The sequence below is a fragment of the Cyrtonyx montezumae genome, unplaced genomic scaffold (assembly GCF_038088225.1).
Source record: "Cyrtonyx montezumae isolate F1298 unplaced genomic scaffold, pur_monq_1.0 scaffold_3, whole genome shotgun sequence".
NCBI classification, from domain to species: domain Eukaryota; kingdom Metazoa; phylum Chordata; class Aves; order Galliformes; family Odontophoridae; genus Cyrtonyx; species Cyrtonyx montezumae.
Window position 1 is genome coordinate 15043408 of NW_027072034.1, and position 144179 is coordinate 15187586.

General features: G+C 38.7%; 1 protein-coding gene across 4 annotated transcripts; it reads left to right on the plus strand.

The window, feature by feature from the left end:
• The first annotated feature begins 23787 nt into the window (after nucleotides 1-23787).
• NDFIP2 (Nedd4 family interacting protein 2) lies at nucleotides 23788-98396 on the plus strand. 4 transcript variants are annotated; one of them, XM_065744082.1, is made up of 9 exons: nucleotides 23788-23840; nucleotides 40568-40724; nucleotides 42099-42226; nucleotides 46022-46081; nucleotides 49145-49232; nucleotides 55189-55313; nucleotides 58246-58312; nucleotides 61117-61222; nucleotides 97203-98396. In XM_065744082.1, the coding sequence occupies exons 1-8, from the start codon at nucleotides 23805-23807 to the stop codon at nucleotides 61218-61220; spliced, it is 765 nt and encodes a 254-aa protein (XP_065600154.1). In that variant the 5' UTR covers nucleotides 23788-23804; the 3' UTR covers nucleotides 61221-61222; nucleotides 97203-98396. The 4 variants fall into 4 exon arrangements, with proteins under 4 accessions (XP_065600154.1, XP_065600155.1, XP_065600153.1 ...); XM_065744083.1 differs by lacking the exon at nucleotides 97203-98396 and adding an exon at nucleotides 89680-93320; XM_065744081.1 differs by lacking the exon at nucleotides 97203-98396 and adding an exon at nucleotides 63029-64756.
• The last annotated feature ends 45783 nt before the right edge of the window (nucleotides 98397-144179 follow it).

Genomic DNA, 144179 nt, shown 5'->3' on the forward strand with positions numbered 1-144179 from the left:
CAGTTACCTTAGGCTCCCTTTATGATTAAAAGCATTTCTAGAATGTGATTAATTTGACCTAATTATAAGAGGAATGTTACTGTACAACTTCCTGTTTCTTCACTATGAAGATAATGCAGACAGTTGAGATCTAATTATCAACAAATGAAGTGCCTAAAATTAGGTCAGATTTTCCATTCAAATATGAAGAAGCACCTTACTGTATAAGTGCTGGGACACTGGCACAGGTTGCCCAGGTTATGGAGTCTCCTCCTTGAAGATCTTCAGGAGTGCCTGGGTATGATCCTGGGCAATGTGCTCTAGGTGTCCCTACTTGAGCAGGAGGTGTGCCAGGTGGAACCAGAAGTCCCCGCTATCATCAGGCATTCTTTGACACTAGTTTGGTGGATCCTACCCTGAGTGTCTGTTCCCAGCTCACTGAAGGCCTTAGCCAGATATGAGGGAGAAAAAGATTTTATTTCTGTGTAGTGCCATAGCTATAACACTTGCCCAAAAGGAAAGTTAACTGGAATCTGGACTCTTCCAATTTATGTTTATCCTCATTGATACAAAATTAATGCCTATTCATAGTATGGATTTCTGCATCTCTGTTCTGATTTCTTGCCTGGTACACTCAGGACACTGAGAAGGTGGAGTTACTGCCTTCCTTACTTCAGTCTTTACTGGAAGGACTTCCACTTGGGAATCCCAGACCCTGGAGGTAAGAGAGAGACACTGGGGAAAGGCAGACTTCCCCAGAAATTGTTCTACCATAAGGAACCTGCTTTAGCAGAGAGTTGGGCTGGAGGATCTCCAGATTCCTTTCCAACCCCTACAATTCTGTGATTGTTTCTCTGGCCCTCTATGCCTTGCTGGGTTGTGCATTGTGCACTGGGCCCTCCCATGCCACGATAGAATCATGGCTTCTTCCTGAGCAAACTGCAAAATCCAGCTCTCCCTTTTCCTCAGGAAATTGAGAGTCTACCTGCTAATAATTCTATTACTAACTTGTCTTCAGCACCAGAAAAAAATGGGAATAAAACCTTGTTTGTGTGCTTCTGCTGGGACTTGCTTTCTTCAGATAACCTTCACATAATTTGTAAATAAACTACAGAAATACTGTTCATGCCATCATATTATACTGGCAAAGGGTGCAAGATAACCCTGCCATAATTTGTTCATACATACAGATACATTTTATAGCTGTATCTGTAGCCATAAAACCATCATAATTTTTAATATATGTTACTAATAACATTGAGAACAAACATTAAGTACATCAATAAATGATAATAGGCATAAAACTTGATTTTTTTTCCCTTGATTATTCCATTCAGGTTATATAGTAGAAAAAGTTTGGTAGTTTCCAATCCGTTTTAATTTACAGAGCTCCTACACAGGAGAAAAAGAACCCAAAGCTAACCTTGCTGTTCGTGGCTATTTTTATTACAAATAAATCCCTTGGTCTGGCTGTAACGCTCTAATTTGTAGCCTTCTCAAAATCATGCCTTGAGCTTTGCTATTGCTATGTTTTTTTCTACCTTATTTATGTTCTGTGATTTATGACCTTTTTAAAAAAGCATATTCCTTGTATTAAGAAAGCTTAGTTCATGCTGTTTGTTTTCTATCACTTAGCTTGCAAGTAGCAGTCTCTTTTGCAATTCAAACAGCAAACATCTTTGTTCATACTAAAGCAAAAATGCGCATTAAACAATGTAGGTGTTCCTGACACAATTCTTGCTACTGTGTGGTGTACTTTGTCCTCAAGCATTAGCACCTCAAGGCATGCATATGCCTCAATGCTCAAACATAGTTGCTTTTGATATTTTTCTGCATTTTGAATTCACAGAAGGGTGAAAAATTAAGATTTCTGAGCACAGAAATGAGGACTGATCACCACTAGTTACTTTCAGCACCTCAACTATAGATGCATACATCTACCACAAATCTTTAACTACATTACATATAATGCTATTTCCCATTTTTTTTAACTTTGTGAATGTGCATTTCTTCAGAAGTCATATTTTCCTAGCTTTGGTCTTCAGTCTTGAAAACATTTATACATGTGCTTTAGTTTCAGATGTCTGAATGGAACAGGTATAAAACTTTCCCATATTCCCGTGTGAAAAAAACACTTGGAAAAACCTGTGCAGAATAAGTCTGCAGAAGAAAGAGTATTGAACCTATATTTCATGGATTCATCCTGCTTGCTTTACTCAGTGTCCATGTATAATTTATTTATCAGAGTTTTTTATATATTACATCACAGGTCTAACAAAGAGCAAGTATTTCTCAAAGTAATCTTTTTTCTTACTATAATTACTCAGCAACATTAACACTTTCACTGTTCCAAGGCTTTCATTGGAGCATATGTCACGCTTTAAGTACACAGATAAAGAAAACTGCAGAATGTCACAATTTCTTAGTAGGAACTATATTTATCACTCAGCAAAATTACTATTATGCCTCTTACTCTACCCAAAATATTAGATTCAGATATTAACCTGTTGTAATAGTACAATAGCAATAGGACCAGCACAGCCAAGTAGATGTTATAAAAGAAGAGCAGGAATGTCATGGTTTTATGATTTTTGGTACTGGTATTCCACATCATAACATCATGTAGTGCATTTAGAGTTAAAGAGTTAATGTTCCAGCTCCATGGATCATCGATAGTTCCAGGTATACCTGTCTCAGAAGAGAAGAACTCCATTCCCCAGAGGACTTTGCGATGCTTTGCGTTCTTACGTGTTTACGCTCAGAGGGAAAGATAAAAACTGTCTGCGGTCACGGGACACTCTCTTTCCTTTGGGATGGACTCAGCAGTGGGTGCTCGCTGCCGTCCGCCTTCAGCGTTAGCGTAAGGCCTTCGGTTTATCGGACACTCTCTCTTGCTCATTTTATTTGATTTATTAGCTTTAATTCCAATTATATTGTATTATATTGTGTTATTTTGCTTTCTGATATCTTATTTAGTAAATTAGCTTTCCTCCTCAGATCGTTGCCGCTGTTTTGTTCCTAGGCCCATCTCCCTTTTCCCTTTTCCCTTTCCCCCTTCCCTTTTCCTGGGGTGTGGGTCCGTGGGTCCCCCGCACCAATCGTCACGGAACCGGGCCGAACCTGCCCGTAAACCGTTGACAAGGAAAAAAAAAGTGCTCACCTGTCTCTGAGGATCAAAGCTCACAAGGGAAAACTCCACAGAGGAGAAATCCCCAATAAAGGATCCATCCTTTGTGGCAATCAGCCCTTATGGGGGAGGGAGGGGGGGGGGGAAATTAACAGAGGTTGAGCCTGGCTCCACCCCTTCTGGTCACACAGGTGAATATCCTTCACCTGCACTCCTAGAGCTGACTGGGTAGTTCCTTTAGGTACTCAACCAGTTTTTCAGGCTGTGACTCAGTAGTTGCCATACACTTGTTCGTGAATGGCCTAGGACACACCTTGTTAGCCTATGTTTATTTTTTTAATGCTGGCATTGTTTTGGTTTTTCATTTAGGATTTTAGGACTTTTCTTTCTCCTTTATGTTTTTCTTACAGCTATAATGGATTACACAACTGAATGTATTTGAGGTAGCTGTTCACAGAAAATACTACCAAGATTTACAGGAAATACAACATGCCCAGCCTTCTGTTATATACATTTGTAGTTTTTACTTAATCCAGTGTTTAAAATGAGCTGTCTCTAAAAATGAAACTCTTCAGCTTCTCTTTCTACTATATTATATCAATCAGTACTACTGGACTCTATGTGGAATAATCACCTACCTGAAAGTAAAAATGAAAGTGAGTAGTATTAAAATATGCTCTCATCCAAGCCTTGATTGTTTCTGAGGAAAAGCAAGATTGGTAAAACTGATATTCCTGTCCATAGTTATTAGACCATATAATTGCTCAAATATGGAAGCAATTGCTCCTATCCAGTTGGTTATCTATCTGCAAAAAATATATGCTCTGATAATACAGAAAGTGACTGTTGAGAAACAGGGATTTCACTGCTGGTTTAAACAGAAAATTTTACTAGAAATTAAGGTAGAGCTCCTATCCAGGTTTTGATATCATTATTAGTAGTACTACTGCTGTTGCTAGTAACATAACAAACTAATTATATATATATATATGTATATATAGCCCAATTTAAAAATGTGAAATTAATTATCAGTATATGTGAACATATAACCTTTCTGTTATGTCTTCTTACTTTGCCAGGTGTTACTCATTTAGTAATTGTATTACTAATGTCACACACATTTTAAATATTTTGAAGTTTAAAATGGAATACGGAGTCTGAAAATTAATGTATACTCTTTGGCTTAGTCTGAATATGAAGACTTCCACATAAACAAAAAGATAGTTCTTATGTATGTGAAATATCTTCATTAGTCTAATTGACCATGTCTGTAGGGAAGTCCTGAGTATAAACATTGCACATTTATTTGCTTTAGGAAAACTGATATTATCTGTATTGGTTCTGTTTGGCTCATGGGCATAATAAAAAGATAGATTTAACTCGGTTATCTCAGAGTAAAAAGTAAATAAAAATGAAGCAAACCCCATCTAAATAGCAGAGAAAAACATACTAAATATTTCCCAGATCCTTTTTCTATGTTTAGACAGCTGATATATCCAGTATTGGGGCAACTCAACTGGAGATGTAAACATAGTAGACAGCCACTGTAATAATTGTACCAAATGCTTAAAAGCTTCTCCTCAAAGTACTTAATTTTTTAATTTTTAATCCCATTTAATTTTTTTATTTAATTTTTTCCCCATTGAGAGAAGGATCCTAAAGCTTCCTATACTCCTAATGGAGATTAGTGTCTTTTATGGGGAAAACTGATGGTTTCATGATAGTTTTTGTAGTCATTTGGCTACGCTCTTTTGTAATATTTTAGAACTCAGATACATAGTTTCAAGATCTCCTGTGTTGATAACATTATCCTTGAACTGTTACCAGAAGAAGTCAGTAGTTCTGACAAAATACGCTTTTTGACCAAAAAAAAAAAAATCAGGAAAAATGGAAGCTCCTTTAATTAATTTTTGTGGTCTTCATTCAAATAGAAGATAAGAAAACTTCTAAAATTACATTTTAAATTAAAATGAGTGAACTCAGTTTGAGCCAACTTTTGATTTATCTCTGTCTGCTAGAGGAGAATTAGAAGTGTCCTAATAGACACCTTCTTCAAAATACTGTACCATGTAAAATGAAATACGGTAGATTGCTTTTTTTCATCCTCAGACTTTTGAAATATTAGAAAGAAGCAATTTTAAAAAATCTGAGGTCTGAAAGAATAATGTTTTCCTGAACCACATGATTAGACTGATTCAACTCTTTAATTCCTATTAAATCCAGGAATTTTCCTTCCCCTGTGTTTCCTTTCATATGATCCTGATGGTACTGCTGAGAATTGCCTTTTGACTCATCTTTCTGCCCTTGGATGACATAATCCACATTATTACATCTCATGCCAGCCAGTCATGCTGGCCTTTGCCTGTAGATTGTTGGGGAGATAATGATACATCTTTTAAAAACAAGTGATTCACAAAGCTAACTGTAACAGTACTTTGGGAAGTGCACAACATTTTGTCTTTCAAACAACACAGCTATACACGTTTGCTAAAAAGCTTCAATGCTCATGAAGAGATATAAATACTTGGTTGACTAATATATATATATATATATATTAACCTATAGTTCTGGTTTTACCACAGGCATATTTAATTTTTAAACTATAGAGCGGCAATGTGATCTATTTTTCATTTCCTTTATTGATTTACCACGTTGTGAAATGATCAAAGTTTCAACTGCCGTGTGACAGAGACCAGTAATATCATAGAACCATGGAAAATAAGGTGGGAATGACTCCCAGGAACTATGTACACCTGTGTTTTGTCACCATGGTTATTTCCATGAGATATTCCACTGATAACTGTGGACTATTCAAAATAAGTTATTCTTTACTATAAGAAAGTGTATCATAATGTGTCTAAAAGGGACAAGGAATAGAATTGAATTCCTTAAGTATTGCTCCATTCCAATTCTAACTTTCTGAAGTTAATGTGTAACTGCTTATCTAAGAAAGAAAGGTGGTGAAAAGCTGGAAAGAACCTCCTAGCTTAGTGGGAAAGATGTGAAGGCAATTGGTAGGTCTTTTCTCACTGATATCAATAAAGAGACAAATTGGCTTTTGAAAAACAGTCAATACTCCCCTACCAAAACAAACAAACAAAAAAAACCAAAACAGAACAAAACACAAAAGCAACCAACCAAAATACAAGCAAGCAAACCAAAACAACCAAGAGGCCTTGTTTTTAGAAATCCTGATCTAGCTTTTGTTGTACTAGCAGTTTTAAAAGGCTAGGGACTATCTCAGGTGCTGTAACTTAGAGGTTTATATCAGTAAATTGCAACTGCAAGTACGATCCCTGGAGTTTGCTGTGATCTCTAATTGTTTCTAGGCACATGGTTCAGGAAATAACATGGGTGAGAGACCTTTCCCAGTATCCATTTTAGGTCAGGACACTCTATTCCAGAGAGTCTAGTGGTGTAAGTGTGGGGGTGGAGAGCTGCTGCTCCACGCCAATTGCCCTTGTTGCCAGAGAACAGTCCTTTGGTACACTTGATTACTTAACATAGACCAGACAGCTGATGTGGAAATTCCCAAATGCTTGACAATTCCAAAAGTATGTTTACTCAAGTTGAATGTATAGATTCAGGGCCTAATTATAGACCTCTTTTTAAAAATATGTTGGCCTGAATAAATGAACAAGAACAGGGCAAAGTGTTCTTCCTTACTGCTGAAGGAAAACTGATGCCTAGGAGACATGCCAGCTCCCAGCTGGATCACCCTGAGCCCTGTATAGGTTTTTCCCTCCTCCACTGGCTGCTCAGTAAGCACCCTGAAATGCTCCTTCCATTGCCCATTTGTACATAACTTATTCACAGCAAAAGACAGGTTATGACCAGCAAGCAGCTGTGACAAAAATAACAGCATGATTGACTTTAATTGGTTTGCTCATACTCCTTTGTCCTCTTTGTTACAGCACTACACTTCTGCACAATATTGAACCTTTAAGTCTTCAAATAAGTAAAAGCAATTCTCGTGTTGGATCATCAAAGACAGAACTCACTACTGCCAAGATTTCATACCTTGAAATGCACGGCTTTTGGCTTTGATGAACAGAAAGAGTATCAAGGGGTAATTTGATCCTAAGTACTTAGATCTTCATAAATCCTCAGATTACTTGAATTAGAAAAACAGTTGTATCAGTGTTGTACTGCGTTGCATCACACTCTTCTACTTGCATTTTTTAGTTGATATAGCTGTCTCAAATGTTTAGCTCTGTTAAGGAACAGATACTCTTTAGCAATCACTGCAGAATGAGGATTCTTTAAAAGGCCACTGTAAAAAAAAAAAAAAAGCTCAACTAAAGTGAAAGAATGAGCCAGCTTCCTAGGAGATTGATTATGTTGTATCACCCAAACATTTTCCTCTGTGCCCTTTCTTTTGAATCTATTTACTATTCCAAGGTATTCTTCCAAGGAAGAAAGGATGGAAAATTCAGATGATAATTAGGTTCCCATCAATTTAATGGAAAGAAAAAAAAAAGGGAAAAAATGTTTTCTATAAGTGACAATCTTTCACAATTGATTTTTTTGGAGCTAAAATTGTCTGAAGAAAAATTAAAAGCTTTCCATTTCTGCAACAAGGCCGTAATTTACACTACAGATAATTCTAAATTAATGCTTGTATGTATTTAAATTGCTTTAACTTACAGATATTTATGCTTATAGGATGGTTTTTAATAGCATCTGTGAGGTTACAACATTAAGTTTGTTTTTCAGTTTGTTGATCATAACTCCTTTTTCCTTATCCCGTATATTTCTCTCATACATTGCACTTCTCCTATCATAGCTAGATTATTAGCATATATAAAAAGATGGTAGAACTCTTCTATAATTGTGATGTCCTGAAGATTTTAGATTAAATTAAAACCCTTATTTTTCATAGTCACTTTAAAGAGGATAGAGTATGCTCTAGCAAATTCATGAACTGATACAAAAAACAGAGATTTCCTTACCTAAGTGGACTATTGTTTCAGTTCCAAGTATCTAATTGATCACATGGATGATTTTCATCAAAGCTCAAGGCTATTTTACAGAACAAATCACGCGAGTTATTATTTTTTAGATTGGATCAAATCTATGTATTTCATAATGTTTTTTCTTAAGTAACTGACAAATTAGAAATATTTTATCCCCAGGGGTACCTTTATTCTAAATCCCACACTGATGTTCCCTTTTCACTTCCTTTGTTTTTGAGATAATGTAAAAAAGATGGCATAAATAGTAGGTATGACACAATAATCTTTAGATTTAATCAGGCCATGCTTTCTCATAATTTGGTGTTGTTAATGTTTTTCCATTCCACTGAGATACTTGCAGTCTACTTAACCTAGCTTGTTTTTTGTTACCTTGAGTGTTTAATAATTAATCAAGAGATTTACCAATATCTCTTAGTGTTCTATTCCCAAGAAATCTACTCTTTTCTTCAATGTCTTCAAAAAATTAATTATCTGTTTTACTTTAAGAAGGATTTTGCACTTAAGGTAGTTAAGAAGCTTACTCAAATCTTGCCTAAATTGTTCAGTGACAGTATTCTTTAAAATGAAAATATTCCTATTTTCACTATCAGAACAACTTCTCTAGTTTGGTGGTAGCATCTTCCTGTATTCCTTCTGTCTACTCCATCTCTTCCACATACCTACATGCTTTAATCACCAGCTTTTCCGTGCCTCTTTCAATACCAGACCTAGAAGGTCTGAAAAAGAGAAGACCCAGCAGGTGACAGATTAAAAAAGTAGAAAAGGGAACACTTCTTCACACAGTATAGAACTCTTGGCCATTTGGCACTGGGATATTAAAGGTTTACTAGGGTTCAGAAGGCAACTAATATACTTACTGAAGAAAATTCTACTAAGGCCTATTAGATACAAAGTTCTTGCTTGTGGTTTGTAAGCTACTGGCTTCTGGAATCTGAGCAAATATGCCGGGGATGCATTGCTGCATGCTTGTCTTATTCTTACCCTCTTCTCTGTGCATCTACTGCTGGGAGCTATGGGGAGCAAGTTACAGGGATCTAGGACACGTCGTGTGACTTGGTAAGGCTGGCCTTGTTCTCTTTTATCACATTTTGCAGAGATTCTGTTTCTGAAAACATATGATCTTCAACACATTAAGTCTCAGTTAATGTTTTCCAGTGTTATCAAAGTGTGTTCATAACATTCCTGTAGCCGCACTGACAGTCTACATGTTTGCATCAAGGTCAGCCATAACATTCACAGTTTTAAAATCCACACATCTATTTTATTACTATTATTTCATCTCCCTATCCTTATTTGGATTCCTCAAAAACACGAGAAACTGAGCTACTTTTCCCCCCCGTTCTTTATTGTTCCATATTTTTGTTTTTGGCTTTTCACTGTCATGCAGCTTCAGTCAAGTTCCTTTATTAGTATTATGGCAGATAAAAGTTAAGTGTCCCAGCTGGTAGCATAATTTTTCAAAGCATTTTCTGAAGTTGTAATTTTGTTTATGTAGAACATATCTATATATTCTATATATCTAATACAAAAGTCAGTATGAGTAATGCAAGCTAAAAACTTTCCTTAAATACAAAATAGTTGAGAGGTAGAGGCTATAAAACTAGTGTAATTACTGTCAGTAGCTTTTAGTTTTCATTAATACTTGATTGAAACCCAATCAGTTTCCAGGAAGGAATATTTTATGACTGAATATTATATGATCAAATTTTATTATTCAACAAATCCCTGGAAAAATAAGTTATTTTGTGTGGAGTGAGACAAGAGAACTTCCATTCAGTTGCCCTTGCGGAGCCCTCAGATTTCTCAGATGGATGCTACCTGACACTGAAAAAAGTTGAGTCCAGGTTCTTCCAGCCCAATTGGGATGTCTTGAGTATCCTACTAAGGCATTATAACTCACCCTCACCTATGGCATCAAATGCTTGAAAAAGTTCATTTGGAGTTTGTTGTTGTTGTTGTTGTTTGGTGTTTTGTTTCGTTTTGTGTGCTGTTTTGTTGGTTGGTTTTTAACATAGCACTTCTAATAGATTTGGTAGGGTGTGTAGTACAACTATAACGTGAAGGGAGATGGCAAAGGAAAAGAACTGCCTTAATCTAGCCATATGTTTCCTTAAACTGGAGACAAATCATAATTTAATACTATCTTTCAACTCTTTTCTTTTCTTCTTAACCACTGTGTTCTATGTTCTTATTCATGGATATGCTCTTAGTATTTCCACAGTATGCTGGAAAATAATCAATTTTGGAGCAATATAGAACTTCGATGACACCTAAGAATTTTCTTCAGAAGGATTTATGAATCCTTTCTTTTTATAGCTACTTCACATCTTTCAGCAGCTCAAAACAGTTATGGACATGCAAAGTATCTGGCCTTAACAGGTTAGAGATGTTTATTTTAGCCTTGCTTATTTTAAACATAGGAAGTTCTCCTATTGCGTTACTAACTGTTGCAAAGGGCACTATCTTATTCTAGGCTTGTTTAAATAGAAATGATTATGATTCACTGAATGAATTGTTCAAACTGGCTGAAGTGACCGTGTGTTATTGTATCAGGATACAGGAAAATATAAAATTGTGTTTGTTCTTTAGCTTTGGACACTAGGGTATTTAAAAAAAAATAATACTAATGTGTACTTTGGCAAAACATCTTTAGCATTTGTGTTTCCCTCTGATAAAAGGTGACGTAAGATCTTTTATGCAGCCTCTGTGTAGACAAGGACACAACTTCAGGGGAATGCCAAACAATATAGTAGCTCTTCTACAGTAGGCAGTGAAAACACACCAGCGCATTACAGTTAGCTTTGAAGTAGACTTCGTAGAACCATAGAATCACAGAAGCATAGAATGGCTTGGGTTGAAAAGGACCTCAAAGATCAAGTTTCAACCCCACTGCTGTGGGCGGGGTCACCAACTACTAGAGCAGGCTGCCCAGAGCCACATCCAGCCTTGCCTTGAATGCCTCCAGGGATGAGGCATCCACAACTTCTCACTATCACTCGCTCCCCCTCCTGTTTATATTCTCCCTTCAAGGCCACAGTGAGGCCTCCCTGGATCCTGATCTTCTCCAAGCTAAACAAGCCCCATTCCCTCAGTCTTTCCTCATAGGAGAGGTGCTCCAGCCCTCTGATCATTTTAGTGGCCCTCCTCTGGACCTGTTCCAAGAGCTCTGCATCTTTCTTGTGCTGGGGGCCCCAGGCCTGGACGCAGTACTCCTTGTGGGGCCTCACAAGAGCTGAGTAGAGGGCGACAATCACATCCTTCTCCCTGCTGGCCTGCCTTTTTTAATGCAGCCCAGGATATAGTTGGCCCTCCAGGCTGCTGGCTCATGTCCAGCTTCTCATCCACCAAAACTCCCAAGTCCTTCTCCTCAGGGCTGCCCTCCAGGAGTTCTTCCCCCAGTCCGTATAAATATCTGCGATTGCCTCAGCCCAAGTGCAATACCTTGCATTTAGCCTTGTTGAATCTCATTAGGTTCACACAGGCCCACTTCTTCAACCTGTCCAGGTTCCTCTGGATGGCTTCCCTTCCTTCTAGTGTATTGGCTGCACCACTCAGCTTGTTGTCATCCAAAAACTTGCAGAGGGTGCACTCGATTCCATCACCGATGTTATTGATAAAGATCTGCCCTTGGTGAAGCCATGCTGGCTGTCTCAGATCACCTCTTTGTCTCGTATGTTTCTTAACATGATAAACAAGAGGATCTGCTCCATGATCTTCCCAGGCACAGAGGTGAGGCTCACTGACTTGTAGGTGCCCAGGTCATCCTTTCTTCCTTTCTTAAAAATGGGAGTAATGTTTCCATTTCTCCAATCTATGGGGATTTCACCCAACAGCCATGATTTTTCAAATATGATGGAGAGCAGCTTAGCAACCACATCAGCCATCTCTCTCAGAACCCTGGGATGGGTATCATCTGTCCCCATGGACTTACATACATTCAGTTTCATGAGGAGGTCTTGGACTTGCTCCACTATTACAGTGGGAATCTGTTCCTCTCATCCACACCTAGAAGATCAGGTCCTGGCAGACACAGGGAGTCTGGCCACCAGTGAAGACTAAGCCACCAGTGAGGCTAAGCATTTATTGAGCACTTCCGCTTTTTCCATGTCTGAGGAAGCCAGTTTTCTGTCCTAATTTTTCAAAGGGGGAACGCTTTCCTTGGTCTGTCTCTTCCTGCATATGTACCTGTAGAACCCCCTGTTATTTTTCACATCCCTTGCCAAGTTCAGCTCACTGCCTTTTGAGAGGGGTCCTCCCTCAAACCTCTGAAAGAAATCTGGTTTTCCCCACTGCTTCCTTTGGGAATTTCCCTGCAGTCTCCTAAAATGACAACATCCCCAAGCCCTTCTCTGTCCTGTTGACCTCCACTCTCTTCCCCCATCAAGTCTAGTTGACATCTCTGAACTATTCACTCCACTCTAGCTAGTTACATTTTCTCCCCTCCCCCCTTCAAGCCTAGTTTAAAGCTCTCTCAACCAGCCCTGCCAGTTCCTGGCCTAGGATCTGCTTTCCCCTGGGAGACAGACGAGGCCCACCTGAAGCCATCAGGACCAGCACTGAGTAAACTGCCCCACGATCAAAGAACCTGAAGTTCTTGTGGTAGCACCAGCCTTTCAGCCACTTATTCAGAGCCTGAGTTTTCCTGGACCGCTCCGTATCCCTCACCACCCAGAAGGGAGAGAGGAAAGTATGACTTGTGCTCCCACTCCCTCAACCAACTGCCCTAAGCCCCTGAAATCTCTTTTGATAGTTGGCAGGCTTCCCTGAGCAATTTCATTGCTGCCTGCCTGAACTATCAATAATGGATAATAGTCATGTGTCAGATCTGTCTGACTGTGACTGGTTTTTATCCTCTCTCCTTTTTAACTACCCAGTTCTGCTCTCATTTAGGTGAACGGGATCTTTCACAGGAAATGTGCTTTTGTTCCACAGAAATGTAAAGGAAGGAAATGAGGCTTCAGGAAAAGTACATTTCTGTGTCTTTAAGAATTTTCTTTTGCAAGATTCATACCGACAGCATTTCCATTGCAAATTGAGAAATAACCTTAAACATTCGTTGCTATCAACTGCACATATGTGTTTAGCTGTCTAAAATACAAGCAAGACATTAAGGATCCTCCTACGGTCTTAGAAAACCAATGTTACCTGGTTTCATAAAACACCAAAAAAACCTTTTATTTATGTCTTTTTGCATTCATTGCCACCCTCTTAATGAGATACCTGGGGCTGAGGTACTGTATATCAGATGCCTCTGATTGTTTTGCTGTCATGAAGGGGAATTGGACAGTCTTTATCATTGCATGTATACTTCTACAGAAGAAAACTAGATTACATCTTGCACTTTGAAGCAGGAAGAAGAGAAAGGTGTGGCAGATTTTACATTCTACAATAGATACTGAAACGTGGAGGGACTATTCAAAAATCATAAGCAACTGTTTCACTCACTTTTGTGTGTTTCATTTTCTGAAAACAGAGCAGAGCAGTTGTGGTTCTGCATCTTTTCTTGGTTATCTTGGGCATAAATCAGTGACAGATTCAGAAGAAGGTGTTTCAAATCTCAAATCTGCATGGCATTCAGTAGAAAATCAACATGAAGTGGTTTATTTTTCTGAAGAATCAAGTTTGAGCACTTGTTTATGAGTATTCCTAAGTATGTATATATTTGATATACATACTTAGGTGCCCACAGTTAGGGCATATTTCAGCTAGCAATGTTTATTGAGATTGTGCTTGTGCTCTGAAGATTGCCAGGCTCTATACTGAACACATGATGAATGAAAGAAGCCTAGTCCCTGTTTCATGGTTTGTGGTTTGTTTTTTTTTTCTGTTCATATCATTAGGAAGTAAGCCAGTCAGTGTCACTTGATATTGGACTTGTTGATATTTTTACCCTAGTCATTTGTTTTTACATGGATTTTTTTTTTTCTGGTGCTTGAATTGAACCTCTGCCTTTGTGTTTTAAGAGATGTATAACATGGCTGTGGCACAATGATCATAAACCAATTCTAATGAAGTTTACAAACAGAGGCACTACATATTATTGCTCATCTATAGAAGCAACAGTACTAATAGTGAAGTAGCAACTTGCCCTATTGGATATATTTATTTGCCAGCTAAATTTAGACAGAAGAAGTATAAAAAGTGTGGCATTAGCATCTTTATGTTTAAAGAAAGAGGATATCAGTACTGATTTCCTGAATCCTGACTGATTTGCTGTTGTTCTCTGTGATATATCACTATTAGATTTTTCAGGAACAAATGCCAGCTATAATGATTGGGAACAACAGAGTAACAGATTACAGAAAAGATTCATATTTCTATTTTCTTTTATAAATTCAGACTTTTCTATCATTTCTCTCAACTCTGGTGAAAAACAACCTTCTCAAAATTAGTATATGCTCATTGTATAATACATCCGTAGACTCCCATTGCAAAAATCTCACCTACTTTCTGTTCTTCAGAGGAAAGCCTGAGAAGATGTATTTTTTCCTTTCTTAGCTCTGTTGTTGTAGACATCTGGTTCAGATGGAGCTAAGGGCCTTCTAGTTCATTCAAACATCTGGTGCTATAAATATTCATGTCTTGGTAGGATTCCAAATTTTTTTGTGTCTACTGGCTTCTTTTCCTGAAAAATACTCATGTGATCCTTCTGAAACTGGGAGTTGATAGAAGGGGAGACTTTTTCCCAACAGAGTGCTTGCTCAGAGTTATCAGTGTATCTCCAAAACACGCTGAAGAAAAATTAATGCTCATAAAAACATTAAATAACTACAACAAATAAGACAGAAATTTTAATAATAATAATAATAATAACACCAGATGCACATCCTCTCTCTGACACTGATCAAAAACACATGGCATGTTAGACAGTGCTAGCATGATTATACAGTGAATTTTTCAGCTGATCATCAGGTTTTGTCTAATGTTTACAAAGAAGCCCTTCTTACAGGCAACAGAAAGAACAGTGTAGATGTGGCCTCCAGTTTAAACAGATTCTTTATCCTTGGAGTTATCCAAAATTTGACATGGCAAAGCCTGAATAACCTCATCTGACTGGTCCTTGTATTAGCACGGATTTGGAATAGCTGACCTTTGTGTGTCCTTTCTAACCTCTGTGATTCTGTCCTTTTTGTTAGCATCCATCCACTCACAATCCCTTGGTAGGAGAAAACCAAATCCTAGCGCTCAGCTAGGATCTTCTTCATTATGCAATATGAACGTCAAAACAGACGTTCTGTAGCATTTTGAAAGCACACAACCTACAAGTTGATTTTAAGTGAATCTTGACTTGATGCCTTGCAAATGTAAGAAATAGATATCAAAGGACTGACTAAAAGAATCATAGCCAGAAGAAACTACTTGTTTATAGATTGATAGTTTTCCTTTTGCACTCAAGTTCTTTATGTTAGAAGATGGCTATGGCTTCTTTTATCTGATAGTAACAAAAATACATGGAGATACTTTCGGAGTGAGGTACTTAAATGATGATTAAATGTGGTTGTCTGTGTATGAGCTAGATGCCTAAATTCCCATTGCAATCTCTGGAAATCAAACCAACACAGTCTACAGTTGCACTCAATTTTAATTATCTAGTTTGCCCACATTCTCTACAAACTTGTTTCTAATTTCTTATATTTCAATTACAGCTTAGGTTGCTCCTGCCAATTTGGTGTGATATTCAGTTTATGTGGGTCACACATGTTTTATACAGAGCTGGGAACTTACTGCTATTCTAATTAAAGTCTTGACAGTCTAATCAAAGAATTATTATTAGTCCAGGTGCCACGATACTAACAATTATAGTTCCAGTTATCCAACTATTACAGCTTATTCCATGATGAATACCCAGAATTTTCAAACTTTCTAGTAATTGTTATCTTTTTTCTGTCATGCTCACCCTTTTGTTGTCACTCCAGTGAAACAGGGATCACCTCCTCAGGCTGAAGGTTTCAGTCCTGGGTAAGGCAGGTTACCAGCATTGTGCCCTTCACTGGAAGAAGTTCAATGTTGGGGGCTCTTCCTCCTTGTTTCTGGAAGCACAATGAATGTGTTGAGGGTGTTGAAGGTTTCTTCCTCCTCATTCTTGGGTCTGTCTTTTCTCCTCATTATATACTGGCTGACACAGCCCACTTGCTCCTTATTTATTGGTACAATTTTCCTTACTACATCCAGATCTTCCATGTACAGTTTTTTTACATGTTTTGCGTAACAGTTCCATGTACTTTTTGTTTCTGCTGAGATGTTTTACCCAGCTCCCAAGGTCGCATTCCACTGATGGACAGTAGCTGACTGCTGCTGGGTTGTTTATGACCCAGGGCCTCTGTTATCATCCTGTGTCTGCACTTTCAAGGCTCCATTTATCATCCCATGCCTGTACTTCTCTACACTGCATTTTTATTCTAGCATCACAGTTTATTAGAGAAAGAAAAACTACGCACTGTTAGTATCTTTTACTTATAAAAGTGTGAATTCAGTAATTCTTACACCATTCAATTGCACAAAGCTAAACAAAGGAAAATGGAAGTTGTCAGGCTACTGTTGTTACAGCTAAACAAACCAAAACCAAGCTCCAGGTCAGCCTAGGCCTGCCCAGATAAACCCTATTTTGTCTGAAGACCTGTGCTGGCAGCTGAATGCAGACCCTGCAGCCTGTTACTGCTAATGGGAATACCGTATGCACCAAACTGTACAGCGGAAGGGCCTGCAGGTCTGTTCAGCTCCCCTGCAACAGATGTCTCCCTCTGAACAGCTCAGACCCACATGTAGTGTCCTGAATTTTTATTTTGAATCCTGATGATGGATTCCTTGATCTTCAAGGAGAGTGAAATACTAACATTTCCTTTCTTTTTACAGTTTTGATAGTGCTAAAAACAGTTTTTTTGTTTTGTTTTGTTTTGTTTTCTACAAATCCTCCTGAAAAGAAATGCTTGACGTAACTGTTTTGAAACACAAACAACATAATTTTTCCTGCAATTGTTTTTTGTCTCTGAGTTCATATGTCAGAACAACTGGTACCTTACACATTTGGAACCAGGTTTTCAGTCAGTTCATAACTTTGACGTTATCCAAATATGCCCAAGAAATATGCTGCCTTTTTGATGACCTGTACATTTTCCTCAGAGTAGGAATTATCCAGACCAGTATGTTCTTCTAAGAACTAGTCACTTTGCTCATGGGGATGGGACACAGACTGTCCCTTCTGATGTCCAAGAACTGTCTAGTTCCACAGAGATCTATGTGATTAATTCTCCTATTATTAAGCCTCATAAATTAAGGTTACATTTTTGCCAATTAATTGATATTCAGCACTTAAAACCTTGGCAAGAAGCACAGAGGTTGTATATGTCCTCATAATCTCTTGGCATATAGGCAGTAAGGTAAGATTAATTTTACCAAATGCTGTAGATCTATTGTATCAACATCTGCAGCTCAGCTAGTCATCAGAGACTGCCTTTGTAGTCATGAGTGAGAAACGGACTCTTATCGTAGTAAGAGCAATTCAGCTGACTGATTTTAGACATCTATCTCAGAATGAGAAGAATTGTGTGCTGAAAGTGCCTACTTTTCTCCACAGGGTATAAAAAATGCCCAAGCATCTAGCTCAGATGCTGACATCCATAACAGAACATAATCAGACCAGCCTGATGTGTTAGTTCACAAAAGCAAGGCCACGTATCCCACTGTTCTTGTGGTTTTGTTGCTCTCTTTTTTGTAAGTTTTAATAAAAAATATCAGAAATGAAAATAAGTTCCGTTACGTCATATTCATTACCTGTATTATATATTTAAGGAGAGCTGCTCTGAAAGCAGTGCCTCCTATGTTATCCTGTTGATCCATGGCATCAGAGGCAGATACTGATGGTATGGCAGTAGAGGTTGAACCTTCTCACCAAGATTACATCAGATGTTGCCATGTGGCAGATAGCAGCTGAGGGGGTGTCTGACAAAATGACATCTGACACAGAAGTAGGTAGGGAGTGAAGGTGTGTCACTGAATGCCTCTATGTGGAAAAAATGGCACACGTTGACATTTATTGGTGTTTGGTGAACATTTGTGGAGACCAAACAGTGTATGTGAGCACAAGCTATCTTCAGTGGAAGTTCACAGTGAAGATTGCTCCTCAGAATTCTGTTTTACTTTCTATCACTGCAGTCCTGAGTCAGTGCAGATGCTGAAGGATAATTCCACACAGACTCAGTGTATGAGGCATTTTTTTGTAGTAGCCCACCTGCTTTTGAAAAAGCAAGTATGGAAAAGTCTTGAGAAATTTTAATTATGGCTGTGACTCTGAGTATTACTAGCTCCTGAGGTGTGTCTGTATGAACTTTGGGTGAGTGCCACTGCTTCACCAAAGAAGTACAATGCATTCTGATACTCTAATAACCCATGTTGTTTGACTGTTAACCTGCTAGTCCACTGAAAAAGATTTTCCATGTTAAACAAGTTGCTTCTTGAACTAAGCAGTCATATTCAACTTCAGCTCCCATCTAAGGTCATGGTCTGAATTAATAGAGAAAGCTATGTGTGTCCAAAATTCTCTAAATGTCTTTCGAAGGGCTTTGTGAGATACAGAATGTTTATGGACTACCAAGAGAAAACTCAAGGCATGAGGACTTAGGCAAAATTTATTCTTAGTATTGCAGCTGGCTAGATTTGGTTTACAATACGTTAGTTAATTATATGGTAATCCTATATTTTTTATTATATTCTTGACATACTGTCAAGGAAGCCAAGTTACCGATATATAGAGCCACAGTGCAGCATTGTATGTTTTTTAATGCAGTTGTATTATAAGCAGAATAAAATAGTGGCTCCTAATGCAAGAGGTTTATATTTTATGTAGAGCTTTATTTTATATAGAAGAAAATCAATTGAGGCATAAAGCTTACTCAAGACCTGTATATACATGAAGCATAAATAATGGTGACCAAAGTGAATCTTGTCTGGAACAAAACCATTATCTGTTCTGTGCAGGACAATATGTCGCAGGACATCTAATTTGAATCATTAACATTGTTTTGGTAATAAAAAATTCATTTTATAGCTTTTTTTCAAGCAGATTCTTGTATTGTATTATAAGTGCTAGGAGAAATGCCAACACATTAAACTTACTGACCTTGTAGTAACTTAACTGTGAATATATATTCAGCCTCCTTCTATTCCTGTAGGACAAAGATCATGCACTGCAGTTAATATTTCAAAGCAACATCGGCACTAAAAGGGCAAGAAGTTACTTCTGCATCTATTCCTTGGCCTCTCCAGTTCTCCTTATATAACAAAATGATTTTCAGATAACATCCAGGCCTTTACTGCTTATACTTACGTATTTGTTCTTGTGTGATTACATTCAGTGTGCTTTAACGCAGTATTCTCTTCATCCTGGTGAGATAGAGGATCAGTTTTAGAAAAGTAACTTTCAGATTATGGGTGACCAAATATGTGAGTAATCTATATGCTAAGGAATACACAGTAAAACTGTTTTCTACTTAATCATACCAAACTGTTAGGACAAAAAAATACAAGCATGGCCAAGGTACAATTCTATGATTGTATGATTCTAAGATAGTAGGAGTATCTTCTCCAAATAGAACTTCTTAGTAACAGAAGATTTCAGAGCATCCATCCGTATCGGCCATCAGTGCACAAAGTGCATTGCCATCTGTACTTCCTACCTTTTCTTCCATTTTTCTCATCATATCTCCAGGTTTGGGGATGTTTCTTTTTTCTTTTTTTTATTCACTGTTTTCTAACAGGAGATATTTTCCCACGTGTTTGCCGCATTACTTCACAATTTGCCATAGGTTCACATTCTTTATTCTGTATTTCCCCTTTTCTGTCATCTCTTTTATTGACTCTGACTGACTTATGAACATTCCATTCAGCTCTGTTTGTTAAACAGAAACTTCAAAGTCATGTGGGGATTTTTTTTAAATGTTGTTCTTTCCGTAAGAGCAGATATTAGGCATTTCCATGGCTAGAGCTTTAACATCATATCTGCATGTGAAAAAACACTGAAAAAACTGTACCATACCAATTTTTTAAAATGGAAATTAGTTCGGAACGTATTTTTCTTTGTTACACACAAATATTTATACGATTATATTTTATTACGTGTTAGTTTTGAAAGATATGAGCTCAGAAATTTTGAATTAGTTTTAAAGATTAAGAAAAAATATCCAAATTTGCAGTCAAATATTTACTCCTGTAATTCTTCTCTTGAAGCACACATACCTCAGACGAGGTGAAACTCAGCAGGTCCTTCTTGCTCACTGTTAGAACCTCCTCTGCTGCCTGTATGAAACTCAGCTTTTGTTTTTTCTCTTCATAGCAACATTCAGTTTCTGTCATGTCATGTGGATTTTATAAGAACCCGTTCTCAGAGACAATCATCCACTGCAGCAGCCTCTACTGACGGACTTGGTAAAATTTCCTCTGGATTCACAGCTTAATTCACAAAATTGTCCAAGAAAAATTTTCTCAAGTGGCACCTTGCTATTAATTTTTTGTATAAACACCAAGATATGCTGAAGAAGCTGCACCAGTGTTGCTGTGAGCACTGGCTTCCTGAATTTGCTTCAAGCGTAGCTATATCTGTTTAGCAGATAACTTTCCTTCACTTCTATGTTTCTAGTTTTAACTGTGCTCATGGCCAGAAAAGGTAATTAGTGTAAGCAGTCTCAGAGTCACATAGAAATCTGGCCAAGTTTTGACGAAGTATAATTTACACATCTGTGACAAGCTTGTCAGGATATACCTGAACTAGTTTTAAACCATGTCTGTGACTAACAGGAAATAGCTGTGGCAACAGATTGGTGCAGACTGCAAAATTCATCCTAGACCAAGGCAAATATTTGAGATGTCTCCCACCCTGAGCTCTGTGCTGCAGAAATTACAGTCAAAGCTTGTTCTGGTATATCTGCATGGTATTTGGATATGTGTAAGGGCCAGGACCACAGGACTTTATGCATTTATATGTACCCTGGACAAGCAGGATGATGGTGTAATTGCAAATCTGTGTTCAGCTAGGAAATCTTAAATATAGCCTATTGGTCCTGTAAAGGATAGCTCTGGCGTTGCCTGTGTTGCCTAGAAAAGAACAGAAAACCAAGCTGGTCTCCTGCTGTTTCTTTCTGAGAAATTAAATCCCAGTGGCTTCTCAAATTCCTGCTTAACACAGCTATTAAGTCAAATTCCTGCTTAACACAGCTATCTAAATCCACATTAGAGGTCAGAAATGTTATGCAGGTTTGTCTGAATTCAGATCCTATCCTTCAGTCAACTTTTTACAGATCTGAGCTTACAACTACCAAGAACTCCTTTGTTGGCTCAGTTGCATGGTGGGGCAAAGTTTAAACTGTTGCAAACGTACTGACTAAAAGCAAATAGGTTTCTTCTTTCTTGATACAAACCTAAAGGAATCTCTCTCTCTCTCTCTCTCTCTCTCTTTTTTTTCCTTCCTTCCTTCCTTTTTCTTTCTTTCTTCCTCTTTCTTTCTTTCTTTCTTTCTTTCTTTCTTTCTTTCTTTCTTTCTTTCTTTCTTTCTTTCTTTCTTTCTTTCTTTCTTTCTTTCTTTCTTTCTTTCTTTCTTTCTTTCTTTCTTTCTTTCTTTCTTTCTTTCTTTCTTTCTTTCTTTCTTTCTTTTTCTTTCTTTTTCTTTCTTTCTCTCTCTCTCTTTCTCTCTTTCTCTTTCTTTCTCCCTTTCTCTTTCTCTCTCTCTTTCTCTCTTTTCTCTCTTTCTCTCTTTCTCTCTTTCTCTCTCCCTTTCTCCCTTTCTCCCTTTCTTTCTTCTTCCTTTCTTTCTCCTGTTTTTTTTTCTTTTTTAAATTTCATTCTGCACAATTTTCTTTACACAATTCTTTTTACAGTAAACAATTTACTACACGATCCAGAAAATTGTGATAACAATTGCTGTCACCGTAGGCCCTCAAACTTTAAGAATGTCAAGTTGAAAACGTAAATATTAAAACTAACATTAAAGTGTTTTAGTCATCATGAATAGTTCATCAAAGTCCAAATTGTTCTCAGAAGTGAAAGTCTCACCCTCAGTGTATACTCAAAGTTGTTTGCAATACAGATTAATACTGTGCAATGGTAAAAAACCTCTGGAACCAGTCAGTTAAAATAAAAACATAGAGATACCACCATTTTGAAAATACAAAGATATGCCAGAGACATATCATGGGCACTTCAGAAGTTTAGTTTTGGGAAATCTGTTCCTAAAAGTACAGAAAATAATGGAAGTTAAATCTATTACATGAACAGTGTACATTTCATTTGCCATGAAATCTGGTAATACAATTAAGATATTTTCCATACATTACATAATGGAAGCACCGTACAGCACTCTGTGCACACTACTTTTAAAATCGACATAATCTTTGCTACTTTACTAATAACTTTTTCTTTTAAGAGAGAATAATTAATCATAGAAACTTTCCTTATGTGTAGAGGTAAAGAGGAAAAAGGAAATTACTGCTTGGGCAGTAATTACACTAATCCATTTCTAACCTCTGTTCTCTGCCAACTTTGTTTCCAGGGTTTTCCATGGGGCCCAACCAAGTTGCCTGTGAAAAGCAGTAAGAAATGCAACAGAGCACTGCAGGTCCTATGTTCCCAAACCAGGCTGGCTGGAACAGCTTACTGACTGCCATGTGTGCCAGGAGACACCTTCAGGTGAGGCTTTGTGCTGGTTCACCATGTGTCCAGCCCTCCTGCTTCATCATCCTGCCCAGCTTTTCTCCCACCGAGCCCAAACACCAGCCAAGGAGCTCTCTCCACTTCTCTGTCCTCCTGCACACACATGTGCAGGGTCAGTAGTACTCTTCGCTGGGTAAAAATCTGTCTAGATGGTCAGGCCCAGAGAGTGGTGGTGAATGGAGGTAAATCCAGCTGGCGATCAGACACAAGGGGTCAGTTCTGTTTAATATCCTAATTGATGATTTGGATGAGGGAATTGAGGGCTCCCACAGTAGGTTTGCAGACGATACCAAGTTGAGAGGAAGTATCTGTCTGCATGAGGATAGGAAGGCCCAACAGAGGGATGGTCAGACACGCGAAGGGATGAAGCTCAACAAGACCAAGTGCTGGGTACTGCACTTTGGTCACAACTCCAGGCAATGCTACAGGCTTGGGGCAGGGTGGCTGGAAAGCTGCATAGTGAAAAAGGGCTTGGGGCGTTGGTTGATGTTTAGCTGAACGTGAGCCATTACTATGCTCGTGTGGCCAAGAACACCAATGGCATCCTGGCTTGTATCATAAATAGCAATGCCAGCAGCAGCAGAGCTGTGATTATCCACCTCTGCTCAGCACTGGTGAGTCTGCACTTTGAGAACTGTTTCCACTTTTGGGCCTCTCACTTCAAGAAAGACACTGAGGCCCTGAAGCGTGTCCAGACGAGGCCAACAAAGCTGCTGAAGGGTCTGGAACACAAACGTTATGATGAGTGACTGAACGAACTGCGCCCACCCTCCCAACAGCAGCGAGAGCACGACACCAATCCACCGCGCATGCGCGCTCGCCGCCTGCGCGAGGGGAGCGGCGCGGCGCGTCACGGAGGCGGGCGGAGCGGCGCGTCACAGAGGCGGGCGGGGCGGGGCGGGGCTGTGCGGCCCCAACGGGCCGAAGCGGCGGCGACGGCGGAGCGGGTGGGGGAAGGGCGAGCGGTCGGCGGAGCTTCGTCGTCGTTGGCGGCGGCGGCGGCGGCGGCGGCGGCGGCGGCAGGGATGGAGCACCACCAGCCCGCCAGCCGCTACCAAGTGGTGAGCCCCGGGACTCGCGCGGCGGAGGGCGGCGGCTCTCCGGCCGTTTTCTTTTCCCCGTTCTGTCGGCGGTGCGTGGCTGTAAGGCCCGGCTGGGCGGAAAAGCCGCAGCCGCCGCCCGCCCGCTCCCCTCCTTCCGGCGGGGCCTCGGCCGCCTTCTGTTGGCGCAGTTGGTGCGGGGACTTGGAGCTCCTCCTCGGGAGCGGATCGCGGCGATGGGCCGCGGGATCGGCGGTCCGTGTGCAGGCACACGGGGACGCGGGCTTAGCGGTGTAAATGCTCCTTCGTTCCTCCCGAAGCTCGCTCTGGGAAAGGCGATTTGGGACGCGAAGGCTTTGCCTCCTGCCCGAGTTGCTCGCGCCGCTTGTTTTTGCGGTTCCCGGCTTACTGTCGGTTATGGCCATCCCGCCGTCGTTGTAAGTTCGGCTCAAAAGAGGCGAGTTTTGGTCGGTGTTGGCTGCAGAAATGGCGTGGGTGCAGTCGGGTTGCTCAGAAGTTTGTGTTCGTCCTTCGGTTCCTGTGCTTCATGGCTTTGCTGAGGGTACGCTACAGAAGCCTGAAACGTGTGCTGTTGCCTACGGTACACACCTCTAATACAGTCTTCTACTCAAGTCCTGGCTATATCACTGTTTTTTGCTCAGTGTCTCCAGAAATAATTGCATCTACTCTGTTTTCCATCACCCTGTGTGTCTGAGTCTGACTTACACACTTCCCTGGGCGCTAATTTTGCCTTTAGATTCAAGGCCATAAACTCATCTTCTTTTTCTTTTTTTTTCCATCTGTTTTTACATGACATAAATCAGTATTCATTCATCACGGTGTTTCTAGGCTGTGATGCAGACAGACGTAATAGGAAATCCCTTGTATAGGTTTGGAGTGTTCGCACTGTGAGCTTTAGGGACTGTGTGGGGCTGCTGTCTGCTATTGCGCGATGATACGTTGTGATTGTCATACAGCTGACCAACATACTCAGCAGCCTGTGACTTCAGAGGGGCAATGTATGTCTTCAGAACAGCAGCGCGTCCCAAAGTGCTTTCCAAGTCCGTGTTTTCCGGCACGCTTCTCTTTCGATGCCACATGACTGTGATTTAGAGTCAGCAGAAGTCCTGGAGTCATTCCTTGTTCTTTGGGAAGGAGGACGAGAATGCTGGCAGAGTCATTTCTTAAAAGCCTTTCTGAACACTGTGTCCTCCCTGAGGCCTGAAATAACGTGGGTCTGTTTTTAAAAAGGCCTTAGAAATTGTAGTTCTCTTACTCAAAGGAGTAGAAAAAAGCAGAGGAAGATGAAGTGAAGAGGTAACTTGCCTGTAATATTTGTGTTATGTTTGATTAGGAACTTCCAGGCATGCTGCTGGTGCCCAGTGTTGGATAAATGCTTGGTGGCGTGGCTTTCCTAAAGGGCCGATACTAATGTTGGCTGTAGGAGTTGACCCATTTAGTTTTCAAGTTTGATAAACTTTGTGGTGAATTTATGTCACTGTATTTCATCATGGAAGTGTTCTCTGAAGCTGTCATGGTGACAGCGCTCTTAAGTTCCACTGAATTTATCAGAAGTCATAGTGAAACTGCAGTTTTAATCTCTAGTGTACTCCAGAGTTTAAAATAGCTTACTATAAGACCATACTGTTTTATCTTCTCTTCAATTTATCTGACTGCTAGGCATTGGGATTTTGGTAGTGTTATTTATTTACTGCGTTGAGTCAGAGAGTGGTAGGACCTGGGCAGTTGCAGATGCGCTTAATTAACGTCTGTTTATTCCAGCTTGCGATTTTGTTAGGAGGTATGTCCTTATGTAACATCTGTGGTAGGTAGTAGGCAATAGATTACCGTGGATTTTATGGTTGTGTACCAGTCTTTAAGGCCAAAATACTGAGGTGAAATGCAACTTAATGTGGCTAATACTGCATTAGTTTTGTGACCCTAGTGCTAAGCTTATGAAAACCGATCATTTCTGATCTGTTCGTTGTGTGTCTTCATTTGCTGTGCTTCATGAAAGATAAGCACTCTATAGACTTCATCCTCCCACTTCACTTCTGCCAGTCTCCCTTTCCTTCTAACTAATCTTTCTTTGCTCTTTTCAGTGCAAATTCTCTTCTAAATGGTAAGAGAAAATACCAGTTTACATCTCTGTTCGTGTCAGTGGCAGTAGGACTTGAGTGAAGTTAAAGGAGCTGCATTACTGCTGCCTTTTTGCTGGTGCTTTAAATACGTTAAACTCAAAAGCTTTCAGAATGATGGGTGTTTTAATTTTAAGCTTTACACCACAAGCCACTCTTAAAACTTTTATGATCAGGCATCAGTTAAAAAACAGTTTAAAAATGTTCAAACGATGCAACTGTGGAAAAAGCTGCGATTTGCAATTGTAGCAAAGTGTTGTAAACTCGGAGCAGTCAGTAAATCAGCATTACGTAACTATCTGCCGCAGGCGTGTGTGACTTGTATTGCTTTCTGCCCCCTCCTTTTCGTCCTTTCTTCATAGGGCAAAAAGACAGCTAATTGATGGGTAAGAATTTGTCATGTTTCCCTGCAGGAATATGACATCAGAAATAAATTAACCAATCTTGGTTGTCTTGCTTTACTACCTTTTTTTTTTCTCCTTTTTTGTCTTTCCCATGGTCACTTGCATACTGCAATCCCTTCGATAAATGTCTTTAAACTTAAATTTTATTTTGGGGCATTTTCAGTTGTTTCCTTTTGTCGTATTTTTTCTTTCTGCGTTCTGCTCCTCGTTGGGAAGAGGGACTGAACCATCAGCACTAGGAAATTATAATAAGATTTCTTCACGGGATGATCACTGGTTCATTTTGCCTCTTTGCTCTTTGTCGTATGACCTTAGTTTGTGCATTGTTTTCTTGCTGTTTGAGATGTCTATTCCTAGTGCAGCTTGTCTGCAGAAAAAGTGAGTCGAATGATTCTTTGTGAATCCATACTGAAGCAAAGCGAAAGAAATGCACATTTTTCCTGCAGTGCGTAAAACTGTTAAGTACTAAAGCTTGGGACTGCCTTTTCCTGTGACAGGATTTTCCAGGTAAATGAGTCACGAGGGAGGACTTCAAATGCCTGTCAGTGATTTGGGTGATGTACAGTGATTTACAAGTCCCATTGTAAGCTAACGAATTCGTATGTTCAGCTATTTAAGAATTGTAGTAAACTCCCCCCAAGTCCTTTTGATGAAAGCTTTGGGTTGTTCCGGGGTCAGGTAGCCATCAGTCTGACTTGGCTGGCAGCCAGTTGCTGGCCAGACTGCTCTTGCACTCCCCCTCCACAGCAAAAAAAAAAAAAAAAAGAGAAACCTCATGAATCAAGATAAGGAGGAGTGGATGGCTCAGCAATTACCATCACAAGCAAAACAGACTTGACCTGGGCAAGGCAAATTTATTGCTAATGAATAAGAATAGAGCAGTGAGAAATAAAACTAAAAGCGCATTCCTTCCCCTTCCATTCTTCTCAGGCTCAGCTTCAGTCTTGATTCTTCTGGCTCCTCTCAGTGCTGAGTGGCACAGCGGGGCAGTGAATGAAGCTTGCAGTTTCTAAGAATTTTTCTGCTACTCCTTCCTCATGCTCTGCTCTTGCTCCATTATGTTATCTCTCCCACAGGATGCAGTTCTTCCCAAATTGGTCCTGCACAGGCTTCCCACAGGCTGCTGCTCCAGCACAGCTCTGTACTGTGTGGGGCCCATCCTTCAGGACCTGCACCAGCATGGGTCCCCACGGGCAGCAGCTCCTCCAGCCTTCCTGCCTCACTGCAGCTCCTCTCTGGACCTGCTTCTGCCTAGGTTCTTCATGGGATGATCCTCCTTCAGGCCTCATCCAGTGCTGCCCTGTGGGATCCTCCATGGCTGCACATGAAGATCTGTTCCGTGTGGTGCCCGTGGGCTGCAGGGTGACAGCCTGCTTCTCCAGAAGCCTCTCCTGGGCTGTGGGAACTACTTCTACATGCTTGGAGCATCTCCTGTCCTCTTTCTACACTGATCTGGCTGTCTGTGGGATGGTTCGCCTATATTTTCTCCTTTTTCACATTTGCTGTACAGCATTATTTTTGATCTTTTCATAGATCTGCTCTCCTGGAGGCACAATCAGTGTTACTGTTGCTTATGGCTCAGCTTTAGCCAGTGTCACATCCCTTTTGCATCCAGCTGGAGCTGGCTATGTCTGAAATGAGGAGCAGCTCCCAGTTTCTTTTCAGAGAAAACATTCCTACACTTCTCCACTACCAAAAGCTTGGCATATAAACCCTGTACATCTTAAATTTATTGTTACTGAGTCTTTTCTCTCACAGTGTTACCTGATTAATCCTCACTTGAGGTCAAGTTGTCTTTTAAGTCTCAGGCAGGCATGAAGGTCAAACCTATATTGGAAATGTACATAGAACTTTTCTTCTTCTTTTCTTGTCATGAGACTAAGCCTATCAGCGATTGGCAAATACATAAAACCAAATATTGATCATTCTGTGTCTTTGATATAACATTTCTAACCTATATGTAATATATTTTGTGTAGTATTTATTCTCTCTTGGAAACTCTTCCTTACTTGATATTATTGAACAGACTGAGATAGCTTGAGTGAGGGGGGTTATGTTGCTTTCCACATATCTGATGATGAAGTCATAACTGGAAGATAAGGTGCTACACTTAGAAGACTCATTTTATGGAACTGAAGAATACTGAGTAAAGATGCATTAAGTGATAAGCTTTACTGTTGCTTGACTGTGATGATAATGCTGATGTTTTCAGTATGCAGACTTCTCATCCATTGATGATAAAATTATTTCAGTGCGTTTTATACTTGATGAATAGGCTAAAAAGGATCTTTTGAAATGCAAGAAATTATGTTCTTATAAGAATAGGCTGTCCTTGCATCTTATTATTAAATTATAACACATAAATGGAATTTTGAATTTTTCTGTAACGCTTGTGACAAAATTGTCTATTAAATGGAGTATAGTTCTTCTTTCTTGAAGCTATCTTAATGTTTTTTATAAATCTTCCGTTATTTCCCTAATCTTGCCACAAATGAAGATGAAAATTTGCAGATGTGTGTTTTCTGAGATAGTAATGATGCAGTGAACTTGTAAGAAATTTCACTTCTTTTTTTTCCAGTTGGTTTTTGAACCTTTTTGTGCTTCGTATGAAACAAGGAAGTAAGCTTCAAGTGTGTGTGGTCTTTCGGAGTTAAGGTATTGAGATACCAGATAGATACAGTCTTTTCTGTCTTTGTAAATTTTTAGCAGGGTGATCTGTATTGTTTCGTTGTCCTGATGGTGTTTTTGGGAGGGCCAAAAATGTAATACCCAGGTCTGCATCTGTTTGACTAGGAGAGATGCTGTTTCATTGTCAGGAGCAGTCACAGGAGCTTGCTGCTGCTTTGTGGGTGCAGACTGTGACGTGTGGGCTGTCCCCATCTCTTTGGCTGGGACACGGGGAAGTAAAGTGGTTTTTATCAGCCCTGTGTTCAAAACAGATGAGTTATATAGGACACTGGTGTTAACATACTGAAAAGAACAGAGTAGTACCACGTGATAAAAATGTACCTGAGTTACTCTAATTGTGTTTGTTTCCTCCCGTCTTCCAGATGGGAGAAGGTGAGGTAGTTAGGAAAAATGCCTAATTTTATGTTATATTTGAAGCATTCTTCCTGATGATGGTGTTGAAGATGTGGTAACTGATCGTGTCATCATACCTAACTTCTTGGAACTTCATTTTATTGTCTTAGATGTTATCCTGGGCTTCATAGTCTCCAAACTTCTTTGACATAAGATGCTTAAATTGATGTAGAAAGGAGAATGAGCAAGTGGGCCTGTACCAACACACCCCACAGTGAGCAAATAGTTCTTGAACTGAGAAGGAAAGTAATCCAAGGAAGAGATGAGCAAAAAGGGATGAAATAGTTGGCAGCTTGTTTGGCTGGAGTGGCACTGCCAGTGCTTCCTAGTGAAGCTGAGCTATTGTACTGCCAGGACTGTGGGTTTGAGCTGCCTCAGGCTTGGTTCTCCCACTTCCTGGGCAAGCACTGTAACAGCTAGCATATTTTAGTAAAACGGGTGTCCCCTTTGCCAGCTGTATTCTTAATGAAAATGACTAATTTCTTCTGTTTTGTTCTGAAGTCATTTCGAGCCTCCTTGGCCAGGGCTCACAGCACACGTCAGGATGTGGATGCCTTACGGCTTTCAGATTTGTAATGAAAGTGGAAAATAAATTTCCATTGTAACATTTAACTGTTCATTCCACTTAAGCATTTCCATCATCTTAGAATGATTAGCCTATAACTGATACAGTCTAACTTTCCAATCACTCTACAACCAAAACATCATAACATATCCTGAGTTGGAATGGACCCACGATGGATCAAATCCAATTCTAATTAGATACCAAGTCACCCTCCAACTCTTTCCCTGACTATACTTTGTCCAAATAGGTTTGAAACAGACACAGTGATTTAGCTTTGAGTCTGTGGTGTAGACACACACAAAAAATCTGATCGTATCCTGTGTACTACTTTATTTCTGTTTGTAATCCCATTTTTCTTGTTCTTCAGTTATGGTTTGAGGTGCTTGGCAGAGATTGCTCATGTTCCTTCTCATATAAAGCAACCTTTCAGGAAAAAAAATAAAATAGGAGAGGTCTCAGTCTTTAACTTCTGTGTGGCAGCTTAACACAATCACAGAAATAATTTGTCCAGTTCAGCTTTGAAAAAATATTCATCCTTTTGTTAGTAAACCTGTTTATGTTGACTGATAGTAAGAGAGGTCAGGATCATGTTCTTGGTAAAGCTGTAAATGTAGCCTGAATTGTTGGACTTCTTTTTCCTTGCTTAATCTGAAAAGATTATGTAGCACAGATTAGAGGAGAAGTTATTAACAGAGGATGTTTATAGTACCAATTATCTCTATTGCAGGAAAAAAATCCTCTTTTTTTTCCCCAGGGTAGCACAAGCTCACATTGAAGCATTGCTCTTGTAATGCTTAGCATGTTGATGCTTCTCTGGTTGAGAAGTGAGGGATGCCTTAGATAAAGCTTAAGACAATTAGAATAACAATGCTGGGTGTTCCTGAGGCCTGTTGTCCATTTGATCGTGGTATTTCAAATCAGTTGTCTTTTTGGAATTTAAGAGAAACAGTACCCTAAGGTATTTTGAATGTACGGAAGCATTAAGGCTTTCTTTAGTTTAAAGTTGAGATTAAAGAATAGAAATAGGCTTGCACCGGATGATTGGGATAAACAATTAGAAAAAAAGAATGATGTAAACTGTTAATATTAAAAAGCTATACCAAATTCTAGAATGAGAATATATAACTTAAACAAATGGGTAGGCTACTAAAGCCCTGCTGTGTTGGGCTTCAGTTACTGAACAGTGGCCTGCTTTCCTTCCTCAGTGTGGGTTACTTTTATGTACCTCCTGTGGTTCAGAGGTAACGCTAGTTTAGTCACCTGCTACTCCCCTTTAAACAGTTCAGTTTCCTCCTTGACTGCTGATCTCATTAGTTTAACTAGTTAAACTAGTCAAAAAGTTGATCTGCTGGGAAGTACCTGCTTCTAGATGACTGTATCTTGAAAGGCTCAGAGACCTGTGCTTTCAGGCCACATTTTATGCAGACTTGCTTTAAAACCCTTAAGTGATGCTCTAAATCCATCTCACAGTAGGGGTGAAAAAGCTCAGTGCTCTTGACTGAGACATAAAAATGAATTCTTTGACGAAAAGGCCTGAGGTTTGTTATGGGCGTGGGTGTTGTGACTCTTACTGAAGCTGTGAGTCCCCTGGTGGATGGAGAAAGGTAAGACGAGTCAAAGGGAGGATCTGTTAGTAGAGCCTATTCTGCATGTAATGCTGATTTAGAAGCTTGAGTACTCCACTTCCCATTACCAAAACTGATCTCTTAATAAGAATAGTGTGGTCTTTAGCAATATAGTAATTTATAGAATCAGAAAAATCCTGATTTGGAATGGACCTAAGGATCATCAAGTCCAACTCCTGGCTCCACAAAATACCACCTAAAATTCAAACTCTATGTCTAAAAGTGTCATCCAGGTGCTTCTTGAGCTCTGGCAGCTCGGTGCTGTGACCGCTACCTTGGAGAGCCTGTTCTTTGACTAACCACCCTCTGGTGCAGACCCTTTCCCTGACACAGTGCCATGCTTTTCCTTTGGGTGCTGTCACAGGGAGCAGAGCTCAGCACTGCCCTCTGCTCCCTGTGAGAGCTGCAGCCACCATCAGGACTCCCCACAACTCCTTTGCTCTGGGCTGAGCACACCGAGGGACCTCAGCTGCTTCTTATGCTTCTTGCCCTGTAGACCCTTCACCACCTTTGTAGCCCTCCTCTGGCCACACTGATTTTCTGGTTTGTATATTTAGTTAATCTTTTCATTTTGGGACTATTTTGAAGTATTGAGTAGAAAACTTCTTCGTGATTGGCTTTTTCAAATACAGATAAGATAAAGCCTCAGTGTTGTTCATAAAGCTGGGACATTGGAAATTTATCTTAAGATTACCTGTGTTACAGGAGACACTGACTAGGGTCTTATTGTTCTAGCTGTTCTTTAATCAAGGACTTGAGATGAAACTTAATGCTTTCTGTTGTTTAGTTGCCACAGTGCTTCTCTAGAGAGGGGAAATCCAACCAATAAGTTATTCTTAATTATTTCTTCCCTTATTACCTGAAAAATAAAATGTTGCCATTTTTAGCATCCTCCTGCATTGTTCTTGTTAGGAAGCTGTGTGTGAGCCATTCTACTGCACTTGGACTTGGAATGGAACATGCAACGTAACATTACAGCATTTTGAATGGATCTTGAGTTTCTTGGCCCAGATGGATGCAAGCTAAAAAGGAAGCTGTCTCTAACTATTGAATGTTGAGATTGAGATTGCAGTGACAGTCCCGTCCATTGCTCAATTTTACAGACTTTCCTATACCTATTTGAAGTTTACTTTTTTTTGTATTGAGTGGTGGGAATTTACTTTATGAACTGATTCTGTAGGTCAGGATGTGACAATTGGATTTCCCAGTTAATCACCTGTACTGATGATTCGCTGAAGCTGTTTGTTATTGGTAGCTGCCAGCAATCCTGACAAAACATTGCCTGTCATCAATACTGAGAAGGAGCAGGAGGGAACTGCTTTCATGTTGGGAGCCATATGCAGTTTTGGTCTTTCAGAAGGAGGGCCTGGTGAAGCTACGGAATGGAAAGTTGCCTTTTTGAAAGCATGGCCTAAAATGAGTGATGGGAGTTGGAAGCGACAGTGGTGCTTGCAAAGTCATCAAAGCAACAGATAAAGCAGTTGCAGAATTGCTATTCAACAAATAGTACTGTATTAAAACTGTAGAATGTTTGCTGAAATTCAGTTTAAATCACAGGAAGTAAACTATATGAGGAGAAGTGAATAGAAGCAGTTTGTTAATACACAAGGTCATTGAGGCAAGGAGTATTAGCAAGTATTAGCAGATTGAAGAATGCACGTTCATGCACATCAGATCCATAACAGATGCTAAATGGAAAAGGCAGAGATGGGCCCTTTACCAACCGTGATATAACAGCTGTGAGTATTAGGGAAGTTTCACTAAAGTAGAATACATATAAGTGTCTAAGGTTTGTGTGCATCTCTGGAGGATTGTACTGGAAATTGAACACTTCCTTAAACTGAACTCTGATCAGAGTAAAATACTTTTTGTTTTTTGCTTTTACTAATATATCTATTTTACATTTTTATTTCTAGCTAGGAAGCATTCAAGGAGGAGAGACTTCTTTTCTGCTTGCTTTTCATAAGTAGGATTAGAACTAGCTTCTTCAAGCTGTTCTTGAGTTAGCATTTGAAAGAAGGGTATGTGGTTCATGGTGATCTTTTTAATAACTTCAAAACTATTGTAGGACAGAATTGCAGTTTGTTACTGGGTACAAGTGTTAGAGTAAGCTTTACATATAATTCTAGAAATATTTTTACACTCATGCTGTAAGTTTTCAAAGACGCTGGTCACTGTTCTCTTCGTTAATACTTTGTTGGCAAACTTCACAATTAATTCCTATAATCACATAATAGGTAAAACTCTTGGAGACTATGCCTGACCTGTAATTTGACAACAAATATGAAGGGTGTATCTGTTTGGATCATACCAAAATGACAGTGTTTGGAATTCTGAGTAATTCTATAATAGAAAAGAAACCTAAGGAAGTGGTAAGTAGGTGATGTTAGGTCTTTTCTAACACTAAATATCCTAACACTGACACATAATGTTTATTGTCATTACTAACAGGACACTTGTTATTAATGTTGGGGAGATGGGAAACAATGTGTGTTTCAGGTGCTGTAGGATATGAATGCAGATGTGTACGTTGTGCTATTAAATGTGCAACTGTTCACATTTGAATTATATTCCATAAATAACTAGCAAGTAAAATTAGGTATGTAAACCAGCAACTGTGGGGATGCACATGGTCCAGGAAGCCCTGATCACTCTTTGATTCTTGTCCTCCCCCCACATGCTCATGGGTTTCTTTGAAGAATAACTTGGAGGATCCCATAGTCTAGATTAAACAGAACTGACTAAAATGACTTAAGTATTTCCTAAATTAGGTGCCTATAAAGCATTTTCAGTGGCTATGGCTCACTTCATTTTTGCATGGAAGTCTAACTTTGATGGAAGAGCCATCCTGTTGTGACATTTTTCAACAACATTGTCTAAATCTCATCGGATTCTTTTCAGTACAAGTTTGCCTCCAGAGGTTGTGGATTTCCATGGTACCTAACCCTTATTTAGCACACACACTTGGTATTTCTACACAGCTGTGGAACGGCAGAAATGGACTTCTGTTCTGCTTTTCTGCTTCTACTGCAGATTTTACATATTTGACCTTATAACATAGTGACTGCTGATGAAAACTTTGTACAGAGATGTATCATTTTAAAATGCAAACCTAGCAAACAAAAAAACAACCAAAAAACAGTGCTCTGTAATGAAGGACTGTCACTAGATTTCACTATGTGATAGCTGAGACTTGCCAAGGGATGGGATGGCAGGGAGAAAAATTATGTGGATCTGTTCTCTGCACTTTGGAAGGCTGACTACATTTGTAGAGTTACAGCTAAGAAAGAAATAATTAAAAGCAAAAGGTTGCTGTAGGTTGCTGGACTTGCAGAAGGTACTGAAGTGCCCACTAATCTTCACTGTGCAGTGTTTTATTATTTTTTAGAAGACTTTTACTGTCTTTAGAGTTTCACGTTTTCTCCCTGGAGTTCTGTGGCTGGTAATGTATGTTTCAGGAGAAGGTGTTTGGTGATGAACTACCCAGAGCTTATTGGGGCTCACTGAAGCTCATTGATTTTAACACTTAAATGGCATTTATAGGTTAATGGTGTAGGTTTTATGCTTATTCTTCTAAAAATGAATATAGGCAGTATGTATAGGCAGTAACCTGTAGTGTGAATTGTTGACCATTGTGTCACTTCCGCTGATTTTTTTACCTCTAGAAATCCAAAGACTAACACTTCACAATTTACAGATAAGTGAACTTATTTCTATAGTAAAGCCAGAGAAAAAAAAGCAGTGCAAAATGCAGTTATGAGACCACCATTTAATACACAACTCCTATTTAGTGAGTTTGTTTTCCTGTAGAAGGAGCATTCTGCTTTGAAGTCTAAATTTCTTATGAGTAGCACCTCGCTTGTAGGGAAGAGATTTTTAGTGTAGGTTTGTCAATCATTACCCGTAGGTAGGTATAATAAAATGGAGATGGCAGAGTTTTATTCTGAACCTACTCTTGGTTCCACCTCTAATATTAATTTTGATAAAATTATTTATTAAATTCCTGTGAAATAAGTGCTTGTGTAGCAGTGAGGAAGAGGTCCTGAATCTAATACTGAAGTGTTCAAGTAGTTACTGTGCTCTGCAGGGCAACCTTAAGATAAGTCCTTCTCTGCAGTGCTGGAAGCTGTGGTAAGTGGATAGTTCTGGTTGACCTTTTGCAGTCTGTAACTTACTCTAGGAAACTATAAATGTAGAAGTGTTAACTTCTGCTCAGTGAAAAAGATGAACCTCTGTTTCTGAGAGCGTTGCTTTGTAGAGCAAGTGTACCAATTGTCTGGCTTAGCATACGGAGTTTGAACTTGTATGATCTACTTATGTCCATGCATTCAAAAGCATATTGTAAGCATAACATAAGGTCTAGTGTTACAGAGCTTTTAAGTGTTATATTTGTTTGAACATTCTTGTAAGGACTCATGAACTGATCAGAGTGAGGTCAAACTGGAAACCAAGCTTAATGAAGGATGTAGTAGTAATATAATTTGAAAGGCTAGAAAGAACGACTTTAAAAGTACTTCTGATTTAAGATTGCTGGTGAGAATGCTATTGATGTCCTTTGATGACTTAGAGTTAACTCCTTAAACTTATGTGTAAGCTTATCTCAAAATAAGGCTTTGCGAAGATGTTTTTGTAATAAAGGTATAAAAGAAATCAGAAAAAGCAAGATAGCTGGATGGCTTATGTTTTTTCCTGTGAAAACACTTCTTACAGAATACCCCAGCATAAAAACTATGTGAAGTGGCTTAAGAATCTTCAGTATTTACAGCTAGAATGATAAACACTAATTGTCCAGAGAGCAGAAACTAGCTTTTGTTAGTGATGGATATAATGCTGTTTCCTACTCTCAGGGCAGTAACTTCAGCTCTTCTCTCGTTAGACTCCAGAGGAAGACAAACAAGCACTCAAAAAGCAGAACTTCCTCTGGCAGGCCCGAGGTTGTGCTTATGGCAGCAGGGTAGGTGTTGTTGAGAAGGCAGTATCACTGCTTCTGCCTGCCTTGTTCACATGGCACTGATCCTTCTCTGTGGAGTCACCAGTTCGCTTCAGATCTGTAGGAACCCAACTCTTCTTGAGCCTCTCCCTTGTTTAATTTTGGCTTATGCTGGCTGGTAAATTTAGAAGCTATTTCTGGAGGCAGGGGAAGAAGAGGCCTAACATTCTGCATAGGTTTCATTTCCATAGAAACCAAGCTAAAAAATACTCGGAAGGGAACAGAAAATGTCTGTTTGAGGTATTTCTTAAGCCATATACTTAAATGTTACCTTTTCAGCATTTAATGTTAAAATTAAAAACAAAAAACCAAAAAACCTGGAAACTTTTCCAGTAGTAAGATTACTTTGCCTGCTATTTTAATTAAGAACAAGGAGAAGTTACAGCCCATCTGCTAAAAAAAAATATGGATGTGTAAACACTACATCTGCTTTTGCTGAGATGAAGGTCCTTTATATCTTAGTTTGCACACAGCGTATCTGGCTGACTACGTGAGCTTCACAATTAAAAAGGAATATTTTATCTTAAGAGAAATCTCTGTACAAGCATTTCAACCCCTGCTTTCACAGCCCTTGAACTACAGCACGCCAAAGACTGAGGAGTCATAATGCATATATTTGCAAACTGTATTTATCTTAGCACGGTTAAAATTCAGAGCTAGATAAGAAGCAATGGCTCTTCTGACAACAGCAGCTCTGAATGTCATGGAGGCTACCAGACATTCTGTATCTAAATATTGTGGAAAACATGAATGTCTTTATGATGAGAATGAAATGCTATAATAAATCACTTCTTTAAGGAAGTACTCCTCATCCTTTCCTCAAATCTTCTCTTTCATTTGTGTAGTAGTTTCTGAACCAGTTGAATGCAATACCTGAAATCCGCTGACTCTAAATAGAATATGAGCCAGAAGAGAGCTCTTTGTGAAGAGCCCCTTACTGAGGGGATTGACATGGGTGCTTTTATCCCCAAGTCTTTAAAAAGAAAAAAATTGAAGAAAAATCCCACCAAACCAAGACTGAGAGAGCAACCACACTGTCTACTTATACTTTTCTTTTGCTGGCAGATCAACATGCCGAATTTTTTCAAGAGCGCAGGAAAATATAACATCTAATGCCCTGTGCACTACACATGTGCAATTAGAATGTTTTCTGATGAAGTAGCATGTGTTTGCTAGCTTAGCATACAAACAGCTGACTGTTAACTGATTTTATATGCTCCTTTTAAAAGTTGCTGTTTCCCATTTTATAAAGTGATTTAAAATGTGTATTTAACTACAACCGCCCATCCCAAGCATTACAAAAACCTTACTTAAAAATATTAACTATTTTCATGCTATCTAGTGTAGCATAAAGTTGTTGCATTGGAATGACCTTGATGCACTTCAGAATGTCTGATAGATATGTAGAGTAAATTGTAGAATAAATTGAAATGCTTGTTCCCTGTTTGAGTCATACAAAATAAGACCAGAACTATGCCTTTTCTGTGCACTACAGGTCATAACAGGACTCCTTGGAGTAGAACCTTTAGTGTGGAGTTTCTCTTTCTTAATCGGACTTTCTATAACAATGGAATGAATTGTTAACACTGCTCATGAAGGAAAGAACTCTTAGGTGCATGTTCTTGCACTGTAATGTTACCTCCATCATTTGTAGGTGCTTCTAACTCTCAGATCTGCAAAGAAGTAGCTTCCAAGAAACAAGGCTGAAGGGACAAAATTAATTTTCTCAGAAAAGGCAGAATGAGTATCGAGCAGTGATGTGCCACGTGAGTGATGGGTGCCATGAATCTTTGTATATCTGTGATATGGTCACAGTGCAGACTGTGTACTGACGGGGGGAAATAAAATAACGGAGCAGTTATTGAAGTGCAGGGTGAGAGGAGAGGAGAAATGAAGGTAACCAACACAACCCTGTTACCTGGGCTTTACTGCTTGCCCTGTTCATAGATCACAACAACACACCTGTCCCAAATACCTTTTGGTATTTCACGTACCAGGCATTAACACAGAAGGATAGTAATTTTCTGCTGTCTCATTGCTAATTTAATTACACCTTTATTTTAAAGTGATTTTGTTGACTCTATCTGTTTCAGCACCAGGTTTTTCTTGTGAATGATTATGCTTAATTTAGAACCATGTTTCTAGCACTTGGGCTATTTTTTTCTGACCTGTTTTTTCTTTTTAGAATCAAGTGTTTTGTCTTCTCACGTGCTTTCTGTATCCCTAAATATAATAGGTTATTTTGAAACAGTTTTCTTTTCTCTGACCTGCACTACTATGAATAGATTTGCATATTTCTCAGTTTACTGCTTTTTCTGGATCGCTGATTAAATGTTAAATGACCTAATTGCTCAGTACCCAAAAACCTTCAATGACCTCTATCAGTTCTTTTCAAAGTGACCTTTCCTTAACAGTCTGTGCTTGTGAATAGTATGCCTGTGTGTGTATGTATATATATATGTATATATATATATATATGTATTTACACACAATATGCTGATGTTTATATAAGCTTGTTTATGCTTGTATAGCTTAAGCTTGTACTTGGTTTAGATAAAGCCTTTCCTATTTAAGTTGTTCTCAGAATACAATTTTTGGGGGAGCTCATGAAAAGGATTTTAACAAATAACTCCCTTTTGAGTTTGACACGTTTAAAGAGAGTGTATGGTAGCAGAAGCCATGTGAAAGTTGCATCAAGTTTCATTAAATTCTTTTGAAGTATTTTGCCCTTGAACTATGTTTTCCATTTACCTGCCTTTTGTAGAATGTCATGTTGGCTTGTAATTCCTGCTGTTATTGCTGGTTTAGAAAGCATAGCACAGAATTTAAAACCTGCAGAACTTTGATATTCTATGGGTATTAAGAAAGTATTGTAAGAGCGTGGTGCTACTTAGCAAAGCTTACTGAGCACTCTTCTGAAAGTAATCTTTTCCAATAGTTTGATTGCACTTTGTTTAATGGAAAAATAACCACATAGTCTTAAGATTTTTTTTTTTTTTTTACTAGGACATTTAATTATATTCTGTAAGATGTTTTCAGGAACCAGAAGTCACGTTTCAGGTCTTTTCAGTCTGTTCATCTGATTGAATTTTGTGTATGGGTACTTCATTAGCAGTCTTCCAGGTGTTTGTGCTAGTATGAGCACTAGTATGTACTAGTACTACTTCTGTTTTGAGCATGTACTGCTCTTAATGTTCTAACTGATATAAATTGAGATGAAAACAATCAGTCATTGTCTTAAAGATCTGTGTTGAGGGATCTGAATTTGTTGGTTTTAGTCAATGTGCTTGCGTATCCTAATTCTCTTTTCCCCATGGTGCTTAACAGGACAGGTCCTTTTTGAGCTATATTTAAAGAAGCAAAAATCCAAGCAAGCTGAAGTTGTACAGGAGAGGGATTCTTTCCAGAATGTAGAGGAATGCAGCATGTTTTTGGGAAGTCTTAAGATTTTGGGTGAAGAGGCTGTTTGAAATGCAAGAATACAAAGATGGCCCTTGTACAAGTAGTGTTATTTTTACTGTAGTAATCTGGAAGAAAACAAGAAATAGATTTGCTCACTTACATTTTAAAATGGATTAAAATATTTATGAACAAATTTAAGACAAAAATACTTTAAAATATTAATGTAATTAAAAGTAGTTTAAACTCTCATTTTCCCATATAGATAACATCACAAATGCAAATTTCTTAAATTGTGACCATCACTCTGAGCAGAAGTAACCCATTCCTGGGAGAGGGGCAAAAAAAAAAAAAGAGCAGTTAAGGTTGCTTTTGACGGTTTGCTTAGAAAGGTTATTTCACTGGGTTCCTTAGTGGTCGTGTGCTGTGTTTGTGAATAATTTTTGGCTTCGTTGAAGAGCATTTTTCTTCCTTTCTTGATGATGGTCCTGCGAGTTATAAGTTATCGAGCAATTCTTTCTGTGACTTTTGTGTTTTTCTTTTAAGCTTCACAATGAGGATGACCCTCCAGAATCTTCAGTGGCTGAGCAACCTTCTACTTCTACAGAGACCACACAGGCTCCTCAGGCAGCAGTCTCATCTGAAGCAGATACCTCCCCTCCACCTTACTGTAGCATAGATGTAGAAGCAGCTGCATCCTCAGGTACTTTTCTTACATAACAGCTTGTCAGAGAGGAGTGTGTATGAATCAGCACTTGGTCAGCGCGGTACGTGCCGCAGTATTTTTCTATGCACACAATCCCAGCAAGAAGCAAGGCTTTCATGCGCAGCCCTTTGTTAAGTTTGTTCAGAAGCATGCTTTTAAATTACACTGATTGTTCCAAATTACTAGACTAAAGGGTTGTTCATTAATTAGTGTAATGGTTAGCTTTTATTTAAGTCTGTGTGCTGTTCAGTTCCACATTCAGTCTACATACTTCAGTGCTCATTAATAGACTGCATTAGCAATTTTCATTGCTCTTTTAACTGTCACCTCCACCCCACCCCTGAAAGCCAAAGTATGTGCTGTTTGGTAGAAAATATCGCCTTGAAAAGATGCATTTTGCTTTAAGGGCTCTTGATGAAATCTATTAAGGAAAATGTGAGTAAAAAAAGTAGAGCTTTTTATTCACTACTCTCTTTCTGACAAGGTTGTGACTTTCCTTTAGGGTATAGGAGATTTAACAGCAAGCAACATCTAAGTCCTTGTTTAAGCATAGTTGCCTGGATTTGCATCTTGCATTCACCAAGTAAATGTTGCAGAATTACTCTGACCTGGGTCTTCAGTGTTGATTGAAAGAACAGTTTCCTATCCCTACTCTATCAGACAGTGTTTGCAACTGTGGTAACATATAACTGTGCTGAATCATCTGTACACTTAATAACTTCGCACTGTTGTGCTGATGTATTTTTCCATATAAGCAGTCTTGTTATAAACTGCTACTGGCTGTAGGCAGAAAGTATGTTTCAAATATTTTGTTTTGTTAATGAGGTACTCTATATGTTGGCATTTTACTAATTTGGTATGTAACAAGTCTGTGGTTCATTTTGGTATAAGGAGTATTTTTAAAAGGGTGGTGACAATGAAAACCTGGAAAAACTGATTTTCATGGAGCAGCTGGAATTAGCAGCTATGTCTTGCTGATAAGAATATTTTGTGATTATTGCTAAACTTAACTAATCAATTGAAAATGGTAACGTTTTTTTAGAGTGTTTCTTTGTATGCCCCTTGTGTGGTAAGAAGAAGTTGACTGGAACACCTAGACATTTAACTAGACTCATGAATTCTTTTCCTAACTTGTTTGATTGTTGTAATCTTAGGATTAAAAAAAGTAATTAAAATAACCATTAATTTATTCACATTAATTTTATAAAAATACATTTTTTCCCTCAAAGCTTATAAGAAATTGAACTGCAAATATCAATTTCAACCTCTTGAAAGAATGCGCTTTAAAGTTCAGTAGTTTTGTGCTCATAAATCTTATTGTTCTTGACATCTTTCTAGTTTAAAAATGCGTAACCTCTTTATTTTGAACAGAAACACGCAATGAATTTTATCCTGTACCACCTCCATACAGTGTAGCTACCTCTCTTCCTACTTACGATGAAGCAGAGAAGGCCAAAGCTGCAGCAATGGCAGCTGCTGCAGCAGAAGTCACCCAGCGAGTAAGTAGTGCAGTTCTTTGTTTCAACTTTATGAAACTTGTAAGAATAATGATTTACAATAATTGGGACTGTATCGTGGTCTATGCATTAAAATAATGATAGGTGGGTGATTTTAAATATTGTATATATTTTTTTTATAGGTAGTGTAACTTAGCCTCAGAAGAGTGCAAACACTAGTACTTAGTAGGTGACTAAATATTTCTGAAAGCCATACATTGCCCTTTTTGATAGCTTTTTCAGCATTTTGGTGTCTTTTAATTAAGTATCCACCAATAATGTTGGTTTCTAGAGTTAGTGTTGATATTGTTTCATTTGGTTAAAAAAATAAAAATAAAAGTAAGCAGAGCTTTGTAGTGAAAGGAAATCCTCATAGTCTGGAAGAGTCAAAACACCAAACAGTGTAGAACTTTATAAAAGAAAAGGCCTTGCTACTTGTTTCATGAATGCTTAAATACTGGAAAACCATGAGAAGTTGGAAGAAATGTTCCAAGAACTTAAAAAGTCACATATGCAAATATGGTAGGTGGTAAATTAATAGGTATGCGTTCAGTACTTTCTAATTTTCAAAGAGTTAATGTTATAGTGAGTGCAGTCTTCAAAGTAAAAACAAAAGTAAAACAGTAAATGAGCAAAACCCCACACAATTGACATTTACAGTTATTGTTAATGTTAGTTTTGTAAACAATAGATGCCTTCTTCTTTTTTTCTCTTAAATTTTGAAATTATACTATTTTCTAGGATTGGCTGTAATATGCCATTTTTAAATTAGACTTCTAGTGCTTTCTCTATCAGTCCCCACCTTGAGATTAAGGTAACTGAGTTTGAGATGCATTTAAAATCTTTCTTGCACATGTCAGGTGGAGCTTGCTTTTGAATGGAAAGCTTCAGCTTGTGCAGCTAGAATTGGTTTCCTCCGTGACTGCTATGCAGTAATCACGGTGCGCAGCAGTTACTTTAAGGTACACACAGCTGTAGTTAAAATAGACTTGTGACATCACCAGTGAAGGTGTTATACAAGTCTGTTTTACTAAATGTAGCTGTGAATGCAAAATATTTGTGTGGTTACTTGGCAAGTTCCTACTAGGAGGTGACGATTTTGTAACCTTTTAAGTGCTTTAACAGAAGAATGGATTCTATCTATTCTCTTACTGTTTGCAATGTAAGTAAGGCTTAGGCTGAATTTTTGGTCTGAATGCAACCCTCAATCTGAAGTCAGTAAACTTGAAATTTATTTGAAATGTTAGCAATCAAAATATTAATTTTATGGGTACCGTTACCAGTCTTTTACAGTACTTCAGATGGGGCACATGCAACTCTTGCAATATTCTTGTTGATTTTAACTTTGTACATCTGGAACCCTATGAAGGGAAAGCTATAGACACAGGTGCAATTGTCTCGGACTTCAATTTAATTGAGGGGGGGGGGAAGCCACCTTAGGCTGAGGTATAGCCAATTTAAGGATGTATCTAATTAAAACAGTTTTAGTGCTTGTGTTCTTTGTATTTTGAAATGCCCTAATTCTCACACGTTCCTAACACAGCAATCTGAGAATCTCTTACCCTGCCTCAGAAAATCAGCCTGGCTTTGGCCAAAATAAGTTAATGGAAAAATGAGTTTCCACAGTTGACACATGGAGCTTTAATCTATTAAATCTGTGGAGATTGTCTCCCATGAACAAGTTCAGAGTGCTTGTAGCTCTGCAGGGGATGGGGCTGCAGATGTGTTGGCTCCAGAGAATGTTTGCGATGTCTTGTATCAGAACAGGATTATGAGACAAGAAAAGATAGACCATATGACTGCCTTTAAATACTTTCAGTACTGGAACTGTGAGTTTCTGGTGTGCCGTGGACAGTTATTATTCTAAACCTTTGATCAGTGGGGAAGAGAAAGGCCATTTGAGTCAACCATAAGGGCATCAGCAGTAGGTAGAGCAAAGCAGGGCAAAGACTTTGAGACTCTGAAGCTTACATGTTGGAGGAAGAGAAGTCTAGATCTAGCTGGCAAAGAGATTGGTAACAAAATGAACACAGGCAGGATAAGGAAGGATGAGTCTGAGTTGCAGTGAGATAAGGCAAGGCTGAATGTAAATCCAAATACATGTGAAGAGTACAGAGAGATCTTCAAGAAAAGTAAGAGGGAACAGAATGAACAGATCAGTGGAGGAAGGAATGAAAGTGGGAACTAAATGTGGTACTGGAAAGGGAGCTGAAGTATGTGAGTGAGAAAATGGGAATAGGTGTGGAGAGGAAACACTGATAGGATTGTGTTGCTTTGTGAGTAAACACTTTTGGAGCTGAGGAAGGGGAATAACTTTATTTGGAAAACATGCACTGTGAGAATAGTAAAAGTCAAATGCATAGTAAAAATTGAACAGTTGGTATCAGTCAAGAAAGAATTGTCAAGACAGGAAAATAAGTAAGATGGAGGCAAGGGGCAGGAATCTAGATTTCAGAGGTAGGATTGTGGGATGTAGTGAGAAAGTAATAAATGAATTTCTGCATAAAATCTGGCAGTATATGTTCTTTTCCAAAGCACACAGAAGAACTTGGGAAGTGCTGATGCTTACTGAGATTCATTTAAATTTCACCTACTTAAGAAAAATGAGGAGGAACACACCATCATTTCCCCTAAGCAGAAACTTGCTAAATGATTTGTGGGTTAAGTCAGCACTGTCAATATCAGAAGCCTTCTCAGTGTACGTAAAGGTGTTAAGTCCTGCTGACTATTAAGGATCTCAAGTTTGACTACAGTTTTGGTCATTTTGCTTTTCTTTTTTTTTTCCTTTCAGCACACACACAGTAGCTATATTATTGAAACAATATTGAGGTTATGGAAATAGTTACATAATAGTTAGGGTGGTGGTTTGCCATCCTGAGGGGGAAGGTTTTGAATTTTAGCTCTGAGTACCTGCAGAAGAACAATTAAGTCACTTGAACTTTGTACTACTGGTCTGTAATTATTTTCTTGCTTTCACTTTGAGATTACAATCAGTGACATCTGCATGCAGTATTCAAGTTACTTCTTACATACTTTGAAGAACATGCACAAAACGTAGCTTTTCCATTTCTAATTTTCAGGTTTATGAAATCAGTGCTCTTAAGATTGAACTGTGTTAAGAGCTGTGCTTCTAACTTCTTGCTTGTTGAACAAGGACACTTTGCCTCTTCAACACAGTAATGTGAACAGTTTAAAATGTTAGATGACCTTATGTTACCTTGAGCAATACATGAACCTGGTAACCCTGTCATGACATAGTCTAAAATATACAGCAAAGAAGGCTGTAAGTCTATTAATTAACCAAAAGAGAGAAAAATTGTATTAAAAGTTTGTTTAATGAACTGATTTCATGCTTTTTTTTTTTTTCCTGAATGAGATAGGGATATTATGGAAAAAAACAACTATGACCACATTAAAGACTATTGTAGTCCTTGAATCCACAGATCATATGAACAAATCTAAAATTTGACACTTTTGGTACTTGATTTTGTAGACGTTTATGTAATTTTGTCTCATAAGGACAGATTGTAAACATTTATTTCTTTCATATGCTCCCAATTTATGCTCAACATATCATAAAAATTGTAATAATCCTTTGTCTTCAGTTCTGATAGCATTAGTTATGCTGACTTTTCATGTTTGCCTTTTCTTATTCTCAATGTCAGTTTTCAAAAGTTAATTTAAAACAGGCAAACACACTGCTAACAGGTAAATGACTTTGTATGTTGCAATGAATGGCTTTTACTTAATGCTCTTTAGTTGCATTTGTCTTATGTTTTTCTGTTTTTACATGCTTAGCACGTCCAGTTTAGGGAGTCTAGGAGTCTGTTTGATGAAATATTCCACAGTCGTCCTGAGGTATGGTATAGTTCTCTCTAGTTTAGACTCTGTGAATTTTCCTACTAGCAAACAAATGCTCCTGGGTTTCATCGTGCCCTTTTTTCCCCTGTCATCATTAAGGTTTCCATTTTTGTTTTGTATGCTGAAAATATAATTTGTTTTACCAATCATTTTTTTCTTCTTGGTTTTTCCTCTGTAAACCTTCTGTGTTGAGAATAGTTGGGTTTTTTTTTAATCAGTTTAGTTATCCAACAGGTTCCTGACAACTCTGATTCTCTTTTATTGAAGGTGGTTGTCTTTGTATATGCCATGCCAGGTTTCAGCTTAAAAGAAGTTACAAACCTTTTTTTGGGGGAACAAAGAAACAAGCATCCTTCTCTTCCGTAAATAACTATGGAGAGCACTGTAGTTCTGGAAGAACAAATAGATTGGGCTTAATTAGATACTGTGTAACATTTGATGCTCTTTAACTGATAGATTCAGCTTATAGGAATTCCTCTGTGTGGTGTGCCACTTGTGTTGGTAATGTATTTTGCTGTTTAATGTTTCCTTGGTCCATACGAATATTAAATTTTGTTTATACAGCATGCCTAGCAATCCAAAGAAATTTATCCATTATTCTTAACATGATTATTTGTTACAGAGCCAATGAAAGATATTGAAAAATTTTTCTTTTAGGAATTCATGTATATGTATTGTACTAGAATACCACTGACATTAAGAGTATAAACGTAAGCATAAGGTTATTCTTATTGAGTGAAATGTTAATAGCTAATAGAAGACTTATTATGTATGTAACTATTCAGTTCCTAAGCATCAGTCGAGTGGGCAATCATTTTGCACTGTCCCTTTTCACTTCCAAAAATTGGAACCAAAAAGAAGGCAAGCAATTGTACTCTGAGGAAAGTTTAATACCGTTGACACTAGAGTATAATGAATGAGAGTAATAGTTTGTGAAGGGCAACCTCTATTCGTGGGACTTGAACAGTGACTAATTAATGTATTAGATCTCTGGGACTGTTGCTATAACCATGTACTAAGTGATTTAGATATGAACTGAATATAGTTTAAAGGTAGGAAACTATTTCATTTCGTTGAAGATTCTGATAACTTGAATATTCTGATTCTTACATACACTAAATAGAATGTAGTTCACTATAATTCCTTTTTGCCATAGAGTACAGTAAATAAGTTGCTCACATTTTCATGTCCCTAGATTATATATTGAGGAATGCTAATTACATGTGCAGGTCCTAGTAATGTGTATATAGGTAAATGTTAAACTTTTTATCATTTTCTAAAGCATAGAACTAGCTGGAGAACTGATTTGCAAAAGCCAGTGTGAGCCAGCAGCTAGCAAATAATTTAAGGGGAAGGGTTTTTATGGACCTTCTGAAGATAAAATTGAAAATATTTGTTGCTGGAGCTTGTACAAAAAAAAAAAAAAAAGCTTCTGAGGCATCTGCAGTTTAAATATAAGCACATTCAAGTATATCCTTTTGCTTAATGCATTTTCAGCCTTTTCTTCCCTTCCTCTCATCAGTCTTGCAGCTGCAGCAAAGTCACACTAAATAAACTAATGCTTAATAGCTGCTTAAGGTGACCACTTACAGACATCTGAAATTATCTAGACCTGAGCTATCATCTCTTAAGATTGCTGTTCAGCTCTTCTTTTTGTGATTTAATTGGAATTATCCTTGTGAACAGCAGTGTTTTAAAATTTGAGATAAGAAGACCTTGTAAATGAACTGAAATGGAAGATAGCAACTACAGCTTCATGACCATGTTATAAAGGTTAATAGTGGTTGCTTGAAGTTGGTACAGTTCGTTCTAGCACACTTAACTATAAACACTATACCATGGTAGATTTTTTTTGTGCTGTTGGCAAAAGTGAGTATGTCAGTTGCATGACAGATGGTGACTTTTAATTACCTTTTAGTTACAAATAGATGTATGTATAAAAATAATGTAAAGTATCATTTGGTACAGTAAGTAGATAGTATGCTAAAATCAGAAGTACATTATGTCAATACTAATTGTCTGCTCTGGGTAAAACAGCTAAATGAATCAATTTAAGCTCATTTTAAAAATTATTTTTAATAAGGTATTTCTTACTTCAATTCTAAGCCATTATGATCAGTTGGAGAAAAAGTGCAGGGAAAGTGAATTAATGTTACTGTGTTTCTGCCTAGACTGTATTGCTACTGTTACTGACAGCTATTATTTAATTTATTACCCTGTATTGTTTTGCTGTTAAGTGAGTAACATGAAGTGTAGCTGTTTTCTACAGTTTTTGTCAGACTCTCTTGACAAATTTGTCACAATGAAAATTTTGGTTTCCCAGCCCACACAGCTACATAGATAGCTATGTAGATCTGCCAAGTCCTGCTGGAAATGGAGTACTGAGAAAAACATTACAGACCCATACTTCCAGATTTAGTGTTTTGACATTACCTGAGAAATTTCTGCACTTGTTTTAACCAACATCTTTTTACTTTTGACTAAATAAAGCATTGTTTTCTGAGTTTAGATGTTTAAACAATTTTAGTGTGCTCTCGCCCTCTAGTGTCTCTAGAGGTCTTGTTTCCTTTGCATATGTTTTAGTGGTGTGTAGGATAATCTCTAAATTGATTAATACTGTGCTTTTGAATCAGCATTTTAAAGATACTAACCTTATTCTAAATCTTTATTCTGTAACTCAAGAGCATTAAAATATCTTTCTGTTAGGGAAAAAAAAACATAAAAAAAACCATTATGGTAACAACTTGGCTGCATGTTAAAATAAATATAAAAGGATTTTTATTGGTTTAGATTGCTGGAGTAGTTGTTGGAAATAATTTATAGTTTAAGATGAATAGGCAATATCTTCTACAGGAACTGTACAGTTAAATCCGTGCTCTGTTGACATAAGTGAAATGTCTTGTTTATAGATACTATTTTTCTTTAAAGTTCCTTGATGTGGGCGTGCTACAGAAATGTCAGTTCTTTTCTAGATTTAGAAACATAATTAATACTTTAATCATACAGTTAGTTATTCTACAGTAAACTTTTCACTAAATTATCACTAACCTGTAAATCCAGGAAGAAGAGTATCCACCACGGGATGATTTCAGTGATGCAGATCAGCTTAGAGTGGGCAATGATGGCATCTTCATGTTGGCATTTTTCAGTAAGTTATCTTATATCCCAGACCTATGGAGGTATCTCTTAATTGTACCTTATTTCTACAGAATATGAAAGGTAACTGTAATAAAACTGCATTATGTCCTGTAATTTATTTTTTTTACCTATATGTAGATATAAATACGTCCTGTTTCAGATGTAGCAAGTGTTATGTTTTTTTCGTGTGATACCTTTGGCAAATTAGGGGACAAAGATAATCATTATTCTGAGATATAACGAGACTGTACTGTTACTGTATAAGTTGGGTAGTTCTGTCATCTTCTAGTTGGGCAACTGGCTCTAAAAGCTAGATCACAGAGACCTAGCCAAAAAATTTTTAGGTAGAAGAAATCTGAGAGAGAAAGCGTGTGCCATATAAAAGTTTCCTGTATGAGTGCAGTGAATGAAGTGACTGTTTGTGGCCTCATGGAACAAATGCAGCCACACTTAATTTCAGATTGAACTACCCACTAGTGCATAAATACATAGTGCTAGCCTCTGGTTACAGCCACCACTACTTTACCAATTATTCTGTGTACTGTTCCTTCTTTGCCTTGAAATTTACCTACTGTGTTGATTAAACTTAGATTTAGCCCCTGGAAGTTACTTGTTGAAAAAAGCTGATGAAGTTTCACTAATTACATAATTATTTCTAATGTTAAGGATATTTCCCCATTCTGAAATGAATGAGTTTTTGGTAAGTCATATAAAAGTTGAAGATATTCTTCTTAGCAGTCACCGGGGTGAAAGCCGATTATTCATTGAAATCCTCTTTATACCTTTCATCCTAAATTTCATTTTAGTTAATGTACCATTTATGTCTGTCTTAGTTATTTATTTCACAGCTGGAGATGAAGGTTATAAACTTCAGCAAAACTTTTTTTTCATGCTAATACGCATGCACTGCTTGGGATTGCATCGTGGAAGGAAAATAATTGGTCTATCTCGTATAGCAAATATACAAATATTTATGTTTGGTATCAGAGTGACTTTTGTATTCTAATGTTTCTGTAATGGGACCATAAAAAGGGTCCAGTTTTGGTAAGTGAAGGGATTTCTTCAGTTTCTTTTTCCCTTTTTTAACTTGCCCTGTGTTCTACAACAGTTTGTATTTAACCTAACCAGAATGGTTCTGTATCATATGAGCTTGCTGTTGCTTTCAAGTCCTGGTTCAGGCCTTCATTAGCACTGCACTGGGAAGTCAAGTGGGGGAATTGTTGGCTCCAAAATGTTTCAAGTGCTTTATATCACAAGGGAAAGCACCAGCTTGTAGCTAGGAGCATGCTAGTTAATCATGCTGTGCAGAAGCTGAGCTAGAAGGAAATGGTTTTTGACTCTTATGCATACTATTTACATATGGGAGTTTACATAGTTTGCTTACTATTTATCTTCGTTATATGAGAAGTTAACAACTCACTGTGTATGTAGATCTGTAATACTCATTTTCAATTTTTTTTTTTGTGGGAGTGGGCAATTATAAAATTAGATGAAAAACAAACTTAGTAGGAATAGATCTTAGACAGGAATACATCACACACACTATTTATTTTCCTAAAGTGATAAAAGTCTCCATAAATTTGATGTAGCTAAACTCGAGAGAGCAGGAGTTAAAATTTCCGGAACAGTTCTCTTTTTTTTTTTTCTAGGTGAGTTATGTTTAAATGCTGGAGACAGAGGTGGCAGATCAGTTAGAAACTAGAATGAGTTTCCTCATGTAGTTAAAATGCAGGAAAACAATATCAGGAACTGTGTTATAGTGAGAGGATCTCAGAAAGAACAGCTTGTTGTGCTCCCTCACATCCTTTCTGTGACTGTTATGCACACCACTTGTATGAAGATCTTTGGAGATGGTTGCCTTTATTTTAACTGTAAAACAGAAATTAGCTTTTGTTACTTCATTTTATTCAATGAAGTGTCATCTGGTATGTTTTTGGGTTTTTTTCCTGTTCCTACTTGGTTACTGATGTTAACTAGTGATGTGTAGCTACCATCTAGTGGTAGTTGCTGAACCTGCAACAATGTTTGTCTTGAGGCCATCTAGTGGCCAGATATTTCTTTCATAGGAGCTTGATGTGTACAAGTTACAAACTTCTTTCACATCTAAGTTGAAAAGTACTGTTGTTTAGCAAAGCTAAGTAAAAGGAGACAGTATAGTCTAAAGAATAAGTCTTTTACATCAGCATTTTGCTTTGTTTGCAACATGACTTAGGGTTTTGTGCGTTTTTTGATTTAGCACTTGTTTCAGAAGCTTAGAGGAAAAATTTGGAAACCAACCTCTTTTGTCTCAAGGGGTAAAATGGTATGTTTTAAGAAACTGTGCTGCTTTTTGAATTAGTGATTGTACTGGTCAGCAATGGATCTGCTCTCTAGTGATCAGGGCTGGATTTCTATGTTTCTAATGCCATAGAATAGCTTAGGTTGGAGGAGACCTTAAAGGTCGTCTAGTTTCCACCCCCCTGCCGTAGTCAGAGCTGCCACTCACTAGATCAGGCTGCCCAGGATCCAGTCCTGCCTTGCCCTTGAATGCTTCCAGTGATGGACCATCATGGAAACACAATGCACAACTCCTCCAGGCAATCTGTTCCAGCACCTTATCACCCACTGAGTAAAAAAAAGTTCTTCCTAGTATCAAACTTAAATCTCCCCTTTTTTAATTTAAAGCCATTTTTCCTTGTCTTATGATCATCCTATGGTGTAAAATGTCAGCCTCCCTAATGCTTATAAGAACTAGGAGAATGTGATGAGGTGTCCCCAGAGCCTTCTCCCAGCTGAACAAGCCCAACTCCTTTAACCTTTGTTTGTGAGAGAGATGCTCCAGCCCTTTAATCATCTTTGTGGTCCTCCTCTGGACCCACCCCAGTAGCTCTGCATTCTTTCTTTACTGGGGACCCCAGGCTTGAGCACAGTGGACTAGATGGGCCTCACGAGGTCAGAGTAAAGAGGGACAGTCACCTCCCTCTCCCTGCTGGCTGTCTATCTTTTGATGCAGTGCAGGATGCAGTTGGCCTTCCAAGCTGCAAGAGCACACTGTTGGCTCATGTTCATCTTTTTGTCCATCAGGTTCTCACAAGTCCTTCTATTCAGGTGTCCTTGAACCCTTGAAAAAATAATAAATACTAATTTGAACCCTGCAGATGAGTTGATAAGGAAGGAGAAAGAAAAGAAGATGAATAATGATTGTGTATGGCTGCATTTTGTATACGTGGTTGCCATTAGCTTATTACAGACTTGAGCTGTGGGTAAAATACAAAACCAGCATATATCTTCAGACCAGTTTTATATTTAGTATCATGGGAAAGTATGAAGAAGCTGAACGTGAGCCAGCAGTGTGCTCTTGCAGCACAGAAGGCTAATAGAAAGCACCAAAACTTGAAGCTAATCGCTCTTTTTGGAAAGCACCTTCTCAGCTGCTGCTCAGTAGAGATACTTGATGACAAGACTCATGATGTGTCTGTTCTTTCATTTTTTAATATAATTTGAAGTTCGTTTGTACAAGCTTACTGTGTTTGTCGGTTCAGAGTGTATTAAAAATAAATACCTAAACCTTTAACAGTCCTGCTTGTCTGCATTTTGTTAGAGAGACACTAAAATCATGGCTTCAGTGCAGCCAGTGTAAGTTTCATCATGTATCTTAAACTTATTAAAGTGAAGAGGACAGTAGCTGAGAGTTAGGATCAAATATGAATGTGATCTTCAGGATTAGGAAACAGTTCTTGTTGCATAATGCAGAAGGTTGCATTTGTTGCTGCAAGAACCTTGCACATTTCAGTCATCTCTAAGCAGTAGCTTCATTTCATCAGTCTGTTCCTCTTCTGTTTTGAAATAAGTAGGAACTTTCATACAGAAGGCAAATCTCACTACTTAGTTTATTAGGATGTGGAAACTTGAATAGTTTAAAGCTTTTACACAGTCTGTGCTTTTTTCTTTCCCATTTTCATTGTCTGCTGCTAACGTGGTGGAACAACAGACTGAGTAAAGCGAGGGGAAAAAAGTTATTGTGAGCAATACTGGAAAATGTTGATGCCTTGTCTTTCAGGAGTTGTGAAAATAACTCACTGTTAAATATTTTCCTGATACACAGTGACTGAATTCTATTTTGAATTTTTGTCTAGGTTTAATTTGAAAGGAAAGTAGTAAAACTATGGTTTAAAATTTGATTATAAAAACTTAATTCCCCTTTTATACTTGGGTAAATTTATTTTTTTACAACATACACAAAATTTAGGTGCTATGAATCCTTACCTTTGCATATAACCTTTAAAGTGGTAAGTATTATGCTTAGTCCATTAGAAACTTGTCCTTTTTCCTTGCCTCCTTGCCTGTCAAAGCCACCATCAGTAGCTTGAGTAATAAGAAGGGTTGAAGAGCAGTAATGAGTTATGCTGAGGCAAGAACAGGTGCTCTGAACAACTAACTTCTGTAAATCTTTTAAAAATATAATGAATTGGAAAGCATGCTTAAAAATAGGAATTTTTGCTTCCAGAACAGCGTGTCCAAGCTTTCTCAGGTGTAAATGCTGTCTGTTTTGGAAAGTTACGTAAATGTCAGTATTGCTAACGTGTTGTTCTGCAACTGGTATGTAGTAAAATGTAGTAATGTAATGTAGTAAAATTTCTATTTATTCTTTTTTGCACATACTGAATTGGATCAGTGTTTATTCAAAGTTTTTAGGGTTTTTTTTATTAATAATTAACATAAAGCAAACTTTCTCATCATCATCAGGGCAAGATATTTTCTCACTTGTACGGAGTGACTGTGTTGATGATGATGTGAAGACTTTCAAAATTTCTCTTGAAACTTCAGTTCTTTACAGTGAAGAACTCCAGTGTTACAAATATTCAATTTCTGCCTTTGTAGAAAAATCATCATGACTTAATGTGGGTTGCTGGAGGAGTTGCAACAAGGTTTTAAATTGGAAAGAAATAAAAATCGACTTGGAAGTAATGCCTAGAAACAGTTTTTCTTAAGTTTTATTATGTGTTCCAATTCAAAGAGAGAATTATTTCCTGTGATTTAATGCTCTGCCCTCAAGTATTGGGTCTTAGTCCATTAAGAATTCGTGTGAGGAGTTCTCACCTCTGTCCTCCTTCCATTCCTCCCTGCCTCTTTGATGTCTTCTGAGTTTACTGTGGGCTTAATTTCCTTCGTGTACACTGTCTGGTCTTTCTGGGAGCTGTCATCTTCCTTTAGCACTCTCAACTGTTCTGATCTGTGGTTTTTTCTCTAGTTCTCACCCCAAGGCTGGTACACTGCCTAGTTGAGGATTACCCCACTTTGACCCAATGCACGCAGTCTGAAGTCTGTACATATGATACTGTTGCTTGTCAGATGGATAAGCAGTAAGCCATGAAACATTTAATTGTATACCTACTGAGAACTGTATCAAATTAACGGAAGTAGCAATTGTAGTCATGCTCAGTGTCCTTTCTCTTGCTTCCTTACTTAAGCTTCTGTGGAAAGGGTGCTTAGATATAGATCTAAAAGAAGATAGTAACCAATGAAACACCAGCTTCTCATTTTCTCTATACTGTGTTTGCAGAGCAAGGTGCCAAACTGAATAAAGATGAATATGCAGCCTTGGCATGTAACTCTGGACTATAAAATTGTAGCGGGGTTATTTTTTTTGTCTAAATATTATATGCTCAAGTCCTTGGTTTGCATTTACCCTTCTTGTCTAGTGCTCTCTGGTCAGATTTCTGTAGCAAAGTGTTACTCTCTGTTATGTTGGAATATTTGGTTGTTTGAGACACTAGGTCAGAGCCTGTTTACCATTTACTTATTATCTAGTGACTATGCCATTGAGAATGTCTGGATTCAAAGTAAATCTGACAGCTTGAATTACTAAAAAGGAACTGCTGACTCTGTAAGCATGTCCTTTTTTAGTTAATAAGTGATATTAATTTTAAGTCTGTTCACTTAGCCATACAGATTAACACAAGCTACTGTTTCTTTTATTTTTATAGTGGCATTTATTTTCAACTGGATTGGATTTTGTTTATCCTTCTGTATAACGAATACCATAGCTGGAAGGTATGGTGCAATCTGTGGATTTGGTCTATCTCTGATCAAATGGATTCTCATTGTACGGGTACGTTTTTTGATTCTTTTTATAGTACCAACCCATAACAAGTTTTCCAAGCATGCTCAGTATTGGCATTAGAAACAAGTGTATTAATTTCCAGCACTTACTGTCTGGAACTTTTTCTAACTTCCACTTTAGTAGGGTACTTACTTGCTACCTATTCATATATACTTAGTAATGTTGAAGCTTAATCTGTCTTTATCTGATTTACCTTTCATGTTGTACTTCCACTAAAATAAATGTAGATTGACTCATTCTTCGCACAAATATTTAGAAACATGTATAAGCACAGCAAGTATAAAAATGTCATTTGTATTATTCAGAAAGTTTCCTGGGAGAAAGATTTAAGTGATTGCTCAGCCTATCAATGGAAAAAATACACACCACTTTCTCACTTGTATCTTAGAGGGAAGACCAGATGCATATGTACAGTGTTGAGTCAAAATCAAGTTTGAAGTTAACTATATTTTTACCAGCTTACATACTTTCAGAAAATTATGTTAACTAAATGGAAACAATCTCTCTAAGAGAATACTAGGTGAAACTTAAAGATTCTGAAATTGAAAACCACGTCTCTTACACAACATTAAAATCTCATCCTGCCTAGTGAAGGAAAAGGGAGGAAAAAGGGAGGAAAAGGGTTAATAGTCATCTTATAAAAGTGCTGCCAACTGATTTTTTTTTTCCTGTACATGCTAGTAACATGACTTCATTTACTCTTTGCACAATAGTGCAAGGATTACAGTGAGGAGAGATTACATAGCACTTCAGATGGCACATGTCCTGCATCCTTCTTATATCTGAAAAGTATTTTCTTCCTCAAGACAGAGGAATACTACCAGGCTAGATGAGGGTCTGGTATATTTAAGTGGATTCAGGTTTGGAATAGAATTTGTGACAAGGTGTGTATTTATATATATTCATTGGGTCTCTTTCAAACTTTATTTGAGGCATACAAAGCAGAAGGCAGAACTTGATTGTTGTGTCAGTTTTATTATTCTTGTCCACTTGAAAATATGCTCGTAATACTAAAATGAATGTCTATTAAACTCCTTTAAAGAATTACTAAGTTGTAGCCTCTATTTAAAATCTTTTGTGTAATCTGTTACTAATTGGAAACACTAGATTTGATCAATTCCAAGACCTCAAGGCTACTTTTTCCACAGTAGAGATTTTTTTCTTGTGCTTCAGCCCTTCCTAGAGAAAATAACAGAAGCAAATAGGATGTATGCTGATGATTTTGTTTTAATGGTGGTGCACGTGTGTATGTATGCACAAAAATATTGTTCCGTTATTTCAGTCTCCACAGAAGGTTTGTACTGCTCTGTTTCACTCAGTAGTGAGAAAAAAATGTCTAAGCAGTCCTATTTTACACATCTAAATTTAAAAAGTAATAATAATAAATATATAGAAATAAAATAGAATTGATTTGGTTGATTGCTGCAACAATGATTTCTTTTGCTTGAAAGCAGTGAGAGTAATGAATCTAGGCCAGTACTTGATTTTAAGTGGTTTTAAGATACCATCTTTCCGATGGTAAGTAAAATGTAAGCTTTCCCCTTTTTTAAGCATGAATGCTTAGAGAAACAGGTGAAATTGGATAAATAATGCTGTGATCTTTCTGGGAATTGAGTATTCATTTGATATTTTAATGAACTTACAAAATGCTTACTGCTGAATAATAGAAATTGCAGTATTTATATAAAGCATGTACTGGTTCTTTTAGTTCAACTTTGCTATTTTGTTTCTAGATTATTATTATTATTATTATTATTTTGGATTATCATTATAAAGGCTTAGTGCTGTACAGTATTCCTTTAAAGATTTTGGAGGTGCTGGCTTTATTTTTAATAAAACATCTTAATTTTGTTACAGTTATGTAGGGGGAGTGAAAAAACAACAGCCACACCTACAGTTCTTGTAGCATCTCTGATTTTTATCTGTTTGAAGAGGTTGTTCGATACTACTATTTTTTTTTATTTTTATTTTTTTGTAGAGTAAGTGATGCTTGAGTTGCATTATTTCTAGGCTGGTAATAACTGAAATCCCGTAGAAATGAGAATGGGGTCTACTGGGACAGGATGCAGTAAAAACATGGTGAATGACTGAAGGAATGGAGGTGTATGAGAAATATACAAAGCTACTAAAAAGGTGTTTTAGTTTCTTCAGGCAACTTTTCACACATCTCCTTATTCCTATTTCTTATGTATGCTTTGGAGACATTTGATTAGCTTTTTTTTTTTTATCAGTGAAGCATGCAGTCTGGAGTCTGGTAAAAGCAGAGATACCTGTCTCCAACATCATCACACTCTGCCCTCCAGCTGCCTCCCACATCAGAGAGGACAAAACTGTCTACCATGGTCACTAACAGGAACAGTTGAAATGCCTCTTCAAGGTTCATTTAGTTGCGTTCAGCTCACTGCTGGGAACTGAATGCTAGTTTGAAAATGAAAAGACTTTAATGAGTTGGGGGTCTTTATGGGGCTGGTATTCTTGGCAGCGATTAACAGTAGGGGGTATACAGAAGGTCAAAAGCTCTTCTTTTGAGGGGTCAGCAGAACATCCCCATCTGATAAGATTAAACTAATGTGGCTTTTGGTGTTAATTTCTGAAGCAGCAGGCTGCTGTAATGTTTTAGGATGGCAGGAAAAAAAATGTCAGTGGTGATTCATCATAATAGAAAATGTCAGATGATTCTAGCAAGCATTACCTGCCATATATATACATATGTCTCTTTAAAGGTATTGAAATAACTTTGGCAAAGTTGATGTGATACTGGTAGCTTTACGTTAACAACTACACACATACTGGTTTTACATTTTAGGAGAACACATTATTTTAACTTAAATTTACTTTTTTTCTCTTCTTCCAGTATGTGCCTAAAGCATTAAATGTGTCTTAGTCATTTGTCTTACTAAGCCTTGTGTATAAATTGCAGTTTTCAGATTACTTTACTGGATATTTCAACGGACAGTACTGGCTTTGGTGGATATTTCTGGTACTTGGTAAGTGGCAGTGGAAAATATTTGCTTTATTCAAATACTTTGTTTCCTTGTGAGTAGAGTTCTATAACTTTCAGCTGTATATTTTTCTTTTGCTGTTGATAGTTTTTGTACACTGTTTGTATTTCTGTAGTGTTCACATTTTGTTTCTGTGTGAACTGCAGGCTATTAGATGACATTCAGCACAAAATTCTGTTCTACATGTATAATTCTGTACATACCTGACACTTGTAACTTGTGCTTTTTAATTTGCCTGTGCTGATGTAAGGGTGCAGAACTTTGTTAAAAAGTATCTAGGTTTTATGCAGAGAACACAGTGAAAGTGAGTGATGCCAAGTTCTTATATATGACTTGTATATCGAGTCTTAACATTTTCAGAAATATGGCTGACCTTAGGTAAGTGGAGTTGGTTACCTTGCTCGTAGGTCATTAAGTGTCCTTTTCTAATCCTTTGAAATGCATATTGCATCAGTAGTTACTCAGTCAGACAGGAGAATGTCTTCATGCTTTCTGATCACAGCACTTCTATGACATCAGTTTTTTCTTAAGTCTGTCTATCTGTTCTCAAAGTTTTAGAAAGAAGAGCAGAACTTTAATGATGATATATATAAAACCTCAAGCATTATACTCTTTTTTTTTCCCTACTGTTGATTTTGTGATTTGCCTGTTACTTGGAGTGATTTACTTTTACAGGATAAGTGCTACATCCATTATATTTTCTAACTCTGGAAGCAGAGTAAACTGCTGGCTCAGTAGGTGGCAGTCTTCCCTTTGAATCTGACAGCACATCTTAGTAAAATGTTGAGTAATTTTTGTTTTGAGGGACAGAGATCCTGATTACTTCTAATTTATTTATCTCACAAGAAATGCCTGAAACATTAAAGGTTTTTTTGGTCTATTTTTCTGTATCTTTCTCTTAAGTTTGAGGACATTCATTGGGCTTCTTAATAGCTTTCTCTACTGTTGTGCTCTACATATCTCTTGGTTATTAGAGGTATACAACACGAGTACCTCAAAAACACGATCATCTCAGGATGTGATAGTTTAAGTAGCAAGTGAAACAATTCTTTGCATGCTCAAATATCTCCGGATAAACTTCTAGTTAAAGCAAACCTTTCTGGTGCATTTTTACTGATCTTTTGTATTACTTGTCCTATTCAGAAGTCAGTCCACTTTGATTTTGGAAAGCCTTATTTTTAGCCTGAACTTAACTCAGCCTTTATTCCAAGGGACTGTGTTGTATGCAGCTTGTATCTAGCAATTAGCATAGAAATGATCTTAGGAAACAATATCTCAACAAGGACAGCAAAAAGTGCATCAAACAGCAAAACATCTATGTCCCTGTAGATCATTTTTAATTAAAAAGAAAGAAAACAGAATGAAATCCTTTGCTGAATTTGTTAACCTTCGTTTGAATTTTTATTTGAATCTTTGAAATCTTAATGTGTATATGTAAAAACAGGTGTATATTTTTCAAGATATCTACATGCTCATTAAAAAACTAAACCCAATCCCTTTATACTGAGAACTACCCATGGAATTTGGTCATCTACCTAAAATGTATATATGGTAAACTTAATTTTCTGATTGTGGTCATCTTGCCTTTTAAATGCTAAGATCCATATTTAATCTGAACTTAGGCTTTTCTTAAAGGATCCTACTCAATTTTGATCTTTCTGAGTGTGTCTTTTGCTGCTCTAAGGGCAAGTACCAGATAGAGTGTAGGAATACAAAGATTTAATGTGTCAACATAGCAGTCTTAGATGATTTTAAAAAAATAAAGTGCTAGGGGTTTGTGTTGTCTCCATAGACTTTGAAAATATTTACTTATACTTGCTATATTTTGTTGATGCTTGTCAAAATGATAAATGAGCTCTCAAATGGATAACATGACATTTCTGCTCTGTCTTGAACATTTACAAGTTGGTTTTCTTTGTCTGAACCACAGGTTGGGGTTTTTTCTCACGTATGAAGGAGGAGAAAGGAACACTGAACTGCTTAGTACACCCTATCCTTGAATGAATTCCTCTCTAGATTTCTACTTCTCTGCTATCTGTATAAGTCATATTTCAGCCTCCAACTTCTTGGGGGTGAATTGATCTGTTGGGTCGAGGAGAATCCAACGGAGTTAAGATAATCTGCTGAAGCTAATTTAGCAGAGGAGAGTGGACAAAAAAGCTCTGCATCTCTATAGCTGTCCAGTATACAGCAGTGCTTTTCTAGGTGTATCTAAATTTAAAAAGTTAAAAATTGTTTAAATTGTGGAGTTGACATAAAGTACATTGCGATGAATAACTTTCTTTGAATTTACTGCTGTTACTCTTCCTCTTGGACAAAAGCATTTTTCTAGAAAGTTTAATCTCAAGCCATAATCTCCTATAATTTATTACTAGCTTGTTACGAGAACAATTTGTACTGTCTTCTTTTTATTTTGACTGTACTACATTTTTAACCTAAAATATTTCCAAAGTAAGTTTTGTATTTCAGATAGTCTTCTAACACACTGAAGTTCTTATAAGAGCTTTATCTGAATATCGCACGGAATATATATTCTCCTTCTAGTGCTTTTCTTGCAGTCTCTTTAGCAGATGATACATTAACTCAGAATGAGTGTAAAGTTATTGAAAAACATTCCATAATGTTATATTCTTATGTAATACAAAGTAAAAGTAGGAAACTTGCTTGTTAAACTTGTAAATAATGCAAAAAGGCTTCAGTTTCTTATGTACTCTACATTTTTAAATATAATCCTAAGTGGGATATTCCAGGTCGATATACTTCATTTTGTTCATTTTCTACACTTCCAGGTCTCCTGCTGTTCTTTCGAGGCTTTGTCAATTACCTTAAAGTCAGAAATATGTCTGAAAGCATGGCAGCTGCACACAGAACAAGATTCTTTTTCTTGTATTAAAGGTAAGCAGTTTATAGGTTGAGATGAGATCATCTCCCTGACAAACTGGATGAAATGTTTGCATTTAAAAACTAACACCTCCAGTCACATATCAAGAACTTATTGTTGCATGATTTTGGATATCTGTCAAGAATCTTGAATCTATTGTTCATGTACTTGGGAATATCTCTTGAAATCATTGAATTTGAAAATAAACAACATATACCTGTTGTTACCCCAGTCCTCCCTGGAACTCATGTTCGGTAACAAAAGCAAAGTAGAACTAGTAGTTTATCACATGCAAGAAGTGCTATCTGCTGCCCTTGATCAAGATACTGTCCTTTATGTGGGAAAATTGGCTTTAGTATTCAACCTGATGTTAGCAAGCTAGGAAGCACTGATCTGCCTGCATAATAAATCTGATTGATGTGAGTCTGAACATGCAAACAATAGATAAGCATTGCTTCTCTTTACATGGCTGACCTAAGATAATAATGTAAAAGGATGATTGTGTATGCAACCACGTGCTTTATGTATCCTTCAGGTAGCTGGCTAATCAGTCTGACACATACTCACTCTTAATGCTTTTCATCCATTAGGTGGACCTATTGGACTTCATTATGTAAATTAAACACACGTGGAGATCTCTGCTTTAGCTTTTTACCTGAACTGCATGATGAGATAAATCTAAATCCAGAAATAAGTAGTGTAGCATCTCCTTTACTCTGCAGTTTACTTAAGTCAAAGCACAGCATTTAAGCATTCTAACTGTAGCAGCTTTTTGTGTGATAAAGCTGACTTAAACTTTTTCTGAGATTGGCCACTATATTAATATGAAGTAAAGAGCAACACATTTTTGGAAATCTGAAGGGGGAGGAGGCAAGAGCATTTACCTGGAAAAGATGATTCCTTTTGTTTGAGACAGTGATGTATGGTTAACAACACTAATAAATAATTGTACCATGCAATACGGTTCTTGATGATGAAACAAACCTGTTGACATCACTGTGGTGATTTTTACTCTGACTTTTTGTGAAACTTTGGTAAGCTAAACTTTACTAAAATGCAGTATATCATTATCATCAATTAAAAGTGGCACCTACATGGCAGAGTTACCTTTTTATGAAAGCAGAGTGTTTTTCACTTCAAGTAATAAAATAAATCTTTTCAGAATATTGAAATGCATCCAAAGAAGACTGTGAAAGCCTGTACCTGTTAGCTTTCATTATAATGAAGTGTAAAAATACTGTTTTAAAAAGAATCACCAGGACTAAGTGGTATTTGAAAACTACCTTGAAGAGAATGAGAGTGTAGGATAATGTGGTCTGTGGTTCTTCGTTATCTCTTTCTAAAATTCTGCATTTGGACAGAAGGCTGAGATCTTCAGTATGGAGTGATGTTAATGGGTTGTCCTGTCTGACTTTGGTGGCTCTTAGCTATAATAACCATTTCTCACCCTGGGATGTATGAGTTGATAAAGTGTTTGGAATTTCCTTAGACAGTTGGGCACAAATGCTATTTAAGTATTGAAAGTATTGAAACATGAAGTTCAAATTAATTGCTATCAGACTTCAAACAAGCTTATTCTTCTGTAGACAGGTAACTTCCTGTATAATAGCTATTAATTTTAATAAAGAAAGAATGTGACCTTTAATAAAATATTCTCAGATGTTCTTGAAACATTGCTTTGACAAAATAGTAAGTTGTCAATTTTTTTGTACCATCCAGACGTGGGTAGAGGGAAAGCTCTACATTTAACATAATTTAGCAGTGTTGCTTACATTTAATCTCTCCAATGAACTGAAGTACAATTCTTTCTTTATCTCCAGACCGCATCAAACAGACATTCCTTTCTTGTACCAGTGTGAAATTTCCAGATGATCTGTAATCCTGCAAGTTAATAGGATAGAAGACTACTTAAAACAGAAGATAAATTAGTGAAGATACAGCTTCAAAAATGAATGACAGGATGGCTTATGCTCAAGTGCCAGATGTGGTCATTCTAATAGATATTTATAATTGCTGCCTTTTGTTTCAGCACATTTGCATATGTGCTTACTGAAAAAATGAAATAGTGCTGAAGTAAGAACAAACCGTCTATTAATATAGATTAGGTACAGTCAGGCTTGGTTAATCTGTGCTTGTTTTATCTGACACATGTAAGTGGTAACTTGTTTCACAAAATGTATGTACCACTGAATTGTTGATCTGAAGTTTGAGTAAAATGAAATGCATTAAATGATTTAGATTAACCAGTTCAGATGATTTTTTTTCTATAATTTAGATTCATCTAATGATTATGTAGAACAATTTTGCTATGTTTACTAAAACTCAGAATTTCCTTGGTGTCACAGACTTGCATTCATCAATATTTTATTCATCAGTATTTTATCCAATTTACACCAGTATACTGGTTTACTTAAAGGTGATACTGCACGTTCAGTCCCCTGTAAATAATTCTGCATAGATTGCTATTTAAGTTGCTTCTTAGGAACTGTGTCAAAATATATTTTGTAACAGTATATTCTCCAAATTGTTTAATCTTCATAAGAGCTATATGCAGGTTTGTTTGTTTTTTTTTCCTATTAATTTGACTATTTGGGTAGAGTTACTATTAGATGTAATTTTTGAGGAAAGGCATTGAATTGTTTCTCATCACAGCTTTCCTCACATGGATTTTAGCAGGTTTGGGCTTGAGCCTAAAAGCCCCCATTCTTATGTATGTATGATCCCATTATTTAATGGAGCTCATGATAGCAGGGGTGGATGGCCTTGTGCCTGTAGACCTGGATTATGCAGTTGGATCCTTGTGTGTGCACCTTTGTTCCTGAAACAGAGTATTGCAAAATGTATTCCCTCATTTACAACGCTGGCTCTGTTTAAAAAGTCTCGAGTTTGAAATAAATTCAGCATCTCTTTAGGGTATTCTCAAGAAAAAGAACTTGTTTTAGATTAAATACTCTGCCATTTCATAAGAATAAACTAAATGCAAGGTAACTTGGAAATAATCTATGAAGGAAAGGAAATCTTACTTTTAAAGCTCTGAAATTGGAAGAAGTGTGTTGCACTTCTCTCATCATTCATATAAATTATACCATTACTTTGCCTATAAATATCATCTCTTTGGGGGTTACTCTGTGTTAATGCACATTTGATTTCCTTTAATGTTTATCATTTATGCTTCTACCTAAGAAGGAGAATACATCTCTCAGTCCTTTGAACAACTGGAATCTCAGTTGCAATATGCATTGGTTGTCGGTTGCACGTTAGGGGAAGAAAATTACAAATACTTTCCTCCAGCTTTCTTTTTATATTAGAATTCTGTCTTTTTATTACTAACATTAAAAATGAGGTTTATGTTTTGAGGTAATGCTGTATTCAATTTTGTATCTGTAATGAATGTTTAAAATACGCTTATGTAAACTGGTTACATTATTAGTTTTCTTAGTCTTTCAGAGATACTGAAAGTGATTAAAACCTTAGGAGCACCTTCACTTCCTAGCTTTTTATGGAAAATAAAGTATTCAACAGCTGATTGGAAGCTCCTTCTAAGCTTAGCTGTTGTTTTCTCTGTTCTTTTGCATCCATTGTTCTTATGAAATAAGAAACAGATAATAAAACAGTGCTTTGTTTTGCTAATTAAGACTTAGGCTTGTTGCTTTTTTTCTGTTTCGTAAAAAACCACACACAGCAAAAGTTGTGGTAATTCCACATGAGCAAGTTAGTTGACAAAAGAGATCAGTCTATGGTCTCTTGTCTCGTGTTATGGCAACATACTGTAACTGCATTTCTTTTAACGAGTTAATGCAACTGTACAAAGCATGCAATATTCATTCCTTTTTGTATGTTGACCACTGCTAACTAGTACAATTTTCCGTCTGTGTCAATTTTCTTGCATTAAATAGCAGTCATCTGCTGCAATGCATTCTACAGAAGGTTTCCTACAGATGCTTGTTGGCTTTTCATGAGTGGTGCTTTATTTTTTTTCACTGCATTAGCTCAGAAAAAATTCTCTTTCAGACAAACAATATGAAGGGTTATCTAATCCTCTGTAGTTGATGCAGCAGTTTGGTAGCCTGAAATCTCATCAGCAGGAGGAAGGAATTGGAACACAATTTTCAAAGACTCTGCAATGTATTCCAGATGTTTCAAATACTGCATATTTTCCTTGCTATTTCCTGTGAGCTTGGTTAGGAACAGCTGGCTCTGTGGTTTAGAGACACCTGGCCAGCTTTGCTTTGTGTCTTGTTGGTGCTAAAAAGAAAAAAACACCAACTCAACAGTGAAGTTGACTTGTAAACAGGTTTTGTATGAATGTAAATAAGGCTTCGAAATTTTGGGGCAGAAACAGTAGGAGGGAGTGGAGAAAATTTCATTTTATTCAACTGTCTGAATGTAACGTGTTTAGTTTCAATCATCTACTTTTATTGATGTGGACACCACAGGGAGATGGATATCATGAATGTTATTCAAGTAGCTTGCAGCTCACACTTGGGAAATGATCCATCACTAACACTTCCCAGGCAGGTGACTCTGAAATTGTACTTTTGGGGAGGGGGAGAAGGTTGCCTTTAAGCTTTCACTTTGCTGTCCCAGCTCTCGTGTATGGGTGTAGCCTTCATCCTGCAATGTATTTTGACCTTTTTCAATACTCTACTTTCTGAGTCCACTTCCATTGCTTTGAATGGTGGCCACGGGTGAGGAAAAGTGATTTTATTAACACATAGCGACATCAGAAAGTTTTTAATCTCTTTTCTGCCTTTTGAGAATGTTTTTCCCTAAATGCTACGCATCAATCCTTGTGTGTTTTCTTCCTTTGTTCACTTGAACAAAAAACTCACCTCATGAAGTTGCTGTTGCTTCTTAGACTTCTGAAAAGTGCTTAACATCTGGTATGAAAATAGATATCTTTCAGTAAGGAAAATGCTTCTAATCCTAAAACTGGATTAGCAGTTCCTTTGATTTATCATTGTGTGTTTGCACAAATGTCTAATCTTAATTTTCTAGATTGCTGTAGTACCCTGACTTCCAAATGCCCAGCTGTGTGTGGAACAGACTGCTACTGGTGTAATTTAATAATAAAGCATGCCTCACTTGTGCATGTTTGCTAAATTAGTGTTGCAGTTTAATGTAATGTAATCATGGGATGGCCTGGGTTGGAAAGGACCTCAAAGATCCGTCTAGTTTCAACCCCCCTGGGAAGGTAGCCAACCACTACGCCTCAAAGGCCTCCTCAACAGGCTCCCCCTGATCTGATGTCCTGTAGTAGACCCCATCCACTCAATACCCTTTACTGGACCAGTCCCTAGTTTTAACCTGTACACTCTCAACCTGGTCATGGTTATTAGTCAGACACAGCTCTTCACAATCTATCTACTTCCTAACACAGAGGGCAACTCCCCTTCTCTGTCTCTCCTGCCTATCCCTTCTGAAGAGCCTGTAGCCCTCAGTTGCAATATGCCCGTTGTGAGATTTGTCCCACCACGTTTCTGCCATAGCAACCAGATCATAACTTTCCAAGCATATCATGGTTTCCATCTCCTCCTGCTTATTTCTCATGCTGAGTGTGTTGGTAAAGGCACTTCAGCTGGGCGTTCAGGCATACTACCTTTTGAGAGGGACCCTCCTTCAAACCTCTGAAAGAAATCTGAAGTTTTCCCCCACTACTTCCTAGAGGGACATGAGGAAGTTTTGGATGGGGGGTTCAGCAACATTGCCTCTTCTGCGGAGATCCCAGAAGGTCCTACGAAAGTTTGGTGGTTTTTCTCTGTAATCTGCTGGTGTGACACCAACCTTTCCCTGCCCCACTACACTTATAGGTTCATAGGTTCATAAGGTTGGAAAGGACCTACAAGATCATCTAGTCCAACCTTCCTCCTGTCACTATCCCTACCCAAGTACTAAATCAAATCCCTTAGCAACTAAATCAAATCCCTTAGCAAACTTGACTCTCTTCCCCCATTGGATCTAGTACATAATCCTATCTACTTGCCCTACCCTATCGAGCCTAATTTCATCCCCTTCCTACCTTGTCTAAAGCCCTCCAGATGAGCCCCACTAGCTCTTGGGCTAGTATCTACTTCCCTCTTACAAGTGGCAAGCAGGCTCTTGTTCATCGCAGGTGGAAATGTAGTTAAAGGAGATGACTATATTTGAGAAATATTTTGTAGCTGAGCGTTTTCTCTATCAAATAGTGTTACTTAGTACTTTGTGTCTGCTGTAGTTTCAATTGAAATAAATAAGAGCTTTTACTTCTGGAGCCACCTATGTAGATTAAGGCTGATGCTAATAACTCTATAACTCTCGTAGGAAGTCTGTTCTTCTTTGTGTTCATAGATGACCTCTAATTAACTAATTAGATAGCTTTCCTTGTAACTTTAACAGATAGTCTTCGTGCAACTGCCATGGGAATCACTTTTGCAGAAGAAATCAATGAGACAAACCCTGCTATTTTTACCAGAAATGAAAAAATTGAATCCAACTTAAAGGCTGCTACTTTGAGGATAGTCTGACACTTAGGAAAGCAGTGATTTGTATTGTAAATAATTATCAGCAGTCAGTTGTTGTGCTACTTTGATTTCTGAAATGCTGCTATCTTTCTGATGAGGAGTCACATGTGGTTTTTGTTTAAGTAGGAAACTCTTAACACTCATTTCAGTTTTGCTGTTGAATGCAAGAAATACAGCATAATCTCCTGGTTAAAAAAAACAAGTGTACGTATTCAAAAGATTTAAGTGTTTCTGAATCTTGAGTATAAACTGACATTTGCATTGGACTCAGTGTGTTACGTATGGCTTGGTGCAGGTCTGTGCCTGATCCTTCCTCCTCAGGTACAAGTGTTGCTCTGTAGCGTACTCTGGATATGCTGCGTGTTCAAACTGAGGTTGTTACTTAACCTCTTTTGTTCATTAAGCACAGATTTACTGAGAAGGGAACAAGGATGAGGATTAAAAAGACTTGGACCTCAGCTGTGCATTTGCAGCACCTCATTTAGCTGAAGTTTCTGACAACGCGATGTGAACACATTTGTTTGCAGTCTTTACCCTCCTTCTTTCCCAGCTGACCAGTACCTAGGCTACTTTCCGTACCTGTGTAACCTGTGAAAATAGTTTTCTTATCTTCCTAGAGACAACTGGAATAGCAAACTCTCCTCCACTTGGACAAATGGAAGGTCCTGGCTGGCTGTCCATGAACACACTTGGACAACAGTTGTGAGTCTAGCTGTCCCATGGGCAGTAACTCTGGCTGTCCACCTGCTTTGACAGCAGGAATGTAATCTTCAGCCCTGGCTTAGGTTATACAATCTGCATGGCATACACAGCCTTCTCAGCTCAACAGTATTGAAGTTTACATTGACAAAGAAATTAGCGCTGTCAACTTTTGTGTTTGGGCACAGATGTTGGGATGATGGGTAGTTTTCTTCCTATCTCTCTGAGAGTGGTAGCAACGCAAGGTTCTGTTCAGAGAACAGAAAAAGGTGTATTTGTTTCCAGCACATTTTTAAAGATGTTCGAGGTTGATGCAGTTTGTCTGAAAACTTCCTGGTCCTGAGTGGAACTTCCTGTAATTATCTGGGACAAGGAATGTACTGTGATTTGTGACTGACTTCTTAGGAATTACCATTTTACTCATTACATTTTCTCTTCGTAAGGCAAACTGATGCTTACTAGAAATACTGTCTATCCAGTTACAGCAACAGCTGTAGGAGGAGCATTACCTGAAGCAGTTATTGATCTATTAATAAAGTCTAATACAGTGCATGATTCCATAATGTAAAAGCTCTCTAGCAGAAAAAAACAACAACAAAATAAAAACAACAACCCAGTAATGCATTTTGGAAGTCAAGATATCAATCCTGTAATTAGTAATTAAGTTAAAATGTTGTGCACTTTAACAATAAATTTATTTGGTAAGTGTTCCCCCCCCTACCTCTTTTCCACAGTCACACTCTTCAAAGGCATGGTGTGAAGTAGCTGGGGAAATCTGATAAGTGTGTAGTGTGAGATGTGTATATCTTGCCTCCGTCACTTCTCTTGAAGATGCATAATTCAAGACAGCCCTTCAGTTTTCTTGTCTCTAGCACCAAATTCATAATTTTAGAGTGCGAGAAGATATGTTGTTGCTTTCAAAATCAAAGAACATAGAAGTAATTCCTTAGTTTGCTGTCAGTAAATGTTACTTCAAAGCACTTGGTGTGTGTGTTTATTTCCCTGTAGCTTTTATAAATCTTCCTCGTGATGGTAACTGGACTATAAATGCATTATACGTAGAATTTGATCTGTATCTGTGGTCTATACCCAGAGTGACCTGCTGCATTTTATAGACATACAGTAGTACACATTTCAACTTTGATGATAAGAGAAAAGATGACGTGTGTTTAAAGAATAATAAAAATGTGGCGAGGTTTGCTTTGGGATTTTCAATAGGCTGTTTACTGCTTCTGCATCCCTGCATTCAGCTGTACAGTGCAGTGATAATGGTGATTTTTGCTCCTCCATTTCCTTGGATTTTTTTCTGTTCTGTTTTTTGAGGCCTAATTGTTGTGCAGTGCTGAGCACAGTCCTGCTCTGCATCTTTTAAGAGCTACTCATTATACATCATCTGTGTTATAAAAATGGTTAAACAGCCAGCGTGTATGATTTATTCTGGATTTCAGGCTTGTGAAATGCATAAAATGCAATCCAGTAGTATTTGTGCTCCTAATTAGTACAGAATTGTTTTGCCTTCAAATGAAAAATGCCATACAGCTAACTCTCAATTATCCAGAGGTAGTTTATCTGCATTATGAATCAGTGAATGCCATAGGCCGACACCTGCAGTGGTTTTGTTTGGCTGCCAGCTCTGCACTCATCAGTTTAGTCACGGCAACAATACTGCTTGTGAGTCCTGATTTAGGTTAGAGTTTAGAAGTGTTATCGCTGCCATTACGTGTCACAGACCCTGAGCAGATATGTCCTGTGATGCTGAGCTGGCTGCATTCAGGGCCGTGTTGGATTTCCTGTGCTGTACATTTGGTACCTGGACTAGTGGGAAACACTGTGCAGAAATTTCACTTTGGATCATCGCTGCAACGGAGGTAAAACAAATTTGATCAGGCTCAGGCTTATGCCTTTTGTGCCACTCTGAGCATCAGCATGGTGCTCTTTAACACATTTTATCCGTATTAACTAGACCTCCTCTTCTTAGTAGTGAGAAATGCATATCAAGCTGATATAGGGAGCAAGTTCCTTTATGAATGTGTTTTCTGGCATATTGCTCAGGTGTGTGATGGGTAGGAGCTCAGTTACTACTCTCAGGATCATGTCTATCCTCTGTGTAATGGAAAATCTAATTCTCTGGCTATCCCAGCTCCTGTCTGAGTGCTAAAACTGGATTAAAGAGTTAAGTATCCCCTTATCTGATCTCCTTTGGACCAGGTTTCCACACTCATTGCAGGATAAGTTGTTCAGGTTGGAGGGGAGCACCAAGCTCTCACTCAAAGCAGGGCCAGTGCTGAATTTGCACCACGTTTCTTAGGACTATGAAAACTCCGGAGAGCAGCAATTCCACACGCCTTCTGGACAGCTTATTCCAGTGCTTCGTTATCCTCATTCATGATCATCGTTGACCTAGTTTCCATGAGAGAGACAGTTAGTGGCTCCTTCCACAGTAGCCCAGAGCTCAGTGATTTCCTGGCAGGCAAATTCCAGGCTTTGGGGCATGAAGAGGGATGTCTTAGTGCCTAAGCAGCCATGCAAACTTTTCAGCTGTCAAGTGTTGAGAGGGAGAAAGAACATCCGGCCTCTAATGAATTGCTGACATTTCCAACACTGAATAAGGGATGGCAGGCCTTCTTCCACTATATCCACTGTCAGCTTCTTCAAGGAGCACTGCATGCTGTGAATTTTTAAGACTGTCACTTCCAGGAGGGCTCTTCATACATGGCATTAGGTATTCTCCTGTGAGTCTTACTGTAGGCTCAGCTCCATGGTGAGGTATCTAAATCGCTTGGATTAGGATTTGGAACTTCTAATTCCATTTACCTAATTGTTCAGTCATCTGGTCTAAGCTAGTCACAAGGGATTACTTTGCAGTCAGCTCGAGAGCGTCATCTGCAAATGATGCTTTTTCCATACACAAAGGCGCACGTCCCAAATGGAGTCAACTGAATCAGTGTTGGAAAGTACTTAAGACTGCAAACTGCACCTTTTCCTACCTTTTAAAAAATGTGCTCGGCAGATGCGTAAGAAAACAATAGCTTTCGATCACAATGAAACTTGTTGAAGAGTTTCTCATTTATAGGAAACTGACATTTTGTCTTTGGAATTCTGTTGAGTAATTTACCCCAGCTCCCAGTGTTCCTGCCCTTTGGGCACATCTGTCCTGTGTCTGAGGATACCATAATTTCCAGGGTCGCCAATTCTCTGGGTTCCTCCAGGATCCTGCCTCATATTTGGCAGTAGGCTTCAGTCTGTGGTGTTCTTAATGAAATGGTTTGGGCTTTATGAAATCCTGTTTTCCTACTGACTTTATTTCACAAGTAAATAAGGATCAGCTGTTTGCTCTCTTCTCATCCAAGAACTGAGGGAACATAATGAAGCAAGTATGCAGATGTTGAATTTTTTCACAAAACATGCCATTTAGCTGTGGGATTCCTTTCCCCAGTATTGTGGTGACGAGAGTGACTAAGTTCTTTACAAAGACCAGAGAAACAACTTTCCATTGCTATATTCCATTTGGTATATGGCTTCTGGGGCTGTATGTTTTCACAATAAAGCTGGTGAGGTGGTTAGAGTGCCAGACAATGAGTTGCTAGTCAAAATTTGTCATATTTCCAGCATGTTTTCCTAGCTTATGAATGGCCTTTATTATTTCTGGATTAATCGCTACCTTGGATGGATTTCAAGATATCAAGTGTTCATCCACACACTCTGAGACCTGTGGCCTTGTTTGACTCTTGAATCCTCCTCCCCAAAATGCCAGGATCTCTACCAGAGCAGAAGAGGCTCCTTGGTCCACAGGCCAGTGGTGTGGAGTGACTTACATCTACACAAATGCATCTTAGCCTGCCCTGAGTCTGCATCCATGCTGCATCCATCCACGGCACTCAGCCTCGGCTGTTGTTGGGTCTTAAGTCAGAAGTATTATTTTCCAAGGACTTAAGGAGTGGGAGAGAAAAGAGAGTCAAACCTGGTGCAGTCTTAGCCATGCTGCCTTTTGAGAGCTGCTTCTGGAGTACAATTTCTTGATGGAACTGCATCCAAGTTTGGTCATGGGGAGAGAGCTTAGCTAGAGCAGCCCAAAATAGTGCCAGAGAATGAACTAATACCTCAGTAGTGCAGAAGATCAGGGCCCCATTGCTTGCATTCAATGTTCAATTCCCATTTAGCAATGTGGACATAACTTTAAAACCTATTTCTATTATGATGCAGTTTCTCAGCTGCGAGCTCCATCAGATAAATTTGGAACAAGCCTCTGTACTGCTGAAGAAATTGTGTGGATTCTCTCAGCTCTGGTTAACTGTTTCATACTGCTGCAACATCAGCAGAATGTGATGGCTGTTTGAATGTTTCAGTCTCTTATGAAATGAGAAGTGATTCAAAACACAGCGCAGTAACCAGAAGGACTTGGAATATTTAATTGCAGCCAGTGGGGAACAGGAGAGTCTGCCACTACTCAAAATCTCAGTCCTGCCCTTTTCACTGCTCAGCGAGTTAAAATGCTGTAACCGTGTGAATTCCAAGCAGGTTTCAGGATATGCGTGTTAATATTTAATTTCCATCCTGCAAGATGTGGGAGTGCCTCCCAGCTCCCAGTTCTGCTCTGCATCCCATCTTCTGGTGCGCTGGTTTCCGTACAAAGGAAGGGAGTTGCAGAGAGCTCTGAAAATATCCCTGGACCTGAACAATTATGAAAGGAAGGTGTGTTACAGAATACACTTGCCCTGCCCAGCCAAAGAGACCAAATTCAGATAGTTTCACAAGCTGTAAGGTCTCAAATCCTGCCAACATTAGCACATAATCTTCATTTTATGTTTGTAAGTGGTCCCTTTGCTTTTGAAGAGGCGGAGTTGAGAAGAGAGGCTTCTTTTGTAGGGTTGGTTTTTAGTTTGATTTTTTTTTTCCAATCTCAATTAGTCTTTTTGGTTAAAAGGAAAACACAGCAAATGTGACTCATTTAATATTGTAGTCGAGTTTTCCTTCTTTAGGCTTCTGTAAAGAGGTACAAAAACGATTACAGAGCTGTTTACATAAGGCTAAATAATAACTGGTCACTTACTGAGAGGCTAGATAAGTATCTTGAAAGGTAATGCCTTATGTAGGCTTTGGATTCTGCCTGGTGCTTGTGCCCACCCAGAAGGCTCAATAAAATGCTTTTTTTTTTTCATTACCGTTGTTCTACTTAGAGGAGGCTTCCTGAATTCAGCTATATAAACTTATTTAATGAGTGACCTATTTGCAAAACTCCTTTCCGGATTGGCAAACCGAGTTGATACGGAGCTCCTAATGCTTTCTGTGCCACAACCTCCTTTTCCTCCGTGTCCCCGCTGACTGGAACGTGACCAAGGCAGAAATAGTTTGGACTAAACTTGACAGTGGCAAAATACAGCACTGACAACAGCTGCTCACAACATTTCTGCACCTTGCAGTATCAACACCGGAAAAAAACAGGCACCTTGTGTTGAAACTGGTGTTGTGTACCATCTGCCCCAGCCGATGAGAGGCTTCTCAGCCCTAAAGTAAATAGCCCTTGCTAAATGCTAAGGCCTGTACTATTGTTGACATTGTGATAAAAAAGCATTTGCAGCATACAGTGTTCTTTCTTTCGCTGCTTTTTTGAAAGGTGCAATGAGTTCTAGCACCGAAAAAGCAATGGGATTGAATGTGGCCTGTTGTGCTTTAAAAGGAAAGATGCCAGCATCTGTCTGGATGGAGCATAACCCTCACTCCTGCTTCATCCTTACCTGACAGTCCCAGCATCTGTGTTTTTCCTACCCAAACATAGGAAATATTGGATTAATTTTTCCCTACAAAGATATGACACCTTCTTGAAATATTACTTCTTTTCTTTGCATCTTGATATTCTTTAGACTTAATGTCTGAAAGGGGTTTAAGAACTAGAACTGGGGGGCAAATAATCCCCAAACCTCAAAGAATCCAAGTAGTTAATAAACAGAAAATTGGTTGCAGAAAGAGAAAAGGAAATTATTATTATACATTGTTTGAAACCCAGATGACTTCACACTAGGCAAGTCAAAGCGGCTAAAGGAGTTTTTAATGAGTAATCCAGTTTATCATATGATATCCCAATGAATGCTGAAAAGCAGAATTATTAATCGTGGGTGTGCAGTCAGGTGTTCTTTAAGCAAAAAAAAAAAAGAAAAAAAGGAGTTGATTTGACTGCTATAGAGAGCTGTGATCAGAATACAAGAGACAATTAGCTAAGACTTTTACAAAAGAGGTTGCTAGAAAATTAATTATGTAACTTTGCTTTAACAGAAAAGAACTCATAGACTCTACTGGTTCCAGCTTAAAAGATATCCATACTTGTGTGATGAACTGTAAACATCACATATGTTGTAAAGAGGAAGGGACAGGGAGAGGAGAACAAACAAGTGCCAATAAACATCTGGTTTCACCTGGAACACATGGGCTTCTCATCTTGGAGTTTGTTCCATTGTAGAGTTCACATACAGACTTTGTGAGAGGCCAGACGCACATGCTGATTGTAAGCAGAGTCCATCTTTCACGTATAAGGTATCTGAAACTTCATTGTTCTTTGCTGTACCCAGGGAGAAGGACAAAAGCACCCACATTTTTCTTGAAGTTGTACTCAGAAAGTGAAATAAAAATGCACATCTGTTGTGCAGAGCATTACACTGTGTTTCAGAGGTTTCCCAGTGAGCTGCCCTGTGGACCCTTCTGCCTCTTTGTAAAAATTATTGATATAATTTCCCTCACCAGTATTAAGCTGGCTATTTTTCTACCAGCAATTAACAAAAGGCACAAGATATCCATTTGAACAAATGGCCTGGAAATGCCAAATTCTGACTGTGGAGCAGTTGAAGGTTTATGTAAATGTCTTCAGCCTGAAACTCGAGTCAAATATTGGTTAATTCAGCATGTTGGAAAGAGCTCGAGAGTTTATTTGTGTGCATCTCAAAACCACTACATAGTTTGGCATGAAAAAGGAATAGCAGAGAATTTGCAGGTCAAGAATGAGGTCAGTTGGCAGAAGGGGGAGGAAGCTTGCACAATACCTGCCCGCAGTTGGTTTGGCTCTCGCCGATACGAATGTCCCTTGCTGTCATGAGCTCTGAAGTCATCCACAAATCAACCAATTTTAAAGAAACATCTGGTATGTTATAGACATAACTGTAAACAGGAATCAAACTTATTAATGAAATAGCCTTTATCAATGGAAGCAGCGATCTGGTTTTTGAGGAGTGGAGAGTGAGTGATGGGAGATGTGCTTCAGGGGGAGGGAGAGGAGCCCGTTCTGTGCAGTGAAATTCATCCATCTGGACTGTCCCCACCAGGTGTTTTGGTGAAGTTTTCTGTAGGAATGTGTACTCATAAAAAAATGGAGATTCAGTGAACAAGCCAAGAGGCAGGGATGGATTTATGTCCTTGGCAATTCAGGCCAGTCTCCATATGTTGTTAACATTAGATGGCGAGAGAAATTAACTGTATCGTATGCTGTTGCGCAGCCTGTATTTTGAGCCTCTTCTGTTTAAAAACGGCTTAAAACAAATGGAAAAGATAAAACAAGTATTTTCCTCAAGTGAGAACAGATGGCAATGTTTTCAGGCTCTGGAAGGCAGAAGGAGGCTTCTCCATGACCAGGACATAGCAAAGGTGCAATGAGTGCTCCTCGGGGCACCATGTGACCTCTTTCTGGAGAAGGAATGTCTAAATCCTCCAGAATCACACTTTTTGTCACAGTAATGTATATATTTTTTTAACCATCTGCCCTCCTTTTGCTTTACTGTGGCTTAAAGATGAAAATATGGGTGTGAAGTTTCCTGATGGACACAGTTGTTACTCATGACGGCGGATTATGGTTCGTTAGACTGAATTTTTCCTGTTGTCCTTCTGCAAATCTTCTAGGGCCTTTAATGTGGCACCACCGAGCATCTCAGTTTTCCTCCTTTCATACGTATCAGGAAACATGGGGAGTTACTGATTTTTCCAGTGTCTAAATTGTTTGCACGTTGTCTGCTTGGCCAATTGGCATCTCCAGCCCTTCATGGGCTTCAGTGCCAGGAAGCCACGGAGCTGTACCTGGGTTTGGGTGAGGAACAAGATGTTGGCAAGGCTTGGAGGTAACCTACCACTCACATGAATAAGCCAGAGAGTTGCTTTGGAAAGCAATTAGCTTGATAACTCTCCAGTTCAGCCCCATGTACAATAATTTACAAAGTATGTGGGCTGAAACACTTGCTGTTGTCCAACAGTTTTGCCAGTAGAGCACCTGTCTGGAGAGGCTTCAATTCTGATTTCACCTGAGGGCAATTTCAGCTTCCCAAAGGGGTGCCCCAAGCACCAGGTTGACTGGGCGCCATTTTCACAATCCCTGATGATGACGTTTTCTTATTCAATAAAAATGACCGGCTTACTTAAGTAATAACATCATTAATGAGTTATTCACTGGTTTGCTTCACTTCACAGTAGAGCACCCTAACTGATAGGCCTTCAAGTCATTTCTCTCTCTTTGTTTGATGCATTAATTCATTTATACAAAGGTGTGGAAGAGCTCCAAGAGAAGAGCTTGTCTCTTTGTCATGGTGAGCACCATCCTCTCTGCAGAGATGGCTGTTGTGGCTTTCAAATCCCCAGCAGGGAAAGTAAGAGTTTGTACCAGTATCTCCCAAACCTTGCACGTGGGCTGCTGGATAAAAGCAATGCTACTTTCCCTCTGTAAATGGTGCCTAAATACCGCTGTTTAACCATTAGGGAAGAGATTTTGCTTGAACAGGACAGATTTTTGTGTTATTTCTTTTTGTTTGAATGTCAGTGAGAACCCCACTTTCAAACTACATTTTGCTTTGGAGAAAAATTGCCTTTTTTTTCAGTGGTTTAGTTTCAAGGCTTAAGTAAAACAAGCAACTAAAATGAATGTATTCACACACCTTTAACTACCTGGGCCTTGCAGAGAAAAGACAGAGTGGAATGCAGCTGCAGGTCGATCCCTGGAGGGCAAGGAGAGACCTTGTTGTTATTTCATCTTCCATCTGCTGCAAGATGATGAATTTTGCTTCATGTGAAAAACAGTCGTGGCTATAGGATTGCAGTTCAGCTCTAACCTTCTGGGCAGTTCATAACGCTGGGGAGCTTGAGGGTTTGATGGGTTTGCCTATGCTTGGTAAATGTTTTGAAAGCAAATGCTCTAGCTCCATCCACTAGAGACTTTATTTTTCAGTGTAATCTGAGATTGGAGAGCATATTCTGCAGAAGGGCTGAAATGTGGGCCATCGTGAAGTATAGAACAGAGACTGCCATCATTTGTTCATGCCTGCATTTCTAATCACTTACAATCTGGAAGCAGCCACAGTGCTTTACACCTTCTGCAAATGGGAATGACTGAAATACTAGGCCAGCCAAATGCTGTGATATGACTACAAATAAAATACAATGTCTGGACAAATCTAGGGTGGATTATCTGTCTAATCAAAATTTGTAAGATGTTTTCAACAGAACAGAATCTGAATTTCTTGGGATCAAATCATCAAATAATTTAACAATTGGCCAGGAAGTCAATTGTTTACACTAAAACAGCTTTCTTTCAAGACTTTGGGTGTGGATGAATCATAATATTTATTTAGTGATGGAGATGAGAATTTACCATACACACATAAATCTTGTGTGTACATCTTTGATGTAAATACCTTCTTATCCCTAATGCCTCTAACTGCTGCAATTATGTATTGTGCTATTTATACAGTCAGGAAGATACAAATTAAAAGAGAAAATCCTATAATCATAGAACGTGCAGAAGCACCTGATGCAGGGAACCAGAGCCTTTGTTTCCTCATAGGTTTTGTATTTCTAGCAAATAAGATGGCTTCTAAGACAAATGTTTTGCCCTTCCCACTTATTTGCACTGTAGGTGATATCTAGAGAAGAATTAACTTCTTTTCCCCATCTTCATGATAATGCTATATTAGGGGCTTGCAAGCTTTGCCCTTTCTCCTCTGCTGGGTTCAGCAATGCGCACTTAATGGTGAAGAGATCACTGCTGGAGGAGATGCTTTGCAGGCCAGTTCCAGCAAGGCGTGTGTCTCCCTTACTGAGGATTTTAAAATTCTACACTGGGAAAACCCTACTTGCCAGAACAAGATCTTTTTACACACAGCAAGAACAATCTCCTATTGTCTCCAGGGATAAAATGGTGCCAATAAAAGATAAAACCCCCATGCCAACATGGTGATACATAGCTATGTTAACTGTTTCACCACTGTGTTTAACCATGAGGTAAAAGCCTTCAAGAGAATTTTTTTTTCCCCCTTTCTGAGCATCTGAAGGAATTGAGAACAGCAATTACTTTGAAATAAAAACAAATGTTGTGTTCGCAGTAAGAACGAGTACTGCCATTTTTTGGGGAGTTGTTCTTACATCCTGTCTGTATTGCAGGGAAATTCTGAGCCTAAAGAGTGCGCTCTCCTTTCCCTTTGTTCACCTCTGTTTCCTCAGTGACCCAACTGAAAAATTGCATCCTGCCTGTGGGCATCCACGCACTGTGAAGCTTTGGGGAGAATGGGGCCTGTCACAAGGCCCATGCCTAACTGGCAAAGTGGCGAGCAACGTCTATGCAACGTGCACTAAGTAGGCCTCTTCATGAGGTGAACCTGGAGCACCTCCTCTAAGAGCTATTGTCAGCGTAGGGTATGAGGGTCTGTGTGTACCAGAGCAATTCCCAGCAGTAAAGGCTATCACGGTCCTTTGGCTCCTTGGATATAGGCAACCGCAAGGAGAATTTGGTGTTCTGAGGCTTGCTCTGTGCTTTTGTCTGATATTCCCTACACAAACTGCTGATTGTGCCGGCAGTTTTCAAAGAAGTCTATGGCTTCTTCTTTGATCTCCCGTTGCTCTTCCTGTCCTGTTAAAGCCCATTTTGTAAGTTAGCTAGAGGAGCGACTGTCTTTCATGCTGATAGCGCTGGTGTTACGTTTGAGCTGTTATTGAATGCATGTGATATGTCTCATCTCTTGCTTCTCTTCCTCTTCCCCATTCCCCTGATCCAACTTCCCTTCACTAAGCTGAAAAAACAACTCTTAATAATCAGGCAACTGAACAGTTAATAGTGTATATTGCATTTGTGCATATGTACAACACATATATGCATTCATACCTATGCGTATGTAGAGAGCGCATTGCAGAACAGCTCCAAATTCAGCATAGCCCCTAAATGCTTCTGCATTGCAAACAACCAGCCCTGCTTTCAAAATCTTTTTAAGTCAGATGTGCTCTCTGTGGAGAGTTGGCCCCAGTATGGGGCTTGCCCTTTTCCATTGATTACATAGCACCAAAATGTAGAATTGAATGCAAGTCTAGGTTCATGCTGAGAAAACCCTGCTAACCTCAGGGAGAAGGAATTAGTCAGTTTTGGAATTTTAATTTGGTCCCAACTGTATTTCAAATTTCTTTCAAAAATCTGAAAAGCATAAAAAGCAGGAAAACCATGCTACATAGATGCATGTCATTGCGTTCAAATGTTTGTTTGGAATAAATAAATGAAAGTGCAAACTGCTGCAAACAATCTGGTTGCAGATTGTTGTCAAAGTTATATACACACATGTATACATTTTCATTTCCTTCCTCCCCAAGATAAATTATCCCTTAAGCTTCTCCTCTGGAACACATGTGTCTCTGGAATTTCAGGAGACTAAAATGTGTGGAAATGCAACATGTGAAATCAGAATTACATCTGGTTATGTACTTTTAGACTCTGGTATGGCTCAGCTTCTTGCTTCTCAGCGATGTTTAGATTAAGCCCTCCAAGACGAAAATCGATTCTCTTTGTGTCTCTGAATTTGCAGCCATGAAAATTAAAAACAAAACAAAACAAAACAGAAAAAACCAACAAAAACAAGAGAGACTTTTTTTGGTATAGTCTTTTCCTGTCTTGCTTTACATCTTTTCTAATTGGTGAAATCAGCTGTTATGACAGAGGCAGCATCATAAATAATAAGCAGCAAGCTGTCCAACTCAGCTTCTTTCTCACGCTATTTCCTGCGGAGTCAGATTGTATGGATGCCTGCAAATATCTAAACTTGGGGCAGTATTTGAACATCCCTATTACCTTTCTGAGCTTTAGAGCTAGCTCTTTGATTTGTTCTCTCAAGCTCCTTAAAGCTCCTTCTCTGCCAGTTTGGATGATGTGTAGGAGTCTGATGAATACGCTCATTATCTAATACAAAGTGGCATAAAACACTCATGCCATGAACTCCGCCACACAGCTATACCCTGCTGCAATTCTCTGATTCATGCTGTACGAGATTAATAGCATTTATGTTATTCATATATCTTGGTTGACCTTGATCTGTTAGAAACTCCCTCCTTTTTATCTCTGTCCCATACTGGGGAGGTTTTGTCCCACATTAACAATGGATCTTTTGTACTTCAAAGCACATTCCCCCCACGCCCAACATCCTGAGTTTTAATTTTCCTTACATATATAATATCTGTTCCCTTCTCTTTCCCTCTCATATTCTTACCTGTGTTTAATGGGCTGATACTATCTCAGGAGCTGTAAGCTTTTATTTTTGAAAAACATCATCCAAAGTTAACCCTTTGGAAGCTAATTGCAGAAAAAAAATAAAATTAATTCTGTTCTCATGCTGAAGGAAACAAAACATGCTCTAAGAACAGCCAATGCTTGTAGCTTTTCTCTGCAGGCGCTGTGGGGCAAACAGCTGGGAAGATACATAAGATGTGTGCATGTATTGTGTATGGGGGAGGAAGATGATATGAGAAATGAAATAAGGGGAAGAAGTTATAGATGTGATTTTTATTTCTGAAAGCTACAGTTCCTGCAGGAGGTAGCAATGAGCCTCACTATGAGCTAATAACAAAAACGGTCTTCTGCGTGTGGTGAGGGCAGCCCACCTTTAGATCTGAGGCCAGCCTCATAGCTGTACACCCGACATCTGCATCTAGGGGCCGCAGGCATCCAGCCTTACTGGCCTATCCCACCTCACCAGTGAGTGAGTGGTGTCCCCATGTTGCCATTGCTGTGACACCACTGAGTGAGCTGGGAGCTCTGCTTTGGGTCCTGCAGAGCACATGTCAGTGCTTGGAGCTGTCGAAATGGGTCCCATCCCCAGTCCCAAACCTGCAGCTGGCAAGAACCGCACAATTCTTAGGGGTAGAGTGGCTTTCCAACCTATTTATTTATTTACATAGCCCTCTGGCTTATGGTCAGTGGCTCATTCATTTTGTGCCCTCAGCCATCCCCGCTCCAAGCACACTGTCAGGCTGCCTCCAGCCCTCCCCTCTCCCTCCCCAGAGCAGGGATGATATCTGGCCCCACTCCTCATCCCAGTGCTGCTCCCAGCTGCAGCTGCGGGCTGTGGGAGCTTTATGGAAAGAGAAATAAAGCAACTGTGCAAAAGAAATAAAGCACTTTTCATTGCGATGTTGGGTGAATTCTGAATATATTTACCCACTGTTTTCTGGTGTGTTTGTTCCTTTGGTTTGGTTTGGTTTGGTTTTGCACAAATTACCATGGAACAGAGATTTTCTTCTGAGTTTTCCTTGTGCGTGTGTTGTTGTTGACCCCATGTGTTATAATCCATTGAATTAGCTGGGGGAGAAAAAAAAGGAGAGAGAGAGAAAGATTTGTTTTTCCCCTCTAATCTCTGCTTTAATCCTGCACTGAAAAACATGACACTTTCTAAAAGAATTTCTATGTGATAACAGCCTTATCGTACTGGACCTGTGCTGTAACTGCACTGTGCTGTGCTAAAGGAAAGCTCTGTTGACTCTGGATTTGCAACTGAGCATATGCTGCTTTCATGGGATTAGAAACCCATATACTTTGGCCTTGTGAAATTGTTTTGCTTTCTTGGCATGTTCAAACCTTCTGAGGAAGTGAAGGACTTCCTCTATGAAGGGCTGTGCTGACTTCATTTCTTTGTGCTCCAAGTACTGAGACAGCAAGTTCCTCGGGAGATCTGTTCTTTGTTCATGTTGGGTTTATTTATGACATGCATCTGCTTGCCTTTTCCTCTCTGTGTTCAATACGAAGAAGAAGAAAAGAAAGAAAAAAAAAAAGCACAAAGAAGAGAAGCTCTTGGTGCTTCTACAAAACCCTGTCCTCCAGTCTTTATTCAGGAACAGACTGTCACTGTAAGGCAGGATGAATTAAATGGCAGAGTGCAGTGCCAGGAAGTGTTTCTGAACATCACCAGCGAGATCATCCTGCCCACCACCTCCTCCTGGACTTTGAGGAGATGAGCTCCATTATATATATATATATTTTTTTTTGCTTTGAGAATAATAAAAAGCAAGCCTTGCATCAGTATAGCCAACCATTATCTAGTTTTATTGTCCCCACCAGGACCTACCTTTTAGGCTCAAAGGACTTCCGATTTTTGAAGCCCAAGTTTTTCATGGAACTCCATGCGACAAATTCCTCTTTTTCCATGCAGACCATTTGAATTCCTGCCAGTGCTATACAGCACTCAGGTGCTGCTTTCAAAGCTGTGCAAGGATGTTCATTTAGGTGGGGTCCCAACACACTGTGTGGGCTGTATTGCTTCTGTCCTAGAAGCCTAGGACATTGCTTGAAAAAAGTCTTTCTATCCTGGGAAGTCTGTACCTGAACACAACAATTTTTTTTTTTTGTCATGGATCAGACAGATAAATTTGTAGTTTGGTTGCTAAGGTGAAAGCTTCTCTAGCTCCACTTTAAACTCATCTTTTAATATCCCTGTGTGATTGAAGGGGATGGATTAGTCACTCTTGAGAGGAATGAAGGTGGAGTGAATAACTTTACAGGGATTTTTCTTCATTCAGGGGTGACCCAGGTGATATACTTCGAGTAGCTGACACCATTTTTCATACCCACATTTAGTCAGGGTGAATCCTACCATGAACAAACACAGGCCGTTCCCAGCTGGAAGCCAAGAGAAAGCTTGTAACAATTCCTCAAACAATCCCACAGCTCGGATCGACTCATGGGACTTCCTTAAAAGATGGATGGAGCTTCTACTTTTTACACATGTACTTACCTGCTTGCCAATCCACAGCATAATATAACAAAGAAGATGCAGTGAGAGGGGAAAGCGGTGAATGATCATGGACCTTACTTGACTTCTTCCAATAGGAGAGGAATCATTTGCTTTTCATGTTCATGGGGCCAAGAAGCAATTTCATTAAACTGGAGTGAAAACAATTGTTTTGGTTTAAAGATTAACTAAAATGCTAAGCTGAGTGAGGAAGCTGTGGAAATCTACCACTAGAATTATTTTAGTAAGAGATTAAATGAACTTTAATTTAGTTCAGGTAAAGAAATAAGGTTAGTTGAAGAAAGATCTTTCTCCAAAGTCACAGCAAGGGCTTGCCAATATCAACTTCTGGGCACAGAAATCTCTTTCCTACCTCCACCGGTGAGCAGAAGTTCAGAGGAAACTGACTTCCACAGTATTGGAGAATGGCTGAACCAATGACTTGTGGGAAAACTTTGTATCGTGCTAAGAACACGTATTATAACAGAATTCTGAATGAGCACTGCATTGCTCATCAAGGATTGCTGAAAAACCATTTGAATTAAATGAGATACATGACACAAACCTGGAAACCAGGCAGCCAAGCCCTGTCTGACGTCAATTTAACAACTTGGTAAAAACATCTTTGAGAATGAATATAAAAAACTAAGCATTTGTTAGAAATTCCGGAAAATGCACTGAGTGGGGGTAGCGGGAAATGTGACAATACAGCAATTATACAGCATCTCTTGCTGTGCATGCTTTTTGTGTGTCCCTGCCACTGTGCTCCCTATAACCATCTGCAGTTGTTGCCTGTCTTGTTTGGAATCTAGACAGTGGCTGTATTTTCAGCTCGACTTCAAACTTTGTCAGTGCTTGGCTCTGAATTGCACAAGCTTTTGCCATTTCTAATATTCATTGTCTGGGTTTGGTGCGTCTTGTATAGCCTTGACTTAGAAGATAACATCTTCTATAGTCGCTGGAACTGACATATTGATTTACACTTGGTGTTGAGAATTTAGATAAAACCTTCAAAGACCCCTCAATATCGTTGAGTAGAAACCAGGAAACTCTCCTAACTGCTACCATATTTCACAATTACATTTTATCTTGTTTCTTAAGCTCCTCTTAGAAGTGGATTCAAGCTGACTCCTTAGATCAGGCTGTTGTGGTAAGGGATGTGGCAGTGTATGGAAACACCAGTTCCTCTTTACTTACTGTAGAGGGAGCCAAGAGGACTAGCTTATGTTAGCGCATTCATCTTTCAAACTGCTGACATCAGATCAATCTAGCTCTGCCACTAGTAAAATCAAACCACTAGGAGAGAAAGTGCCAGAAAGCAAATCCACAGAAGTCAGTACAGAGTGGAAAAAAACCTCATCTGCCTGTTTGGAAATACTTACTGAGATAGTGTGGTTTGGGTAATGCTTCTGAAAGTGCTATACCTATGTTGATGCTGCATAGAAATTCCTGCTGGTAACTGAGTCTATGAAGCAATTCCTGCTGCTGGTTACCATACTGCATCTTCTCTCAGCAGAAGATGGGATCCACATCCCTGGTCAATTGATGAGGTATTCCATGTCAGTGTGAGGAACATGAGACTTTTCTTTCTACTTCTGATTGTCATCTGAAGGAAATGCTGGCTTAATTACTGTAGTCTAAGAGAAGGTCCTTGGCCGCATGTTCACATGTTGGGTGACAAGTTCCTTGCTGTTCAGACTTAGGTATATATTTTATTTTGAGAGAAGTAGAAAGGAATGACACAAAAACAACTACAGGACTGGCCTTTACAGGCAGAAGTTTGTGTAGTCTCTCAACTGTCTGCCTTTTGATGTAAATTATGCGCCAGCTTGCTTGACATCATCACATCTTTATGTTGTTTGAGCACCCAGGAGAAATGTTTTTTGGTACTAAAGGAAGTTTACTAGAGAAACCATGAATTAGGTCCTCCATGGTGACTTGGCATCTAAACAGAGAATTTTAAAATACAAACTTGGCCTCAGAAATATAGAATAACCAAAACACAATTCTGTCCTAATTGCTGCTCTGTATGAAGCACAGAATCCCCTTTTGAGTCTTCAGCAACTTTCACTTGTGCCATTAATAACAGACTGTAGGGGCTAGAGGACTTCCAGTTCCTGTAACTGAAATACCTATGACTGTCTATCTATATCTATAAACAACAGGTCTCACCAAGTAACCCTAAGCCAGCCGTGGGGAATCAGCTGACTTCATTTTTTTTGCTAATGAAGTTGAGAACATTTCTACAATATGCTGCAGTGCCAGCTCTAACTATTCTGAGAAAATAGATTTTCTAGACTTTGCTTTTAGCCCCTAAGACTCAATCTCAGAGGCACTGGGGTCCTAATTGCATCTGAAATCCCTGGTAGGAAAAAGAGAGACTAACTTGCAGAAAGGAGGTACTCCTACCTTTGAGCTGAGGTGACTGAAACACCTCTGTGCTGCTTGGTGTAGGGATTTCATCTTGTACTATTGTCACAAATGGGACTTCACACTTCTCTTAGAAATATTTCCTTGCAATTAATTTGGAGACAGTGTGAATTTATGTGTCCTAGGTATAGATGTTTGGAGGACAAAAAGAGAATTGTTTCATAAATCCTGCCGTGTTATATGATGCTACTAGTCCTCCGTGTTTACTTTCAATTTTCATTGTTAGCTCTATTTGTGCCTTTTATTAAAGCTCATCAGGCTGATTGTCCTGCTGTGAGAAAGATGAACACCAACATGTGGAACAATCTAGATAAATAAACTGAAAGTAGTTGAAAGCTTCTATACTCAGAAGCACCTTATTTGAACTTCTTGCGTGGGAGTATTTACTTGCAAAAGACAGGATATTGATGATCAAACATACAAGTAACTGAAAAGGTTCTGTGTTCTTTGTGTTAAACAAAAGTATACTGCATAGAATCTCTGGAAGTTTATTTTTGCAACTTTTTTCACTCCTTTAAGTGAATGAACACATATGTTGCAATATGCTTTACCATAAGCTGGCTAAATGTAGGGAAATTATGTGAACAAAAAAGATCAGCTTTCAATGATTTAAAATCTCATGGAACTGTTGATATAAATGTCTTCATCTGTGCAAGCTGATCTGTCCATCTGTTATATTTTGAAGTGACTCATTTCTATATTTTAGTCAGAGCCTTGTTATGAACTTCCTATCAGATCTCCTATGTAATTCATAATAACAGTTTTGAATCGAGCTCAAATAACAGTTTTGAATCGAGCCTATAGTGTCTATAGGAGCTGAAGAGTCTCTTAAAAGACATCTCATTGACTTACGAAGCCTAATGGCAGCACATTTTTGCCTTAATAACATCTCCATTGCATTTCAGAAATGATTTTATGTTAACATTCCCGTGTAAGCCTTTCTAGTGCACCTGTTTTCTTTCTTTTTCTTTCTTTCTTTCTTTCTTTCTTTCTTTCTTTCTTTCTTTCTTTCTTTCTTTCTTTCTTTCTTTCTTTCTTTCTTTCTTTCTTTCTTTCTTTCTTTCTTTCTTTCTTTCTTTCTTTCTTTCTTTCTTTCTTTCTTTCTCTCTCTCTCTCTCTCTCTCTCTTCTTTCTTTCTTTCTTTCTTTCTTTCTTTCTTTCTTTCTTTCTTTCTTTCTTTCTTTCTTTCTTTCTTTCTTTCTTTCTTTCTTTCTTTCTTTCTTTCTTTCTTTCTTTCTTTCTCTTTTTCTTTCTTCTTCCTTTCTTCCTTTCTTTCCTTTCTTTTTTTTCCTTTCTTTCCTTTCTTTCTTCTTCCTTCTTTCTCTCTCATTTTTTTTTCTTTTTTTCCCCTTTTCTTCTCATAAGCATCTGTATTTACAGTTTTTGAGTGGCTGTTTGTATGTCCCTTTGCCATCTGACACCCTGGCTCTGTACTGGGATGTACTTCTGCAATCCCAGTCTTTCCTATTTCCTGTTCAGTTGTCATTTTTATCCTACTCTTTACTCCCAAATACAAAGTTACCTTTGTGCTCTTGACATCTCTAGCAGATGTCTTTATCTGACCTGAGTGCTCCCCAGCACCTGTTAGTTTTTCCCCAGTTCCCATTTTAAATAACTCCTTCCCCTCTCAATCGCCATCTTTGAATAACTCGGCTCCGCAGCACTACAGTGAGAGATCCTTCCCTTCCTTATTCCTAGCTTATCCTCTGTTTAGGAAAAGTAACCCTCCTTTAACCCATCTGCTTAACCCTCCCTTACCATCTGCTGCAAGGTGGAGCGGTGAAGAGCAGTTCAGGATTTGTGGGTTTTCATACTTTGGAGCAGAAGCCCTAAGGACTGGGTAGTCATACTGGAATAGAGATATGTGCTGCATGGTGCACTGCTTGCAGGGATAAATTACACTGCTACTATACCAGTCACATTACTCAAGTTTGGACATGGCCTAAAACTGTAAGGTCAAACTGCTTTGTAGAACTGAAAGGGTTCAAGAGAGGATTACCTAGAATTTCAGGGTTTAAACCGCGTCCTTGATAACTGAAGTGTCATTCCCATGATTGCTTAACTCTTCCCTAGTCATGCAGGAGAACATCATAGCATTTAGCAGTGACCTGTGGATACATGGTGAAATACTTTTTGGTCTTGTGGTGACATATGAGGTCTGATGGTTGGAGGTGCTGGGTCAAAACAGCTGCACCTGGGAGCAGCAACTCATTCCACAGATGACACAGGAACTAGAAATATGACTGACTGAAGATTTTTTCCCAAACTTTCTGAAGCCATAAGAGATTGATCCAACCTGATGTTTTTCATGGCTTCTCCCAACCCAAATTGGGACTCCACAGCTGGATTTGCCTTTTCATAAAACTTCTCTCCCCCTTCCCATTACCCTAACTGGGCTGCTTTTTGCCCATTCCCACACTACATGTGAATGTCTCTGGGCTAAACTATCCTTCTCAACGCGTTTTGGAAGCATGGTGCAGAAATGTGCAAACTGGCCCTATGTAAAACCTGCCCAGATTCATCTTATTTGCTTAGCTGAACTGCCCCCCTTGTGGGCTCATGTCACAGCAGTGAGGCATGGGTGTATGGGCAGCAGCCTGGCATGCAGAGCAAACCATTTGTTCTATTTGAAAGTGAAGAAAACTTTGCTCTTTGAACCGCGTGGTGTGAACATCTCTTCTAAGAAATGTTTGTTCTATGTGAAGGGAGAGTACGTCATCTGTAAACCCATCGACAGATTCTCTGCATGTGGAAAATATGATCTCTGCTGTAATCCAGCAGGTGTATTTAAATGTAACAGAACGTGTTGAGGTTCTCTTGTCAAAATATGTTTCTCAATTAATGAGTACTGACAGCGTATGGTAAGGTACAAGATTTAGCATAGATTCATGCTGGTAGCCAAGAGTTTTCCCATCTCTTTCCCATTTGCTTGTCCTTTTCTAGAATCACAGGATGTCTTGCCCTGTCCCCGAGCTGTCCTGTTGAGTGCTGACTATATTTGGCTGTTGATCCTTGGTCATACCTCGTGTGAATGATTTGTTTGCTTTACGGAGGGGCTAGTAGCCTATGGAAATATAGGGGTGAAGTAGGAAAGCACCTACCATCGCTTACATTGCCACTGAAATGCAGCCATTTTAGCTGCTGTCAGCCTGCGTGGCCACCTCGCTGCCTTCCGAGCAGCCGGCAGCACATCTGTTCCGGACCTGCAGCTGCATTAACCTCGGGATTATGACATCAAGAATGGCATTTGTACAATTAAAAATGTTATCTCACAGGGCAGCCCCCTGCCCCCGGCCACCTTCGGGTAAATTGCGTTGTAGAAAAGGTTAAAAAAAGCTGCTGGAACTAATCCTTTTGATGAAACATTTAGCAAGTATGTCAGGCCGCTCTGATCCCAGCCCTAGTGGTGTACAGCTCTAGTTAACATCCCCGGCGCTAACTCACCATCTCAGATCCTCTTTCCTGCAGCGTGTTTTCTTCATCAGTTTGTATTTCTGCCAGTCAGTGTCACAAAGCACTTCCTGTTTCATCCCCGCTTGACAAGGTTAAGCCACGCTGATGGTCTGCAGTTGTGCGCAGCTTCATTTTTCATAGATTCTTTCTGATAACCATAACATGAACTCTGGAGTATGTGTTAGGAACTGAAAACAGGCCAAGTGTTTTGTATTAGAGCCTGTATTCCCACATTCACCAATTCTCCGAGGGTTGGAAATGCATCAGTGACATGTATGAGAAAAAAAAAGGCTGAGACCGAAATCAATTTTCTCCCCTCTTGCCTACATGAAACAAAATTAAAAGCACAATGAGCCTTATTCTTTTTTTTTTTTTTTTTCATTTAAGGCTGAAATTCCACTGCAGCCTGTGAAGCAACTCCTGTTACACCACCGTAACTGGACGGAGAATCAAACCTGGTGTCTTCTGCAGATGGTTGTACCTTAGTAAAAGAGAAGGTTGCAAAGATTTTCTATTAACTGCCTCTTTTTTTTTTCTTTCTAAAAAGCCAATTAAGTACTTTATCAGTATGGGTGGATCTAGGCCCTGAAGAACTGTATTTACCAAGCCATGTAACCCACTCTAAATGAACAATTTGATACTCCCATATACATGAGTGGTTTTCAATATCAATAGTGCACACGTCACCCTGAGCTGTCAGTTTAATGCCTATGTTAACGCAGATCAAAGGAGAACAGAAACAAAATATAAAAATATAGCAATAAATAACCCAGCGTGCTTTCTCATCGCCAGTGAGAACTTTACATTAGGCTGGTTTATTTGCTTGGCATTACACAGTCTTCTCTACTTCCGCTGAAAAAACTGAGGTGAGAAGCCACAATAATCCCTCCGACAAAATGGAAAGAGTTATTTATGCCTGCACTATTAATAGATAGCTCTCTCTTCTTAGAAAACAGCCATTTGTGGTGTTTTACGCCGCTATTTTTTTTATATTATTTTTGCTGCAATGCAGACCCATGTTAACAATTCTGCCTTCCTGGCTGTCAAAGAGATTTCCTGTGGTTGGTTTTTGGCTGTGCACTCAGCCAGTTGCAGTGTATATTAGGCATTTGTTTAAAGAGTAAACAGCCACCGTCATCACTGGCACAAAAATTAACCCATGCCGTGCAGGATTTTCCACTTTCCCAGCACAAATCCAAGAGACAACCCAAAAACATGGAGGAGAAACGGACACAGCCAAGGAACTGAATGCATTTAGGGGTGGTGGTCGCCATGAGGAAGGCAATTCTACTGACATCATCCAGGTGTTAAGGAGGGGTAGCCATGGATGTGTTACTGTGATTCAGTCCCTCTGCACTTCTCAGGCACAGAATGGAGAGGAGAAAACACTGAGGGGGCCTTGTTAGCTATGGGCAGGGTAGAGATCCCCGTGTCCCCAGCCCAATATGACAGCGTAGCGCCAGACTGGGTGCATCCTTCACATCTCCCTACAGAATGCCAAGTTCATTCTCTGAGAAATAGATCAGATACAGCCAGTTTTCTTGGCACTATTTGAAGAATAATTTGTGGTTTCCCAAGTTACTTCTCACAATAAAACGTGAAGAAAAAGCTACCCTACTCTACATTGGTCAGGATGTGGGCGCATGTATATTCACCAAGTGTAGAACCTTAAGCTTTAGAAACACAGTAACTTTCAATTTATTTATTTTTTCTCCACTTCAATTTTGAAATGAGGTGTCTAGTCCTGCTTTAAACATCAGATCGCTGTCTGGCTCTATCTCATAGTTCCTAAGTATTAAAAATGTTTTTTTCAAGGCTTGCCAAGAATGCTATGTAAGTGAGTAATGCAGACTGACTTACTGAAAGGGTTCTAATGCAACATTAATTCAATGTAGCAAACATCTCACTGAGCAGACGTGGAGCTTCCTTTAAAAGCTGATGAGATGCCACATTATGAAGATTTGCAATGTGTTGCTTTTAGACCTGGCTATTTAGAATTGTTACATTTTTTGTTCTAAATTGCATACATTTTAAACTGCATAATCAGTAACTTCAGCTTTGAGAATGAATCATTTTACATTCCTTGCATCAGACCATTATTTTAGAATAAGTGTCATTGGAAATAAATTCCTCTTTAGTAGCAATGTATAATAACACATATTCCAGAACTCTCCTATTATTTCTGATACAGAAAATAAATTATTGATAAACTGTGGAGGAAAACAGATTTTTCTCATTCTTTGGAAAATGAAACTCAGGTTATGCAACAAATTTCATACTCACAAACTGATGTACAAAGTCATAGTACAGAATAATTTGGGTAGGTCTCACTTCATCCAACTTATTCATCCAAGTTAGGTGCCAGGCAGCCTCCAGGTACAGACACTTTTAGTCTATTATACATCCCATCTTAGACTGGAAATCTAGGACAGTTGAAATGGTTCTCACTTAAAGCTGGGTTTTTTTTCTGTCCATCCAAATGTCTTAACATCTAATGTCAAATAAGACAAACCGTTTTTACTTTCCTATGTAAAAATATTACAAGGTATAGGAAAGATAATGAACTAGAAAAAGGTTTTACTGGAAGTACAACCCCTCAAAGATGCAGAAGAACTTCATAATTTCATACAAACATATCAAGTGCATTTTAGATAGGTACCCATATTTGGAAAAAACATACCACTTGCAGCTCCTTTATGGGTGTGAGTGTGTTTCATGAAAGAAAGGAAAGACAGGAAATGAGCTCATGCACTGGTTGGTCTTGGCAACTTCTTTCAGGGACTCTTTAATATTTGTTAGCCTTCCTTTTCTTTTATCATCCCAGTAGGAAGCTCTAGGATTTTATGTTCATCTGAATGAACAAGGGGGCCATCCTTTCCCAGATAATTCCAGCCTGACAAGTACAAAGCCCATGCCCCAGGGAAACTGAATGATTTGTACCATGTCTTCAGGAAGTGTCCCTGTGTGATGCTACAGAGCAGGGCCAGGTATGAGGGAGTCCCCACATTGTGCCCAGGGAAGCTGTGGATGCTCCATCCCTGGAGGCACTCAAGGCCAGGCTGGATGGGGCCCTGGGCAGCCTGGGCTGGTGGGTGGCAGCCCTGCCCACATAAGATGGCTCAAATCGGATGATCTTTGAGATCCTTTCCAGCCTAAGCCATTCCATGATTCTCTGATTCTGCTGAATCCTGCCCATGGCACAGTAGCACTGCAGTAGACTGGAGGAGCTCAAGAAAGAAGAGATGATGTTGCGTGTCAAGAAAGAGACCAGGCTGGGGAATAGAGAATATTTGGGTTTGAGCCCCAATGGCAGTTCTCATTTTCCATCTCATGTCTAATGTACAAAGCATGTGCGGCCCAACCTGCTGTTACAATTCAAGGACTGTTCAAAAAAGAGGACTCCAGGATTTATCAAGCCAAAGAAAAAGCAAAAATGGGAGTTCAGTATTTGGAACTAATGTTGTTCTCAGAGCAGCGGGAGTGTCTGGCTTAGAGAGTGGCTTGGGAAAGCACTTCACATTTGGGGGCCCTTTATGGGATGTGACATGAAATCACTTCCTAAGCTGAAACCCTGTATTTCAACTGCTGATGAAGATGCCATTGCAAGTCACTCATTTCACATATTAAGTGGATCAATTATTTTGGCTCTCCGACCTTCCAGTTCCAGGAATGCCCTAGGCTTTTTTGTTCCCAAGCTGCATTTCTTTTTGCACAGACCACGAACCCAATTCATTTCTCCAAGGAACATGAATAAAGTTTGTTTTTCCTAAATTCCTGGCAAACAAGTTGATGAAATCCATATGGATCACAAAGACTGAACGCTTGAGTACAATGTTCCTCATGTGAGCAAACACTTGTCTTTTAAAATAGATGACTTTTAGCTGTGTGGATTATATATATACAAATTTGAGATCCGTTCTGTGAGCCATCAGCTAGATTTCAAAAGCATAAGACAGGAAGCTGACTGCCTCTGAAGGTGTTTTCCTTCTTCCTATGTTAACCATACATGCATTTTAGATAAGGGTTGTTAATTTGTCAGCATATTCAATAAGGAAAAAAGGAAAAAGTTATAGCTTGAAGATGTGAGACCTATGCCTTCACCCTCACCCATTTCTGGATTTAAAACCCAAATGTTCTCAGCCTAAATCTGAGTTTTATCCTTCTTTTTAGAATTGCCAAAACCCCTTCAGCACATGCACACATCCTGCCTCTCCCACCTTGGTCAAGCAGCAGACAATCTGTCCCACTGGGACTCTGAAGCAATGTGTTTTCAGTATGTCCTGTGCCTTTCTCCATGCCCCAGCACATCTCCAGCCCACACCTTCCTGGCACCATACCACCTGAAACCACACGTGAATGCAGGCCGGAGTGGGAAGGTATTTTGGGGGGAGTAATCTGAGAGGCTGCTTCCACAGTGAGGAAGAATTATGCCCTCCTCTCCTTTTGGAAAAGGAAAGGATGGCTATCTTGGTCAAAAAGTGGTGGGTTGTTTTTTGTTTGTTTGGGGTTTTTTGGATTGTTTTGTTGATTTTTTTTTTAGTTGTGAAATGAGCAGCAGCAAAATGAATTTTCAGTTAGCAGAGTTCTTCTGTGTATACTAAAAGTCTGCATGATGCTTCCTTATCCCTGTCTGAAGTTGGAATGTAGCTAAAGTGCTGGGCTGTCCTGGCTGTGTCACAAGTTGGGGACTGTGGCCCTTCACTGCTGCACCCTTTTTGGTCTCGCCATGCAGGGTAGGAGTGAAAAGGTGTATTTACTCATATTCTCTGCTGTCTTATTTCTAGCTTCCCTCTAAGAGCAGAAAAGTGGAAATAGTAGGAAAACTCCCTTGAAAAATATGTAAGATAAAGCTGAGAGCTGATAGCATTGGTGGTAGGAGTGTGAACAGCAAAATGGAGAGACAACCAAGCAGGATGGTTAGATCTGAATGACCGTGAATGTCTGTGAATAATCAGCCTCCATCCCTCGGTGTGAGAGGCTGGGTGGGGCTGTGCAGCTGCCCATCCACATGGAGGTGGCTCCCAGCCATCCGTGGAGGCCCTGCTCAGTGGTGCGTGGGCATCAGTTTATCTGCAAAACCAAGTGTAAACTTTTCAGTGCACAGCCTCGGAAACCTTGAAGATGGCTTGAGAGAAGCACGAAAGCAATTATCAAAATATGTGGTTAGAACTAAGTGTTTACTTTGTGAAAGTGAACAGTGCGTAGTAGAAAATATATATATAACAATACTAACAAAAAAAATTAAATAATTGAGAAAAGTTTTTCTTGGCAAAAAGAAAGCATTCTAAAAGCAGCAGAAGATGAAATGTCATGGCAGCTGTTGGACTGCAGTTGCTATGGTGATCATAACACAACACTTCAGCGAGGCACATGACGGAGACTCTGGGTAAGAGTCGGGGGTGGGAGGTGGAAGGGCAGGTTGTTGTTTCTTGAGAGAGTTTTAAAGCCCCAATGCAGAGAAGGATCTGGCCTCTTTAAAGGACAGTGTATGCTGAGTTTTCCACTAAAATGTGTTCAGATGCATGTTTTGCTGCTCTGAAAAAAGCTTGCTTTAAAATTAGTGATGGGCACTTCTTGCTGAAATAAGGCTTGCAGGACCAAAGGATGACTCCCTCAATATGGAATCCGAGCCTTGCAAGTCTTTCATGTACTGACTTACACAACACCCTGTGGAACGAGGAAGTTTTTTATTCCCATTTTTTCTCATGGGGACCAAGATGTGTGGATTTATTAAGAACCTGGGTATTTTTAACTCTGCATCACCTACTGTAGGTACTTCCAATGAGGTGAGCCAATCTGCTGAGTCTCAGAAGAGCTGCTTGCCCAGTGAGCTGGCAATGCTATGGATATGGGTGACCCTCCGGCTCTGGTTGCTTCGTGAGACTTCCCTAAGTGACACCCAGAAAGTCCAAACTACCCACCTAGTGAGTTAAATTCACCCATGTTTCTATTTCTGCAGATAATGACATGAAAAGAGCACAATGAATGCAAGGCAGAGATTTCCTTCCTGCTCTCCTCCAATTCCCACAAACCAGAAGTGAGTGCTAAATACTGTTACGGCAGTCCGTCTTTTGAAAGGAAGGAAACAAGCCTGTTCCTTTATGCTTCTGAAGAAAAGATCTATCTTCCCAGTTTATGTAGTAGAGTGAGACTGGAAGAACTCCTAGTGGAGCTGAGTGAGGATACATCCAGGTGGAAGAGCATGGATGGATTTGGCATCAGCCTTTCCCCTGCTCTGAGCTGCTGGCTCACTGCAAACTAAGGGCATTTCCACATGGTGTTTGTATCATCCTTTTGCACCTTTTGTCTGCTGAGATTATTTTTACTAGAAACTACTTCACATGGTGGTGAGGACTGGGGGGACTGGCCTTACACATCCACACAGCATTGTATACTCCTGACGTGCTTTGCATGTCGTCAGTACACATCACCAACATCACCACTGCAAACAGTACAAATAATGTGGAATATTATTTCAGTGTTGAAAGATACGGATCACCTAGGATTACACACTGACTGTTTATACTTCTGTCTTTCTAAAAAAGACAAATCAAGATCAACTTTTTTGTTTGTTTGTTCTCTTTTTCCACATAAATAACTTTGGACAGGAATGACAGATCGGAACCTTGTAAACAGGCAAGGACAAATTTTCTTACTCCTTTCAGAGTTGTTACCAATTTCATCAGGTGCCGTACCACACTCAGAAGTCACCGTGCTAGAGTCTCCATTTTGTGTGTCAGATTGGTTTGCAGAGCTGAGACCTCAGCACATAGTCTGAAAATCCACTTCAGCCCCAAAGTTCTGCAGTAATACAGTACCATAGGGTAATACCTAAACAAACCCACAAAACCTAGAAGGAAAAGATTTAAATCCTGTAATTGCCCAAAGCTTTGCTAATTGTGAGACCTCCAGCTGTGATAAAGGAAATTGATTTCATCAGTTGTCAGTCATCCTTCTTTTATTAATGATCAGAAGTTCACGTCTCCTCCAGGCAGAGTAAAGTCCTTCTCCGCTCTGCTCCCGCCTGTCATGCTGAAAGGTTTGTCTGCAGCAAACCATTGCACGTTACGTGGTGATTTCTCTCTCTCTCATGGTTTCTCCTGCTGGGATCACGCTGAGATGAGCCCTTGTCCCAGTGACATCATTCGGAAGTTTCTTGTCAGGCTTGTTTCTTCACCCCTTCAATTATTAACTAGTATATCTGACTTCTGGGGCAGAATTTTCCTGTGCTGTGGCTAAACTGGCTTCTGTTAAACACAGCTCGACAGCTACATTGCCCTGAAAGTGTGTCGCTAAGTGCAAAGAGTAGTACAGAGAAACGGCACCACACCAACAGCTTCTAAGAAGAAAAGAGCTTGCTTCTTTCACATTTACATGACAGTGGTTTAACAATGGCCATATTGCTAGCTAAGGTGTTGGGTTGTTTTTTTGACTGGCAAAGTAGCAAGGAATGTTCCTCTCCATCTTCCCTTTACTGCAGGGTAAAATTAACTCTTAGGAAAGCTGACAAAAGATGGAATTTTATTAGAAGGGGAGGTGAAATATTTCCAGCTGCATATCCATCAGTGCTTGGTTGTTAGGTCTTCAGTTTCAGATAGATGTGTATTGACAAGCCTTGGCACTGCTCTTGGAAAAATGAGAAGTCTTAAAAATAACTTTGAAAGAATGAAAAAGTAAACTAGAATAGGCATATTCTTCTTCCTCTTCAACGTGAGCAAATGGCTTTGGCCATGCTGGATCTGTATGGAGGCAAAGCTGTACTGGACTTCCCAAATGTCACACTGAACGTTATTGGAAACAGATCATTTTAAAATTGTCATTCTGAAAATTAAAAAAAAAAAAATGTTCAGAGTCAGATGACGTTTTTGCCTTGACACTGACTTTTGTCTCTTTTTGTCTACTGAATTCAGACTTGTCCATCTCAGTTTTAGACCCCTGCAGTAGGGATGATGAATCCCCTTCGCTGAAGACTAATAGAAGAAATGGTAATGCATAAATTCTGAATGTAGTCAACGTTTCCATGAATAACTGGGGAATCATGCATTTTCAGCACTTCAAGCAAAAAAACTACTGACTCTGGCACTGGAGAATGATTCAATGAGAATGACTGAATGAAGTGGGGCATTGGGATCTGCAGTGTCCATGTGAAATAAACAGTACTGTTTGGTAATGCTGAAGATTAATTAAAGCCTTGTGAATGATACCTGTGAATTTTACTACCTTATTAAGAATTTGCAAGTGAAGAACATATCTACATCTAACCTCAAACTCTTAACATCTTCAAGAATCTCGATGCCTTTTAATATAGCATTTGAATCATGGCTGCTCAAGTAAAAATATTGCTTTTAAGGAAAGAATATTTGAAAGAAATGCATGATGTGGAGTCCCACACAGCTGCAGCAGAGAGCCTCTGGGGTCACTACACGCACACACACACACACACACAAAAGGGGAAAAAGAAAAAAGGATTTGAGTGCTGCATTTTATGATGTGCAGAAAGCTTCTCTGGAAAGCTCATGTAATGAATGCCGTGCAGTTCCAGGAAGAGTGTTGTGGCAAGAAGAACATTTCTTGTACTTTCTCATCACTGTGTGACCTTGATATGTTTTATTTTTTTAAACACTTAATTGTGTTATTTAAAACCCCTTATAATTACTGACTTCTCTAGAGGCATAGTTACAGCTTTGGCACAACAGTCCTAGGTAGATCCTGAAGAAATAATTGAGGAAATCCTGTGAAATATTATATCGTAGAAGCACTCTACGGGTTAGTTATAACATAATAACTACAGGAATGTGCATGACATGCTAGCTTACTGCTTCTTGATACCTGCAGTAGGAAATTGCAGTTCCGTAGAGGCAGTATGAGGAGTGCAGCGCTTCAGGCCCTGCCAGAAGTGTTTTGCTCTGCAGTTACTGCCTGAGCCTTGCTTTCCACCTGAGGCCATGTCTGGTGGTACCACAGTCCAACTGCAGTGCAGACTCAAAGAGGTCAGCATATAGAAATGTTAGTGCTTGCTGGATGGCTCTTTGGGTTGAATTAACCTTTTTTTCTGCTCTTAGATGCAGCTATAGTTTCAGACGTACTAAAAATAAATAAGGAAATTACAGGGAAATTCTAGTTTGGGTTTTTGGGTTTTTTTTTTCCCCTCATCTCCTTGTTAGGATGTACAGAATAATTTCTCTATAATGTTCTTGTGGGACTTCACACTGTTCTCTGTCTTTGAAAAGTTTTTTCTTTATTCCGTTTTAAACCCTGAGGTAGTGCAAACCAACCACAGCATTTTGGTGTCGGCAGCTCCTTCTCTTGGAAGTGCCACTCTGTGCAGGCAGGAAGCCCGGTGTCCCTTTGAAGAATGTCTACAGGGGAGAACAGATATTTTTAGAGGCACCCTCCAGCAATGAGCAGTTCATTGCCAGCTTATCTCTGTGTTTAAACAATAATCAACCTCTTCCGCTCTCAGTTGGTGATTCACAGTAATTTGGTCTTATACAGGCTCTAGACAAGATGAAGGCAGCTGCATACATTTGATCAGAGTCCCGCATTAGCTGTATTCTGACAGCCTGGCACTGTCCTGCTTTAGCAGCATCCTTTGTGCATACAAATATGCTGGCACAAGGATTTCCTGAACTGCATAGCTGAGGCTGACCAGCATGGGAATCCTGCTACCACAGGAAGTGAATCAGTGCCTTGCCTACACGGTTCAGACAATTTTGTTTCCCGTTTCGGACATTGCACTGGAAACACAATACATGCAGTTAATCATCAACGAGCAATTTCAGACATTATAGATCCACTTATACCTTGTGATGAATTACTGCAGTGTTTAGCAAATATTAAGTAACATTTTTTGTTGACATGGACGTGTGACCTGCAGGCTGCAGCTGGTCCTGGTGCTCGGCACTGTTTGTGTCCTGCCGTCTGGCTCTTCCTCCCTCTGTTCACTTTCTATTGAAACACAGCTGCTTTACGTCCATCACAATCAATGGAAGGACATTTCCAAGCTGGTAATTACTCAAAGGATCTGGTGCTGATGGCTTCTGGAGCTGCCAATCCTGGGAGCAGTTTTTGGCTCCTGCTGTGTACAGTATGTCTGCAGTTTGACCATTTATCTCACTCTACATACTTGAACTGAGAAAAAGGTTTGTGCAAGCACTTGCCCTCATTCCCTGGCATGTCTTCTTCCCCCTCCTCCTCTCCCTTCCTCCCTCTCTTGCATGTTATCAGCTATTGCAACAGTTCTAAAATGTGTCATATAAGGTGAATGATGGTGTCTAGCTCCAAAGAAATGCTAATGGAGCACTGAGTCATTGTATAAAATGTGACTTTGAAGTAATCACTCGTTCATGATTATAGGAAAAGGAACACAGTTATACTGTCCTCATTTTAATTAATTGCTATTGATCCAGGCTTTGATTGTCAATTGCAGCTGTGGGAAATATATTTGGCATTTTCATAGGCATTTTGTAAGCAATTTTTGTAGGCAATTGTAAGCTCAGAGTTTTCTTTGCTGAGGAGATACAGGAGGTGAGAGGGCCATGAATCCAGGCTTCTGTAGGTGCTTGAATAGCTTCATTTATGATATCACAGGATAAAAATATTTGGTGGCATCCAATCTGCAGATCCTGTTTATGCTAGGATTTCAGTTCCTAAAAGCCACTCTTGTTAATCCTGTAGGCATCCAAATTCACTCAGCCACTAAACCTCACTACCTAGTTGAAAGCTCCTTGGGTTTGTGGTTTTATTCACTTGTAAATGCTTGTATTGCTGTTCTGAGGAAATTGGTGTCTATCTATCATCCATAGCAGTTTCAAGCAGGAAGACAGATGATCAAATGCTGCCCCCTCACCCACAAAAACAAACAAACAAGCAAAAACTCTTGAAAAAAAGACCAACCAAGAAATCATCATCAATGACAACAAAACAACAAACAAACAAACAAAAACTAAACTGAGCCAAACCTGAAAAATGAGATTTTGTCAAACTGGTTGTTTGCTTCCTTTGACATAATGACAGTGCCCATATGTTGCTGATTAGCTGGGTGTCTAACCTGCTGACATAAGAAGGGCAATACTGAGAGGTTAGCACATTGACAGAAAACTGACAGTGGAAGAAAAATACTGTTTATCGACTTTGTTTCATCTCGAAGTCATGTGTATCCCTTGGAGACCCAGTTAATTGCAACATGCGTATCCATTATATTAGATTATCTATAGATAGAAAAACAGTATTGGGAGCCCTTTCCCTTTCCCTTTCCCTTTCCCTTTCCCTTTCCCTTTCCCTTTCCCTTTCCCTTTCCCTTTCCCTTTCCCTTTCCCTTTCCCTTTCCCTTTCCCTTTCCCCTTTTTCCCTTTCCCTTACCCCTTTTTCCCTTTCCCTTACCCCTTTTTCCCTTTCCCTTCCCTTTCTCTCTTTCCATTTCCCTTTCCCTTTCATCACAACTTTAATGATTCTACTCTCTTCAATGCAGATCAATTCATAAATATTTGTACAGGGAGGAATGTTATCTTCCTGCTTTGTTATCTTTCACCTGTTTTTCAAGACTATTCCCATCCATTTGCTTCCCAGGCTCCCTGGAGGCTGCATATAAATCCAAATGGAGGTGACAAAAGCATCATAAAGTGTTCTATTTTCTTCATGGCAGATATTGAGAAAGCTCTGATAAGTGGCCACCAGGTAATTGGAAGTAAAAATACTCAGAGCTCTATGGTATATATAAAGTTCCTAATAATTTCTCTTGATTCTTATACCTTCAATGAGGTGTTAGATAGCAGGAAATGAATTTAGCTTCCCCCACCCTACTTTTCTTCACACAATTTTCATCATTAGTCCATTATATCAGTTCTGTTCTAGGTGTAGGATGGAGAAGAACACTTCTTTTCTTTACAAAAGACAGGGTTTAAAGAATATTCAGATCTGCAGAAACCTCAGTCCATTTATACTCGACTCCTCTGTCTGGTTGTGTTCTGGTATACATGTAGATAGTGAGGCAGAGTACTTGAAGGAAGGAAAAAAAGGGCGACAGTCTGTTTCCTTTACAAGGAAGAGCCCTGGAAAGAAGCAGCTCAGCTCAGAGCTGCAGCTGAATGGAATCCATTCCTGAATTAGTTGCTTGTACATGGCCAAAAAAATAATAAATACATTTTGGAATACATTTCTGGCTCAAAACTGTTTAGTTACTGTATTGAGGCCAAGCAATATGGAATGAGATTAGCAATTAATTTGACAACTGGCAGAAATACTTCTGTGATACAATCTATTTCTAGTTATTATTAAATAATATATATATGCATGTCATCTCTACTGAAGTGTATTCTTAAAGGAAAAGTCTTCAAAACTACCGGACTAAACATGAGAAAAGAACTTTCTTGCTGTCTTGTTAGCAATGTCAGTCAGCTTTGTATGGCTGCAGATAACTACAAATAAGAGTGCAGCAGAGCAAATCAGGACATAGGAGAGTATCTATGATAGTTAACCTGTGGGCAACAAGGCACACAGGTAACTGTCACTAATGCTTAGCTTTTAAATAAGAATTGAAATATGCTTAATTCATATTTCCAATAGGACTGAGAAGTTTGAAATTCAGGAACTTTTAATATGATTTGGGACAGTCATGTTTCTACAGTTCTGTAGCCTTTTTACAGAAAAATTCTGTTTTTCTCAAACTTCATAGGAGTCGATGTTTGAGTAGAGAAAATATAGTTTGAATACTCTTGAGCTGTAACACAATACAGAATTTACTTCAGCCACAGTGTTTCTAAGACAATCATTTTATATGTGGTCTTATCCAAACAAACAGTTCACAAATATGATGCATTCATCTACAGATTAAAAGTAAACCTGAAAATGGGAGTGCCATGAAAAAGGAATGATAGGATTTGCACCAAACAGCAGGTGGACTAGTGCATCTAAGTTCCTTACAAGAAAAAAAAGAAAAAAGAAAAAGAAAAACGAAAAAAGAAAAAAGAAAAAGAAAAAAGAAAAAGAGAAAGAGAAAGAAAAGCTCATTGAGAACTGTGCATTTCTTTTCTATTTTCCAGAATAAACTGTAATTCTGTGTCAAACACCAGATGTCCATCACATTACAGCACTGTGTAATTCAAATATCTGAATGCTGCATGGGCACTTGAAGCAAATATGACTAAAGTTTCTTATTCCTTAATAAATGAACAAATAAGGCAAACCAGCAACTAGGTTGTGCCACCTCTCAAACAGCACTGATTCACAAGAAAACACTCAAAATGATAAATGACACCTTCATAACTAACTCTAAACATTAATTCTGTAGCAAATGAAAAGGACAAAAGGGAAATAGTCACAGATGAATGCATGATTCAGATCTGTCAAAATCAAGTGACAATCTCAACATGCCTTGGCGATGAATAAAATAGAGACTTTATGTCTTAAGGAAATAATTCATTCACTACCATCTTTAAGGTCCACGCTCTTGTAATTCTTGTCTTGCATCTCTGACTGCAAGATAATTAAAATAGTATGTTAAGTCAGAGCTGCAAAACTTTCATATCAGAGAGGAAATAACTAACAATTATATGATTGCATATACTCATAGGGTGGTTTGGCTGTATTGATTTCACAAATTCTTTGGTACCTTTGAGACTTTTGTGGGGTACACAGTGGGGTAAAGATACAAGAGTGGGAACAATATTAAGGAGAAAATAAAGGTGAACAGTGAGAGATCAAAAAATCAGGTGTGTGGGACAGTAGCAAAGGTTCTTTTATCCCAGTTTCCTCCATCTTACACACATACATATTGGTTTATTTGCATAATGGACCCTCCAGAATTCTCTGGTCAGCATTAACTGCTGTTCTCACAAGGATATATTGTGATTTTATTGTACATACCAAGAAGTGAAATCTCTGACTGTTCTCTCTGCTTTTCTTTCAGTTTGGTTAGCAGGTGTAAAACATAGTTTTCTGATAAATGTTTGGTATTTAATACCTTTAGAATAAAAATATACCGCACATGCTTACAATTATTTTATTGCTCACCTTTAATTTTATTTTCTCTTTGACCTTCAAAATTAGCCTCACAAAAAGTGATTTCCAAACCCAGAACTGACTGTTTCTTACAGTCAGAAAATTTTGCTGAAAAGAAAAAAATAATGTGCTGTGAACTTTCCATTTGTTACGTGCTGATATATAGCATCTCATCTGCTTGACTAAAATAAATCATAAACACTGAGTTCATAAATAATATGAATAACTTGCTTTTTGAAAGCATTTTCGATGTAGTCGAGTCAGGCTGAATTCAAAACATTCCTATAGCTCTAAAAATATACATACTCATGGTTTCTCCTATTACACATTGGTTATTACACTTGATGCTAACATCTACACACTAGCAGCTCCAACATGGAATTTTCTAACACATTTGTTTATCTTTGGCTCAGATTTAGACACAATAACACTGGCTAATAACTGCCTAGTTGTGCTTGCTGTCATAGAGTGTTTTCTGTTCTGTGCTATGATAGTCTGAAAAATAAATAGTAGTAGCACTCATTAACTCTGATGGCAACAGAGTCAGACTGTGCAATTCAATGAACTCTTCATGAGTATGCTTCTCAGCATTTTAGAGGCTCAAATCCAAACTTGCTATTGTTTTATCCAGATTTATTGTATATCTATTTCTGGAAAGTTTCCTTTGGCATCCTAACATTAATTTCCATTGTTTAACTCTTCTATCACTGCATTTTGAAAAGAAAACTCAAACAAGAATAGATGTAAATTTTATCTTCACTTGTGTGTATTTTTTTACAAACTCTTTGAAAGATCGGAGACATTTTATTGCTTGACAACAGTGGGATGAATACAGGTAGAGTCTACTCCTTAAGTTTTCAGTTTGTTCAGTGTAATATCTTCAGTGCCAGTACTTGACTAGAAAAATAACAGATATTACCTACTATTTTAATTAAGACGTTTCTATTTTGCTTCCAAGAACACTGAAAACTTTCTAATCTTTGGGAAAAAAAAAGAAGAAAAAAAAACACCTTATGCATCTTTTGCTACTTTGAGTACTGAAATAGGCTTAGAACCTTTCAAACTCACTGCTCCTTCAGAAATCTAAAGAGTACTAAAGATTTAACTGGCAATTAGTCTAATGAATAGGCCGTGTTTAAGGGCTACAGTGTACAACCATGCTAGTAAAATCTAGTCACTAGCCTGAGAATGTGAGCCATGAAATTAAATTGATCACACCTGAATTAGGATGGTTTGCAAGTTTTTTCCATCAGCAAAGGAAATGATGAAGCCCATTGTCTTACACATTTGTTTCCTACACCCCTGCTCCCTCACAGTTAGTACACCTAGTGGAACACAGTAATACTAATAGTCTGCACTTTTCACTGTGCGTTCAAAAAGCTTATACATGAGCTGGATTCCTTTTCTATTTCCACTCTGGGATAAGATGCAGTCTATGGTGTGTTTGATTTTGGTCTCTCCACACATTCGTTATCTGAATAGGAAGCACAAACCAAATATCCAGGTTAACAGTGAAACCCCATCACCTTCATTGAGAAATCCATCTGGAAGATAAGTGGAAGAATGGAGTAAAAGGGAAAGGTTATAGAATGAGTTGCTTGTGGGTCTCGACTTCTGAAGTGGTCATCAGACATGTGACACACGTACCTTTGTGGCACACATATCATCTTTGTCTATCACAGCATTATCCTCATATCACCCTTGTCCAGAAAGAAGGACGATGGCCACAGGCACCAAGAAATTCTGGGTCCAGTTGATCTCGGCCTCCCAGAACAACAGTGTAGATGACACTACTCAAATCCAGCAGATGATGATGTGTACAGTCTTGAGGAATCCAGCAGATACATGTTTCCAGCAGTCTCTAATTTCTTACTGATGATTCTAGGGTAAAGTGAACCTCAATATCACAAAATGACTTGTTGCCAACTCACTGTTCCAGTAGCCTCAGAAATCATGTTTCAGAATGGCAGCTTCCCAGTTTCAAGGTTCAGCTAGCTTCTACTTTTTGTCTGAGCTGCTCACAAGGGGCAGATTGAGATGCGCATGTTATCCATGATGCAGCCTGATTCTGCAAGGGAACTCTACTGAATTCTGAAGCAGCCTCTGTGCATTCCAGCAAGACCCATAGTCTGCATGGCCAATGAGCCATGACACATTCACCTGCCATTTAGATGTACAGTGTGCTGTAGCATGGTTTTCCCATCAGTCTGATCTTTTCTAAACAGCAGTCTTTGCAGAAATTCAAGTTATGTCATGTCTGAGGACACAGCTGTCTGAACTCGTTGGAACTGCTGCTTTTATATACCTTACTAGGCAATTATCTCACTGACATTCATGTCCTTCCTTTCTGGAATGTGGAATAAGACTGTAAAATGAGTTCACCCATACTGCTAAGAAATAGAAGCACCAAACCCCTGATTGTCCAGGTGAATTTACTGATAGTTCACTTCCTGAGCCTTCTCCAAGCTGAGTAGCCTCGGCTCTCTGATCCTTTCCTCACAGGAGAGGTGCTTCAATCATGATCCTTGATCACCTTCATCCCTTGATCACCTTCATAGCCCTGTGTTGGATTCCGCAGTATGACCATATCCATCTTGTACTGGGTAGCCCAGAACTGGACACAGTTGTGCAGATGCATCCTCACTAGTGCTACCTAGGGAGGCAAGATCACCTCCCTTGATCTGACAGCAACAGTCTTATCCAAAGCAGCCCAGGAGGCTGCCTGTGTTTGCTTCAAGAGAACATTGCTAGCTAGCTGTCAATTTTGTGTCCATCAGTAACTTGAGTTTTTCAGCAAAGCAGCTTTCCAGTCGTTGGTCCTAAGACTATTAATGCCTACACTTAATCCTCTCCAGAGTTAGGACTCTGCATTTCCCTTGATGGGAATGAAGGAGATACACTTCTACCCACTTCTCCAGTCTGACAACGTTCCCCTGAGTGGTGGCATACTCACTTAGTATACTGGCTACTCATCTCCTTTTTTATGACATTGGTGGTGAGTTTTTATTTTTTTCAGCTGCACACTCTCACCCCAGTGTTAGGTCATTAACTGAACAGTGTTGTTCATAGTACTGACCCAGGGGTACATCGCTGGTGACTTGTCTCCACATAGACTTTGTGCCACTGATCACAATCCTCTGAGACTGTTCGGATTTCAATCCACTTCACCATCCACTTATTTTATCTGTACTTTGTCAGCCTGTCTATGAGAATGTTGTGTGAGATGATATCTAATTCTTACTGAAACTGAGGGAAAAACAGCTACTTGCTAGCTCTATCAAAGTCAGTCCTCCTGTGTGGTTTGGGTGATACTTGTGTGCGTGTCCATCAGCAAAGGCATAGCCATTACCTTCTTCAGGGCTGCTTCTAACACACTCTTCTTGAAGAAGATGAGGAAGAACAACAGCTTTATCTCCTAACTACAAAATCCAGTCCAGTGCAGTTTTGTCCATTGACATATATTATGCCATTAACATTTTTAAAGTACTCAATTTTCAAATCATGCATACATAACTGAAAAAATCCACTTGGTATTCCTGGGGATATTTTCTGGGTACTGTCCACAGAATTTTCACCTGTCTGTGGTTTACCCAAACAAAGTGATGAACATTTAACCTAACATGATGAGCAAAATTTTTCATTTTTTGGAGCACTTCACTTTTTAGGCCATGCACAAACCACTGATTTCTCATTTTTGCCTTTTCTGCTGCCTGAGAATGACACTAATCACACCATGTGGAGGCACCTATGGACATGTGAGGAGTGAGGATTCTACAATGAGTGTTACTTCTTTTCAGTAATCTGTTTTATGTTTTCTATCTTATTCACATTTTGGTATTGTAAGGATCCCACTCGTATCTTTTCCTCCATTGTTCAGCCAAGCAGGCCACGATGGTCCTGAAACTTACTGTGGTTCTAATTCTTTCCCCAGAATATTATTCTTTGATGGAGTTTCTATCCAGTTTATTTAAAAATATTAATTCTATTTAAAGAATAACTTTGGCTGCTTCTGAGACTGCTCAGATTCTCTGATTATGGTCCTCAATTATCTTTCCTTGGACAAAGACACTATTTTCATAAAACTTGTCAGTGTCTTTACTATCAAAATATTTACTTGTTTTCATTGAAAAGAAAAAGTTACCCAGTACAAGCTAGATGGTGGTTTATTTTTCAAAAGAGACTGATCACTAAAGGCAAACATACTGCTGTGTCTCCAGTAGTAGAAAAATGTGTGATATCAATAGCACCTCGAAAAATTTACTGGGCAAAGACAATATTCTCTTTTGTTTTACATTTATTGATTATTCTCTGTCTATACACATGACTGTGTCTATCATTTCTCCCTGTAGTGAGGGAGAAATGTTTTCTCTATTGTCCAATATGTAGGGGAGCTAGTCTTCCTCTGATTGTGCACAGAGGGAACTTTCACAGCAGCTGGTCTAGCTGTAATGGGTATAGACCCAGCCTTAAAAGATGCCTGAGTTTAATCTGCTTTATTTCTTCAGCCTGGACTCTTCTTACAGTACTACTGTCATTGTTTCTAACTTCATATTAATTTGTGTACCCACCCACCTTTCATGATCTTCTGATGTTCTGCTCTGATATAAGCAGATGCTCCATTTAGGAAGGAACATTTGAGCTTATGCTGCTGTTGCCATATTCATTGCCCGAGCAACGAACCTGCTGCTAGCACTTGGATAGGTTTGAAAAATAATATTCTCTATTGCAATTCTAGCTAAGGTACCACAGATTTTCTTGGTTTATTCTGTGTCACAGTATGTATTTAGCACATTGAGTCTTTGTGACAAGCAAAATCAAGGAGTTCAGATGTAACTTAGACATGTGGTAAGTGAACACGGTCTTCTCCAGGAGAGCTGAAGCTGAAATATGTGGATATAAGTTGCTTACAATATTTTAACCATGTGGCACTAGCTGAGGATCACTTCCACAGAACAATGCATTTAGGAGTGTAGCATATTCACATACCATATGAGCTGATGAAGGGTTGGCAGCTTTCAGGCCTAATTCACTAGCAATCCAGTGCATAGCCTATCAGCAGGGCAAGTGAAATGACAGGAAACAAAACAGTCAGCTTCTGGATGGAAACTTTCAGTATCAGCAGATTCTGAAACCTAACTATGCTTCAAAACTTTGTCTGCCTCATATCGTTTCTGAGAAATATTTCACTTTTGAATAATCACCTGTCTCCATCCAAAAAAGCTCGCTTGAAAGCCCACAAGCTTTCATCATATGCATGGCTATAATTTGAAATAGACTTATACATACATCAGGATTTTTTAAGACAAGTTTTTCTGGTAACATAGAGTAAAAGTCTGTTCTGTCTCACAGAGAGCAAGGAACTGTTGACACGAGATTAAAACAAACTAAGAAGAAGCTTAAACAATCACACAGTATTAGTTATCATGTTAAACTGAGGTTCCAGTCTATCAGCATACCAGGGGACTGCCTATCAGTATTTGGATATTAAACTTCTTGACTGTTCATTTTGAAGTAAGTGATTTTTTTCATTTAGAGTGGTAAACTAAATTTAAAATAAAACACCATCAATAACAGTAAGAACAAAACAAGAAGATTAAAAAGTTAAAAAGAGATAGGAAGTTAATTAAGCTACAAACTAAACAATATCTTTGATAGGGGTTTTTTTGTACTGATCCTAAAATATTCCTTTGAATGCTTGCTTGGTTATTTTGCAAAAAAAAAGTCTTAATTTGATTATTTTCACTTTCTTATTCTCTTCTCTGGAGGTGGGGGTGGTACTCTACAGAACAAAATTATGAATATTCATCCAGGTTTTTTCTGAGATGACTGTGATTTCTATGTATATGTTCCAGTACTAACCAGAAATATATGAGATCACAGCATTCACTAAGAAAGTACTAGAGCTTCAAAGGAATAATAAGAAATCTTTTTTACTATTGCTATTATATGAAGCCATTAAGACATAATTGAAAGCTCTTGAGACAAAATAAAATCATCCAGCAATTATGACCACTCCTGTTTCTTACAGACAGTAGATACCTTCCCTTTTATCTCAAATAATTTTGATAACTCTCTCCTTTGCATATCAAAAGGTTGGATTAATAGGTCTTGGAAATTGATAACAAAGGGTATACTACTTCCAATTCAAGAAAAGTTTTCTGCTTCTCTTTCCAACCTGAAGACAGTTTTCTGTACTTACAGTTTGCCTAATCCTTCAACTTAGCTGATTGAACCGAAGATATTGCCTTCATCTGCAAATACTCTCCTGCCATTATGTTTTGATTATCTTTACAAAATATAATTTTGAAAGAGAAGGTTACTAGATAATATCTTGAATGATCTTTCTCTCTCATTAAGAGGGACACTACTCTCCTTACTTGGGCACTTTGTTAATTACTTAGAAAGTATTCTGTACAAAATCTCTACTCACACTTGGATGCTTGCTTTCTGTCTTACCAGGTAGCCAACTTCATTCAAGAATGGTAAAGATTTTTATGTTGCATTGTCTGAATGTAAGATAACATTAAAATGTTCACATTTTACATGTTCACATGTAACATAAAAATGTTCACAGACAAACCCATGCAAAGTGCGAATACAGTGTTGATTTAATTTCAGTTTTTAAAGATTTGGCTTTTATGTGGAAGAATGCTTTTCTACAGAAAGAATTCCTAATGGCTGAATCTTATCTACTGGCTCCTTGTCACCGGTGATCCTAGTGGGATGATGCCTTAGCCTCCAGAGACCTGCAGTCTCACACCATTGTGCTGCAGCTTCCAGATGCACATTCCATTCAAAAGAAGGTGAAGTCAGGGAATGCCATCGAACATATGTGCCTTGTGTGATTTGTCATAGTCAGAAAGAAATCATTTTCTCGTGATAGTTCAGACAGATTCTCTTGAAATTGCTCTTCTTCACAAAAGCTGTGTAATCTTTAGGGACTCTGTGGGGTTCATCTTTCTTTAGTAACCTGGCTGAATGCACAGCAAAGTCAAAGGAAACTATAAAAGGAATGACTGCAGAACTTAACGGGAAAGGTGAAACAATGGCCTTAGAGAAGAGCTGCAGGTTCCCAACTTCAAAGAAGTTCAGATAACAATGGCTAGGCCATTAAGTGATGGGAAACATTTGCATGTCTGGCTCCATCTCACTTGGGATCAAAAGACAGAAAAACCTCAAAGATCCTTGAAAAGGGAGGGGACTTGGTGGAATCGGGAGAGTGCCCAGACTGTGTCAGTGAAAAAAAGCTGGTGGGTTCCCTCCTCCCACATTAAAGGAGGGAACAGTCCACGTCTTTTGACATAGAAATTGGGTATAAAACAGGCCTTCCTTTAGACAGAATGGAAAAAAAAACTTGTTAAATACATGTGGGTAACAATTTGAAAAATAATTTTCGTAGTGCTGCATTCCTTCTGGCAAAAACAAACAAACAAACAAAAAAAAACCCCATCAACAAAACAAATGCTTTTCTTTCCATTACAAATATTTTCCTTGTTACTGTAGAAGATATTCAGGCTCTGGTAAGAAAGCTCTTATAATGGCCAAAACCAGTTATATGTCTGTAAATCATAGCTTAAAAGATAAAAAAATCCAGGTGGTCGTATCTGGGGCACCCCCATAAATGTGGACTCAATGGAATCTGTCACTCTTGGAGGTGGTAATGACCTAAAAGTATTTCAACCCATGCATAGTCGTAAGAAGATGACATAGAAAGTGTTCAGACAGCTTTTCCCTCAGGATACCCTTCTGAACACCCCTCATCAGACCCACTAGCTCAGCACACAGAACATTTACTGCTGTCCCATAAGTGTCTGTACACCATGTGCTCACTGAGAACACCAAAGTTAATAATCGTGAAAGCATATGAGCTAGAACAAAATCACCCACATTGTCAGGAAGCTTTTCCATTCTGTTTAGACCTGTAATATCTATCGAGGGAACACATCACAGGTGTTGTGGTTTTAAAACATGCAGGATTTACTGATACATTTTTTGGACTTGTTCATGGATAATTCTGAGAGATCATTCTTCCTTTTCTAGCTCTTGTTTTAGCATATGACTGTAAGACATTTCAGTAGCAGACCTGGACTAATATTTTTAATCTTAATAAAAGACTGAAGTCATTTATTGTTACTCCAAATAATTAAATGATAGCAGCAGAGAGGAAATAAAGATTCTCTCATAATTCAATTAGGTTAGGAAAATTAACACTGGCCTAACGTTGTGTTTATTTAGATTAGATTTGAAAAAAACAACTATGGTTATCAATTAAAATAGCTGCAAATGGATCTCTGTTTCTGAAGATTTTTGAGAACTGAACAGACAAACATCCATCAGCAGCACTGAGTGTTTGTTATGCATGATCAACCCCACTACAAAAAGTAGATTATCTTATCGAGCTCCTTCTGTCCCTGTTTTTTAAGGCTGTATCTCTTCTGATAAGTTTGCCTAGGATCATTTTCTGACATGATGCCAGCTAGTACAGGGCACTGTGTATCTACAGTATTAAATCCCTTGCCACCCAAAACAACATGGCCAACTCTGCACTACTCATAAGAAAAACTGCCAAATAATACTCAGAAATTGTTTGAGACTTCTAACTGAAGTCCGCCACAGTTTTGTAGCACTCAGACTAATCAGAATTGTTCAGAAACATTCCCTGGTCCAGTTTAATTTACAAGTATAGTTATAATCTATAATATTGTGGACATATCTGTCCACACAATTCACAGAACTCTTCCAAAATTGAAAAATGAAATGCAGTTCAGTGTTCTCTACTCCTGAAAACTATTTTTTGCAACTTGTTCTGACTTAAGAAGCTTCCCTGTAGCTCTTATATTTAAACTTCTATCCTTTTTTTCTCAGTAGAGGGCATCCTTAGTACAGTCACTTCAGTAATCCCTATCCATACAGCAAAGAATGAGAGCAAACTTCGTATTGCCTTCAAAATAGACTAAACTGAGTAAACACTTGTTACACATGCATATTTATGAAGAATATTAGGACTTGTGGATCAATTTGGGCCAATATTCACTAGAATAGGCAATCTCCTCTTCTCCATAATAGACAAAGAAGGTGAAATAGAGACTGGAAGATAAGAACACGCTTGCAAAAATGTCATGTTTAACTTTATTATTATTTTTCTGACTAAAGAAAAAATATCCAGTATGAGTATGGAGTTAAAATTGCATATTTAAGTTCTTTTCAGAAGGAGGAGGGGAACTTTCTCTGCTTACTTTAATTAAAGTTCTCCACAAGCTCTTTTTTTCCCCTTAGGTTTGGGAGCTTGGCAGACTTTATGTTTTTTAAAAAAATCCAGCTTGCTCACTAGGCAAATTTTCCCATGCTTTCAAAGCTGTACTGCTTAGGCAATCAAATGTTAATCCAACCACAGTCTAGCTTTTGCTTTCTTCCCAACAGCTTGATATCTATTGCCATTAACGTTATACCCTCAGATGTAGGATAGACAGTGATGTCGCTGTCCAGCATGTAAGTGGTAATGAACTGTAGCACAAATAATGAATTGATAACATGCATGTGTTCCTCACTCCCAGGGCATGTGCATGGGTAAGCCAGCTGCAAATAATTTATTCTACGTACCAAAGCTATACTAAATCATATTCTACATAGCAAAGCTATACTAAATCAAGCCAAACAATATTGCATTTTTTTATGAGTAAAGTATTTCCCACGAAGCTGGTAACTTCTATCTATTAGCTTATAATCTATATTACCCAAATGTTTTCCCTTATAATACCCTGCCAGTGGTAAGCATAAAAAACCCTGAAGTTAGTCTTTAAATGACTGTGTTAACTCAGTAACTGGGAGCGTAAGCACGCAACCAAAATGAAATAACTACAAAGAAAAGTATAAAAGTGAAAGTCAAATTAGTTGAGAGATCTCAGCCTTTGAAAATAGGTATTTACTGAGTCTAATCCACAAAGAGTTACTATGTCGAATATATTGAAAAGCATACTGATATAAAACTTGGACCAGAGCACTTAAATCTACCTGATCTGTATTGTTCATCATCAGTATCATTAACTGAAGCATTTGAAGTTCATCTAGGATTCTGCTTATATCTGACAATAGGGAAAAATACAGAGGAAGTTTTAAAAAATGCATTGTCCCATCTTTTTCCAGCATCTTCATTATAAAGGAGGTTTGCAATGGAATGTATGATAAGAAGTGTAACATTTCTTTGTTAGAAGCTAAATTTAAATGACAATAATTTAGCTATGATTGTTTTTGATGATAAACTGGAAACAGCATATGGTGATCACTACCACATGTATTTAGACTTGGGTTGGCTAGACTTGTATTCTCCCAGGGAAACTGGGTACTTCAACTGGATTTCATTTTTTAAAATTTATATCTCACTGAGAAATTTCCAGCTTAGTTTCCAATCTATTTATTCACAAGAATTCTTAGGGTTTCCACTAACTGTTGCAGATGTTCTTTGCTAGCCTGGGTTCCGCAGTCTTGGAACAAACTCTTGGGAGAGAAAAGTCCTATTTTATAGGATCAGGCTGTTTATTCACACTGATGTCAAAAGGACTAACTGTATCACGTTGCAAACAACAGCAAGTTATCTGAACAGATACTCCTTTTTGTCACATGGATAAATGTACTCATACACATATATATGCACACAGACAGATAGACAGGCACAGGCACACGCACACACACACGTACGCATGAACTGTTTGGGAATAAATCTGAGAAAGAAAATTAGGGAGGGATGAGGTTAGAAAAAGTTAATGGGAGAAAAATAACCCCCTCAGGCTCAACTCTGCTCCTGTCAAAGAGTAATAAAGGGGTTTTGTTTGTTTTGTTTTGTCTTGTTTTTCCCCCAGTGAAAACAGATGACTGAGGCCTGATCCTGTTCTCAGAAAAGTTATTGTAAAACCTGGAGCTGGAAGTTGGGCAAAAAGGGGCACTTGCCGATGTTTTCCCAGAAAGAGGAGCTTGAAGGTATAGGTCCTAACACAGAAGTGTGACATTAATGTCAGGAAGTTCAGACTTGTCTTCTTTATTTATAAAAAAAAGTATCCATGTCTTTTTAGGTGCAGAAGTTAGATGTGGGCAGTGGTAACAAAGGACCCTGTTTCTCAGAGATTCTTAAGAGCTGCCAGATAAAATTAGGATTTCATGAAAGGCTGAGGGAGTGCAGACGCTCATAAATAACGATGCTGTCCTCCTTCCTTCAACAGCACTGCAGTGGGGCTCTTCTGGCAGCAGGCACTATGTTAACGCTTTTAATATCCATTAAAAATGGGTTCTATTTTTTTAATGAAACAGTCTTCTATGTTTTGAAAGAGGTTTTTTTTTTTTTTTTTTTCTTTTAACCGGAAAACCAAAGTTATTTTTGTTAAAACAATACAGCCATCTCTCCATCCTCTTCCATAATGTGGAATTTCTCCCTTGGAAATTTATGGTAAACTGCATAAACCACGTAACCATGAACCCCATTGGGGTCAGTCTGCCTCCCACCTCTGCATGCCTGCTAATTCCATCCCATGTTACCCCTTATTTAGCAGTGGGGGGCAGGGAAGCTGGGGAGATGTGACATATTTTTATTGCTTTCTGTGTTTACAGTAGATGCTACGCTGTGTTGTGCCAGCTCTGTTACAGTGGTTAACAGCACAGTGATAGGCTGCAAGACTATCTAATATTTGGTATTGTTTTGTGCCCCAGAAAACAGGTGTTTGCAGTGGCTCAGGCATTGTCATAACAGTCAGATGACTCGAAACAACTTAGTGTAAGTGAGCCAGTGAAAAATGCCTCTTCAGGATTGTCACTTGCTTCTCATCTGTAAGAAAAAGATTATCTGTAAAAAAGATTATAATCCATGGACTTAAAAAAAAAATACAACAAAAGCGAGTGTGAATCACAAGCCCAAAACAAGCATGAAGTATTTGCCTGAAATCACCCTTCTATTTGAAATCAAGGAAACCAAACAATTGAAGCAACAGTAGAAGAGCTTTCCTTTACTCTGGAATGCTGGCATCCTCCGTGCACTTTGGTTTTGTTTCAGAAGGAAATCCACCTTCTAGCCAGTTAGCCCCAGAAGTTCCTTGGAACAGGTGTTCTCTAAGCTCCAGGGGGAACCAGCAGACTGAAAGGGAAAAGCTCCCAACTGCCTCCTACCACAGGCCAAGAAAATACTTCATTATTTTTGTTTCTTTATGGAAATACAGTCCCTTTTATAGCTGAGGCGGTACAGACAGCTGTTCCATTTATTTCAAATGCTCCCTGCTTCTGGGGTAGTCATTTAGAGCTGGTAGCTAAACCTCTGAGCCACTTGACTTCTTAAATAGGAATGAAAACTTAGAGTTTGGAGTCTGACAGGAAGATTTCTGGATTTTGTTATTCTTCTTTGCTTTATCTTTCAGTCAGACTGTCTTCTGGTAGGAAAATAAGAAAACAATTGTATAAAACTGCTCCAAAACAAATCTTAATGTATGTAATCTCTCCTTGTGGAAGGAGTTTTTTCTTCACTTTTGACTAGGCTACAGTGCTGCCATTTCTGTGACTCAAGAATTTGTGAGTCATATCTTAATCTGCAGAGGAACTGGAGCACGTGCATCATCTTATATTGCACTTGCTTTTCCCATTGCTACTGTCAGTAAATGCTGCCAATTTAATTAGCAAGGCTAGCAGTTCTAATTTAGTTCTGGTTTATATTGGCTTCAATGAAAGCAAATATAGCAAACCTTTACTTTAGGTGGCATCAGTAGAACTAGATTTGTCATGCCACAGGACAGCCAAAAGAAATGCAGTTATTTCTGGGAAACAGACTTATTTACATGGTATACCCTTATTAGTGCTATATTGTCGTAGCTTAACAGGCTTAGGCAAGAGCTCTGGAGAAGGGTTATAAAAGAAGTAGGGGAAGTTATGAGAGGGAAGAAAAAATAAAGGGAAGTACTGGAAATAAAGAGAAAACCAACAATTGATTCCTAGTGAAACACAAGACCAAGACAAAAGAATACTGAAATGTGAAGGAAGAAACAGAATGTGGTCAAATTCAGGCTTAAATATAAGTTCAGAGAATGATAGACATTATAAATAGATGTATTCTGGTCAGCCCAGAATCATGTGGGCACTGTTCTTGGCATACAACCAAAGCTGGCTATTGACATCTGTGAAAAACTGCAGTTTGAGCCTGTCAATTGCTTTTTCATTGAAATTTATGGGACTTCTGTTCTTAATATTCTAGGTATCAATTATTTACAAAAACTATGTACAATACATAAATATTCATTTACAACAGATTATTTTTCAGGGTCAGGAATGGAAAGTATAGGCAGAATATTTTACAAAAAGCTTTGGAAAGAAAGGGACAAGTATTTCCAGAAAACACCTTCGTGATGCTCATCAATAATTAGTTCCTAAAAGGAGGAGAGCAAAGGATTGAGCAATCCTCCAAAGACATTAGAGAAATGTTGAAAACTGTTGGGCCTTGACAGTTCTGAGAGGACACCACACAGTTAAAATAAGTAAGTGTGGCTTGTGAGATAGAGGTTATGGAAAGGGCTAAAAGATCTGCAGTGCAAAGTGAAGTGATAAGGGGAAATTACACTTTCCACTCATTGGCAAACTGTCAGAAGGAAAGATTAATCACTGTCATTTTCTTCAGTAATTTCAAGGGGAGTGGAGATAGCTCAGAACAATTCAAATATCTGAATTGCAGATAACAAATGAAAAGAGAAAATTGGAACTGATTTCTGTGATATTTTGCCACTGGGCAAAATATGTTTTCTTTCTGAGGAATGTGTATTCCAGATATCTGTTGATGGCATTTTATCAGCTTCATCAGATGCTCTGCTTCCTGTTTTGGATCATATACTGAGCACATATGGTAACTAACTTTTATCAAATCTGACAACGTATCGCTGATAGACTAATTTCTGAAAAATGTGTGGAACTTTTTGAATTGAAACACAAGGAAGTTTAAACCCAGATAGTCATCCTCCAGTGGGTTTTATGCAAAACAACTCCATCTGAAGAATATTAATAGAATTCTCTTAAAAATACCTCTAAATCAATTTTGAGACATTACAAGTCCATAGCTTGTCTTGCTATAGGGAAATTGTCTGGAAACTTTAATTTTTCAAAGGCAAGCTAAGATGACTTTTCCAGATACCATGCAGAGGAAGCCTAATTGTGACATCTCCAGAAATGTTCAGGTCATGACTGCCAATTTTAAAGCCAAGAAACAGACTATAAAAGAGGAGTGACAAAAACTCTCTTCGGAAACTTTGGGTTCAGTGGCTGGCTGAGCAAATACGAATCCTGAAAAGACAAGACTCAATTTCTACACAATTACAGAAAAAGTCCAATGGGATTTAAAGAGAACCTTTAAACTAACTCATCAATTTTTAAATCAGAAACGTAATCCTGGGTTGAATATTTTTCATTGCTTGCAGACTTTCAGAAATGATCTAATTCTAAATCAATTTCTACAGGACAATTCTCTATGTCTTTATTGGCCTCATCTCTATGATCTTTCCAAAAGACTTTTACCACTCGAAACAAGTGAAAGCTGTTTTCTAAAAGCCATGGGCTGAGGATATTTCACAGTTTTCAACATCGTGCAGAGATACTGGAAGCAGCACTGGATGATCTTGAACACAGAACTCCACCCAGGCTCCTATCATTCACTACTCAGCTGAGCTATTAGCCTATGAAAGACTGCACTGATCCAAAAAAGTTTTTTTTTAAACTCTTCTAAATAGAAGCCTATTTAGATTTTCCTTGGCCTTTTTGGGGCATCATATCCTGTTAGGCAGACTCACCAAAAGTGGCTGGAAGGAAGAAAAAAACCCACTTACTTGTGTGAGAAATGACTTGTCCAATGTAAGCTAAATACACTGCATCCCCTATGGAAGGTGTAAGCAAATGGGAATGCCAAATGCAATTATTTACTGTTGATCCTGATCTTAGAGATTCTCTTCCAAGAAATAAGCACACTAGTGTACAGTGAGGAGGAGGAAAGTGTTTCTAGTGTGGCTGAGTAGGTTAGCCACAGGCCTGGAGATCTGATCTAAAGCACTTGGGCTGAAGTTTTGAAATGCCTCTGCCTTCCCACTGGTGCACTTTAACACAGAGGGAACTAGTTCTTCCAAAGTACATATGAATCTGACCCCTGACTATGTCTGAGATTTTAAAATGAAGACATAGAGCTTCCTTGAACAGTGTGTGCTATTATTCCAACTATTTTGTGGTGATTTTGATTATTTTGAGGGAAGTCTCCACATATCACGTGGCATATGATTTCCATCAGTAACATTTTTTATTTTTTATTTATTTTATTTTTTATTTTTTGCAGCTGTTTTATCTGCATTATGATAACTGCAATTTCAATTAAAAAATACATCCCTTTGCAAGGGCCAGGAACTTCGTTCACCATATGTGTCTGGATTCCTTTAAGTTATCCTAACACACACAGTTGTAAAGCTAGACTTTGACAATGAAATTAGTGTCATGGATAAAAAAAAATAACAGCTTTAGCCTTTAGGTGCACCTGTTTACAGCAACTACGCAGACTCAGTCAGGGTGTGTGTGTGTGTGTCAGTCTGCCACTGCAGCTGTTCCGTTACCATAAAAAACACAGTATTTATAAAGTTTTAAGCCTTTCTGAACTCCGTATCTTTGGCTCACAAAAGGAGGTTGTAATGCTATGTCTGGACTGTGATAATAGTTCAGATAAAGATTCAGCATGTGACTCCTAATGACAGCATTAAGTCTATTCTAAGGAGCTATATCAAAATATATGCAGTAAAACAGACAGCAAATATGAACCGTGAAGAATTAATGATTAACTATTCACTGCATGCTTCACAGGGAACAGCACTGCCATTGAAAACGTCCACAGACTCTGTGGAAGAAGTTAATGCTCAATCTGGAGTTACAAAGCAAGGTAAAAATCAGGAATGCAGTGCTTAAATTTGTGTGTGCATTATCAGTGCAGGAAAGTTAAAAATTGTAAATAAAGATCAGGTTTATTCACATCCTACTGCTGATTCTGCATGGGCTGGACATCCCCATACCTACACAGACCTCTACACCATTTAATTTAATGGCAGTCCCAGGCATGTCCAACATGTATTCAGATATGGTGCAGGAGCTGCAGTTACAACATACAAGTAACCTCTTAGATGGTACACTACATTTATCTTTAAAGACGGCTTGTTTTTTTTTCAAGAGAAATTATGTAGGATTGCACTCATTAATCTTTGTGCGTTCTGTAATTTCAGCAACCCATAACATTTGAAAACTAACTCTGGAAGCACCACCTTGTAAATGACTTCTACGTTAGCATATATGGCTTCACACTAACACCACTGAGAGAAATAGCTGGAAACCCTGGATAATCCAATACCATAGTTGCTGACAGCCTGTAAGAATGACTGCAATCTTCCTTAGCTCTTGGCACCGAGGAATTGCTGCCTTGCAACTTCCCTACTCCTTCTCTGCAGGGCTGAACTCTTGGCTCCTTCTGCTCTGGGAATTCAGTGGGAGCCTGAAAAAGTGGACAAGAGCCTCTGCCTGTCCTGGTGACTCGATCCTTCCATCAGCTGATGCGTTGTAGGTCACCACTGTCCACTTTCAGCAGCTTATGAGTGCCGCTGTGTGGGGTAATGATGGAGATCTACCTGATCTCTGAGGCCCTATCTATGCACTTCCCTGCAGGCATGATGCAACTAAAATCTTTACCCCAGATTGAATGCCAGGGATGCAGCTGTAAAGGGCATTACTGCACAAAACTCCTGTAATCAATGGAGGAAAGTAGACAGCCTCAACAACAAGTTCACCCTACCCCACATTTAGATTGCCTGATTGTAGAAGACTACATTCACAGCATGAAATGATGGGGCTCCAACATCAGTACTTGCTGGAAGTGTGCAACTGTTTACATAAGTCAAGGATTGAGTAGGGAAATCATTTTTATTGCCATACGGTTCTATTTTGGCACCTGTATTTATCTTGCATTCATGAATAGGCCTAATTAATGAGAAGGAGGATAAGCTCCAGTATAGTAAGGAAAGTAGGTTATGATGTTCTCTTCCTAAAACTACAGAACATTTTCAGAGTGAAACAAATACCAAACACTTTGGGTTATTCATTTGGCCAAACTGGTGCAACTTCTGATTGTTCCCCCTTCGGGCACAGTATCTCACCACTCTATAACCAGTGCAGCACAAGCTGGTTCCATTTATAGTTTTCCAATGGCTTCGAAGTAAATTTTCTATGGTGGGCTGGCTGTCAGATGCTTATCTCACTTCTCCTGCATGGACTCTACCCGTGGTGCTGGCAACATGGCTGCTGGGCATAGCTGTGCCCTGCAGCAGTGCCAATGGAGGCAGCTGGAGCTGGTGGTGTTTCTGGCATGGGGAAGCCTTGGCACCACCCCACAGATGCCTCTGGGCACCTCTGCTGCCAATACCTGGTAATGGGCACCTCCACGTTCTGGGTTTGGTGTGATGGAGTGAACTTTCCTTCACCTGTGGTTCCTTAAATGACAATAGGCATGTATTCAGAGACAACCGCATCATACACTGTTGGTCATAACATTCATCAACCACAGGATTTGATTATTTGTTCTAAAGATTTTATTTCAAATTCAATTTATTCTTTATACAGTTACTGCAGGAATTGTGATACCCTTAGCAAAAGCCAGTAGTATTTTGCATTATGAGGAGTTATCACTTTCAGTACAAATTAACCCAGTGAAAACTCAGCTAGTGAATCTGAAAATGAGTAAACCAGACTGTGAATGAATGTACAAAGGTTGCTCTGAAAGTAATGCCTGCTGTCTTAGTATGTTGACCCACAACTTCAGAGGCAGATGTTGGTGATATGGCAGTAGAGGTTGAACCTTCCCACCAGAATTCCATTACATATTGTTGCCATTTGACAGATGGCAGTGGAGGGGCAGTCTGACAGAATGGCATCTGACATGGAAGTGTGTATGAAGCAAAGGTGTGTCAATGAATTCCTCCACTTGAAAAAAACTGGTGCCCATTAACAATCACTGATGCTTGGTGAATGCTGATGGAGACCAACCAGAGGATATGAGCACAGTGAGGCAGTGGGTGATTGTGTTTCAGCAGTGGCAACAGTGACAGTGGACCACCTCTGCTGGTGCAGATTTTTACAAGGGTGACATACAGGCTCTTTCACTAGTGAAAATGCACTACTAGTGCTGGTGACTATGTTGAAAAATAGTGTTTTGTAGTTGATAGTTTGCTCTATCAAACAGTGTTATTGCACTCTTTGTATCTGATGTTGTTTCCACAAAAATAAATAGGAGGCATTACTTCCAGAGCAACCTACCTACAAGAAAGGACAGTGGCTCCTAATATTCACAGTTAATTTAAATTTTGAATTCATTTTATTTGGAAAAGAATTATTTCTTTTTCTTCTTCTTCTTCTTTTGAAAAAGCATTTAGATTTAGAATCTGCTAAACCCTTCTCCAGCCTTTATTTTAAATTAATCATTGCGTTGGATTCTCCAGATCTATAAATTAAGAAATTAATTTTTGCATTACAAAACCACATTTTCTTTTAATTTGGTGGCTGCTTTCCAAAGCACGGAGTTAGGAAAATATAGCAGCTTTATAGCCAGAGTAAGAGAAATAATACTCTCCTAAGGGGGAATGCTATTTATACTCCCTTTGTATTTGTATTTCTTATTCTGTCCTCTTCCGCATTCCAGTGACTGTAATTAAAATCATAGCATCTAAAGTAGTTTTATGTTTCCTTTCCAGCGCTAATGCTGTTTTGCCCCCTTCAGAAATAACAATGATGCGATTGCTGGTGTAGTCAAGCTAAAAAGAGCAACCCACACTTTAATGTGTTATTTCAATCTGCTCTTTGTAGGTGGGTTGACAAGGTGAAATTGCTGATGGTTTCTTATGTCTTATCATGAACAGTCTTGATTTTGCACATGTTCTTAAAACCACATCACTGTGCAAACGTACCCATCTTTCTGAAGGTGGTGTCTCAGAAGAAGAGGAGGTGAGATGAATTTCAGCTGGGATGGATTCATATAGCTCTTCATTAATAGCTCTACTGGATCTCTCTATGGGTAAATCTGCCTTTTTCATTTAAGATAGGGAAAAATGTATAATTAGTCAGGATTGCGTTGCTTACTTAGGAAGATAGCTGTGAAGTGTAGGCATATATGCCCTAGAACTGTGTGCTCTAAATTAGTCACCCTAGACTTGGATATAGGCTGTTATATAAATGTGCTGTTATCATCATCGTCAAAAAAGATCTTGGAAACAATTTTGGCTCATAAACTGCAAGTAGCTGGGACCACATAAGCACAGAAGAGAGGAAGCATTTCAGGAAAACACTTGCTCTCAGTGGCTGTGTTTATGCAGCAAAATATGTTTCTTCCTGCTGAAGCAAAATAAGCATGTCACTGTAGCCAAGGCAGTGGCACTGGCGGAACGGCTGTGGGCATCGACGCAGGGCTAGTGAGAGTGATCCCTGAGTAGCATCTCCCTGATGTCACAGGGAACCAGTTTCTTAATTTCAAAAGGAAGCAGAAGAGCTAACTGGTGCTTATGAATCAGATGAGACAGTCAGGAGTGAATGGGGTGAAGGGTGCCAAAGTGTCAGGCAGCAGCAGAATAACTATTATTTCATAAGCTACTATTTTACCTCTGGCTCTGGTGGAGTCCTTCCTGAGAAACTTGTCCCACACTGTCTCAAGTGGAGCTGGAGCATTCAAGTCTGACAGGGAATGTGCACTTTGGGCACTGTAGTTCTTTAATTACTGTAATTATGAAGGCATTCATAATGTTGTATTGTTTGCAAGGGCTCTCAGCAGGAACTCCACCAGGCTGAAACCTACTAATACAAAATACATTCATAAAAAAAAACCCCAAAAAAACTATCCTGCTGTCAAAAACTAATATCTTTTGGGACGTACAAGCCACTGTAAGCAAATTAAAAAAGTCAACTGAAACAACACAGTGTTAATTGACAAGGCTTTTTCAGGATGAATAAATGTTCTCCCACACAAATCCAAACAATGCCAGATACAGTGGCCTGCTGTTTAGTATCTTCAAGCACTATTTCTTTGTAAATGCTAAATTATAATCGTGGTGGAATGATGACAAATGTTTTCTTCTCCCTCTGCAACTGACTGTGGAGCTTGATTTCCTTCAGGTATTGTTCACTTTTGTTTTCCCAGAAAAGTCCTTCTCCATTATGTTTCCTACTCACTCACTGTAAGAAAAAGGGAAGCACAAGGCCTGAATGTTTAGGGTTGTTTTGTTTTGTTTTATTTTGGCTTGTTTGCTTGCTTCCTTTTGATAGCCTGGCACTAGAACTCAGATACACCTCAAATATAAAGGGGAAATTTTAAAACTGTGCTAGTAAAAGCATTTAAAGAACCTATAATAAATCACACTCCTGGCAACACCATAACCCTTTTCTTTTCTAGTGTTTTTCAATAGTGAAGATGAACTGGATGATATTTTTCAGAAGATTTACACAGAAACTCTATGAAGGAAAGGAGAACTTTCTGGCCCATGGCTGCTTCATCACACTGCAATGAATGTGCAGTAGAGGTGGCAAAGTAAAATCCATCAGAATACCTGAGCTGCAGTAAGAATAAGCACTGCCCAGCATCTAATGACATAAAGAAACGCTGACATAAAACAGTGAAACATACCTTTATCCATCCCTCCTCTCAAGCCAACGGCGGATCTGAGTAAAGCTCAGTCATACCTAGAGCATTTCCAAATTGGTAATGTGCGTAAGAGCTGTCTGGCAGATGTGGAATAAATCCAACACAAATGCAGGCTGTACGAGCTGACTGCACGCGCAATGCAAGTGGTAGTGCTTGGGCTGCTGTCTGCTGCTGGGCTCTGAGGTGATCAGAGCCCATCTCAGGAGATGGGGCCAAACTGTCTTGAGGCTAGTGACTCCAGACATAAGGTTTTGACCTGGGCCAAAGCTACCAGACATCACGAAGTCACAAACAAAACTATAAACATATCAAAACATAACCAGAGGGAGCCTCTCAGCAGAAAGGAGGGAGAGGAGGAGTCATGCGCAGAAAAATCAAGGAAAAACCCTCTATGAGCTCGAGTGCCTGCAGACAATGACACGAAACAGATCTCAGTTCTTCTTGGTGTTCTCAGGCTAAAACAGCTCTTTTTTAACACGGTTACTTTTTGTGAGCCTATAAATGTTAAAATGTGATCAAAGCAACAGTTTGTTCATTAATAATATGGCCTAGAACTGGGCAGTGATTCCTAATTGCGAAATGGGTAGTACTCAACCTTGCTTTCTGATTGGCTTTAGGGAGCTTGAATGCATGGCCTTATTTCACTGCAAAGCCCTGGCAGACTTTGCACATTAAAATTCTAAACTGTCTAAGTAGGTGTGAAACTAATTTTGTGTTTATTTTTTAAAAACCACCTATGATCATTTAGGGCCATCCACTTCACTTTGGGAGGCCCTTACCTAGCTGCAGGTGGGCCCTAGGAGACAATAAAGCCCACCTCAGAGAGGATAATTTCTCGAATATCATAACCTGAATATTTATAGCTTCTGGAATCGTTGTAGCTACTTATCCATGTTTCCAGCCACAACTTTTCTTAATAAGAAGGGCTTTGAAAAACTTGCTAAATCTGGACATAAAAGGAAACAGAAGTTTTCCTAGTGCAGTGGAATTTTTTAAAAGTCACATAGTAACTTTATTGATGAAACAAGGAAGAAAGCACTTTTCCACCAGACTTTGCAGAGGTTATTTACAAAACACAAGATTTTTTCATTAATGCGTAGGCAAGGCAAAGTCATGATGAGGTTTCCTGCAGAGTGAGGACGCTTATGTGGCTAGTCATTTCATCAGAGGGTTATCTTACTCTCTTGCTTGTGGTGTTTTAATATGTTTACGAGAGACAAACCTTGGGAAAAAGAAATCAAAGGGAGATGAAAGAACTCAGAGGAATTTTGGCTTTTCAAAGCTTTATTTAACATGGGAAAATGTATGCTACATCCTATTTACACAAATATAAAAATGTTTGCAAATCACCTTGTACATCTATAACATCAACTGATGTTTCTTTGCCTTGCAGTTCACTTAGTTACTTATAGAGAAGTTCCATGTAAAAAAAAAATGTCAGTAAAGTTCAGAGAGCGCTGAAATCACAGTGGCTGTGGTTCACCCTCAGATTCATACACCCAATTTTGGGTATCTAAACAGGTAAGTGTCTGCTGAGATTCCTCTTCTGTCCATGAAAAGCAGAGATTTGGTTACTTAAGAATGAATAGTATCTGGCATCACCTGAGATGCCCAAGTGTCTCCTACCAGGTTCTTTCGGATGCTCCAGAGATGATCAGGTCACCTATGTATGGGTTCTGTGAATTTCTTCTAGCCCTGTGCAGGTGATCTGGTTAGCACTGTCTGCATCAAATGAGAAAAACGTATTAGGCAACAGTATCATGCCTCGTGTGAATCTGGGCCTCAACCCTTGCCTCTGTTGCTTTGGTGCACTGCAATATATTTGTGTTACCTGGTAGTATTTCTGCACTCTGTAGTATTTCTCAGTGCTACTGCTCAATGATTTGTGAGAGGTCAGATCCCCAGCTTTGCCAGGCTTCTCAACACAAAGTGTTGCAGTCCCATGGAAGCTGAGGCCTGCTTCTGTGTTACTACTACATCCATAGACGTAGGGACTTAAAGCTAGAATGTCGTTTTCCTCTAAATTGGGATAATGAATGTAAGTGCACATAGGACAGAGACTGAGCGCTGACTCATTCTTCGTGCAATACCATTCTCTGTCCTGTGAGTAAACAATTGCTCTGGAAACTATCTACCATCAGCTCCACAGCTTTTACCATACGGCGCTAAAACCCAAGAAACTGCTCTTTCCAACCATGAGGACTTCCCTCCCCTAATACAAATCTTGCAAACAGTAAGCTACGAGCCAGCTCTGGCTCCATTTGTACCCAGAAGGAGGAGGCTTTGTTTCCTTAATTAAGAGGTCTGAGTCCTTATTTTTTTCTTTTTTTTCTGTTCAGTGTTGGAAAAATAAAATAAAAAGACTGATAGATTATAACAACAAGCTGAGCACCAGATGTTTTATGAATATATGGCTTCCCCGGCCCACACCCATGTGCATGTAAGAGAAAAAGAAAAACAAAGGACTGTTTATAATTGTCAGAATATTAAAACCTTTGCTTATTCAATGTTCTTTCTTCACTGCCCTGTTCGTGCAGCCAAAAAATTGATTTATGACACAGACCATTCATAGCTTGAGTTTTACTTTCCAAACTTGGTAGAAGTATTTCATGGCCATAGTCAGATGTCTTTCTTTATGTAAATTTTGATAATTTTGAAGCTATCTTTAAACCAGTTCCTGAAACCACAGGCCGTAATAACTCATTTGGTTTCATATGCTCTGCTCAGTCCCATCAAGATGAATTGCTGGATTCGGTGTCCACTGCCAAAAGAGAGGAACATTCCCTTCTCCTGTTACATAACATTAAGACACTTGAGTGGAAGAAATGGGAACCGAGGCTTATGGACTAGCAGGTATTCTGCAGCGTTGGGCCTTCCTTCCATGCTTTAGGCCGTCTTTTCCAAACTGGTATCAGAAATTCAAAAACTGCCCCCCACCAAATTTGCTATGCTGCTATTACCAGTACAGAAGCTTTGCCATGAAAGAAAGGCCATAGACCAAAGTTTTCCTGCTTTATCCATACAAACACTTCAGTTTGCTTTTAGAAGACTTTTTGTTTCGGTGATGCAAAGCTTGGTCCAAGAACATACAAAAAAACTTCTTCATAACACTATTTTATTGTTTCTATAAAAATCTGAGTTTCTTTTTCCAGAACTGTCAAAGAGTAAAATCCTTCTTAGGATTCATTACTAATTGTAACTCCTTGGATAACAAAGTATTTGTGTTTTTTTATGGCATTATCAGTTTCATGGGTTTATCATTTCACATCATTTGATAATGTTCGAAAGCATGCTTCACACTTCTCAAGTTGGTTTGAATCTCATGCAGCCACAAGACACACAGTAAAACTGGGCAGCACGCTTTAGCAGGAAACAACTTCCTTGAGTAAGGCTACTATTAGCTTTAATTAGGATCCTGAACTGCTTGAATCTGTGCTTAACGCATGCTACGCTTTGATCTTACTGAAAAGAGCAATGACAAGACTGCCTTGTTTAAGCTTCAAGACGTCTAAAACAGTGCCACATAAACTAGATGCCTAAAAAAGTGCTCCGTTATTCTGTTAGAACAGCTTTCCAGATGTTTTCATACTCTGCATTGTAGTTATCTCCCTCACCATTTTCTCAGAATCAGATATGTATGTTTGAGTTTAGCTTCATTTCTGCAAGAATTAAGGTTTAGGCCATCACACGGTGAGGTCCATGTCTCTGTGTCTTGCTCAATCCTGTTCTGTAATAACTTTTGAACAAGTCACTGTGTGACAACCCAAACTAACAAGCAGGAAGTCTCAGAAACCCTAGCTACACATCTTGCAGAAACCAAAGGGTGCAGTGACAAGAGAGACCCAGATAAGGGATACTACCAAGGGAAAAACCATTATAATTTAGCTCTGTGGCATCTGAAGGTTTTGCAGATTACCAGTCCACACACATTGATGAGTGCAGGACAGCACATGTTGCTGCTTTCCTGATCAAAAATAAGGGGAAATATGTGGGATGGGAACCCACAGGGAAACAAAACTGGCTTGACCCACTGCTCACTGAACAATTTCAGTGTGTAACTGTGGGCATGTAGCATAACTGACATGCTACAGGGCTATGAGAATTTTATGAAGTTCTCAATGGCCAGCTGAGGACCTCGGCATTTTCTTAGAAAAAGAAATCCTCCTCTTTAACCAGAGAAGGGGAAAAAGGGAAAAAATAGAACTGATATTGCAAGCCATGTCTGTGACTTAAATATTTTGTCTACCAGATGTCCCAAACTGCTCTCCAAGTCTTGATCCTAATGGTCAGGTCAGCAGTGTCTTTCTGGTGCATAATGGAGGTGAGATTTTGTCAGTACACTTATTCTCAGAAAGATCATCAAATAGACTGCAAAGTTCCTTTCCAGTCTATAAGCAGAAACATCTGATAATACGCAAATGTTTATGACTTTTACACTTAAAATAGCAGCACCAGATTTCTCTTTCTACAAACAAAATTTCAGTATCCTCGATATTAAACTGGTGAAAAAGTATTGTAGCCTAGAGAAAATGCAGTATATTTTTAGCCCTTTTACTAACAGTTTTGATTTCTTTTTTATTTTTTTTTCCATTGACAACACCATCAAAATCTTAATTAATGCTGGACAAAATATACATAAATAATGGGACCTAAAAAGGAATGGGACCTAAATGAATTATTTCTTACAGTATGGAGCAAAAGTAGATACTGCATGAATAATCTAACAAGAAGACTAATTACTGCATTTAATTTTAGTATGGGACTGTTATGAATCCTGATAATGCCAATAAGTGAAAATCAGTCTCCTCAGGCTTTTTGTGTGCGTGCATATGTGTGTCTGAGTTTTCCCTCCTAAGATGGAGTCGTGGATAGAAAAAAAGTTGTGAACTGAGATGTGGTTTAGCTTCAAGCACCTGATGGCCATGAATACAGTCTTTTTCTAAAGTTTTGTGTTACACAGTTCCTAATTATTTACAATGCTCTGTAATATTGTCAAAGAAAAAGCTTTCAGTAGCTGATGTAGGATTAGTGGTTAGCATTCGGAGAAGTAGAGGCTTGGAAGAGACCCTTCCTGAAAGGTTATAGCAAGGTGGAGGTTGGCCTCTTCTCCAAGGAAACTACAAATAAGACAAGAGCTAATGGCCCCAACTTGTAGCTGGGGAGGTTCAGGCTGGATAGAAGGAAAAAAGTATTCTCTGAAAGAGTGGTGAGGCATTGGAACAGGCTGCCCAGGGAGGTGGTGGAGTCAGTGTCCCTGGAGGTGTTCAAGGAAAGTGGAAATCATGGCACTAAGAGATTTAATTTAGTAAGCATGGTGAGGATGAGTTGACAGTCTTTTAAAGATTCTATGACTCTATGATATACTTGCTTTTTTAACACCTCTGCTGAAAGTTACCACATCCTCTTTTCTTTGTTAAATATGCATTTACAATTATTCTGCTTTAAAAAAGATATATATAATTGTTCTTGGTTGAAATAATAATAATAAAATGCTTTAAATTGGGAGCACAGTTCCTCCAGGCTCTCTACGTAGTCTCTGAAGAGAAGAAACATCTGCAAAATGCAACTCAAAGTTTTGATGGGTTCACTCTCAGTCACTCTCAGCTAAGTAAATGGTCTTGAACAGCTCTTACCCTACCAATGGCATCCCTGTACCAGTGGTCTGCCCAGACCCTGATCTGTGAGTGCCCTCAGGATACTCCTATACTAGCTTCACATACAAGGTACACAGGGAAGTTTATAGTGGGTCTCTGCTTCATCAGTAACTTACTGTTGAGGAAGAGGCATGTGTTAGGGGAAGAGCTGAGGTCTTTGGAGATGTGGAAGAATGTCCTGATTCCTTCTACGCATTTAGATTCTTTCAGTTTCAGTAGGAGCTACTCAGGAAGCTATTTCTAAAATCCCTACAAAAGCATTACCTGAATCCTCCGTTGGCTTAAATTCTGAAAGCTATTCAGGTGTGAAGAGCTCAGTACTTCTAAGAGTCTGGGCCTCATTTTCCGCCATGTAAAGAAACAGCTTAGAGTTCTGCCATGTGTCATAGGAACTGAGGCATTGCAAAGGAGCTCTCATAGCTGTAGGCAACAAAAACTAAATGTATTCTGTAGCCTGTGTTTTCTGCTTGCATGCTTTAATCACAGATCAGAAAGTCTTTTAGAAAGGGTCATGTTTCCAGATTTTACGCATAATTTCATCTGAATTTACACTGAAATACACTGAAATTCCTGAAGATTTCCACTTATCAAAGTAAAATGCTTCTCTCCATTGCTAAATGTGCATTTAAAGAACCTACATCAACAGTGACATATCAAAAACCGGAGCTGTTGAACTGACCATGATCTAACAATATTCTATGGAGCATTTCAGAGAGCTGTACTGAGCCTGGGGAGTGGACAATGTAACTTTGAACAGCTGAGAAACTTTTTTTTAAGCTAAGAATGGAAAATATATGAAATATCAGACAGTTTGGCAGTTAAAGCAGACAGAAGACAGCAAGAGAAATTGTGATATAATAAATAAATGAGAGGAAGAAATATTTCTTTCTCTACATTTTCCACACAGGAACACTTAGATGCAACTTAAAAAAAAAAAAATGAACCTATGTCAAACGCATAAGGAACCTGATAATGACATTAATATTAACAAAAGAGGGAATTTGATGTCTTTAAATATGCATGCTGTGATCTCTGATTTATTTTACACAGACCAGACAGTATCAGCCAAAGATAATCCTTGTCACAGAACAGAGACAGTGTTTCTCATTCAAAAACAGATTTCTGCTATATATAGCCTACTTTATTATAAACTTTATTCTTCAGTGATTAAATTATTTAGCTCCTTTTGAGGTATAATAGTGTAGTCCAAAGCCAAAATAATCTTTCAAAGCTGATCACTTCAGTTAGGATGCATTTCACTGTTCTCAGTTATTAACTCGGTGGAATAATAGGGCAACTATTTTGATTCCATTCATAGAAGGAAAATAAAAGATATAACAGAGCAATTGGATGCTGGGTTCTGTTGGAAAAGGGGTGTCCAGAAGGGTGAGGTATGCGATTTTCCCCCTCTATTCTGCCCTTGTGAGGCCCCATTTGGAGTACTGCATCCAAATCTGAGACTCCCAACACAGGGAAGATGTGGAGCTTTTTGGAGAAGGTCCAAAGGAGGGACACAAAGATGAACCAAGGACTGGAGCACCTCTCCTATGAAGATGGGCTGAAGGAACTGGGTTTGTTCATCCTGGAAAGGAGAGGGGAGACCTCATTGTAGCCTTCCAAGATTTAAAGTGAGTTTATAAACATGAGGGAAATCAACTTTTTACACAGGTAGATAGTGAGAGGACAAGAGGGACTGGTTTTAAAGTACAGGAGGAAAGATTTCAATTAGATGTCAGGGGGAATTTTTTTACCGAGAGAGCTGTGAGGTGCTGGAACAGGTTGCCCAGAGGTGTTGTGGACGCCTTATCCCTGTAGGTGTTTAAGGCCAGGTTGAATGGGGGCTCTCCTGTGACACGCAAAGCAGAACAGTTTCCACATAACAGCTTATTTGTTTGCTAGGCTGATTATGTGACCTGAAACATCTAAGAAAACATTTTAAGTTCACATACTGAATGAGGTAAAGAGATTGGAACATTGTCTACCTACACTGGGTAAGATTATTCTAACCAGTAAGACATATGTCTCCTCTGATCTGTGAACTGTTTCAAAACTCCTTAATAAATGTAAGTGTTCTTCATCAGCTTGTTTCAGAAAGACTTGGATGATCCAGTCTGTTAGTTTTGAATGTTTTCCTTTTTTTTTTTTTTTTTTGTGCAAGTCAAAATTTGCCAAATTCGATTCACAGTGAAGAACCTCTGCTGGTTGAAACTTAGTGTTTTTGCGTATGTTATAGGAGAGAATTGTACTCATGAAATGAAATGTTAGAGCAAAAAACTCCAACGTATACAACGCTTCAGAGGACTCCAATAGCTCTTGAGGTCCTTGTTCAGTGTGTCTTCTAAGGTAGGCAGAATAATTCCATATTAGCCACAGAGAGTTATCAGAAACCAAACACCGTGCAATACTAGTTTTCCATCTGCATAAGCCCCTTAAGTGACGGGTGTGAGCAAACCGGAATTTTCATAACCATCAGGGCATAAGTATGAAGGGAGAGATTCAATCAAGGGAGCAGCATAAGCTGCCAAGTCTTCAGACAGGAATAAGAGAGGAATCCTCAGCTGCTAGTGCTAATCTTCCCAGAGTTACAATTTGCTAAGAGTACTGCCGTTTTTACTTTTTTAGTGCACTGCATTCCCATGTGATTTTTTTTTTCCTGTGGGATTTGAATAATTGGAAAGTAATTTCTGAAGGTATGGGGAGATTTTCCTGTTGAAGCATTGCAATGTCAAGACCTATACAAGTGGAATGGACTGATATTACTGCATTGCTCGAGTTAATATTTGCCTAATGCTAAATAAGAGCTTTTTTTTTTTTTTTTGAGGGAAATTGTTCAAAGACGGTAAATTTTAAATACCAAAGTGTGAATGACTGGTAAAAATTGTGTAACAAATATTTTGTAGAATTTTTTTTCCCTCCTGCATTTTAGAGCAGTGCAGAACGTCTGGAACTGCAGAGGTTCCCAGAATTTTTGCTTAAAACAACAACAAAAAAAAGGCTCCTGTTTCTTTTCAGCTTCAAACCACCTGATCCTCATCTGAACCTAGAAGACTGGCATTCTCTTTGTTCTCTGCTTCAATCAATTAAGTATACGTGCACAGCTTTTTTGAATCTACTTACTGCTTACTTGTGACACTAGAAGGATGTTCCAAAGTGGTGGTAACTGAATTCTTTTACTTAAATCAAAACATTCTGTAGAAATCTAAATTTAACCATCTTTTCTTTCCCCGAGACTGATAATAAGCAGACTAATAAACTAAAGAGGTATAGTATCTCTTTTCAGTACAGTGTAAAAAAGACAGAACCGCATCGTATATTTAGGCTAGATGATAGAGGCCAAATTCAGTCTTCTTATGCATTCTTTGGGATCATATTGAACTCAATGAGAACCACCTGCACACAAAATTTGACCCCAAAATGAAAGCATAGCCAGAGATTTCATTTGAATTACTTGACTTAGAAGTGAAATAGGCACTTTTCTTGATAGTATTTTTCATAGCAGTTGTAGCAGTAATAAGGAAGAAAAGACATTTCTCTACGGAATTTGTAAGACAAAATATTTAGAATTACTTCTGGAAAATACTGATGGCCTACTGTGCTGTACTGTCTTTTAAAAATTGCCATTTTCATGTGGTATATTTGAAACATTATGTTGAGGTAGCAAGGCTTTCTGATGCCTCATAAATTCACCTGAGGAGCAGTTTGAAAATCAGCCGAGTCTCATTTGGTAGCAGAACACTAACTGGTCTCTAGTTGCTCTTCAGTAAGGAAATAACTTCACCTACTATAAACTGTAGCTAACTTGTTTGTAATGCCTTGTTAAACTACAAAACATATGTTAAAGAATTGGTCTTCTACTTTGTTTACAAGCTAAAAAGACAACTGAAAAATTTGGTCTAATATTTCTTAAATTTCTTCATCAATTGATTATGGTAATAACAAGGCACGAGACTTCTTTTACTTAATATATACCTATCTATGTGTCTGTCAGTGAAACAACATGGCATATGAGGTCAGAAAATGTCCATTTCACTTTCCTTCTAAACAGTAGTCCAATGGTGGCAGCAACATATAGTTTTTAGAAATTAAAATAAGAACCCTTGAAATATTTCAGATACTCATGTACTTGAAAGTGAAACATTCACTTAATAAAGGGTGATCCTGAACAGTTGGAAAGTGTGAGTGATTATAACATACACTAAACTTTTGAAATATAGTTTCTCTATCCTTCTCTTTCTTTGTCGTCTTTGTAATGAGAAAAACATGAGTGAATTGTACAGGCAGCTCAAAGATGTGTACTTAAAATCAAGTGACTGGATGCCAATGGTATTTTCAAGGACATGGGAGACATTGACTTAAATCAAGGACTGAAACCACTAGAACATGTTCTTAGGTATATTCTCACTCTCCTTCTTCCTCTCTCCTTCCATTCCTCCTATTTGGTAGAAAAAGTGTTTGATTAAATAGAAGAGCTCTCTTGCTTTTTGAATAGTTACTTATTTGGGGCCAGATCAGATACTTTTTCTTAGAATGAGTAGTGCCCTCCTCCACAAGAGTCCTTAAGATTGCAGTAGTACTAAGGGCAGTAAGGCGTTCCTTCAAAGTAACAGTATTCTGGCTACTAAAATCCATACCTGCCATAAGGTCACCTATTCTGTTATGTACTGCAGGTTTACAATTATCAGAGGGACTGTGGTCATCAAAAATAGTGTGGTTGCTACAAAAATGCCATCCTGTGTGGTGAGCAAGCCCCCTCAGAACCCTAGTAACACAGAAGTGAGTAATCAAACTGTACAGAAGTCTATACCTTACAGCAGTACTGGGACCAAAGAGAGCTTGCTCTGGTACGTGCCAGAAGCAATGAAACTTGCCTTGTCCAGTTTTCTCTGTTGACTAAAAAATAAGCATATAAGAAGTCCATCAAACTTAGGCATGTACTTTTGTAGATTTTTTTTTTAAGTCAGACAAATTGTTTTTTTGGTGTTTGTTCCTGACCTTGATTAACTGTTCATAAGATTGCTCATCTTTCTTAAATTCTACTATAAGCAGTTAGGTTACTATAAATAGAGGCTAAAGTTGTTTTTTACTATATGGCTGTGCAGATCACAGAACAATGCTCCACAACCTCAGCAGTCTGATACAAATGGCAATTATTGTAGTTCAGCATTCCATCAAATTAAAATACGCTAGCTCTCTGTGGCTAAAATTATACCGAGGTCAAACTGTAATCTCAGAAGAGCACTACAGCTTAGTGAAAATTTGAGCTGCAATATTTGGAATATCTTCTGCCCTCCATCCCCTGATTTGAGCTATTGAAACATTTTGTGATTTCCTACCATATTTGTTAAATTTATTTCAAGAGTGTTTGGGGTTGGATACTCAAAGAATCAGTAACTCAGTCAGTTCCAGTAATAGTTGTTAGTATACTTTTTAATCTCTATTAACAGTACATTCAGTTTTGATAACTTCCTTGGTGTCTAATTACTTCTCTAAGACAAGATTAGTGTGGCCATCATTGTATTATCACAGTGTTAACAATGCTCTTTTATAAAAGAAATTCTAATTTCTAAATCTGAAGGTGCTTTTGTCTATCTACATTTGGTTAATAATATCCTTTGAGTTTATTACATTTGGTGATCTGATTGTTGCCTACTTGAGATACACATTAAAAGATAGCAGTGTCAGATTTACAAAAGCAGATTAAAAGGTTAGTTCATAGCAGGAACTACCCTGATTTTGGAAATTTCTCAGAGTGTAATAGCTCACATATATTTGAACTACAGGCGGCTTCTTTAGCTTGACCGCTGCTACTTATCAAGCTGTGTTTGATTTTAACCCCTTGCCCTGGAGATTGTACATTTCTGTTCCAAACAGTCTTCTCTTTGTTTTTGTTCTTCTGGAATGTGAACATGAATACGAAAAGACCCAACTGGCTACAAATAAGTCCAAAATACAGCTACTGGAGGCCTGTAATTTATTTCTTTGACCATTAGTCATATTTAGTATGTAGGTAGAATTTTGTTTTCTGAAAGTACACCATACAGATTGTTGAGTTAGTTGAAATTAGCAGAAAAAATAACTGACAGAATTGCCTGCCTCTTGTCCTAAGGGCTAGGAGCACATGAACGCTCTCAAGCCAGTATCTCCCACATGGCATCCCATTGCTGTGCCCACTTGAGTCAAGGGACAAGAAGCAAGTACTCCTTTGAAGTACTACATTAAACAAAAGATAAGGAACAGTAAACTTAACTGAAGCCTAACTGATGTCAAACAATGCTGTCTTCCCATGCACAATAAGCAGCTGCCGAAACTGTCTTTCAACCTGTATAATGTAATCATGACAGCAATCAACCAAGCCCTGCCTCTTTTTTTCCTCTTCCCATGTTATTCTTTTGCTTCATCAGATCTTCCCTATAAAGCTGAGTGATAAGACTTTGCATTCCACCTATGTGTCAGAAGAAACAGTGCACAAGGTAATGACAGATTTTGTCACCATAGCAGTGGCTGTAAACAGTTCCCAAGCTTCCTGTTCCTGAATGATGGTGCAGTGGCTTCCTGCAATTACATAACACATTGTCATGCAGATTAGCTACGGGTCACTGCATGAGGATAGGAAACTTCAGCGGTTTCTGTTCACCCTGACAGTTTGGCAAATCTAACAATGTCAGAATCACCTCCAGCACTTCTCTCTGTAATCCGTACAGTTTATTGCAGATAATCTCTGAGAAAGGGGTATAAAAGGAATTGTACTGTTTTGCTAAGGAAATGCCCCAAATGCCTGTTTTAAGAGTGAATATTCAGAGTCTAAATCCTTGATGGAAGATGAGGACTATAGGCTTGTAAGAGTGTAGAAGCATTTCTCTTGGAAAAACAGGAGAGTTGAAGACCCTCATTGCTCTGATCTGTATTTCTCTGAAAAGAAGATATAGCTATAGTTTCTGAGAATGAAAAGATAGTGAATGTGTGGCTTTTTCATTAATGCATCAGGGACAAACCTGTGGAAGAGATGTGCTTTCTTGGGCTCAGGAGCTGGCATTTAATAGTGGTCTTTTATGTGCCTAGAGTTAGGGGAAATACCACAGAACCTCTAAGAGGTGAGGAAGAGGCATCAGAATTAATCTGTAAAGTTAAATTTAGAAAGGGGAAGCTGAGAAAAGGATTGAGGTTAACATAAGCAAGGAAGGAATCTGTCACAGGCTGTCTGTGATTTAGTAAATCTCACACATCCAAAGTAAATTACAACGTATTTGGACTTCAAAACACATGCTGATATAACAATACAAGCCAACTATTCTCAAAAGAACAAATGCTGATTGTATTTAACATGGAAAAAAAAAAAAGTAATGATTTGGGGATTTTATGATAAAACTAGGCTTAGAAAATAATCAAATAAATTGCAATGAGAGGAACAGCCATGTCATGAGCCTGATCAGAAAGCACAACAATGTTCCATGGTAAGATTAGACAGCAGTTCTAGGGTTCTCTCCCCTCATATTTTCTTATATATGTAATTCATTACATTGTGTAGCAAATGTGAGTGACTACAAAGGACATTACCCATAAAATGTTTCCCCCTTTTTATTGGAGTCATCTCAAAGATGAATTTACACTTCCCCTACATTGGCAATGGGCAAACTATTTCTCTATGGCAATATTAGCAATTATAAATATTAACCTTTCCTCTGTTTTTCAAGGGGAGAGCGAGTTAAAATTTTGACAGTATTCTGAATATCTAAAAAACATAGAAAACTTGGAATGCTTTTGTTTCTCTTCTTGCTCCTTTCACCTAAATGTCATGCTGAAGGCATGAGTTTGGTATCAAGCATTATAGAAAGCTTACTGCTCATCATTCTGTGGTGCTATTACGAAAGAAAAAGAAAGCAATACCGTATATTCCTGCCTCATTTTAAGCACACATAAAAGTCACTGATATGAAAGTTCCCCCCATCCCTCACATTTTTTCCCCTCTATTTGGTTAAGTGGGTAAAGTACTGAAATTATTTAAAAAAAAATTATCCGTACTTTCATTCAATAGATGGCTGTCCCTCTTTTCTGTGTCTCTGCTCTTGCACTTATCTTCCTGAAGACATATGGAGAGGAGCACAGGCCAGACATTCACTGAATTGACTCACTTATTAATCATTCATTATCTTTTGTAAGAATGAGCGAATTTACTGGCTTCTGTCTGAACAAGAGTCTTCTGAGCAGATTCTACAAGTCAGCATTTTCTGAGGCTGAAAAGAGCCCAAAGATGAGAAAAGCGCTGTCTCCCTCCATTAATTCCCCCACAATCTGCTGCTTACTCTGAGTAGCCGGAGTAGCCAAGATGTGGCTTGTGTCTTGGCACAAGCTTTGTGAATGCAGAACATTTTAACTTCTGTCATGGTAGAGGACTGTGTTCTAACAAGCTGGTTGAAGCTTATGCTTCAGCTTGTCATGGTATGTTTATTTAAAGGCTTAACAGCTTGCCATGGTTTCACTTGATGTTATTGTTAATAGGAAGTGTTTTGTTTTGATTCTTTTTCCTTCCTGACTTGGGGTCCTTCTTGCATCACAGCCATCTCCAGACATCTCAATGTGCTTTCCCTCAGTCCCTTTCCACATGCTCTGCAGTCACATCCATACAGCCAGAGAGACAGCATGGTGTTCAGAACAGCTAAACTCAAGCTCTAACTGTGTATCTCAAAGGCAAAATAATTGCTGCCCGGCTCAAAGTAGAGATAGCATGATTTGAAATCTTCTGTTTGGTAGAATTTTTCACCTATAAAATTATTCTTTAAGCCTCAGTACTACACAGACTTAAAGGATACACATATATAAATTCCTTTTGGGACAAACTGGTCAAAAATGTTTAAAAAGTATTGCAGGGAAGTTTCATCTGTCATTTCAATTGCAATAATGTGCATTACGATTATCACAAAATGAAAAATTTTACAGAAAATAGAAAAAAATGTACACATCTATAGGGAAACAAGAAAGAAAAGCCAAAAAGCTTTAAATTTTACTAGAATTAAATTTTAAGATGGAAGAACATGCCAGAACCGAAATCTGCTAAACTGCATGCCACAAGCCCTCTTGATCCTCCTGGTTCTGGGTCAGGGCCTGCATGACTTAGTTTCCACCAAAGAAGGCCATTTTGTAGGTAGTTGACTGGATTAACTAAATTCTGAAAACAAGTACAGAAGCTGCAGTGAGCTGATGAATATAGCTAAACTGCTGTTCTCTAAACAGTCAAATAGCTAAATATCACTTAAGTGGCTTGGCTTAAATTACCTTGGAACAAGTTACTGTGAAAGGGAAATGAAAGCATATAAATGAGTCTGAGACACTTGTATTCATTTGCAGAGAAGTGAGGGAAACAATTAAGATAAACCAGAAAATGGCTGGTGTGTTGAGCCATATGGCCCTTTCCTGTTTCTAACACTTCTTTTGTTTAACTTTTCCAAAGCAATTTTGTCACTATTATTACTATGGTTGTTTCAGTTTTAAACATGTTTTCCTAGCATTCAATCTTTTCCACAGCTGCTCCTCTGCTAAAAAAAAAAAAAAAAAAAAAAAAAAAAAAGAGAGAGAGAGAGAGAAAGAGAAAAAGAAAAAAAAAAGAATGAAAAGAGCAAGAAAAGGAAGGGAAAAGCCCTCTAAACCCAATTAAATTTAAATACTAGTAAGGTCTTCAAGATCTTTAAAGATGCTCTTTGGCTCGTGGTACCTTTAAAACTTCGCACTGTATGTTAGTTTCTTTTGCTGCCCTTTTTTCCTTCTGCCTGTTGTGCCCAGCTGTTGGGTGCTCCTCGGTTCTGCCATAGCAGAACATATGCAGAGTGCATACTGCATGGACTGCTCCCGCTGAATGAAAGCAGCCTTGGTCATTAATCCTGTCTTTAAGCTCTTCGGCTTTTTTTCTTTTTTAAGTCTTTTTAAAAATAAAATTCAGCCTTTAATCATGGTTCACAAAAAAAGAAAAAGAAGAAAAAGTGTGAGATAGAGATCCAGCAGGCTGCTGTGAGCTCCGAAGCATTAAAAAGAGAGGATAAAAAGAAGCTTTTATTGTCAGGAAATGGCAAATACCTAGCTTGGTTTAACAATTCTGTCTGGCCGCTAGATAGGGAAGTAATGCCTTTGGCAGAACATAAACTCTTGTTTTCTTGCCCTTTGTCTTCTGGTGTAAAACACTGCTGAAAAATTCACCTGTCCGCTGCAAAGTTAAACTTCTGGCTTTAACACAGTTGCATGGGAACTTCGGTTTATTAATGAATACAACATAGCCCCTTTGATTTGAATGCTTTCAGAGTGCTGAAAAGATTCAAAAGGCATCGCTTCCTGCACCAGCGGCATGCCTTTATACATCTCAGTGGTTCACCCCTACCCAGCTGCTATATCTCATTAACAAGCGTTTGGCCATCGCAGCAAACTTCGCGGTGTTGACACTTGAAAGGCCCAGGCAGGCGCTGGCAGGCTATCAGCTATGGCAACAGGAAACTGCCCCGAGACAACACTGAGAAAACAGCAGCTGCAAAAGCCAAAAGCAAAAGGGGACGGGGAGAGAGAGAGCTAGGTGTTTCCAGGCTGTACTGTTTTCCATATGGACTGTTTGTGCAGCGGAGCCATGCCAAGGGAGGGGAGGGGGAGAAAAATGTAGGGAAAGAAAGGTCTAATAAGGAGGCTGATAGAAGCTGGGTACACCCTAGAGCATTAAATACATTTCGTTACATTTTAATGGCTTCCTAAAGTCTATTTTCATGCAAATAAAAGCCTGCCTGTCTGAGGCGCTCGCAAAAGCCAGGCCTGTGTTAAGTCAGGCTCCCCAGCCGTCCTGCCTGGGAGTGACTGCGGCATGGCTGCCCACCCCACACAGACCATTCGTGGCTTTCCCCTTCCCTGCAGCAGCAGTGCCGCACAGACATGCTGAAGCTTAAGTCCCGCTATTTCCCAAATAACTACAGTTTCAAACAGGTTGAGCTCCATAATTCTGGCTGGAAGGGTGAGGTCCAAGCACCTAAGCCAAAATGGCGCTTCAGTGTGTGAAGAACATCAGCTTTGCTGCTGGCCTGCCTGGCAAAGCCAGCTCTGAAGCAGCCAGAGAAGGCAAGTGCACGCCTCTCGAGTGGTGGCCCTCCAGCCATAGCAAGTGCACACAGCAGACAAGGACAGGCTGCTCCAAAGATGCCCTATATGAGGCATTTTTAATTCTAACCTGGAGCAGGCATCAGCCAGAGCATTGGTTTTACCAAATTTATAGAGGGCAAAGCTACTAATACCAGAGGTGAGGGAGAGGAGTGGGATGAATTCATCCCATAAAAGCCTTTGGGATGAACACTTTTGTCCCTGTAAATTGGGATGCATGAAGCTCATTGGTAATTGATTACAAAGTGAGGAAGCTATAAAGAGATGGTGAAATCTGAGCTCTGAAATGAGGACTCTTACTTAATCTAGTGGGTATATTATACTGATATTTTTAATATGTAAACCGAAAGTAAGCCTTGAGTGCAGAATTTCCCCAATTGCTCTCTATTTGCATTAGTGTTCTCAAGGGTAGGCTGTAAGTAGGCACCAGGGTAACTAAAACTGTAAAACTGTAGCGTACTCTTTCTGTAAACATCTGCGGCAAATCTTCAAATAGGGACAGGCAAATTCATGCAACAATAATGTAAACAGCAGTGACAGAAAGCAAACTGATGTGGTCTCAAGACTCACCACTGTCTTAACATTTTCAATGGACTGGAAAAAACCTCTCATACATATATATATATATATATATTTAATAAAAATCCATTACTATTTTTCCAGTGGTTCAAATGTTGCACTAACCATTGCCATGTTTCTTCCTTAGCTCCTTCAGGGGTTTTGCAGCTGTGAGAGGCTTGCAGGCGGATGTTTGGATAATTCAAGTTTGTATTTTACATTTACAGGTAGAAGTTGTATACACTATCACTGTTACAGAAAATGGAAACTATTTGCTCTAGTCTCATGCGTGTCAAGCTCTGTGGTTTATACTAAACGTGGATTTTATAGCCTGTTGTGTACACTGTGTGTTTCCTGTGCCAAGGATCCACAAGACGGAAAGCCTGAAACCTGTGAAGTTCCCTTTTCTCAGACCTTAGTGTAGTATCATCATCAGTGGTTTTCATGACACTGCAAGCTTCCAGTTCTCCAATATGTCATTCAGCTATAGTGTGACTCAGGTGATGTTTCAGTAGGTGGCAAGCTTCCCTCTATCAATATTGAATTTATGCCCCACTGTCTAAGTGTGCAGCAGTTTAAATTGCTGTCTTTGCAATGGGATACAAGAGCAACATGGGGGTTACTATTGTTCAAGATCCCACTGCAGTTAATTTTTATGCATGGGTAGAAATATTAACTCTTGAGCATCAGCCAGGTTTCAGTTTGGAGAAATACATTCTGCTTAAGCTTTCCTTTCCTGTCCTTATGCTGGCTTGTAATCTTACTCTTCCTGATGGCTTCTTTCCACATGACACAAGGCTGAGTGCTCCAGTGTGGGAGATGATTTCTCTGGATCCAAACAGCTGGGGATAGTGCTGGTATCCTGAGTTAAACAGTAAGAAAGCATAGCAGGACTGAAGTTAATCCCCACTGTTAGAGTGTTCATTCAACCTTTGTTCAATCACCTAGAAATGTTTGAGTCCTGGACTCTCACTCAATATCTATTGGCAAGAGAGCACGCAAACAACAGGATAGAGCAAATGCAGGCTTACCACGAAGCTCCTTATCACAATACAGGCCACTTAGAAATGTTAGATAATCCTAAAAAAGACACCTTACTAATAAGAGCTGTGTGCTGCAAGAGTCACTTACATCCAATTCTCATGAGTTTCTTCTGGTTAGGGAACTTGTAGAAGTTACATTATTGTTCTGTATTTTTTGTAAATTGTTAAGAGTTAATTCTGATATTCACAAAAGGCCTCCACACTTCAGATGTGTGCTAGTTAAGAAGTGATGCTCATGGCAATTAAAATGAGCAATGCTCATTCTGCAGCTGTCATTCCCTTGTAGCAGAGCAGTTAGCTTCCACACTTCCATGCCTGGAATATGTGGGTGTGCTTGTCTCAGTGTATAAACTCTTTCTTTGGCTCATTTCTACAGCTTCATAGGTATTTTTTCTCTCCTGGTTGACACTTTCATGTTTTGGTATGAATTATCTCTTTACACATGGATACAGCCTCTGCTCTCTTCTGTTGCTTGAGAAAGCACTGCAGGATTCACTCTGTGATGTGAAAAAAACATGTCTAGAATATATATAGGTGATTCATGATTTACTTGTTGTATGTGACACCCAGGTAAGGCATTATCAGTTTGATGAAATAGCAAAGATGTAATTTGCTTTTGGGAAATACCAGATTATATGATGGAATATGGCCTTGCTCTAGGAATGTAGAAAAAACCTGTGTATCAAATTCATCGCTCTGGCTCTCTCATCAGACAATACTATTCATAATTACACACATGAAGACAACTGTGTGACTAGGAGATGAGAATATTATCAAACAGTTACTTTATTGTATAACTGTGATAAACTATAGCTACATCCAAAAAAGACACAATAAAATAAAGCTTGTTTACAAAGTCACTTTTTCAGTAATGTGATGTCAAATATTACTCATTCTATAGATTATATATCTCAGATAATATGACATATCGTGTCTGTTCTTAAGATCAAATCTGCTTCTCTAATATGTGATGTAATGCAAGTATTTATATTAGGGTGTCTTTCTTAAGGCTCATTAAGCCTGAGAAAGATACACCTGACCTTGCATGTCTTCAAATAATTTTCCATTTTAAAATTGATCCCCAAAAGGAATATTAAGGAATGATGTGTTGTTTTTTTTTTAACTTTGCATAGCCAGAGGGAAGTGAGAATTTGAATTTAAAATTCTATCACTTCAATAATATCCAACACTGACTGAGCAAAACAAAAGAATGTCTCTATCAAATAAAACTTACAATAATTTCTGAAATGATATTTCAAATGGGAACTTTACTCCAAGGCAACTTTCTTCCTCTCTGTCTAATACTTAGGGCAAAATGAAACTATAATAGAAATGTTAACATTCCCCTAATTAGAAGAATACCACTGACTTTTTTTTTTTCCTTAAGAAATCCTCATCTCACAAATGCATTTTAAAGGAAGCAAGTTTGGAAGCAGTGACTTGACCATATAGATTGTATGGCAGTCTTTTGGGTTTCTTTGTGTGAGTATCTAAGGTTATTTCTGGTAAACAAAACAGCTAGGCACTGATCCACAAAGCACACAAACATTTACACAATTTCCAGTTTATGAAAAGTGCCGTGAAAATTAATTATAGGCATATTTGTTTAAAAGATTTCTTCGTGTTCTGCTTCAGGAAACACCGGGTGATTTGAAATTGAGAAAAGTGCCATAAAATGAGTTTCTTCAGCTTGATCAGGTTCAGTGAAGATCGTAAAACAGTGTAAAAGCTTAGATTCATTCAGTCTCGTGCCTTTGCAAGCATCCTGTGAATGTTTTGTATCATTGCTGTCAGATGTGA

Coding starts and splice junctions, on each gene's coding strand:
- NDFIP2 (XM_065744082.1), top strand. CDS start 23,805: ATGGAGCACCACCAGCCCGCCAGCCGCTACCAAGTG. Junction 46,082..49,144: donor TATTCCACAGTCGTCCTGAG/GTATGGTATAGT, acceptor CTGTAAATCCAG/GAAGAAGAGTATCCACCACG. Junction 55,314..58,245: donor AATGGATTCTCATTGTACGG/GTACGTTTTTTG, acceptor TATAAATTGCAG/TTTTCAGATTACTTTACTGG.